This window comes from Elgaria multicarinata, chromosome 1 (assembly GCF_023053635.1).
Source record: "Elgaria multicarinata webbii isolate HBS135686 ecotype San Diego chromosome 1, rElgMul1.1.pri, whole genome shotgun sequence".
In the NCBI taxonomy this organism is placed as follows: domain Eukaryota; kingdom Metazoa; phylum Chordata; class Lepidosauria; order Squamata; family Anguidae; genus Elgaria; species Elgaria multicarinata.
In genome coordinates this window covers 6008709-6130604 of record NC_086171.1, presented here as the reverse complement: position 1 = coordinate 6130604, position 121896 = coordinate 6008709, and the positions used below count along the sequence as shown (strand labels likewise).

Below are 121896 nucleotides of genomic sequence, written 5' to 3'. Positions count from 1 at the left end.
ATAAAAGTGAAACCCGAATGCAATCTAGCGGCACTGCAGAGATTTAAAGTACAAGAACAGATTTAAAACCACAGAGCTTAAAATACTAAAATGCCTGGCAAAATCAGAAGGTCTTCACCTGGTGCCGAAAATAGTACAACATAGGTGCCAGGTGAGTCTCTCTGGGAACCTCATTCCACAACTGGGGTGTCACAGCAGAAAATACCCTCTTCTTAGTAGCCACATGCCTCATTTCCTTTGGTGGGGGCTCCTAAAGAAGGACCCCTGAGGATGACCTTAGGGTCCAGGCAGGTACATATGGGAGGGGACGATCCTTCAGGTATCTTGGCCCTGATGCATTTAGGGCTTTGAATGTTAATACCAGCACTTTGAATTGGGCACAGACATGGACTGGTAGCCAGTGCAGAAGGAAAAATACTGGCATGAAATGATCACATTGATCAGTTAATTGCCCAATAGCCAACTGGTCCAGTTCAGATGTAACATTAAACCAATGTTCAACAGCACAGGAATGAGCCAGCACAACCTTTGGATGCATTCTCCGGATGTTTCTCTTCCTTTGCACTTACCAGAAAGAGGTTGAAAGCTTTCACTTTTGCTTCAGAACAGCTGCATTTGGACATTCATCCCCTCGGTTACCTCCTCCTCCTCCTCCCCCCTTCTCTACTTGCACGCAAGCTGAGAATGCGGTGATCCTGGCTTGTGATAAGTCAGAGTTCCCCTATTACAGCTAACCATCAAACCAGATTCAAGCTTAGCCTCCTGGTTAATTAACCAACACTAAATCGATTTGGATGTAACTCCGTTTCAATGCAAACATGGAATTTTAAAGGAGCGTTTCTTATTTATATACAACCCATGCAGTGGTAGTGGGGGAAAGAACTTTACACAGATCAGAAGAAAATTAAATGCAGGAAGTACTGACAGTGACAATGATATTATTAACAGTGGTCATTCACAGTGTTGCTGATAACAGAATCATCTTGGAACTAGATAGGCTAATTAACACAGAGAGAGCGTCTTCAGACGGCGGGAGTGGAATTATGTTTCCTCACAGTCACTTTCACCCCCGTTTCTGTCCCACAATGCTTCCTCTTTCTTCACACAGGGGAAGAAAGAGGAAGTAAACAATGACCACGTGGCCCATTTAGTGGCAGCAGGAAATGGTGGCACATTCCGTTTTGGGGAGAAAAAATTGGATTTAAAAGGGTCTATTTTGTGATGGAAAGAAGGCCAGAAGGAGTGGGATAAAAGGGAGGTGGACGTCATAGTGTGTTAAAATATCCTTTATCTGGATTCAAGCTTCTGGGAATAAACCTGGCACCCCCTAACTGTGGGGGACTACAAACCCCAGCCTCCCCATCCAGCAATGCTGCCCTGGCAAAATCAGCCCCCCTCCCCCCACCCGGCGTCCTCCAGTTGTGTGGGACTACAAATCCCTGCATCCCCATCCTGCACGGCTGCTCTATCGAAGCCAGCCTCCCCCTCCCCCCACCCCACGAAATCCAGTTGTGTGGGACTACAAAAACCAGCCTCCCCAGTGAGCAAGGCTGCTCTAATTCAGTCCCCCCCCCACCCTCCCTCCTTCCAGGTGTGTTGGACTACAACTCCCGGAATCCCCCAGCCAGCTCTTGGAGTTGTGGTCCAATAGGGTGACCCTATGAAAAGGAGGACCGGTCTCCTGTATCTTTAACAGTTGTATTGAAAAGGGAATTTCAGCAGGTGTCATTTATATATATGGGGAACCTGGTGAAATTCCCTCTTCATTTATTTATTTATTTATTGATTACATTTCTATACCGCCCAATAGCTGGAGCTCTCTGGGCGGTTCACAAAAATTAAAAACATTCAAAGTATAAAATCATAATATAAAATACAATATTAAAGCTGCAGGTGCCCTGCCCTCTTTTAAATCGGGTCACTCTAGTATAGCTCCTGCAGCTTTAACTAGGGTGACCCTATGAAAAGGAGGACCAGGCTCCTATATCTTTAACAGTTGTGTTGAAAAAGGGAATTTCAGCAGGTGTCATTTGTATAGATGGAGAACCTGGTGAAATTCCCTCTGCATCACACCAGTTAAAGCTGCCCTCTTTTAAATCGGGTCACTCTAGGATAGCTCCTGCAGCTTTAACTGTGGTGATGAAGAGGGGATTTCACCAGGTTCCCCATATATACAAATGACACCTGCTGAAATTCCCTGTTCTATTTTATTTATTTATTTTATTTATTTATTACATTTCTATACCGCCCAATAGCCGAAGCTCTCTGGGCGGTTCACAAAAATTAAAATCATAGTACAACAATCAACAGGTTAAAAGCACAAATACACAACACAATATAAAACGGTGTTCTATGCCACCGTTAAAGATGCAGGAGCCCGGTCCTCCTTGTCGTAGGGTCACCCTATGGTCCGACACACCTGGCGGGCGCCGGGTTGGGGAAGCGCCTCCGCGTCCTCCGCCCCGCGCCGCCTCCGCCCCTTTGGCGCGCCTGCTTTCCTTGCCTTTCCTCTCTCTCCGCTCTCCCTTCCACGCCTTCGTCCCGGGAGAAGGGGGCGGGGCGGGGCTTCGGGGCCCCGCCCCTGCCCCGGCGTCCCCGCCCCCGGGCCCGCCCCCCTCCCCAGCTGGGCTCCGGCCGCCGCCGGCCTCCCTTCGGCTGCCTATAAAGCGGGCGCGCCGAGCCGCCCGGCCGCTGATCGGGCTCCGCGGGGGAAGGAACGCGATGGTCAGCCCCCGCGCCGCAGCAAAATGCTGGATGGACACGGCGCGCTGCGAGGGCTCGTCTTTTCCTCCTCCTGCGCGCTGCTAGTGCTGCTCGCCTGCGCCCCGGGGCCGTCCGCCGCCTACTTCGGGTAAGTGCGCTGCCTCGGGGCCACGGCTGCGGGGGGCGGCAAGCCCGGAGAGCCGAGCGGGCGCTGGACTCTGCCGCGATCCGGCCCTTGAACCTGGGCACGCTTACTCGCGAGTAAGCCCGGGTTTTTCCCCCAACGATGTGGGGTCTGGAGTCGTGGCTGCAGGGGCGCGTTTCCTTGGAGGGGGGCTTACTCGCGAGTAAGCACGGGGGGGTGTCCAACGATGTGGGGTCTGGAATCGTGGCTGCAGGGGCGCGTTTCCTTGGAGGGGGGCTTACTCGCGAGTAAGCCCGGGGGGTGTCCAACGATGTGGGGTCTGGAGTCGTGGCTGCAGGGGCGCGTTTCCTTGGAGGGGGGCTTACTCGCGAGTAAGCACGGGGGGTGTCCAACGATGTGGGGTCTGGAATCGTGCCTGCAGGGGCGCGTTTCCTTGGAGGGGGGCTTACTCGCGAGTAAGCCCGGGGGGTGTCCAACGATGTGGGGTCTGGAATCGTGGCTGCAGGGGCGTGTTTCCTTGGAGGGGGATTACTCGCGAGTAAGCCCGGGGGGGTGTCCAACGATGTGGGGTCTGGAATCGTGGCTGCAGGGGCGCGTTTCCTTGGAGGGGGCTTACTCGCGAGTAAGCCCCGGGGGGGGTGTCCAACGATGTGGGGTCTGGAATCGTGGCTGCAGGGGCGCGTTTCCTTGGAGGGGGATTACTCGCGAGTAAGCCCCGGGGGGGGGGTGTCCAACGATGTGGGGTCTGGAATCGTGGCTGCAGGGGCGCGTTTCTTTGGGGTTGTGGGGGTGGGGAGTGCGGTGGTCCTGGGCTTCTGGCTTACTCGCGAGTAAGGCTTCGCCAGAGGTGGTCTGGACACGCGCTTGGGTTTAAGCCCAGCCCAGCTAGATGGGCTGTACCATTGAGCAAGCCCGCTGTCAGCTTGGATGAGAAAACGGCATTTCTTCTGCACCCCCCCCTTTCGCCAAGCCGCGCAGGGCAACCTGTGGCACTTTTAGTTTTATTTTCCCACCACGCCCACTTCCCTGCGCCCATCACCTTCGCATCCAGCCTGCCCTTTCATTTAGGTGCCTCGCCTTCCTCCTTCCTCTCCAGGATGCTGCTCGCAAGCCCTCAGCGGTGGCAACTGGGACCCACGGCCAACTCCCCCCCCCCTCCACCCGCCCTGGACCCCAGCGTGACCTGCAGTGATCTGCCTGCCTCAGTTTCCCTTGGCGTGCCCCCTAATCCAGCTTCATCTCTTCCAGCGGAAAGCAGCAGGTTGTGGCACTGGGCGGCAGCACCTTTGCCGCCTTTTGTACCATCTGCACTTGCTTCTGTTGGCTGGGGATAATGGGAGGTGTGTTCCCACACACCTGGAGTACCCAGGTGGTGGTGGTGGTAAAGGATCAGCTATCTAGTTTAGACAGATTTCAAGAGTCAGTGCTTGCAGGAGAGGTTCCTTTCCTTTCCTTTCTCTCTCTGTGTGTGTCTGGGGGTGGTGTCTCCCTTCTCTAGACCTTCTTCCCTTAAATCTCTCTCTTCCCTTTCCTCTACACCTTGCAAGTTCTTCTGCAACTGAATTCAGGGCCCTTTCCTGTCAAGAGCAATCCTTCCTCTTTGCCTCCCCCCTTTCCCACAGCCAACCCCACACTCCTCACTGACCTGGGATTGGGACCCTCCAGCACCGTGCTGGATTCCCCCTGCCTTTGCAAGGCACCTTTCTCAAAACTGCTTGTGTCTTGTGTCCCGTGCAGACAAGCAACTGTTCTAGCTGGTGTAAGAAGAAGTATGTATTATTATTATTATTTTATTTATTATGTTTTTATACCGCCCAATAGCTGAAGCTCTCTGGGCGGTTCACAAAAACTAATGTAGCTCCCCCGTGAGTTCTACTTGCAACTACTGCCAGCCAGCTGCTGCCTCCTTCGGATCCAAATTTTAATGAATCCACCTTCTCTCCTGACGACAGGGGCTCCCAGTCCTTTAAGACGTGTAGGGAGGAGTCCAAAGATGGTCTCAATTCTCCCCCCCCTCCCCTCGGCAGTCCCCATGAGTGCATCTTCTCTGCTTAGCTGATAAGAACAGGGAGCCTGTTTTGGGCGAATGGAGTTACCGTGGGTAGGCTGGACAGGTTGCAAACGTTTGGGAGATTGGGTGTGTGTTGCTCCTTTGGTTTTCTAGCCATGCCACCTAAATCATGCGCACACACACGGCTCAAATATTGGGGTTCTCATTCAACCCGCGATCCGAAGGGAGGCGAAAACTGGAAGAATTGCAACCTGATTAAATGCCTTTGGAATTGGTCGGGTATTAGGGTGGTGTTGAGTCGCCAGCCTGGCTCTGTCCCGAGGTTTTCGACCTCCAGCACTTGGCCAGCACGGCCAATGGTCAGGAATGCTGGAAGTTGTGGTCTGAAACATCTGGAGGACGCACCGGTTTGGAGAAGTTTGGTGTTGAGCATTCAGCATAAATTTGTGTAAGGATTGCCGCTTTTGACAGCCCCAGCTTCTCCGTTTGCCAGGCCTTTTCCAGGTGAACTTCATCTTCGGCATTCCACCCGGTCAGCTGGTGTGTGTGTGTGTGTTTAGCATTTAGCTTTATTCCAAGCGAGCTCTTTGTCCACTTCAGAAGTCTTCCTATGGCTTGGTCTATCCTGGATTTCTCTGGAGGCTGAGCGTGCTTGGGGGCCCTTCTTGCTACAAAACATTGTGTTTATCCGGACGCTGTCTTATTTATTTTTATTTTCCTGTCACATTTAGTGTTGACCGCCCTTCTGCTTCTCGGCGTTGGTATTTTGGTCTCCCCTCCCTTGGTGTCTTTGGGGTTTGTTCGTTGGTGGTGCAATTTAACGCTGGCTGTATCGGGCAATTGCAAGGCACACTTTTGATATTTGTTTATTTGTTACATTTATATACCGCCCCATAGCCGAAGCTCTCTGGCGGGAGGTGGAACTGAGCACCTTTGGAAGTGAACTGGCTCCTTGTTGCACAAATTTTGGAACCAGCGGGCTACTCTGTTGGATGACATCCGGCTTCTTGAATGCGGTGGAGCAGACAATCTAAGCTGGAAAAAAAGGAAGGGGGAATTTGAGAGATAGTCTAGTTCTCTCCCCCTTCTTTGAATTTCATTAAAATTTGGCTGTGTCCGCCTGCCACGAAGTCCACAATTGTGCTTAGTAGCACGTCTATCTAGGCATATCTACTTTCAGGGCCGTCTTTTAAACCCTACGTGAGTGGCATTCCAGAAATTTGGGGGTGCGTTTTGGGAATCTCCAGAAAGGATCTGCAGAACCTTTCTTCCGCTCCTTACGGCTGAGGCAGGCTCTAGGAATGAGTGTGACGGGGCTGAATCCAAATTCTGATGAGTTTAGGATCAGGGCGTTTGGCCAGGTTTTCCGTAGGCCACTTGGGTTCCACTCCGTGTGTTAAGGTATCTCTTCTAAGGGCATTCAGGGCTCCATTTACCTCAATGCTTTGCAGCGATGGGCTGAAACGTGTGCTTCTCCCTTGGCCAAGGCGATCGCTCCTGGTGTGCGCTTCCAAGGTTTGACATTTGGTTGGTAGGGCGTCAAACGGACCATCAAGGATCAGCTGTTGGTTTCGTCTCCCCCCCCCACTTCTTCCTGTATTTCAGAAGCCTCTCTCCATGTCTGGGAAAGCCCCCCTCCCACACACTTTAAAAAAAAAAAAAAAAAAAGCCTAGCTAGAAGTAGGTTTTCCCTCCTCTACTGAAGCCAGTATGTGTGATCTTTAACTGTGCTGGTTTCTGCAGCTTCCTTTCTGGAAATCAAAATGGGTGTGGAACAGTCCTGGGGTCAAGAGACTCTTCTGGCGATTGCTAATCTCTGTTTTTTCCAGAGGGGGAGAGCAAAATGTTGCATGTGGGTGACTTGTGGCTGCTTTCTCTCTCTCTCCCCCCCCCCACTCCAACTTGCCCATCCCAGGTTTATTTTGAAATCTACAAGATAAGCGTAATTCACTCCTGTTTGGATCAAATGCTACCTTATGGCCTTTTTTTATTTTTATTTTTTTGCTCCTGGTCCACTCCTTCTCCCAATTAAGCCTGTTGACAACTAGATTTCCTCTCGTGCTGTATGAAAGTTGGTTCCCTTGCGCCTAACCGCCTTGTCACACTCCCGATTTGGGGGTGTGGGGGAGGGGAGCGGGTGTTCAAAGCGCAGTACCCGCACTTGCCAGCAGAGGGGTCCATTAACCCGTGAATTAAAAAACAACACACACACACTCCAACCCTCTGGTGTTAAGACTTGCAGGTGTATCCTGTTCTTTAAGAAAATAAAATATTTTCATGGGAAAGTTTCTTTTGCGCTCTGCCCCCCCTCCCTTCTTCTGTTCCTTTCTATTTATTTTGTTTCTCTCTGGGAGGATCCATTCTCTGTAGGCTGGAATCGGAGGCGAATCGCCAGCCCCCCACCCCGAACACCATACCAAGATGAAGTTTCTTTTATGGTAATGGAGGGGGGCGGGAATGCAGGGAGTTGCTCTAATCTGCTTTGCTCTTGTTGGCTTTCACCTCTTCAACCTGCTGAGGCCTTCTTCTTCTTCCAGTGAGGCTGAGCTCCTCCTTTTAAAGCCCACTTCTTAACGTAGGTTGTAGGATAGGGCTATCAAGAACATGGCACACCAGACTTCCCCAGCTTGGACCCCTTTAGATAGTTTGGACTGCAAGTCCCATCAGCCCCAGCCACGGTTGGGGTTGTTAGGAGTTGTAATCCAAAACATCCAGAGGGTCCAAAGTTGGAGAAAGACTGTGCTACGGGGAAAGTACACCGGCGTAGGAAAAAGGATACCCCTCATGCATCCAGTGGTGGTCGAAATTGTGGACACTTTTTGAATTTTTCATCTTTTGCAACTTTGCATGCTTATAGAAAATGTTCAGTTTCACGAAATTCAAATGTTTATATATCGATTGAAAGACCTGATTCATGTAATACAACAATCCTGCTTCTTTTCCTGGGTGTCCAATCAACTCTTTTCTTTGGTGCCATGGCTTTATTTATGATGTACGTACGTACACCTTTAATTCGAGAAATTCTTCAAATATTCACACAATTTCCAATGGCGCTTCAGTTCCAGAACAAACAGCAAAACTGACTTTCCCCATCTTGAAAGTTGATGTGTCGCAGCTACTGCCATGTGATTGGTCCCCAGAACAAGGACTGTGATTGGCCAGTAGGGTTTGCAGTTCCAATCCACTTCTTCACTCAATCACACCTGTGTTTGTTTTTAGACTAAAGTAAGCATAACGTTTTTTGTACTGCAGATATTTGCATTCTGTTTTTTCTGTATTGAACTCCGCATTAAATTCTCTTTCAACTGATATGTAACCATTTGAATTTCGTGAAACAGAATATTTTCTATAAGCATGCAAAGTTTCAAAGTTGCAAAGCATGAACATTTCAAAAAAGTGTCCACAGTTTTGGCTACCACTGTACCTCTCTTCACTATCTGAGCCAGAGAAGTTCAAGGAATGAAGGCTTAGAGTCATTAAGACTTTCTAAGGGGGCTGGATTGGGGCCCCTTAGAAGGGCCCAGGGGCTACACCTCTGGGCTAGATGGATTTCAAGAATGAGGCTGCTTGGTCCTTCTCTCGTTGCGTGCCATGTTTCGTGGGCAAGGGCAAAACCTGCTGCTGGTGACTGACAGCAAACCAAACCTGCTCCTATTTGCTTGGACACCTCTTGGGTTCTCTTCTTGGGCACGCCATGGAGTGATGGATGGTGGCACACAGAATTTTTATGAACTGGGTGAGTGAGCATCCTTCTGACCGCCTTTGTCTGACCTGCTGGAGAACAAGCTGGAGCGTGTTCAGAGGAGGGCAATCAGCAGGGACTCACTCCACTCCACCACTGCTTATGAATTCCAATTATCTTGGAATTGTTGTAGATCGCAAGCTGAATATGAGCCAACAGTGCGATGTGGCTGCAAAAAAGACAAATGCTATTTTGGGCTGCATTAATAGAAGTATAGCTTCCAAATCACGGGAGGTACTGGTTCCTCTCTATTCGGCCCTGGTTAGGCCTCATCTAGAGTATTGCGTCCAGTTCTGAGCTCCACAATTCAAGAAGGACGCAGACAAGCTGGAGCGTGTTCAGAGGAGGGCAACCAGGATGATCAGGGGTCTGGAAACAAAGCCCTATGAAGAGAGACTGAAAGAACTGGGCCTGTTTAGCCTGGAGAAGAGAAGATTGCGGGGAGACAGGATAGCACTCTTCTAATACTTAAAAGTTGTCATACAGAGGAGGGCCAGGATCTCTTCACGATCCTCCCAGAGTGCAGGACACGGAATAACGGGCTCAAGTTAAAGGAAGCCAGATTCCAGCTGGACATCAGGAAAAACTTCCTGACTGTTAGAGCAGTACAACAATGGAATCAGTTACCTAGGGAGGTGGTGGGCTCTCCCACACTAGAGGCATTCAAGGGGCAGCTGGACAACCATCTGTCAGGGATGCTTTAGGGTGGATTCCTGCATTGAGCAGGGGGTTGGACTCGATGGCCTTGTAGGCCCCTTCCAACTCTGCTATTCTATGATTCTATGACCTTCCCCCCCTTTGAAGGTTAAGTGTTTGGCTTTTTAGGGGTGAGGTTGACTCTTGAGGAAGTGGCGGTGGCCTGTGTTGGATTTATGGGTGGGGGGGTCCAGGCTTGGGGGATGGTGGCGTGAGAGAGTGGGGAGAAGATGGAGGCCAGGAGGCATTTGGGTGGTTGAGCGTTGGGAGCAGCTCTTAGAAGTAACGGCTACATAAAATTCCTCCGACAGAACGGCTTTTGATCACAGTTCAAGCTTGGGGCAGGTGGCATGCTGTGTTACAGCGATGTGTGCACCAAGCGCGTTTAGCATTGATGTTGTCTCTTGGAAGACGTTCTGCACAGAAACTGGCAAATGTGGGAAGCTAGAAGTCACTTGAAATTTCCCCCAGATCCGTCCTGGCTACAGCTGTTTCCTGGTCCTTGGAATCTTGTTGCATGGAAATGTCCCCTCCATCCTGGTGGTAATGGGGGGGGGGGCGGGGGGCGGGGAGGCAGACAGTCTGTCCAAAGATCTGTAACTATTGCTCCTAACTACTTTGTTGCCAGGGTTTAACAGCTGGGGAAATTATCCTTTGTGAGTTAACTCCAAAGCCTTTGATCATACAAGGGGATCCAGTTAAGAGCTTCACGTGTCAAGTGGATGGCAACAGCCTTGAGTAATGTGCGTGATGGTTTGTGTTTCAGTTACACTTTGGTCATCACAGTCAAGATAAGAAACTGGCCATATTCTTCTGCAGCCTTCTCTCCCTGCCATTGGCTCAGGTTCTGTGATGTCATGGCACGTCAAGCCCATGCTAAAACCTGTTGGCTTGTGAAGCATGTAAGGTCATTTTAGCAAGAAGAAATTTCACACAAGATCCAGGGATAGGAGAAGCAGGGTGTGTTAAAAAAGGAAAGATCCCAGGGGATTGTGGATCGGGGCTGAGAAATACATCAAGCTTGATTTTCCTTGCCCAGGTTCTAATTTTTTCACTGCTAAGTTGATTCCATCCCGATTTCGCATTGGATTGCAATTTTTATTTTCAGCCTGCACAAAAACTTGTGTACATTTCCCCCAAGGGTCTGCAGTTTTATGTACGCTTTTTGCAAATGTGCACATTTTAAGCCAGTCTGTGTTTTTGTACATGTTTATCCAGTGTCTCCATTGAACAATGTATTTTTGTGTACGTTTTGGGCAAATGTGCACTTTTTTTTTTGCAGAGTTTAAAACTGTACAGAATTTTGTATATAGTTTTGGGTTTTTTGCAAATCAGAAATGTATGGATTTCAGAGGCAAGCTGTGTCCTGGTTTGTGTTTAGATTGGGAAAGCGAGTTTAGGACGTTTCTATTGAAATGTGAACCAAACAAATTTCTTGCCCATCTCTAAGTCTGTGGATTAGAGTGAGCCGATGGGCTAAGATACAGGGGTGGGCAACTTATGGGTCCTCCAGAACTTTTGTCTTATAGCTCCCATTATTTCTCACCATTTTAGGTATTATATGAAAAGGAATTGAGAATAAAACCACCAGTATCATACTGCCTTTATACAAAATATATGGTGCGACCACACTTAGAATACTGTGTACAGTTCTGGTCATACTTAAAAAAGGATATTATAGAGGTGGAAAAAATGCAGAAAAGGGCAACTAAAATGATTAAGGGGCTGGAGCATCTCCCCTAGGAGGGAAGGTTACATCAACTGGGATTGTTTTATTATTATTATGTATTTATATAGCACCATCAATGTACATGGTGAGGGAAAATTTAACGAGGTTAAAGAAGGAGGTACTAGAGAAATTGGAAAAATATAAAAGATTAAATTTATCTTGGTTTGGGAGAATAGCTTTGATAAAAATGAAGATATTAGCTAAAATTAATTTTGTATTTAGGATGTTACCTATAAAAATATCAGAAACCGAGACAAAAAGTTGGCAAAATATTATTAATAAATATTGTAATGGAGAAAAGAGAGCAAGAGTGAATAAAAATAATTGGTACCTAAGCCAAAAAAAGGGGGGAATGGGTCTCCCAAACATAAAATTATACTACGTAGCAAATAGATTAAGACATGTTGTAGAAGCAATTATGGGAGTAGGAGATTTATATTGGATGGAAGAAAAAATTATAAGTAAGGTAGAGATGAATCTGGAGAATGTTTTTTTTAAAGATGGAGGAAGAAAGTGGGTTGGAAGTATAGATAATCCACTCCTGAGGACTCAATGGGAAATTTGGAGTAAATTTAAAGGGAAGCTGCTTCCGAGCAACTCTCCCTTAGCACCGATAATAATGTTAAAGAATTTCCCAGAGGATCTAAAGGGTAGATTATGTAAAATATTAAAAGAGAAAAATAAAATAAAATTAAAGGATTGGGTAAGAGATATTAAAACAAGAGAAGATATGGAAAATTTGTTAAAGGAGAAGAAGCTATCTTGGCTAGAATATGGTCAATTAGAGCAATGGAATAAAAAGTGGATTAAAGATAATAGAATGTGCAGAAAGATGACGAGGTTTGAAGAATTAGTAGTAAGTAAGGAGAAAGGAAAAGGAAGTAGTATAGTTTCAAAAGGATTAATGAGTGAAATATATAAAATATTGTTAGAGAAGGAGTTTAGAGAGAATACAGAGAAAATGATTTGGGAATCAGATTTGAAGATACAAATAGGGCGACAGAGCTGGGAGGGACTATGGAAACAAAGAGTGTTGAGAAGTTTATCAGTAAGAATAAAGGAGAATTATTTTAAAATTTTATGGAGGTGGTACCTAACCCCGGTTAGATTGAATAAGATAAGTGATCAACATTCAGCAAATTGTTGGAGAGGATGTGGGGAAAAAGGAACATATTTACATATGTGGTGGCAATGCAAATATGTACAAAGATTATGGAAGATGGTGTTTTCAGAAATTGAAGAAATAGTGGGAATGAAAATAGAACAAACACCAAAAATAGCATTGCTGTCACTATTTGAAGATATAAAGTGTGGAAAAGGAACTATAGAGCTGATATCGAGTTTGTTGGTTGCAGCACGATTGATGATAGCTAGGAACTGGAAGATCCAAGGGGAATATTCTATTGAGGAATGGTATAAAGTAGTATGGGACATAGCCATTAATGATAAACTGACATGTAATATTAAGTGGAGAAAAGGCGTAACTAAAATAAATGAGTTCGAAGGAATCTGGAAACAGTTCCTAGTGTTCGTGTTTACTAAGGGAAGTGGGAAACCACCAGCAGAAGAAATGATTAGATTTTGGACTCAAGAATGATCCCGAGGTGGGGGGTGCACATTTATGTTAAGAATGAAGATGTTGTAGAGTGATAAGGCATTTGTAATAGTTTTTGATATTTGTACTCAACAATTATTCAATATGTATGCAGCAGATATTTGATGTATTTTTTTTCTTATTGTGTTAGTTTCAGTTATATTTTGGAAATGTTTATCTATGTTTATATAGTGTTGAAAATGAATAAAAATTAAAAAAAAAAAAAATCAATGTACATGGTGCTGTACAGAGTAAAACTGTAAATAGCAAGACCCTGCCGCATAGGCTTACATTCTAATAAAATCATAATAAAACAATAAGGAGGGGAAGAGAATGCAAACAGGCACAGGGTAGGGTAAACAGGCACTGGGTAGGGTAAAACTAACAGTATAAAGTCAGAACAAAATCAAGTTTTAAAAGCTTTGGGAAAAAGAAAAGTTTTTAGCTGAGCTTTAAAAGCTGCGATTGAACTTGTAGTTCTCAAATGTTCTGGAAGAGCTTGGAAAAAAGGAAGCTAAGGGGAGACATGATAGAGGTGGACAAAATTATGCATGGTGTGAAGAATGTGGCAAGGGAGACGTTTTTCTCCCTCTATCAAAATACTAGAACCCCATGGGGTCGTCCCTTGAAGCTGGTTGGTGGGAGATCCAGGACAAATAAAAGAGAGGACTTCTTCACAGAGCGCATAATTAAATGATGGAACTCACTACCACAAGATGTAGTGACGGCCACCAATTTGGATGGCTTTAAAAGGGGGTTGGATAAATTCCAGGAGGAGAAGGCTATCCAGGGCTACTAGCCCTGATGGTTGTGTGTTACCTCCAGTATCTGAGGCAATAAGCCTGTGTGCACCAGTTGCTGGGGAACATGGGTGGGAGGGTGCTGTTGCACTCATGTCCTGCTTGTTCATCCCTGGCCGATGGCTGGTTGGCCACTGTGTGAACAGAGTGCTGGACTAGATGGACCCTCGGTCTGATCCAGTAGGGCTCTCCTTATGTTCTTATTGGCAATGCTGTCTAGGGCCAATGGGAATTGTAGGCCAAAACACCTGGACGGCCACAATTTGCCCACCTCAGGCTAGACATTGGAAAGTAAACATTCTCTTTTGGTTTGAACTAACCAGCCAAATTGCCAGCCATTTGTTTCTGCCTCTCTGTGGTGCCTTTTCGGGACTGCATGCCTGCAGCTGCTGCCTCATGCCTCCTTATGACCTCTTGATGTTGCTAATGCACTGGAAACCACTTTGGCAAAATCAGGATGCAATCCAATATCTCTAGGCTTCATCTGCGTCGCCCCACAACCCTGTAGCTTGCTTCTCTGCCCCGTGACTCTTAGCTGCAGCAAGAATGCAAGACAAGGATTTTGGGTGGGTGTGACCTAGGTTCTGGCCCTCCTTTGTGCCTAGGTAGATCCAAATGTGTTTGTCTACAGGTTTTGAGGCCTAGTGGGCAGTGTCGGTGGATTGGTTTTCTTGTGACTGTGATGCTCACAAGACGCTACTTGAAGGGGTTCAATTGGGAGGATAGGTATACAATTCTGTCTTTTCACCCACCCCCCATTCCTAGGGTGGCCGGGTGGCCTACGTTACCAAAGACAGTCCTCTGTTCAAAGCGCTGTTAGAAAACCATCCTCTGTTTGAAGGTGCTTTCTGTTTGAAATGCTGCCCAGTCCAGCTCTGGTTGAAAGCAAAAGCTCCAGTACAGGGCTGGAAGTTGCCCACCTGCAGTTAGCACCAGGACAGGAGGCTGAGCAGGCCCACTTTACAGGTCATAGAGTTGGAAGGTGCCTCTAAGGCCATCGAGTCCAACCCCCTGCTCAATGCAGGAATCCACCCTAAAGCATCCCTGTCATGTGGTTGTCCAGCTGCCTCTTGAAGGCCTCTAGTGTGGGAGAGCCCACCACCTACTGGGTCCATTGTCATACTGCTCTAACAGTCAGGTATTTCCTGCTAGGCTGAGATATGTTGTGTGTCTACTTAAATTATAGTAATATTTGCACCAGCACATAATACATGAACATATGCAGATTTTATGCTCAGCTCTGTGACCTTTTGATTTTTTGGGTGATGCATCAGTGGGCTAGAGCTCAGGGGAATGGTCATAGCTCAGTATTAAGACACACACTTTGCATGCAGAACGTCCCAGGTTCAATTCCCGGCGTCTCCAGGTAGGGCTAAGCAAGTATCCTGTCTCAAACTGGAGAGCCATGGCTGCCAGTCAATATTGACAATCCTGGGCTGGGTGGGAGAAGGCTTTGACCTGTTCTGCTTTAGAGCCTTTTCTCATCACAGTGGCCTTCCTGGGCCTTACAAGGGCCTGGCAACATGGATCATGCAGATGTTCCTTTGAGTCCGGGAAAATTGCTTTCAGCAGAAGTTTTGTAATTGGTGGTGGAGTTGGCTGTCTCTTGAGCGAGAAACTGGCAAAAAATATACTACAATGCACTGTCCGTAGTCAAACATACAGAATTGACTACCACCAGAGGCCTGATGTACGAATGCAGCAGGTGGTAGAGCCCTGCGCTGGAAGAATGGACTGTACCACTCTAGACAACTGGTGGCGCATCACAGAATCTTTTGAGTTGGAAGGGGCTTTGGAGGGCATCTGGCCAAGTTTAGGAACGTTGGGAGCAGGCCGGGCCTACAAACTTTCAACCTGCTGGGCTAGCTTTAACTGTGGACCTCTTTAAAATCCAACCAGACCAAATAGCCTATGGCGGAGGGAAGCGTTCGAAAATGGTACGGCTCTGAAGTGGTACGGCCCATTCTATTGCGGCATGCAGGGGAAAATACCGATTCTCTTTTAAAAGGGGAATTAGGTTAGTTCAAAGGCCGGTACCCCAGCACAGCTCAGTGAGGCCTCCAATTTCAGGGGCAGTGTTTATCTCTACCTCCCAGATTCTGGGGAGAAAGGAAGATGGTCCTCCACCTAGATCCCAGAGTGGCTTAGTTTGACGTTACAAGCTGAATGGCGCAGGGCCGGGCACGATGGGCTAGCCAAGTGGGAGCCTTTGTGTGGGATGTTTCCTTCTGCTCTTTCTGGCTGCTCACCTGGGGAGGTGATTATAATAGTGTACGGAGGAAGGAAGGGGGATGCAAATTTGACCTGGATGCTGGTAAGGAAGTGGGGTGGGGCTTAGGTCCTGGCCCAGAATTGCCTCGATAAAGGCTTAAACTGGGTGGACTGGATTGTGGGACTGAGCCAGCACTTCCACCGACCCTGATTTTTTTTTGCACAACTCCCATCATCACTGGCTGTAGCCCAGGTTAGCTGGGTCTGATGGGAATTGTAGCCCGAAATATCTGGAGGGCACCAGGTTGGGGAAGGATGGTGTGTCTGTGTGTCCAGCAGCCGCTCAGAAGCCCGGGAGAGCACCTGCTGTCTTCTTCTTGTCTGCTTGGCCTGAAGTAGCAGCAGCTGTTGCATGTGCTTAGTGCCGCTTTCCAGCACGTCTCGACGGCATGCGTGTTTTCGCTAAGCCTCTGTCGGCTTGGACGGGACACCCTTGGCTGGGCCTTTCCCCTTTCAGCTGGGTTGAGAGGCTCAATGGCCCTTCTGTTCCAACCTTGTCTCTGAAGAACCTGCTGGAGAAGGAGCAGTCCTTCTGCCACCCTCCCAGACTACTCCGGTGCAGAATCCCGGCTCGCCTCATCCCTTCCTGCAGGTGCCAGCAATACCTGAAGCTAGGCCTCGATCCAGTTCACGTGGAGGAGGCCGACCCGTCTCTGGGCAGTATTCAGATAGCCCAATGTTCCTCAGTACCCAAGAAAATCTCAGCTCATTTCACGTGGAAAGTCAGTACATCGAGGAGAGAGTTCTTTCCCAGTCTGGTTCCTCCAGTTGGGTTTGACTACATCTCCCAGAATCCCCCAGCCACATGCTGGGATATTGTTGTCCAGCTGTCTGAAGGCTGTTCTATCTGAATCCTTGCAAGTGCCCATAGGTGGGGTGAAATGGTTCAGCTTGGTCAGTTGATACTGTAGCTAGCCGGACTTTGTCAGTATGAGGAGCAGGGCTCCTTCTGTGGTGACCCCCACTTCGTAGTACTCTCTGGCTGAGCATTGTCCATGCAGCCGTTCTTGGGGGCAGAGAGGGGGTCTTCTTCATCACCTGCACTACCTGATCCTCTGGAGCGGGAGATGCCAGGAATCAAAGTATTTGCTCTACTGATGGATCTCTGGTTTTAAAAAGGGGGAGGCACTTTCCCCTTAAGAGAGAAAAGTTTAAAGAAAACTCAGTGTTGCAAAGGCTCTTGTCTTTGGCAATTTGCAGAGCATGCTCTCTTCTGGGAAAACATGATCTTCCGGGTAACTCTTCCATGGCAGAAACATCCCAGATCCTTCAGAGCCACTGGCGTTTGGAGGATTTGCCATGCTCCATTCCTTCTGCCATCCTGGTAGCTACCAAGAACTCTGACTTTTGAAAGCAATTGAGTCTCTGCCTTTTTCCAACCCTAACATTGAACACTGGGATAGATTGCTTTTAGCTCTCCAGATGTTTTGGGCTACAGTTCCTCCATCCCTTTACTATTGGCCCTGCTGCCTGGGGCTTCTGGGAGTTGAAGTCCTGAACATCTGGAGGGCCAAAGGTTCTCTGACTTGTCTTAGGGGTTACCTGCACCCGGGCCTCTGGGAAATGATGAGAGCGGTAGAGGGCCATTCAGTAGATCTAACATGCTGTTGACGAAGTGGTGTGCGCATGAAAGTTATTTGTAAGGATTTGCACAGACACCCCCCCCGATCCTCTTCGCGCCCGATCTGCAAATTGTGGATCGGGCCCGCTACACTCCACCTCGATCTGCATAGGAGCCGCTCCGCTCTGCTGCGGAGCTCTGGCTCCGAATCGGAGCTCCGCAGTGGTGGGGAGTGGCGCCAGGTAAGGCCCCCCTCCCTCCTCCCTCTTACCTGTGTCCGTCGCGGCCCATCCCAACTTCACTAGAGCCTGCGGCTCAACCAGGAACTGTAGGCCCTGAGCCGCGGGCTCTAGTGAAGCTGGGATGGGGCGCGACGGACGCAGGTAAGACCACCCTCCCCCTTACCTGGCTCTGCCACCGTCGCTGCACGGGCGGTGGCAGGGCCAGGTAACCCCCCTCCTCTCCCTTACCTGCATCCGTCCGCGGACCCGCGGCTGCTTCAACGGAGCCCGAGGCCTCAACCAGGAAGACCAGGCTGCAGTTGCAGCCTAGTCTTCCTGTTTGAGTCCTTGGGCTCCATTGAAGCAGCCGCGGGACCGCGGACGGATGCAGGTAAGACCCCCATCCCCCTTACCTGGCTCTGCCGCCGTCGCCGCACGGGCGGCAGCGACAGCGGCAGGGCCAAGTAACCCCCCTTACCTTTTTTGCGGAGCTCCAGATCGAGGCGAAGGATCCGCCTTCACCTCGATCCGTTCCGCAATGCTCTGCGGCTCCCCTGATCCTCTTCGCCTCCGCCTTAAGCGGAGGCGAAGCCCTCCGCTCCGCTCCTGCTTCTCCGGACCGAGGAGAAGCGGAGCACATCCCGAGTTATTTGTGTCTTAATGGATCCCTGCTGTTAAGGCCAATGTCCTGCCTGTTTCACAGCCCTCTGCTAGATGGGATTCCTTTTGGATGTAGAGGTGTGGCCACGTTGATGTTGTTCTTGCACGTTCGGGCACCAGCAAGCGGCCGTGTTCAACAGAAGTTGCTTGGGCAAAGCCTTGCTTGAGCTACCGCCACCCCGTTCCACGGTCTGCCAAAGGAATCGAGACAGCTGGGTCTAATCTCCCCCTCCCCTCCCCAGCCCAAACTTCGCTTTTATTTCAAGCAAAGAATTTTTGGGCTTTCCAAATGTGTGGCCTGCCCAGGAATTGGAGCAGTGGGATAGCAGTCTTTCATGGTTGCCGGTTAATGGGATGGTGTCAGCCTGCAGCTGTGTTGTTTGTCTAGCTCTCTGGCTGTGTTGGCAACCGGAGGTGGAGGGCGGGGGGAAGTGGGCAGTGTCAGGTGGTCTGGGGCAGTGTGGGCTAGTGACGTATTGATTCTGGGGCAGGTCGAGGGGCCTAAATGGAGGCCTCATAGAATCATAGAATAGCCGAGTTGGAAGGGGCCTACAAGGCCATCAAGTCCAACCCCCTGCTCAATGCAGGAATCCACCCTAAAGCATCCCTGACAGATGGTTGTCCAGCTGCCTCTTGAAGGCCTCTAGTGTGGGAGAGCCCACAACCTCCCTAGGTAACTGATTCCATTGTCATACTGCTCTAACAGTCAGGAAGTTTTTCCTGATGTCCAGCCGGAATCTGGCTACCTTTAACTTCAGCCTGTTATTCCATGTCCTGCACTCTGGGAGGATCGAGAAGAGATCCTGGCTCTCCTCCGTGTGACAACCTTTTAAGTCTTTGAAGAGTGCTCTCATGTCTCCCCTCAATCTTCTCTTCTCCAGGCTAAACATGCCCAGTTCTTTCAGTCTCTCTTCATAGGGCTTTGTTTCCAGACCCCTGATCATCCTGGCTGCCCTCCTCTGAACACGCTCCAGCTTGTCTGCGTCCTTCTTGTATTATGGAGCCCAGAACTGGACGCAATACTCTAGATGAGGCCTAATCGGGGCCGAATAGAGAGGAACCAGTACCTCACGTGATTTGGAAGCTATACTCAAGTTAAAGGAAGCCAGATTCCAGCTGGACATCAGGAAAAACTTCCTGACTGTTAGAGCAGTACGATAATGGAATCAGTTACCTAGGGAGGTTGTGGGCTCTCCCACACTCGAGGCCTTTCAAGAGGCAGTGGACAACCATCTGTCAGGGATGCATTATTATTATTATTATTATTATTATTATTATTATTATTATTTGTTTATTTATATATATAGCACCATCAATGTACATGGTACTGTACAGAGTAAAACAATAAAATAGAAAAACCCTGCCGCATAGGCTTACATTCTAATAAAATCATAATAAAACAATAAGAAGGGGAAGAGAATGCACCGAACAGGCACAGGGTAGAGTAAAACTAACAGTATAAAAGTGTGGATTCCTGCATTGAGCAGGGGGTTGGACTCGATGGCCTTGTAGGCCCCTTCCAACTCTGCTATTCTATGATTCTATGAGATGGTTGACTGCTTTCCCCCATCAGCAAATGCTTCAAAGGTGTGTAAAGGGTGCAGTTATATGACACGCACACCCCGCCTGCCTCCCAAAGAAAAGACAAAGTATGCAGGGTTGCACTGACAAGTTCGTCGTGCTGTTGGCTTACCAACTCTTGGCAATCCACTCGAGCCACAGTCTCCGTAATATGCAGTAATTTGTGCAATTATTATGCTTGTCTGGTTTTGTATTTCCTTGCTCTTGTAAGGTTAGAGCTACTACCTTGAGAGCTCCCTGAACTCTTAGAGGTTTTCCAAGTCCGATGTGATTCAGAGCCTTATCACACCAGCGTTATACTGTGCAATCACTGCGAATTGCGTGCAAAGGACTCAGAAGTTTTCCACCTTAGAATATTCTTTGACTGTGGAGTACTCCCATCATGCATCCTGCTTTAATTGTGCTACAAAGCCAAAAGAAGTGCAATATTTTGGTACTACTTTTCGAGCGTATCATTTGTTGTTTTCCGAGCGGCCACTGGGGCGCAGGAGCAGGATTTGATATGTTTAAAGAAAATTAAACAAATCCTTACATCTGCGTAAACTTTAAAGTTAAAGACATCAAAATTGGCACGGTAATAGATGTTAAGGAGAGCTTTAAGCATACCAAATTTGAATCCAATTGGGTAATCCGTTGATTTTCAAACCCTTTGCAAAGCGCTGCCGCCGTGTGTGTGTGTGAGTGTGATTAAGCAACAACAACGCCGACAGCTTAGCGCTGTAGGGATAATTCCAGGGAAAATGGTACGTGGGTTGAAGCTTTCAGTGGGTTGTGTGATGGGTTCGGGACAGCTTTACTGCTTGCTAATGTCTGCCTTGACCCTGTTCCACTTTCAGAATTGGAGGGTCTCATTTTTTGCCCAAAGTGCTTCTGGCTTTCTGAATGCGCATGGTTTTGGATATGGTAGGACAGGTTAGAGAGCTGTTGTCTACATGGTAAATATATCTTAAATCTACAAGTAGAGGTTGCAAATTGGTTATCCTGCCCACAAGAGGCACGAGCCCAATGAGGACAGTTCCCGTTCTTCTTGCAAGTTTCGACCCCATGTTCTTGGATGTCCTTGCTTTTAGGAACCACCAGTGTCCAAGGGATGGGCATCCTATAATGCTTGAACTTGGAAATGCAGCAGCCCATAACTTCTCTTCTGGGGAAAAAAAAAAGGAATCTGATAGCATCTGACATGGGGAGGACTGGGGTGAACTGTCCATACTGGTAGAACTGCAGAACAGGGGGATTGACCCAGTAGGATTGCCACAGCGCAAAGTTAAATTATGGAACTCACTACCACAAGATGTACGGACGGCCACCAATTGGGATGGCTTTAAAAGGAGGTTGGATAAATTCTTGGAAGCAAAGGCTATCAATGGCTACTAGTCCTCATGGCAACATGCTGCCTCCTGTATCCGAGGCAGTAAGCCATGTGCACCAGGTACTGGGGAACATGGGCGGGAGGGTGCTGTTGCACCATGTCCAGCTTGTTCATCCCTGGCCGATGGCTGGTTGGCCACTGTGTGGACAGAGTGCTGGACTAGATGGACCCTCGGTCTGATCCAGCAGGGCTCTTCTTAGGTTCTTACTTATGATTTAATCCTGATCAAATGATTTGATTTGATTTAATTTATTGCGTTTATATACCGCCCTCATAGCCGAAGCTCTCTGGGCGGTTTACAAAAGTTAAAACCAGTGAACATTAAAAAACAGTATACAAAATTTAAAACCATCAAAAACATAAACTGTATAAAAACAATGGCATCCATTTCAAACAACAGATCTGGGGTCCATTAAAAAATAAGCAAAGTTAGCATTATTAAATGCTGTTAAATGCCTGGGAAAAGAGAAAAGTCTTGACCTGGCGCCAAAAAGATAACAACGTTGGCACCAGGCGAGCCTCATCGGGGAGATCATTCCATAATTGGGGGGCCACCACTGAAAAGGCCCTCTCCCTTGTTGCCATCCTCTGAGCTTCCCAAATAAAAATAATGACACCCCCCCACCCCGAAATGGAAGGGAAGGGAAGGCTAATGAGCACGTTCTGGGATAACCAGTGGTTTTTTTTTTTTAAATTAACCACACGACTAAAACTGCTGTGACCATGATTCAGGATTCAAGTTAACTTGTCACGGAGCTTTGTGTGAGATGAAATTCCCCCCCTTTCCTGGGGGATGTTTCCAATGGACCGTTTATTGCGGATGGCCTTCCTGTTGAGCGGTCGGAACCTTTGACCATTTGTGTCGTCATGCTGGGTGGGGCCTGTGGGCAGCAGGCGGCTTCCTAGATAGTCCCGGGGTGGGGTGGGGTGGGGTGGGGTGGGGTGGGGGGAATAGCATGAGAAGCACATCTGCGGCCTTTGGGAGCCCCTGTTCCCATGGCTATGCAAAGAGAGCTTCGGCTATTGGGCGGTATAAAAATGTAATAAATAAATAATAAATAAACAGGTGGAAGCGAGGGAAATGATTAACTTCTCCATCTGTGCATTGCTGACAACAGTGAAATGGAAGCGCAGGGGGGTGGGGGAACGCCCCATGTTGTGGTTCTCCCCCCCCCCCCCCCACTCCCCTTACAGGAAACCAGTTCTGTTTAATAATTAAAAGGTTTGTGCTTTATCTCTTCTTTTAAAGTTTCCTGTTAGGCTTCCAGAAAAGCAGGTAATTGAATTTGCGTGCGGAAGCGAGGAGGCTGTGGGTCCAGGGTTTAGAGCTGGGTACGGGAGGAAGTGATTGCAATGCAAACTAGACATAGAAACCAAAGGCTCAGTTACAAGATGGGGGATAATTGGCTCAGCAGTACTGCAAACGAGAAGGGTCTTGGAATTGTTGTAGATCACAAGCTGAATATGAGCCAACAGTGTGATGTGGCTGCAAAAAAAGCAAATGCTATTTTGGGCTGCATTAATAGAAGTATAGCTTCCAAATCACGCGAGGTACTGGTTCCTCTCTATTCGGCCCTGGTTAGGCCTCATCTAGAGTATTGCGTCCAGTTCTGGGCTCCACAATTCAAGAAGGACGCAGACAAGCTGGGGTGTGTTTAGAGGAGGGCAGCCAGGATGATCAGGGGTCTGGAAACAAAGCCCTATGAAGAGAGACTGAAAGAACTGGGCATGTTTAGCCTGGAGAAGAGAAGATTGAGGGGAGACATGATAGCATTCTTCAAATACTTAAAAGATTGTCACACAGAAGAGGGCCAAGATCTCTTCTCGATCCTCCCAGAGTGCAGGACACGGAATAACGGGCTCAAGTTAAAGTAAGCCAGATTCCCGCTGGACATCAGGAAAAACTTCCTGACTGTTAGAGCAGTATGACAATGGAACCAGTTACCCAGGGAGGTTGTGAGCTCTCCCACACTAGAGGCCTTCAAGAGGCAGCTGGACAACCATCTATCAGGGATGCTTTAGGGTGGATTCCTGCATTGAGCAGGGGGTTGGACTCGATGGCCTTGTAGGCCCCTTCCAACTCTGCTATTCTATGATTCTGTGACATGGAGAGGAAATGTTTGGTGTTTTGCTTGCCCGTGCTATGGCGTTGGGGAATATGCATGAGTATGGTCTCGTGTTGCCTGTCCTCTGTAAAGTAGGTCATGCCTTGCCATCCGGCGGAGACAGGGAGGTGGCAGCATGCATACCTGGAGTCTACCTTCAAACACTATCAAGAGAACTCCAGTTTAAATAACCTTCAGTGGAGGCTCTGATGCAGTGGGGTGGTGAATCTGCTCCGGGTTTCAAGTTGGTACCAGTCAGAACTCTGAAGGAGTTATCCAAGCTGTGGCTCCTTTAGAGTTCTTTGAGGAAAAAGCACCACGAAAAGGCTATAAGAAAAAGAGGCTGGTGCTCTGGTGCTAAGAAATGTCAAAAGAATTTTTTTTATTTTTATCCGAAATATTCAAATTTAAAAAACTTTCAACTAAACTTTAGTCGAAAAAGCTTTCAACTAAATTTGTACAACGCTCAAAGTTTCGTATCCGGAGATCCTTCGTCAGGAGCTGTACAACGAAATAAATTACTTTTCGTAGTAATTATCAATTTAAAACCTTCTGGATATTTGACTGCTGATGGAGACAGAATGAACACGACTGCAGTTTTGTAAAAAAAATATCTAGAAGGTTTTAAATTTATAATTAGTACAAAAAGTAATTTATTTCGTTGTACAGCTCCTGACGAAGGATCTCCGGATCCGAAACGTTGAGCGTTGTAGAAGATTGGTTGAAAGTTTTTTTTTTGAACATTTTTAAATGTGTATATTTCGGATAAAAATAAAGAATTTTCTTCTGACATTTCTTAGCACTGGAGCTAGTAGCCTCTTTTCCTTTAGAGTTCTGCCTGGTTCTTCCTGAAACCCGGAGGGGATTCACCGCCCCGCTGACATCGGAGCCACCAGCCTCCAGTGGTATGCTTCAGAATAGGCCACAATGCTTTTCAACATAGTCTCCCTAGGTCATGGGTTCCATTGTCGTACTGCTCTAACAGTCAGGAAGTTTTTCCTGATGTCCAGCTGGAATCTGGCTTCCTGTGACTTGAGCCCTTTATTCCGTGTCCTGCACTCTGGGAGGATCGAGAAGAGATCCTGGCCCTCCCCTGTGTGACAACCTTTTAAGTGTTTGAAGAGTGCTATCATGTCTCCCCTCAAGGAGTCTGTCTTTTCTTTCTCCTGTTTTTGAGAGAGGGAATGACGCTTCTATATTTTGAAAGAGGAACAGAAATTTGCCTCCTCCTGGGTTTTAAATCTTGCTTGTTACCCAGCGAGCCTGCCTTTCTCGTTCTTTCAAAATCGCCAAGGCAAATCAGTAACATAAGCGGGAAGGAATCACTAAACGGTCTGGCAAATGCCGAAGTTTCTGGTCTCGGATGGAAAAAGCGGAGTAAATCTACTTATTGCTGTTGCTCTGAGCAAGTTGAAATAACTTCAGGTCCTGTGTGTTGCGTGTGGTTCTCGGCTTCTGTTTCCGATATTAAATCACTCGTTTCCAGCAAGAGAGGAGGGTGGGGTAATTCCATGGTTTGGCTTTTTTATAGTAAAAAAAGAAAGAAAGAAAGAAAGAAAGAAGGAACTTGGGGGTGGTGGAAGCATTTTAAGACTTGGTTTACTCCTTCTGGCTTCAAACTTGGCAACTATCTGCAGAGTGTATGCAATAGGTATGCCACCATGGCAGTTCATGAACTTAAAACAGAGTCCCTGCCGTCTGAATAAAACCAGGCTACATATCTGGAGATCTTAAAAATATGGAGTGCAAAGAGGAACAGATAACTGCTTGTGAGTGATTCTTAAAAGCAGCAACACAACCCCTCAGTGTGATATGGCTGCAAGAAAGGCCAGTGCTATTTAGGCTGCATTAATAGAAGTATAGCTTCCAAATCACGTGAGGTACTGGTTCCTCTCTATTCGGCCCTGGTTAGGCCTCCTCTAGAGTATTGCGTCCAGTTCTGGGCTCCACAATTCAAGAAGGACGCAGACAAGCTGGAGCGTGTTCAGAGGAGGGCAACCAGGATGATCAGGGGTCTGGAAACAAAGCCCTATGAGGAGAGACTGAAAGAACTGGGCATGTTTAGCCTGGAGAAGAGAAGATTGCGGGGAGACATGAGAGCCCTCTTCAAAGACTTAAAAGGTTGTCACACAGAGGAGGGCCAGGATCTCTTCTCGATCCTCCCAGAGTGCAGGACATGGAATAACGGGCTCAAGTTAAAGGAAGCCAGATTCCAGCTGGACATCAGGAAAAACTCCCTGACTGTTAGAGCAGTATGACAATGGAATCAGTTACCTAGAGAGGTTGTGGGCTCTCCCACACTAGAGGCCTTCAAGAGGCAGCTGGACAAGCATCTGTCAGGGATGCTTTAGGGTGGATTCCTGCATTGAGCAGGGGGTTGGACTCGATGGCCTTGTAGGCCCCTTCCAACTCTGCTATTCTATGATTCTATGATTAAGCTGGGGGATCTATCCCCAACAAAGTACTGTAGCTCAGGAGTAGAGGACATAGGCGTGCACAGCACCTTTGATTAAGGTTGTGCACCCAGGGGGGAATTACGCACTTTCTGGAGGCCTCGGAAAGTGCGCTTTCCCTTCCTCCGCTCCAATTGGGGCCTTAAAGTCCCCAATTGGAGAAGTGGGGGGGGGGGGGTGGCGGCAAGAAAGCTCGCTTTCAGGGGCCTCTGAAAAGTGCAGAATTCTCCCCCACCGTGTTAAGGTTCCGATTGGACCAGTGGGGGAAGGAAAGCCTCTGGAAGGCTCGTAATTCCCCCAGGAGGCTCTGAAAAGCATTTTTCCGCCCTCCTTAAATGTCCCAATTTGAGCAGTGGGGAGCACAGGAAAGCGGAAGCGGCCCTGGAGACATTATAGTGTACCTGGGCACACCCAGCACATCCCATGCGCACGCCTATGGTAGAAGACGTGATCTGAGTTCTTAAGGTCCCAGTTTCGGTTTCCGGCATCCCTAGGTAGTGATGAGGAAGAGCCACATCTGAGCACCTTTAGAGCTGCTGCATGGTTGTATAAAAGCTAAGCAGAATGGGCCAGGTCTGACAATTTCCTATGTTTAAGATAGTGTTCAAAGCAAGCTGCTAGTAGCAGAATTTGCTAATAGCCATCAACTTGTCAAATTGGAGCTGTGAAGAACCTGATCCAAATTTCAACCATAAACCTCTTGGGGGTGGGGCAGGGCAAATGTAATGCTATGGATCTCTTGGACTCAATGGCCCTATAGCCCCCTTCCAACTCTACTATTCTATGATTCGTCAGCATGGCTGAAACATCAAGAATGGGCCTAAAGGATCACATGATCTCTCACACGGGAATGTGGGGTGGGAGTCACATTGCTCTTGCTGTTCTTAATAATTGCATCTGATGAGGTAGCCATGTGTCCACAAAAGCTTATGCTGTAATATATTTGTTAATTTTTCAGATGCCACAAGGCTTGTATTTGCATCAACCATGGTTAAAGTTAAATAGGTTCCCTTTTCACCAGGGTTTCCTAACAAACTTCAAATTCAGGTTTAAGAAAGTACCCTGGTTGGCATGAAATGTTGCTTCTGATGTAATGATTAGTGAGTTGTCTTTAGAATCATAGAATAGCAGAGTTGGAAGGGGCCTACAAGGCCATCGAGACCAACCCCCTGCTCAATGCAGGAATCCACGCTAAAGCATCCCTGACAGAGGGTTGTCCAGCTGCCTCTTGAAGGCCTCTAGTGTGGGAGAGCCCACAACCTCCCTAGGTAACTGGTTCCATTGTCGTACTGCTCTAACAGTCAGGAAGTTTTTCCGATGTCCAGCGGGAATCTGGCTTCCTTTAGCTTGAGCCCGTTACTCCGTGTCCTGCACTCCGGGAGGATTGAGAAGAGATCCCGGCCCTCCTCTGTGTGACAACCCTTTAAGTCTTTGAAGAGTGCTCTCATGTCTCACATCAATCTTCTCTTCTCCAGGCTAAACAGGCCCAGTTCTTTCAGTCTCTCTTCATAGGGCTTTGTTTCCAGACCCCTGATCATCTTGGTTGCCCTCCTCTGAACACGCTCCAGCTTGTCTGCGTCCTTCTTGAATTGTGGAGCCCAGAACTGGACGCAATACTCTAGATGAGGCCTAACCAGGGCTGAATAGATAGGAACCAGTACCTCCCGTGATTTGGAAGCTATACTTCTATTAACGCAGCCCGAAATAGCATTTGCCTTTCTTGCAGCCATATCGCACTGTTGGCTCATATTCAGCTTGCGATCTACAACAATTCCAAGACCCTTCTCGTTTGTAGTATTGCTGAGCCAAGTATCCCCCATCTTGTAACTGTGCCTTTTGTTTCTATTTCCTAAATGTAGAACTTGGCATTGATCCCTATTAAATTTCATTCTGTTGCTTTCAGCCCAGCACTCCAGCCTATCAAGATCACTTTGAAGTTTGTTTCTGTCTTCCAGGGTATTCGCTATCCCACCCAATTTTGTGTCTTCTGCAAATTTGATAAGCGTTCCCTGCACCTCCTCGTCCAAATCATTTTAATTGTTTTTAAATATGTATGAGTTTGCTCTTTGAGTTTTAGTTATGGTTTATGTGTGTGTGTGTGTGTGTTGAAAGTTTGTAATGCTTTCGTGAATGGATGCAGTTAGTTAGCCGGTGCTATTTTTTTATGCTGTGTATTTTGGATGTACGTGTATAAAATAATAATACATTTTGTCTCACTTTTGTTTGTTTTTTTGCATGCTATTTTGACCACTGTGGCACAGAGGGCTTTGATAGGATTTGTCTTTGAATAGGAGTTTCCTCTCTAGAGTGGATTCCTGCATTAAGCAGGGGGTTGGACTCGATGGCCTTGTAGGCCCCTTCCAACTCTGCTATTCTTTGATTCTAGATCACACTGTAGAATTCAGATTCGATGAAAGTGGAGCAATCCAAGCCCAGGAAAGGAAGCCATCATTTGAGGGGTGCAGGTGGGCCTTCGGCGGTCCCAAATGCGGGGGCCGAAGGGGTGCTGATAAAAGCTTTATTTGCCAAAAGGCCCGTCCCGTGGTGGATGCGAAAGGAACTTACACAGAGAGCCTAGTAAGGCTGCTGTCAAATCCTGGGTTGCTTGGGCCTTATTTACCTTGGTTCCAGGCCTCTTGGGTTGCTTCCCCTACCCCCGCCCTGACAAAGCAAACCATGAATGGAAATAGCTTTGGAGGCCTGTGTGGATGTGTGGCGCAGAGCCACGCCACGATGGGCTGCGATCCCGCCAGGCTGCCGAGTCAAAGCAGGTCAGTGACGGAACGGGAGACCTACAATGGAGAATAATAACGCATCGCGTGCCGGGAGCGCCAATGTAGCCTGTGAAACTCTCCGCCCCCTGCTCCCTTCAAGAAAGGACTTTTCATTCAAACCCTTGAAAAATATTAGGGTGCCAGGTTCTCCTTCCTGTTCCTGATCAGGTGTTCAGCGAGCAGGAAGAGAAGGGCAGAGTTCCTCATTGGCCCGCCCAATCTTCTTTCGTCCGCACAGACCTTTCCTCTTTGCTCTCCCTATTTCTCCCCGCCCAGCCTCGGACCTTGCTATTTCTCTCCACCCAGCCCCTTTCCTCGCTATTTCCCTCCCTTCCCTGTCTCCAGCCTGCTTGCTTTCTCTCCCTTCCTCCCTAGCCTTGCTGTTTCTCTCCCACTCATCCCTTTATCTTGCTGTTTCTCTCCACTTTCAGCCTTGCTATTTCCCCCTCTCCACATTTTTACTCCATTGTTGCTCCCTGCTCCTAGCCTCTAGCTTCACTCTTCCCCCCAGTTACCTAGGGAGGTTGTGGGCTCTCCCACACTAGAGGCCTTCAAGAGGCAGCTGGACAACCCTCTGTCAGGGATGCTGTAGGGTGGATTCCTGCATTGAGCAGGGGGTTGGACTCTGTGGGCTTGTAGGCCCCTTCCAACTCTGCTATTCTATGATTCTATTTCCTACTCCCTCCAGGTCTCTAGCTTTCATAGAATCATAGAATAGTAGAGTTGGAAGGGGCCTCTAAGGCCATCGAGTCCAAACCCCTGCTCAATGCAGGAATCCACCTTAAAGCATCCCTGACAGATGGCTGTCCCTCTACCTCCACTATTTCTTTTCCACCCTCCACGCACCTCTTTTGACTAGCCACATCCTCCACGGGGCCCATTTCGTGCTGGTGCCCACAGCAGTTCCTTAAATTCCCAAATGTGCCTGTGAGTCCAAAAAGGTTGGGGACCCCTGCATCAGTGCCTCCCCTTTTATGTTCCTAGATGGAGCTATGTGGGATTGGAACTGAGGGCCCATCTAGTCTGGCATCCTGTCTCTGAATGTGGCCAGCCAACTTCCCCTTGGAAAGCCTACCAAGAGGTATGAAGTAGGGCTGTGCAAATCTGGGCCTCTGTTTCGAGTAATCGAATTGCGATGGCCATTTTATGATGGATCCGCCATTTTAATGCAGAGCCCTAGACTCCCATACAGCGGCCTCTTCCGCTTGAAGCTGGGGCCTCAATTGGAGCCCGCAACGGACGCAGGTAAGCCTCCCTCCTCCCTGCCCCCTTACCTGGCTCCATCGCTGTCGCCGCAGGGACTGTGGCAGCACCAGATGAGTCCCCCCCCCCACTTACCTGCGTCCAGAGCTCCGGATTGAGGCGATCCTCTTCGCCTTGATCCGCAGCCCCCCCCCCCCGACTCGCTTCACCTCCGCCTTTTCCGGAGGCAAATCAGGCCGCCTTGCTCCGGCTTCTCTGAACCGAAGAGAAGCGGAACACAGCCCTAATAAGTAACCTTGGTGCAGACATGAACGAGTTTTGATCCAGTTCAGCAGGGCTGGCGTCAAGGGGAAGGCATAGTTGACCTTGCTGAAGTTGCTCTTCTTCACCTGCTTGTCCACCTGCCTCTTCCTTGGCCCGGACAATGATGGTGGTGAAGAAGAAGAGCAAGAAACCCCACTACCCGCTTGCTCATTGGCTGCCTGCCTGTCAAGCAGGCTGGCAGTAATATTGTCAAGCAAGCTAGTGTGGCATTGATGTGCTAAGAAGCTAGACTCACTGAGGGTGGGGGCCCATTGATGGTGTCTTGTCTAACCCCCCCAAAAAAACTTGGAGCTGGTACTGCCCAGTGAGCTTTCCATATAAGGTTGGCCTAAGGAATGCGGATGGTGAGGCCTACCTGAGGAATGCAAAAAACGGTTGTGTTACCCACTTTGGGGGGCTACGCTATCCAGTTGTCTGGCTTGCATTCTCAGTGGGCTGTATGTTCTGCAGGCCTCTTGAGATGGTGGTGGGAGAGAAATAATCATTTCAGTTCTTGGGCCAACCGAGACATAGTTTTGGCTCCTTCTCTCTAGGAAACAGCCGTTTTGCGTGGACCTAGAGATGCAAGGTGGCTCTGTCTAGCTGTTGCAAGAGTTTTAACTTCTTTTTAGGCTTGTAGACAAACGGTGTTTCTTCCCTAGACTAGAGAGCTGCTGTTTTACTGTTAGCTCCTAGTTGAGCACACTGAGAAGGACGGAGAGGAGGTGTGCATAGCCATCAGTGGCACAACTTGCCTGCTCCACAGGGTTAAGTGAAGATTTTGTTTCAGTTAGGTTTTGGTTGGCATTTGCCCAAACTTGCAAATTCAAACTTGCAAATTCAAACAAAGCCCAAACTTGCAGAGAGCTTCGGCTATTGGGCGGTATAAAAATGTAATAAATAAATAAATAAATAAATTATAGAATCATAGAATAGCAGAGTTGGAAGGGGCCTACAAGGCCATCGAGTCCAACCCCCTGCTCAATGCAGGAATCCACCCTAAAGCATCCCTGACAGATGGTTGTCCAGCTGCCTCTTGAATGCCTCTAGTGTGGGAGAGCCCACAACCTCCCTAGGTAACCGGTTCCATTGTCGTACTGCTCTAACAGTCAGGATGTTTTTCATAGAATCATAGAATCATAGAATAGCAGAGTTGGAAGGGGCCTACAAGGCCATCGAGTCCAACCCCCTGCTCAATGCAGGAATCCACCCTAAAGCATCCCTGACAGATGGTTGTCCAGCTGCCTCTTGAAGGCCTCTAGTGTGGGAGAGCCCACAACCTCCCTAGGTAGCTGATTCCATTGTCGCACTGCTCTAACAGTCAGGAAGTTTTTCCTGATGTCCAGCCGGAATCTGGCTTCCTTTAACTTGAGTCCGTTATTCCGTGTCCTGCACTCTGGGAGGATCGAGAAGAGATCCTGGCCCTCCTCTGTGTGACAACCTTTTAAGTTTTTGAAGAGTGCTGTTATGTCTCCCCTTAATCTTCTCTTCTCCAGGTTCAACATGCCCAGTTCTTTCAGCCTCTCCTCATAGGGCTTTGTTTCCAGACCCCTGATCATCCTCGTTGCCCTCCTCTGAACACATGTCATATTCAGGGCAGAAGGAATTTAAGATTAAAAAAAAAAAGTCCAAAGTGGAAAAACACCCAAAGCTGATAGGTCCAGAGCTTTGAGTGCTTAGTGCTTAAAAGTCTGTGTTTGAATCCCTGTGTAATCAGCCACGTTAAGAGTACAGAATTAGGGGGGGGGGAACCTCTTTTTCTTGACAGGCTCAACATCTTCAACAGATGTATGGCTGGCAAGTACAACATGGTTCTCTCCATGTACCTAGGAAATTCGGCCAGTACAGCAGGGCAAAAGTTTTGGTTTGCTTCATTTTTGATAAGAATTTACCAGCGTTCACATTTTCATTTCTCATATTCGAGATGAACTGAGTTTAAGATTTAAAAAAATCAAATGCAGGGGAAATTGACAGATTTGCCCATCTTTAATCTTCAAGGCCAGGGGAAGGGCTGGGGTTCTGTTCTCAGTTGGCTGCCTAACCCAAGCTGCTCTAGCTAGGCCTGGGGGCTGTTCACACAACACACTAACCTGTACTCAGTGGATGACCGTGGGTTGTTGTTGAACTGTGGATTGTGGCTGAAACCGTGGGTTATCGTGTCATCCGAATGCAGCGTATTTTCCACAGGGTGGTTTGTTAACAACGCAGTGTGGCTTATTTTTCTCAAACAAGCCCCCTTGAGAAACCGTGGTTTGTCTTTTTTTTGTTCAGGGTGGTTAACAAGCTACCTTGGCTGCGTTCATACAAAACCCTAACCTAGCATTCAACAAACAACCCACAATGCGAAACGACCCGCACTCAACAGCAGGGTGGGTTAGCATGTTGTGTGAACAGCTTCTGATTGGGACGCTGTTTGGGGGTCCATCTCCTAAAGGGTCAAGGAACTGTTGCAAGAGCAGGCCTATGAGTCCAGGGCTGAGCCTGCGATACCTTCTCCCATATAAGTGCAGAGCCCAGGACTGTGAGGTTAGTGCCTCTGAGCAAGCTCAGAGTGCCTTTTCCCTCACTGCTGAGTAGCCAGGGCCCAGAGAATGGTCTGGAAATGGCCATGCTTGCCAGTGGCCCCTTGCCCATCTGATTATTATTATTATTATTATTATTATTATTATTATTATTGTCGTCATTATTTTTATTATTTATTGCATTTATATCCCACCTTTTTCCCTCCAAGGAACCCAAGGCAGCGTACGTAATCCTCTTTCTCCTCTCCATGTTATCCTCACAACATCAACCCTGTGAGGTAGGTTGGGCTGAGAGTCTGTGACTGGCCCAAAGTCACCCAGTGGGTTTCCATGGGTGAGTGGGGACTAGAACCCGGATCTCCCGACTCCCAGTCCGACACTTTGGCCACTACACCACAGTAGTCGGCTTAAGCAGGAAGCCCAATGAGTTAATTTGGGCTACTGCAACAAATGACAGGCTGACTAATCTATCCTTGGCCGCAGAAATGGCTAGTAACTTTCTTCTTCTTCTTGTGGCCGGCTTGCAAGGCTGCATGGTAACTGTTCCGCTGCTGAAACTGAGCCAGTCTGGCTGTGTTGGCTACCCAGCAGGGAAACAACCTGGGAATCACACGTTAGCTGCTCTGTGCTCTTTGGCAGGAAGTCACCCTGTAAATGAAATTGCTTCCCCCTTTTCATATGAAAGAGCAAGGACTCCACCTGGCTTGCAGGACGCTTTGAGTACCACGTCCCTCCCTCACCTCTAGTGGAGGCTGGTGGCTCTGATGTCATTGGGGCGGAGAATCCCACTCCTTTAGAGTTCTGACTGAAACCCAGAGCGGATTCACCACCCCACTGACACTGGAGCCAGCAGCCTCCACTGCTCACCCCCCTGAGGAAAAATATGCACCTTGGCAAGTGAGGAGGTGTGTCGCATTCTCACGGCATGGAGGGGAGGGGACAGGTGAATTGACCAGAGGAGGCAGTTGAGGGGTGACCGAAAGATCCTGCACTGTTAGATTTGCTTTCCATTGCTAAGGGTCCCTGCCATATATTTGGTATTATGGAACTGCATATTTAGATTTACTATCCATGTTCTCCTTCAGAGAAGACAGTCCTTTATAGCATTATAGAACCATAGAATCATAGAATAGCAGAGTTGGAAGGGGCCTATACGGCCATCGAGTCCAACCCCCTGCTCAATGCAGGAATCCACCCTAAAGCATCCCTGACAGATGGTTGTCCAGCTGCCTCTTGAAGGCCTCTAGCGTGGGAGAGCCCACAACCTCCCCAGGCAACTGATTCCATTGTCGTACTGCTCTAACAGTCAGGAAGTTTTTCCTGATGTCCAGCTGGAATCTGGCTTCCTTTAACTTGAGCCCGTTATTCCGTGTCCTGCACTCTGGGAGGATCGAGAAGAGATCCTGGCCCTCCTCTGTGTGACAACCTTTTAAGTCTTTGAAGAGTGCTCTCATGTCTCCCCTCAATCTTCTCTTCTCCAGGCTAAACAGGCCCAGTTCATTCAGTCTCTTTTCATAGAGCTTTGTTTCCAGACCCCTGATCATCCTGGTTGCCCTCCTCTGAACACGCTCCAGCTTGTTCATAGCACATTAGGCAAACAAACCTTGAACTTGTACGTTCCCCACTCACCTTCCCTCTGGAGCAGCTGCAAGCAGATCAGAAGCCTTTACTTCTCGTTTAAACTACCCACAGTTTGTCTGTGCCAACTATGGTTTACCCCAACCTTCTCCACCCTGGCCATGCTGGTTGGAAATGATGGGTGTTGCAGTCCAGGACATCTGGAAGGCACCAAGATGGGGAATGCTGGTTTATCAAAACAAGCCAGCAGCATTAACGGCAGCCTAGAGTTGGACAAACCATAGTTAAGGCTAACCCCTGTCCATCTAGGTTTGCACGTAACAATAACATGGTTATCATCCCGTGGGTGAGCCTTACCAGTTTCAGTTTGTTTGCCCTCATCCATCTCACTGCCGCAGCCAGAGACTGGTGCGGGACCTGCACGGCTTCTCTTGATTCAGGTGTAACAGAGAATGGGAGCACCTAATGACCGTGCTCCTAACGACTTCTTCCAACCGCTTTATGTAAATGTAAAAAAATAATAATTTGGGGGGTGGAAAGGATAGTGCATTGTGGTACGCCCTTGCAGAAATGTGTGTGTGGGGGGGAGTAATTGCCCAATGCAACTTACTGCAACTGGGCCCACACGTAGGCAGGGCCGGCGCTGCCATAGAGGCCAGTCAGGCGGCCCCCTAGAGCACCAAGGTAAGGGGGGCGCCGAACGCCGTGCCCAGAAGTCGCCCTCCCACTCCCAGAGCCGCTCTAGCCGAGCGAGGGCAGCTTCCGGGCGCACCGTTCCGAAGCCGCCCTTTTGCCCCCCCCTCACCCCAGCATCTCTGGGGTGGGGGGAGGGCGGGCAGACGGCTCCACGTTCTGGCGTCCGGGCACGCTGGATGTCAGAACGTGGAGCCGTCCACCTGCCCCCCCAGCGTCCCGCCAAGCCGGGATGCTGGGGGGGGATGGACGACTAGCAGAGCGCCCACTCCAGTTGACAGCCCCGCCCGTCACCTGGTGTTGCACTTTCGGGTACGTCACGCGAGGCGAGGGAAAGGTAACGTGGCCTCCATCCCCGCCTGTCTCCACCTACCTGGGGTGGGTGGGGGGGTACGCTGGGGGTGGGTGAAAGCAGCTCACCTTGCCTAGGGCGCAAAATAGCCTGGCACTGGCCCTGCACATAGGAGCAGAACCACTGTAAAACAGGGTCCTTTTTTGAGCCTTGGCAGCAAGAATGGAGAAACATACAAAGGTGAAGACTTGTACTAGGCAGGTGGGAGATATGGAGCCTTTTGCTTGTGGCTGAACCCTTGTTTGAGGAAGTTGGTGGAAGGGGTGTTGTTGGCCAAGTTCAAAAAGTGGTCCAACCCGGAATTCAGGGAGCCCTATAGTCAAAGCGGAGGATGATAGGGTCCTATGATACAGCTAAAGCTAAGCAGGTTCAGACCTGGGTACTTTCTGGGTGGGGCATGATCCAGGAGCCCTATGTACCATCACCTTAACCACTCCCATAAATGGACGGTGAGGGAATACATATATACTGTCCTTAGTACATAATAATGACACGCTTCTTCGCAACTATGTGTGGAGTCCAGAGTGCAGGACATGGAATAACGGGCTCAAGTTACAGGAAGCCAGATTCCAGCTGGACATCAGGAAAAACTTCCTGACTGTTAGAGCAGTATGACAATGGAATCAGTTACCTAGGGAGGTGGTGGGCTCTCCCACCTTAGAGGCCTTCAAGAGGCAGCTGGACAACCCTCTGTCAGGGATGCTTTAGGGTGGATTCCTGCATTGAGCAGGGGGTTGGACTCGATGGCCTTGTAGGCCCCTTCCGACTCCGCTATTCTATGATTCTATGAGTACTCTACACAGTGCGTGCTGCTGTGTCAAGTGTAAAACTAAAATAAAAGGCCCTATATTGAGGGTGGCGTAGAGGCGTGTGTGGAGCAAGAAGAGCTTTGTGGACCCATGTGATTGTGGATATATCGAGGTGTTGGAAGCCAGAGTCTCCTTGGAACTTGGATCCTTCCACTAGGTTGGGTGTGTGTGTGAGATGAGGCCTGTGTATGAAACCAATTTACACTGTAGTTAGGGAAAACTCCCGACTTTAGGGAGCTGAAACTTGGTTCTTTGTGTTGAAAGACAAGACTCATCTGAGCTCCTGTTGGCTGCCCCCTCCCCTCACAAATCTTGTGTTTATGTATCCCTCTTCTTGTAAAAGGGAAGAAATCTGCCTATTGCAATGGAAACCTCCCATTCCAGGAGGGGAAACTGCAGTTTTCAGGCCGCAGCTGGGGAGAGGACCTCGGCCGTCTCTCTCCTCTCCAGGAAGTTCAGCCAGAGAAAATATCAACAGTTCCATTAAAAAGTCTGCTGGTTTTGCTAGAGTAGTGAAATAAACATACCTGTAGGCAGAACAGATTGAACCGCACAGGAAACATTAACTAGAGAGAACACACACGGAGGCCCGCTTGCTCTGCCCTGTATAATCTAGCCGATAAAAACATTGCGCACGCATATGGCAAGGCATAAATCAAAACAGCAACCATGGGGATGGTGCCGGCTGAGGGGAGGGGTGCGTTGGTTGGGGTGGGTGGGAGAGGAAGGACCCAGCGTGGATCGAATGCGAACGGGGCTGCTGCACAGTCACGGATGAAGCCTCATGCCACAGAACTTGAGACGCAAAGCCTGGAACTGGAGCTGCGAACGCAGCCTGAGCCAAATTGGACCACTTTGTGTCTCTCCATTTGTAAGTGGGGTGGGGGTGGGGGTTGTAGCTTCGGTAGCAGAACGCATGCTTTGCATGCAGGAGGTCCCAGTTCTAGGTTGAGTCCCCAGCCTCTGAAGTCAAAGGATCTTGATATGGCTGGGAAACTTGAAAATGCTGCTGCCGGTTGGAGTGGGAAATGGATGCTTCCACACCAGCCAATAGTTGGTAGAAGGTAGCTTCCAGTTTGAGAGCCTGCACTGTGGGGTCAGCCCAAGGTCCATCCTGTCCTGCATTATGTCTCTAGAAGTGGCACAGGAACAATGGAAGCAGCTTTATACTGAGTCAGTCCTTGAGACAATGAGACTTTTTGCATGCAAAGCACGTGCTTTCCCAACTGAGCTATGGCCAGCCACATGCTTCTAGGACCTAATGAGAGCCAGTGTGGTGTAGTGGCTAAAGTGTTGCACTAGAAGTCGGGAGATGCAGGTTCTAATCCCCACTCGGCCACGGACACCCACTGGGTGACTTTGGGCCAGTCACAGACTCTCAGCCCAACCCACCTCACAGGGTTGTTGTTGTGAGGATAAAATGGAGAGGAGGAGGAGGATTATGTATGCCGCCTTGGGTTCCTTGAAGGAAAAAAGGCAGGATATAAATGTAATAAATAGTGAGTAGGAGGATAGAAGGTGATGGTCCTATTACTGCCATCACCTGGTACTCAGAACTCGGCTTGGAGGATCCATCTAGCAGTTGTAACTAATGGTTGTTGAAAGGACACATCCTTGGCAACGAGAGGCAACGAGTGGGGTACCGCAGGGCTCAGTCCTGGGCCCAGTGCTCTTCAACATTTTTATTAATGATTTGGACGAGGAGGTGCAGGGAATGCTTATCAAATTCGCAGATGACACAAAATTGGGTTGGATAGCTAATACCCTGGAAGACAGAAACAAACTTCAAAGTGATCTTGATAGGCTGGAGTGCTGGGCTGAAAACAACAGGATGAAATGTAATAGGGATAAATGCCAAGTTCTACATTTAGGAAATAGAAACCAAAGGCACAGTTACAAGATGGGGGATACTTGGCTCAGCAATACTACAAACGAGAAGGATCTTGGAATGGTTGTAGATCACAAGCTGAATATGAGCCAACAGTGCGATATGGCTGCAAGAAAGGCAAATGCCATTTTGGGCTGCATTAATAGAAGTATAGCTTCCAAATCACGTGAGGTACTGGTAACTCTCTATTCAGCCCTAGTTAGGACTCATCTAGAGTATTGCGTCCAGTTCTGGGCTCCACAATTCAAGAAGGACGCAGACAAGCTGGAGTGTGTTCAGAGGAGGGCAACCAGGATGATCAGGGGTCTGGAAACAAAGCCCTATGAAGAGAGACTGAAAGAACTGGGCATGTTTAGCCTGGAGAAGAGAAGATTGATGTGAGACATGAAAGCACTCTTCAAATACTTAAAAGGTTGTCAGACAGAGGAGGGCCAGGATCTCTTCTCGATCCTCCTAGAGTGTAGGACACGGAATAATGGGCTCAAGTTAAAGAAACCAGATTCCAGCTGGACATCAGGAAAAACTTCCTAACTGTTAGAGCAGTACGACAACGGAATCAGTTCCCTAGGGAGGTTGTGGGCTCTCCCACACTAGAGGCCTTCAAGAGGCAGCTGGTCAGCCATCTGTCAAGGATGCTTTTGGGGCGGAGTCCTGCACTGAGCAGGGGGTTGGACTCGATGGCCTTGTAGGCCCCTTCCAACTCGGCTATTCTATGATTCTATGATTGTCTGGCCTGACAAAACAGTCCCCTGGGTTAAGGGGTGTAGCAAGTTGGTGTGTGTGTGTGTGTGTGTGTGTGTGTGTGTGTGTGTGTGTGTAGTTTAGTGATAGAGCCAGGTTCGGGTGCTGACTTCTCCAGGAAGGGCTGGAGACACCTGGCTGAAATCCCAGAGAGCCACAACTGCCAGTCAGTGTCGACAATACTGGGCTAGATGGACTAAGAGTTTAACTTGGTCTAACCCAGTGGTTCCCAAACTTTTTCAGGTCACCGCCCCCTTGATTCCACAATCTCATGCCCAGTGCCCCCTACCCTACACTGTAAAAATAGTTATTCAGAATAGCGGTTTTCAACGACCCACTAAGGAAGATAATAATAAAATTCAAAACAGTAACAATTAATTGAATATTTAATCAAAATCCAATTACATTTTTTAGTTTATTCAATTAAACATAATTGATGAACTTGATCCAGTGATATCATCTTTTCAAAGTCTGATAGTCATTTAGCAAGAATATTTGATATCACATTTAGTAACTAGGGTAGAGTATACCTCACTATTCTGTAAATTCGTAATGTGATGGTCTCCATCTCTCTGTAGTGTGCCTTGCACCTCCATTGTCAAATGTCTCCCAAAGGAGCACTTAGGAATATAAGAAGTTACCTTAGACCAGTGGTTCTCAAAGTGGGTGGTGGGATTGCATAGGGGGGCATTAAGAGGCAAGGGGGCAGCAGGGGGGCGCTCAAGGTGGTCTTTTCCATACCAGGAGTTTTGTTTACAGAAGGAAATTTCTGATCGCTATCCTGCACCGTGGACAGTGGTTCAGAAGCTCCTGGTTGCATTTCCAACATCATATTCGGTGGAACGTGGTTTTAGTGTGGTCTGCCTACGTCTCTCCAAGCAAAGAAATCGACTCCAGATTACTAAACACAGTGATTTAAGACTCATGTTAAGTGACTTTAAACCAGACATTGGGAAACTGGTATCACTTCGCATTGGTTTGAAATAACAGACCAGATCTTTTCATTGCTGGCCCTGTATGTAGAATACTGGAGAAATGTCCTAGCATGTACCTGGGAGTGTCTCCTTGAGTCCAGGAGACATTCATTAATGTTTTGGGTTCAAACTAGAGAGTCATGGTGCGCATGCTTTTCCTGAAACACTTTTAGTGTACAGATATTGGAGTGTGAGAATCTGCTTGGTGCCATTGCGTTCTTACCCATAATCTCGCCCATCAGATCACATCGTGACCAGTTGAGTGTCAGCATGCTACGTCTGAATGTGATGCGGATGTTTCTGGGTTGATGCAACCAATGAGACTTCTCTTACATCAGCCTCCTCCAACTTGGGGATCTCCAGATATTCTGAAATACAGCTCCCAGGATTTCTAGCCATTGGCCATGCTGGCTGTTCTGGATAGGGTTGCACTCCCTCTGAAAGAGTAGGTGCATAGCTTGGGAGTATTCCTAGATCTATCCTTGTCACGGGAAGCCCAGGTGGACTCCGTGGCCCAGAGTACTTGGGTTCAGCTTCAGCTGATTTGCTAGCTATAGCCTTTCCTGGACAGGGACAACCTAGCCACAGTAGTCCATGAGCTGGTAACTTCCCGATTAGACTACTGCAATGGACTTTACATGGGGCTGCCCTTGAAGATGACTCAGAAGTTGCAGCGGGCGCAAAATGCAGCAGCTAGACTGCTCACCGGAACATCTTATAAAGACCATATAACACCGGTCTTAAAAGAATTGCATCGGCTGCCTATACGCTTCCGGTCAGAATGCAAGGTGTTGACAAAGACATTTAAAGCCCTCTATGGCTTGGGATCGTTGAGGGAGTGTCTTTCCCTTTAGATGTCTGTCTGAGATTTGAGATCTGGAGGAGCCCTCCTCTGCATCCCACCTACACGAGACCTATCTTGGGACGTAGGACAGGGCTTTCTCAGTTGTGGCACCCTGGTTGTGGAATGCCCGCCTTTTGGAGGCCTGACTGGCACAGAGGCTAGCTTCGTTTCGATTCCAAATTAATGTGCGGCTTTTTATCAAAGCCTTTGAGGACTAAATTTGCCTAAAAACGCACATAGTTTAATTGTTTTCTTGGGCCTGTTCAGGTGGCATGCTAAGCCACATTTAGGCCGCTAACCCTTTTGCAGCAATTGGTTAGTGAGCATGTTTAAACCGTGGTTATGTAGCTACCATGGTTAGGAATAATTCACACGACACACTATCCTTAACCACCGGTGGCTTTGGTGTGTCGTCTGAGCAGGCTGATGGTTTTAATCTCTTTTACTAGCATTAACTTGTTAATGGTTTAATACATTTTAGCTGTGCCAATTATTTATTGTTTTTCACTGCTTGAGTTGATTTTATCCGTGCGCTGCCCCGAGTTCCCAATGACATAGGGCGGGATGCAAATGTTTTAATAAAGCCAGTGTGGTGTAGTAGCTAAAGTGTTGGACTGGGAGTCGGGAGATCTGGGTTCTAGTCCCCACTCGGCCATGGAAACCCACTGGGTGACTTTGGGCCAGTCACAGCCTCTCAGCCCAACCTACCTCACAGGGCTGTTGTTGTGAGGATATAATGGAGAGGAGGAAGATTATGTATGCCACCTTGGGTTCCTTGGAGGGAAAAAAGGCGGGCTATAAATGCAATAATAAATAAATAAAAATAAATAAATAAACCCTGGAGACGCATGGCTGCCAGTCAGTGCCAACAATATTGGGCTTAATGGACCGATGGGCTGACTCTAAAAGGGAGCATCCCATGCTTCTGTATCTTTATGCAACATTGCTTCGCCCATTCTGTTCAAACCAGACTCTCTTCAGGAAAAAAAAAAGCCCATCTGTTGATTCCTCTCCAGCTTTCTGGGTGTAGCAGTCCCTTTGCCTCATAACTTCGTTTTTCCCGTTCTGGCATGTTATAATCTGGCAAGAAGTAATTCCACTGGAACACGCTGTGTGAAACCTGGGCAGGTCCACGGGCCTTCCTCTCCAGTTTCATTTAGAAAATAAAATACTCGGCCCTCTTTGGCAAGAGAATTTACCATCCTCCCCCCCGCCCCACCCCACCCCTACAAGTCTTCTCTGCTTGGGGATGGATGGAGATGAGTGAAAACTTGGCTGTCGAGGCAGAAAAAATTTGGCAGGCCGGTCTCTTGGTTGACTCTCATCTCTCGGCATGAAGGCTGGTGAATGGTGACGAAAGCAATAAGATCCCGAGCTCAGACAGATTAAGGGGGGGTGGAAAACCGTAGCGTGCCGTTACAAATCACAGCTCCTCGCAGGCCGTCTGGAGCAAAACAGGCCTCTTTTTGCTATGGTAACCTGACGACATCTTTGAAGCGTGCCGTGGGGTGGTGGTCTGGGAGACTCCACTGCATCAGCTGCGTCCATCCAACTGACCACCCGCCCAACCGGTGTGGAGTGAGAGGCTTGGCTGCACTTCACTTCTTTGTGGGCTTCAGGGATGAGAGCCCTGGTTGAAGGCTGCACGTCCGGCCTTTCCAGCCCTCTTGGCCAACTCTAAAACGGATGCCTTGGAGAACGGGTACCCTTCAGGAGGCTGAGGAAACAGTGGTTGAATTCCTTCCGATTGCCGCTTCTCCAGTGCTCGGCACTTTAAGAGGGCTCCCTGCTTCTCCAGGCCTTTCGACTTTTGGAGGCCTAGTGGGCTGAATCCCGGGTGCCGACCGGTATAATTCTTTTAGTGCTTCTGCTGCAACTTTGCTAGGTGAACCTTGGGTGAGGTCTGAAAACAGGGGACCTCAGGGTGCTTGTTCCTACTTTGCGTCCTTGCTCTAGTGGAAAATTCTGGCTTTGCAAATGCAACCTGCAACTGTGGATGCCTTTGGAGCTTTTAAAAATAGCCCCTTATTAACAATGCAAAGACCAACTGGGCACTTAGCAATCCGGTTTGCTTTGCAAAAGAGGTTAGAATCATAGAGTGGTAGAGTTGGAACGGGCCTATAAGGCCATTGAGTCCAACCCCCTGCTCAATGCAGGAATCCACTTTCAAGCATCCAGCTGCCTCTTGAATGCCTCTAGCGTGGGAGAGGCCACAACCTCCCTTGGTAACTGGTTCCATTGTCGTACTGCTCTAACAGTCAGGAAGTTTTTCCTGATGTCCAGCCGGAATCTGGCTTCCTGTAACTTGAGCCCATTATTCTGCGTCCTGCACTCTGGGAGGATCGAGAAGAGATCCTGGCCCTCCTCCGTGTAGCAACCTTTCAAGCAGTCGAAGAGTGCTATCATGTCTCCCCTCAGTCTTCTCTTCTCAAGGCTAAACATGCCCAGTTGTTTCATTCTCTCCTCATAGGGCTTTGTTTCCAGACCCCTGATCATCCTGGTTGCCCTCCTCTGAACATGCTCCAGCTTGTCTGCATCCTTCTTGAAGTGTGGTGCCCTCTTCCTCTTCCATTCCTCTGTGATTTTCCCTTGGAAATGCAAATACGTCTGTATTCCTACACCCACCAATGGCCTAGTTGTCTAGCTTTCCTTTTTGGTATACCCCCAGTATAAAGGACATTAGTGTAGGGTGACCATATGAAAAAAAAAGGACAGGGCTTCTGTATCTTTAACAGTTGTATAGAAAAGGGAATTTCCGTAGGTGTCATTGGTATGCATGCAGCACGTGGTGAAATTCCCTCTTCAACACAACAGTTAAAGCTGCAGGAGCCCTGCCCTCCCTTGTATCTGGTCACTGTAGCATAGCACCCTTCTGCTGACCTCCACCTTCTCTAGTGTGTTTATGAGTATGCTGGTAAGTTTCGTGGCATTTTTGAACTCATTGGGATTCGTCCAAGGTGCAGTTGTATGCTGAAATCTTATTTTGGCATTGTTGGACTTTGCATCTTTTAACTTGGCTGCAGTCTGTTGAAATCCTAATATGTAAAGAAATTTGGCCACATCTGTGGATCAGAGTGCTTAACAAGCCATGCAAATTGAATAGGCTTTTACTTTTGGCTAATCTTTCTCCTTCCAGTTCATTGCACAGTGCACACTTTGTGTGTGTTTGTGTGTGTGTGTGTGTGTGTGTGTGTGTGAGAGAGAGAGATATCTGTATTTGGGTCAGTCTAATTCAGGCTAGTAACTTTGCCTAAATCTGATAGCTTGGATCTATTTTTAGGGAGGTAGAAATCGTGCATGGTATCCTGAGGAACCCTTTACATAACTAGATTCCTCCCAATTGTTGCGGGACCTGAATGCAGCCTGATCCGATTGAAATATTTTTCAATGTTTTTAAGGCTCGTGTTTGTCCGACCTCTTAAAAGGTGGTCTTTATTGGAGGCTGAGCAGTCTAGTGTGTCTCAGTTCCTGTTTTCACCAATCATCCTTTCTGGAGCCAGGAAATGGTTCTGTCTTTGCCTGTAGCTAGGGATGGGCAACCCCACCCGCGCCCGCCATTTACGCAACAGGGATGGCGATACGTAATTTCTGGAGCCTCCATTGTGGTGCACGGGGTAGAACTTGCAGCAAGCCCACCATGCAAAGCAGCTTTTAGTGAGAAGAGGGCCAGAACTGAAGAAACCAGCTCATTTGAACCCGGAGCCTCCTCCCTTTCATACAGCATGGATTTGTTCCTATGGAGCTGTTATTCGTGCATGCAGACCCCTGGTCCTTTGAGCCCAGTATTCCAGCCTTCTCCAAGGCTGGACAGAGATAGCCTAGCTACAGTTATCCATGCTCTGATAACCTCTCATTTGGATTACTGCAATGCGTTATACGTGGGGCTGCCTTTGAAAACGGTCCGGAAACTTCGGCTGGTACAAAACAGGGCAGCCCATTTACTAACAGGGACTGGCCAGCGAGATCACATCACGCCAGTCCTTTTACAACTTCATTGGCTGCCAGTCCAGGTCCGGGCCCAATTCAAAGTGTTGGTATTAACATTCAAAGCCCTAAACGGCTTGGGGCCAGGTTATTTGAAGGAACGCCTCCTCCCATATGTACCTGCCCGGACCTTAAGATCATCTACAGGGGCCCTTCTCCGTGAGCCCCTGCCAAAGGAAGTGAGGCAGGGGGCTACTAGGAGGAGGGCCTTCTCCGCTGTGGCACCCCGGTTGTGGAACGAGCTCCCCAGAGAGGTCCGCCTGGCGCCTGCACTGTACTCTTTTCGTCGCTAGCAGAAGACCTTTTTATTTTCTCAGTATTTTAACACCTAAATTTAAACTTTGCTGTTTTAATTCTGTATTTTAATCCTATATCAATTTCTGCTGTGTGGTTTCATCCTGGTTGTGCTTTTTATATTGTATTTTGTATTTGGGTTTTTAGATTGTTGGATGTTTTATTATGTTCTTAATGGTTTTAATTTTTGTGAACTGCCCAGAGCGCTTTGGCTATTGGGCGGTATAAAAATGTAATAAAGAAATAAGTAAACCTGGTGTCCTCCAAATGGACTGCAGTGCCCATTATTCCCAGACAGCCCTTTTCTCTTGGGGCAGCCAACCTAGTGCCTTCCAGTTGGTTTGGTCTACACTTCCCAAAATCCTGGACCCATTGGCAGGGCCGGTGCCAGACTATTTTGCGCCCTAGGCAAGCTTCTTGCACCTTTCCCCGCCCCCCCCCCCCCAAATTGCCACCTTTGATTCAGCTGTTCAAGAAGAATTTCTGAACTATTATATTTTCCTTTTATTAAGTTTTTTCTTAAAACAGCTAATTTGTATAAAACTATGACCCTTAAAGGTCAGTACTGCTCCCCTCTGAGGCCTGCGCCCTAGGCGGTTGCCTAGTTGGCCTAATGGTAGCGCCGGCCCTGACCATTGGCCTTGCTGGCAGGGGATGATAGGGGTTGTAGTACAACACATTCAAAAGGCACCAGGGTGGGGAAGGTTGGTCTAGCCTAACTGGCAGCAGAAGCTTTTCCAGGCCCCGGAACCAGCGGTTGAACCGGAGACCACCTGCGTGCAGGCCGTGTGCTCTTTGCCACTTCGCTCTATTTCGGCCTTGGAGTGGGAAGCATCTCTTCTGCGTGTCCCAAGGCTGTGCTAGCATGTATTGCACAAATGAGCAAAACAGGTCCAACGGCAGCGTTTGCACGAGCGCCAGATAACTTGCCCCGCTATGAATGATATTTCTGTGCCTCCTGCTGCCGTACAATGTGTGTTTTTGTGTGTGTGTGTGTCTGTCTGTCTCCCTTCTGCTGGTCTCGGCTGTCTGTGGTGTCATCTTTTTAAGCCGAGGCGCATAAGCTGCAAACCGCCCTTCGCTCTTGTGTTTTGGGTGTGTGCGTGAATACTGTTCATCGGGGCTGGTGCAGCCCGCCGCACGGCGGCCCGTCCATCACGGAGCTGTTTAAATTTAGGAGGTGAGATTGAACAAAAGGCTGTACGAGGTGTTAGGGAGACAAATGGGTGACTGACTACAAAAGTCAGCTGTGTGTTCCCTGGCGCTGGCCGGCGCGAGCCAAGACTGACACGCACACATGGGCCAGCGGCGAACGTTGCTGGAGCACTGCCGGCATGAGAGCTCGTCCGCTCTGAACAGACTGTTCCGGGCAATCCTCGGACGGGCTCTCTGCCTGAACTGCGAGCGGAGGAAACCGGATCACGCGCCATGAGCGTCTCACTGTGATAATGCCAGCGGTGCCTGTTACGGGAGCGCCTGTGGCAAACTCTACCCGTCAGACAGCGGGGTCACCCGTGTGTCCTAATATATGGGTGGGGCATGGAGAGGGAAGGAGTGAGGGCAGCTTGCTCGAGAGGAGACGATCCGATCCGAGCAAGGAAAAGTACCCTGCGGCCACCTCAGTTGGGCAAGTCTGGTGGTGGTGGCTGGCACATCTTGGCCTTGTCCAAAGACACTACCTTTTATTGCAATGATTTGCACAACGGGGCCGTAAGAACCTAAGAGCCCTGCTTGATCAGACCAAGGGTCCACCTAGACCAGGATTCTGTTCACATTTTGTTGATGCAAAACCCACAAGCGGGACATGAATACAACAACACCCTCCTGCCCGTGTTCCACTGCAAGCAGTGTTCATAGGCTTACTCACTCTGATCCTAGGGGTAGCATATAGCTATCAGGATTAGTAGCCATTGATAGCCTTCCCCACTGTCCAATTCTGGTGGCCATCACTACATCTTGTGGTAGGGAATTCCATAGCTTGACTGTGCGTTGTGTGACAGAGGACTTCGCACAGCGTGAAGACGTGCCACAACACCCTGAGGGCTGAGCCAGCCAGAGCTCTTAAAGAGATACAGTTCCTTTAGATTTCCGACAGAAACCCAGAGCGGATTCACTACCCTGCCTACGTCAGAGCCACCAGCCTCCACTGGGTTTGAGTGCTGCTGATATGCACGTGCTGTTACCAATACGGCATCCCTGTTTTCGCCTGGGCGTAGCTTTGATCCTGGTCTATGGAGCCAGGGAGAAGTCACAGGGGAAGATGGTAGAGAAGGGTGGAAGGCTAACTCACCCCCATCTCCCATAACTGGACTTGTGGGCTCTCACGTTCCACTCCAGGAGCATCCCTAGTGCCTTCCTGTGCAGCTTGTGGGCCGTTCATGTTCTAGCCCCAAACCTAGGTCCTGTCCATCTTGCATCCATGTCTGAATGCTTCTTTAATTTTCTGTGCTTCAAGTGGAGGATCTCTCTCTCTCTTTCTCTGCATGCCAAAGCCATTGCAACTGGAGTCTAATTGGTCCTACCCCATACTCTTGGGTTCTAGACTCCAGATCTTGCTTCTTATAGGTCGACCTTCCCCTATCTGGGGCCTTCCAGATACGTTGAACTACAACTCACAGTCTATGCTGGCTGGGGGATTCTGGGAGTTGTATTTCAACACATCTGGAAGGCTGCCAGACCCCATTTTTTAGAGTGTTTAGCGCACTTTGCCTTACAAGGTTCTTGTAAGGATGACTGAATCTGTGCAGGCTACTGTTTTCCCTATATTCGTCTACGTGTGGGTTCTTAACGGCCAACCAGTGTGTTCATGGTCGAGCTGCGTTCAAGACCTGGAATCTCTCTTGGTTCAAACTGAATATCAAAATCCTTCAACCAGCCTTCCCTAACCTGATGGCCTCCAGATGCTTTGGACGTCAACACCCAACAGCCCCAGCCAACATGGCCAATGGTCAGGAATGCTGGGAGTTGTCATCCAAAACATCTGGAAGGCACCAGTTTGGAGAAGGTTGCCTTAGGTTGGCCAAAGTTATCCCAGTTTCAAAAAAGAGGGTTGGCTAAATAGTGCTCACACCAGTTTGCCTTAAACTCATGGCGTCTGCCCACCATATTGCCCCAGTGATGTTGAAGTAGCCATACGCCTTGATGCCTCCAGTGGTTCCTTGCTCAGGCTCTGCTTCAAGAAGGGCCTCCTCCTCCTCCTCCTCCTCCTCCTCCTCCTCCTCTTCTTCTTCTTCTTCTTCTTCCTCCTCCTCCCCCCTCACCCTCCTCCTCCTCCTGCTGCTGCTGCTGCTGCTGACAGAGGTTGACATCACAACATGCATCTTCTTTAAATATTATCCAGAGAGGTAGCTGGTGGTGGCCGCATATTTAAAGTAACTTGTAGTTTGTTCCTAATGTTCTTGGCACTTTGAAGACTCGTCGTTTAGCCGTACTCTGGCAGGCTGTGCCAGCTGTTGGTGCCAAGCACTCAAGAATTAGCTACTCAATTAGGCAAAAGTGAAAGAAAACCGATTATCTCCAAATCATGTACTTTTAAAAATATGGCTGAAACTAGATCTGTGGAGTCGTTGTAGTGTTTGGGATTCTTTGTGGCAGGGAGCTGAGTTGAAGGGGAAGCAGTTACAGGACGGGAAATGTGAGGCTTGTGGGTGAAGCCCTGGCATCCAATGTCCATCCTGGCTTCACCTGTAATGTTAATGTGTGTCTGCTGCCGCATAGAACCATAGAATAGTAGAGTTGGAAGGGGCCCACAAGGCCATCTAGTCCAACCCCCTGCTCAATGCAGGAATCCACCTTAAAGCATCCCAGACAGAGGGCTATCCAGCTGCCTCTTGAATGCCTCTAGTGTGGGAGAGCCCACAACCTCCCTAGGTAACTGGTTCCATTGTCGTACTGCTCTAACAGTCAGCATGTCTTCACCCCCTGTGTAGTACATTGTGTGAACCCTTGCAGGTAAAGGACTTACTCTGAATCCAATGGACATAAGAACATCAGAAGAGCCCTGATGCTGGATCAGACCAAGGGTCCATCTAGTCCAGCACTGTGTTCACACCGTGGCCAACCATCCGTTGGCCAGAAATGAACAAGCAGGACATGGTGCAACAGCACCCCTCCCACCCATGTCCCCCAGCAACTGGTGTCAAATGGAGTGTGTCAAATGGAGTGACCTTTAAGCTGACAATTGACCGTGGTGGGGAAATTAACCGTACCTATGTTGTGAAGAATTTGGGGGTGGGTGGGTTAGCCTTGAGCTAGCAAGCTATTAGTTTGTGGGAGGGTAGAAATAAATCTTGGCAGCCGTGATGCCAAAAGGTTAAAGCAAAGGATGGGAGCACCTGAGACGAAGAGTTCGGAATTCCGGCGTTCACACATTCCATTGATGCCACAGTCACTTTGAAGCCAGGAGAGAACTCCTTCTCTCTTCCTCCTCCTCCTCACATGCTCTGCTTTAAATGAATGGCCACAGATGAGCCGTGATGGTTGCTTTGAACACATGCATGATGGCTCAAGGGAGTCAAGCTAGAAACCCAGGGGATACCCATAGTGCGGCTCAAATAGACCTCGCGGTCATTCTATCCTGCTGGCCGAGGTTGGCTCTCCTGTCCATACATTCTTGAGAACATCGAAAGGAGATTTCCTAGCCAGCTTTGATGCCCTGTTCTAAATTGACCCGAAATCTACCCTGAAATCTATTTCTGAAATCCTTGTTCATCTTATCTCAATGCCTAGATGAGAACCCCTGTTCATACACAGGTCCTTGCTGCTGCTTATTTTACCATCACTTTTAAACTCTCCCCAGCCTTTTGGCTGTGCTGTCTGGAGATGATGGGAGTGGCCATGCTAGTTGGGGATGATAGGAATTGAAGCCGATCACATCTGGAGGGCTACATCTTGGGGAAAGGTGGTTTTAGACCTCTGATTCTTAAACTGAGATCTGCAGGGGCCTGTTCAGGTGGTCTTTGGGAAGGGGATGAAAACTAAACTGTTCTCCAGAATACATGCAAAATAAAAATAAAAAATCTGTTGATGCTTTCAGACGAGGCTTTTATTGTGCAGTCACTCTCCTTCCTTCACAGAATTTCTTTAAATCTGTTTCTGTTTAATGTTACCTAAATGATCATTCAATTCAAGTATAATTGTATATTATGAGCCTTATCCCATGTCATTGGGAAGATCAGTGGAGAGAAGAGAGAGACGGGGGGCTTGTCTATACACTCTAAACACCCCATCTTGCTGTGCGGTTGGTGCCCCGTCATTTATATGACGCAGCCTCCAACTTTTGCAGCCACATTGGGCTTTTCCCCACGAAATTACGCTTTTTCTAAGGGTCCATTTACGGTGACTTTTCCTAGTGCTCTAACGTCACAACCGTTGTTTCTTGTTTGCCAGTGGCGGCTTGGGTTTGGGTTAATGTTTGTAAATTTTGTATATTTGTTTTTAATGTTCACTGTTTTTAACTTTTGTAAACTGCCCAGAGAGCTTCGGCTATGGCGTGGTAAATACATGTAAATAATAATAATAAATAATAATAATACACATTAGTGTATGCGACTACTTTCATAGAATCATAGAATAGCAAAGTTGGAAGGGGCCTACAAGGCCATCGAGTCCAACCCCCTGCTCAATGCAGGAATCCACCCTAAAGCATCCCTGACAGAGGGTTGTCCAGCTGCCTCTTGAAGGCCTCTAGGGTGGGAGAGCCCACAACTTCCCTAGGTAACTGATTCCATTGTCGTACTGCTCTAACAGTCAGGAAGTTTTTCCCGATGTCCAGCTGGAATCTGGCTTCCTTTAACTTGAGCCCGTTATTTCGTGTCCTGCACTCTGGGAGGATCAAGAAGAGATCCTGGCCTTCCTCTGTGTGACAACCTTTCAAGTATTTGCAGAGTGCTATCATGTCTCCCCTTAATCTTCTCTTCTCCAGGCTAAACATGCCCAGTTCTTTCAGTCTCTCTTTATAGGGCTTTGTTTCCAGACCCCTGATCATCCTGGTTGCCCTCCTCTGAACACGCTCCAGCTTGTCTGCATCCTTCTTGAATTGTGGAGCCCAGAACTGGACACAAAAATCTAGATGAGGCCTGACCAGGGCCGAATAGAGAGGAACCAGGACCTCACGCGATTTGGAAGCTGTACTTCTATTAATGCAGCCCAAAATACCATCTGCCTTTCTTGCAGCCCTATCGCACTGTTGGCTCATATTCAGCTTGTGATCTACAACAATTCCAAGATCCTTCTCGTTTGTAGTATTTTTGTAGTATCATCATTATTTATGTATAGCTTTCAGCACAATTCAAAGAAACTTTTGCATCGCTCATTTATTTGGATGTTCGTACATCTCTAAATATACAGATTTATCATTCGCTTTTGTTTTTCCATGAGAGTTCCTCTCCTTTCTGTATTCACTTTTTATTGGTAGCTCCAGCAACCCTCCGCCTGGAAGCACCCTGGGGGTCATGTCCCAACCCCCATGTTTCAGCTGTATTTGAATATGCAGGACAAAGAGACGCTTCCAATTATCTGGCAGTGACAAACCTCTCCATGTGATGGTGGCAGCCGCTGGGATGAGTGGCCGTGTGCCACTTTCAGCAGCCTGCCCTGTGGAGGCCATAAAAGTTGCCAGCTGCCCTGAATGTGTGTCTAACAAATACGGGACCCGGAAGAGCAAGCGTCTTGTACTTCCTGTTCCTCTGACCCTCACATCTGTGTGAAACGAGACTTTGGAATCTCTTCCGATAAAGTGATGCACAAGCTCTCCCTGGAGCAAAAGTCTGACAGCATCTCTCTCTGCATCGCAGAAACACGCAAAGCATGTTTCACATGAGATGGGAGTGTGAAGGAACCGGAAGTGCGGGGTGTCTGCTTCCTCTTTCCTTGGCATGGTCGCAGCACTCGGAAAACCAGCGTGTGATGGACTCTACACAGGGGCAGAGCAACCTTGTCTGCCCCTCCACCATGGACATTTTTGTCATTTGGGTACTGCTTCAGAAGGAGCTGAGTTTCTGTTCGGAGCTTCTTGACTTCTTGAAATAGGCTGTTCGCTGGTGACCCTTGATCAGCCTTTTAGCGCCTCTCAGTCTTATCCGCCTCAACATCCCTCTTCTTTGTCCACTCTTGGCTGTAGGTATTGGACTTAAGAGGGTATCTCAACTAGTAAAGGTTGTGTTAGGAGCTGCCTTTTCGTTGGTATCGCTAGGAGGAAGGTTGGTAGGGCAATGGGATCTTCTCAGTAGTGGCCCCATCCCTTGTGTGAGCGATACGGCTGGGCCCCATCTCTGGCTACTTTTAAGAGGGTTTCAAAAACTCATCTGTTGTCCCTGGCTTTTCATCAAAAGCTCTTAATGTGCTGCTAATGGGTATTTTGGAGTGATAGTTTATTGAATAGTTTAATTTTAAAAGGTTTTAGTATGATTTACTAAATAGAGCTTTACTAAATAGAGCTTTGGCTATTGGGCGGTTATTTATGCAATAAATAAAGAAAGAATTACCGTATTTTTTCGATTCTAAGATGCACCTTCTTTCCCATATAAACATCTCTATAAAAAGGGGTGCGTCTTAGAATCCTGGGTGCGTTTATTATTTCTTAGAATCAAAGCTTTTTTTTCTGTCGGTACTGAAATTAGTGTGTGTCTTACAATCGAAGAAATACGGTAAATAAATTTAGTGGGCCTGTTCAGACAACACACTAAGCCATGGTTAGGCCGCTAACCCTTTTGCAGCAAATGGTTAGTGAGCATGTTTAAACCGTGGTGATGTAGTCACTATGGTTAGGAATGGTTCACACAACACACTGGGTAGGTTCAGAAGACACCTTGAACCCTGCTGGTTAAGACTTTTGGTTAAGCAGCAGGGTTTAAGGTGTCTTGTGTGATGGGTTTTGCTAAACCCTGCTCACTCACTAACCACAGTCGGACCGTCTGCAGCAGGGTTAGCGGCTCTAACCGTGGCTTAAAGCGTTGTGTGCGACAGCGCGGCTTGTGGTTAGTGCTAACCTCGGAGAACCACCATTTCTCTAACCACAGAGCCTGAAGTGTCACCTGAACAGGTGACACTTCAACGCTAAGTCATTGTTCATACCACACGCTAAGCCATAATGTTTAGCTCAAAATGCTTAACCACCATGGCTTAGCGTATTGTCTGAAAAGGGTCATTGTTTTTGTGCTTGGGAAGACTACAGTCTTGAAGGGGACAATGACACGGAAATAATAATAGGGTGGTGTAGCCAAGGCCGGCGCCAGACTATATTGCGCCCTAGGCAAGCGCATTCTGAAGCCGCCGCCCCCGCTCCACCCCGCTCGCTCGCTCACTCACTGCTCCCCCCGCCCGCTCGCCCGCCCACTCTCTCCCACTCCCAGCTTTGAAGCCAGGACGCTGGGGTTGGGGGGCTGGAGTGCGTCGCGGGCGAGAGCCGGGGCGAGGTGAGGCGAGGCGCGGCAGCAACGACGCAGAGGCAGGGTAGGCCGGCCCACTGGCCCCCTCACAGCCGCCGCCGCCGCCACCTCCGGGACGTGAGGAGCCGCTGCTGCTGAGGGGCCGCTGAGGCCGCCCCCCGCCCGGCTGCCCCTGCTGCTGATGCTCCCTCCCGCGGGCCGGTCAGCTCCAACCCCAGCGTCCTGGCTTCGAAGGAGCCAGGACGCTGGGGTTAGGCGGAGGCTGGGGTGGCGGCTTTGGAACAGCACACCCGGAAGCCGCTCTAGGAGAGCGGCTTCCGGGTACGCTGTTCGGCGCCCTCGTTTGCTTGGCGCTCTAGGCGGCCGCCTGAGTTGCCTCTATGGCAGCACCGGGCCTGGGTGTAGTGGGACATAAGGCTATGCTATATCAATGGAGCTGCCCTCGCCTGCTTAACAAGTCATTTCTGCTTTTAATATGGCAGAACTTCCCTTGTTGGCACGTGCAGTTTGAACAAGTTGTGTGAGTGTGTTTGTGGGGCAGATAGGGGGAGTTGTCAGGAAGGAGAAGAATTGGACTTGGCGTAAGAACAGGTCTACTGATCTCTTTTTAAAACCAAGTGATTTGCTTTTCTGGATTTCTGCCTTTTATTTTAATCTCCAGGAAGACTCCTCCGGAGAGGGAGGTCCAAGGACAGGAATGTAATATTTCAACAAGCCTGTCACCCCAGTTGGCCGTGGTCGGCTTTCACTCAAAGATGGAGTTGAGCAGGACTTGGCGCGTAGAGAGGAGTCTTTTGATCTCTGCAGGAGGGGGGGGGGCGTGGGTTGTAATTCTGTATCTCGAATCCCCACCCCAAAGCAATGTTCAGGTGAAGCTTTCCTTCTGCCAAAGGAAGCAGCCCTTGACTTGGATGGTCCAAGCTGGAGGCAAGCATCTACAGTTATAAGATGGGGGATACTTGGCTCAGCAATACTACAAACGAGAAGGATCTTGGAATTGTTGTAGATCACAAGCTGAATATGAGCCAACAGTGCGATATGGCTGCAAGAAAGGCAAATGCTATTTTGGGCTGCGTTAATAGAAGTATAGCTTCCAAATCACGTGAGGTACTGGTTCCTCTCTATTCGGCCCTGGTTAGGCCTCATCTAGAGTATTGCGTCCAGTTCTGGGCTCCACAATTCAAGAAGGACGCAGACAAGCTGGAGTGTGTTCAGAGGAGGGCAACCAGGATGATCAGGGGTCTGGAAACAAAGCCTATGAAGAGAGACTGAAAGAACTGGGCATGTTTAGCCTGGAGAAGAGTCGTACAAGTCAGGGAGAGAGGAAGAGGAGGCAGGAAGAGGCACAGTCGGTCCCTACTTTAGGTGGCAACCAGCCTTGGGCTGGGACAGACAATCATCCAAAAGAGGAGGGCAACCAGGATGATCAGGGGTCTGGAAACAAAGCCCTATGAAGAGAGACTGAAAGAACTGGGCATGTTTAGCCTGGAGAAGAGAAGATTGAGGGGAGACAGGATAGCACTCTTCAAATACCTGAAAGGTTGTCACACAGAGGAGGGCCAGGATCTCTTCTCGATCCTCCCAGAGTGCAGGACATGGAATAATGGACTCAAGTTAAAGGAAGCCAGATTCCAGCTGGACATCAGGAAAAACTTCCTGACTATTAGAGCAGTACGACAATGGAACCAGTTACCTAGGGAGGTTGTGGGCTCTCCCACACTAGAGGTCTTCAAGAGGCAGATGGACAACCATCTGTCAGGGATGCTTTAGGGTGGATTCCTGCATTGAGCAGGGGGTTGGACTCGATGGCCTTGTAGGCCCCTTCCAACTCTGCTATTCTATGATTCTATGAACTCTGTTTTGCAGTAGAAGCTGGTGGCTCTGATGTCGGTGGGGTCAGAACTTTAAGGTTTTCACTTTGGATAGCTCCTTAAGAGTTCTGATTGGTTCTGACCATATAGTTCAGTATAAGCTTCTTTTGCTGACATTCAAAGCGTGTCATGGTCTTGCACCTTCTTATCTCTCCTCTCTCATTTCACTCTACCACCCCCTTCGTACCCTCCATTCTTCAAACATCATGTTGCTTCTCCCACCCAAGAATTTCTATCTCTCTTGCCCGGCTTCGCCCGTTCTCTCTGGCTGCCCCGTTTGCTTGGAATGCTCTTCCAGAACAACTACGTACCACGAGTTCCGTTGTAGATTTTAAAACGGGTTTGAAAACTCATTCGTTTTCAATAGCTTTTGGTGTTTTAGCTTTATTCACTGTTCTTATTACTATGAATATTGTCTTATTTCTGTTTTGTGAACCCTTCCCCCCTTCATATGTTTTAATGTGATTTTAGATTGTAAGCCTCTAGGCAGGGTATCGCTGTTTTATTTGTATATTTTGTTCAGCACCAAGTACCTTGTTGGTGCTATATAAATAATAATAATAATAATAATAATAATAATAATAAATAAATAAATAAATAATAGTAATGGTTCCGGCTGAAACCCGGAGCGGATTCACTGCCCAATTGGCATCACAGCCACCAGCCTCCACGGCTGTTGTTCTCTGGGGTCCATGGCTGTGCTTCTTCCTGGCAGAATGAGGTGGGGCTAATTCTGTGCTGGTTCCCTGTTCTCGGAGGGTGGGGGCTGAAACATACCCTTGATGGGTCTTCTCCTTTCCCCATGTGGGTCTAATCCTCACCGTCACACACAGAAAATAGGCAGGTGGCAGCCCCTGGGTCAACCATCACTGCTCTCTCACCTTCCTTAGTATGTGGCTGGCACATACTCAGCTTCTCCAGTCCTCTGGGTAGCGCAGCAGTGAGGATTGGGTCCATCCCAGTGATTATTGATCACCTCTCAGGAGCTCTCTTCCCCTTAGCTCGCCAACCATCTTCCTTGTTTTCTCAGGGCAGGCAAGACGGTCTCGCTCTAGGAAGAATGTATCCCACTGCTGACACCATCTGAAGTCCCAAACTGGTCTTACAAGGTTCTTCAGATGCCCATGCCCCCTTCCTTTCCCCCCAAGCGTGGATTGTTTCATAGCTTTCTGGTTTACGTGTGTATTTTCCCATTCTTAGAATCATAGAATCATAGAAAAGCAGAGTTGGAAGGGGCCTACAAGGCCATCGAGTCCAACCCCCTGCTCAATGCAGGAATCCACCCTAAAGCATCCCTGACAGATGGTTGTCCAGCTGCCTCTTGAAGGCCTCTAGTGTGGGAGAGCCCACAACCTCCCTAGGGAACTGATTCCACCGTCGCACTGCTCTAACAGTCAGGAAGTTTTTCCTGATGTCCAGCTGGAATCTGGCTTCCTTTAACTTCAGCCCGTTATTCCGTGTCCTGCACTGTGGGAGGATCGAGAAGAGATCCTGGCCCTCCTCTGTGTGACAACCTTTTAAGTCTTTGAAGAGTGCTCTCATGTCTCCCCTCAATCTTCTCTTCTCCAGGCTAAACATGCCCAGTTCTTTCAGTCCCTCTTCATAGGGCTTTGTTTCCAGACTCCTGATCATCCTGGTTGCCCTCCTCTGAACCCACTCCAGCTTGTCTGCGTCCTTCTTGAATTGTGGAGCCCAGAACTGGACGCAATACTCTAGATGAGGCCTAACCAGGGCCGAATAGAGAGGGACCAGTACCTCGCGTGATTTGGAAGCTATACTTCTATTAGGTTGAAATGCTTCTCCTTAGGCCTCATTGCTGGCAGGAGTAGTTTTAATCTAAAATACCCCAGCATTTTGGCCCAGGTCCTTTAGCCACACCCACTTCACCTCCAGCCTCGCCCACTACTGGAATGCAGCCCCTGGGAGCTTCTCCAGAATTGAATTCGGCCCCGAGGCAGAAAAAGGTTTGACGGCCGTGCCTTAAAGATAGAAGCAGCTTTGATGTTAGAAGGGAGGTCAGAGGACGTGGTTGGCGTTTCAGGTGAGCTCGTGCCAAGGCTGGCAAAAATAGCTCCGTTGCTGGAGCGCTCGGTGGGTCTCTTGACACAGTGGCCTCAGATGATCCTTCCGGCGCCCTTTCCATCCCTGCTTTAAATTGCATAAAAGGGTTTTAAGGGATTACAGGGGTGCCATGCAGAGGCTGCTCCCAACTAATGTCTTAAGCTGTGGGCCTGGATGTGACTTGCAACGCCTGTCCTTGTTAGCTCTTTCTAAAAAGAGAAACTACCTTGGCCATGAAATATCAGCGCTCCCTGTAGCAAAGCTCTGGGGCTTATCTGTTACATGCGCAAAGCCGTTGCCTGTGATGGCGCATCACGCAGCCGCCCGGTGTGGAAAGGGCTCTTTCCTTTGGGGGAAAGGTATCTTTCAGCTTCTATTCTGGTGCTTCAGTGGTGGCCCATGCAGGCTGAAGGGAGTCCTTTTCCCTTCCCAGACCAAAGGTCGTAGGTCTGAGACCACGAAGGCAGATCATAACAATGCAGGAGTGCGTGAATCCTCAAGACTCGGGCTTGAGGCAGTTCTCAGAATTTTGTCTCCAAACACTTTCCAACTCGAGTCCGTATGAGGTTGCACGCATCTTTGAAAAGTGTGCCTTCTTCTCCCATTGGTCGAAGTGTATTTGTGTGCATTTTTCAAAAGTGTGCATTATTCCATGTGCGTATTTCCGATGTACGTATGCTGTCAAATGCATTGAATTTGGTCTGTGAATCACGTTGCAAGCTCAGGATGTAGACTGCATCACGGTCTGTGTTAAGTCTGGAAGGAAGGAAGGAAGGAAGGAAGGAAGGAAGGGGTGAACTGGGTAAATCCTGATGCAGAAAAGGGCAACTCAAATGATCAAGGGGCTGGAGTGTCTCCCCTTTGAAGGAAGGTTACAACAGCTTGAATTGTTTAGCTTGGAGAAACGGTGAGAAAGGGGAGAGGTGATAGAGGTGTACAAAATTATACACGGTGTGGAGAGCGTGGATAGAGAGGCACTTTTCTCCCTCTCATAATACCAGAACTCAATGGGGTCATCTCATGAAGCAGATTGGTGGGAGATTCAAGACAGGATTAAAAGAAGTCCTTCTTCACACAGTGCATAGTTAAACTATGGAATTCACTTCCGCAGGAGGTAGCGATGGCCACCAACTTGTATGGCTTTAGAAGGCGTTTTGACAAATTCCTGGAGGAGAAGGCTAGCAATGGTTACTAGTCCTGATGGCTATGTGCTACCTCCAGCAGCACGGAGTTCTGTCTAATGTTCAGGGTATCCCACTACACCAGTGTCAAAGGCAGTATGAGTATGCACACCATTTTCTGGGGAACATGGGCAAGAGGGTGCTGTTGCACTCAAGTCTTGTTGGTGCACTTCTCGCAGGCAGCTAGTTGGCCACTATGTGGCTAGAATGCTGGACTAGATGGAGCCTTGAACTGATCCAACAGGGTTCTTATGTTTTTTTTTTTAAAAAAAAACTGAAACAACCTGCACAATGTGTTTCAACCATTTTGCATGGGAATATATTGCTAAAACATTGAAAACGTAAGAACATCAGAAGAGCCCTGATGCTGGATCAGACCGAGGACCCATCTAGTCCAACGCTCCATTCACACAGCGGCCGACCATCAAAGGAGGACAGCCAGGATGATCAGGGGTCTGGAAACAAAGCTCTATGAAGAGAGACTGAAAGAACTGGGCATGTTTAGCCTGGAGAAGAGAAGATGGAGGGGAGACACGATAGCACACTTCAAAGACTTAAAAGGTTGTCACACAGAGGAGGGCCAGGATCTCTTCTCGATCCTCCCAGAGTGCAGGACACGGAATAATGGGCTCAAGTTAAAGGAAGCCAGATTCCGGCTGGACATCAGGAAAAATTTCCTGACTGTTAGAGCAGTACGACAATGGAACCAGTTACCTAGGGAGGTTGTGGGCTCTCCCACACTCGAGGCCTTCAAGAGGCAGCTGGACAACCATCTGTCAGGGATGCTTTAGGGTGGGTTCCTGCATGGAGCAGGGGGTTGGACTCGATGGCCTTATAGGCCCCTTCCAACTCTGCTATTCAATGATTCTTTGACATGGTGAAACAGCACCCACCCACCCATGTTCCCCAGCAACTGGTGCACACAGGCTTACTGCCTTGGAATACTGGAGGTAGCACATTTCTCATACAACCCTACAACAAAGGAAAGACGGGTGGATTGTGGTCTTTTGCTGAATGGAGACCTTTCCCATGAACCAGAAGGCCTTTCTGGAAGCAGGACAAAGGAAGGTGCCTCATCGTGAATTGGACCCTTGGTCCACTTACCAGCACAGTATTGTTGACACTGACTGGCAGCAATGGGTCTCCATGATTTCAGGCAGGTTTTTTTCCCTTCCCAGTCTTACCTGGAGATGCTGGGGATCAAACTTGAGACTTTCTGCAGGCAAAGCATGCGCTCTGCAACTGAGCCACCGTGACTCCTGCTTCGCATACTTACTCTTGGCTCTTGCGTGGTTTGAGCCAGTCCTTCTGGCACTAGAAATGGTTCTTTCATTATTATTTTTGACCCTTTAGTGCTGGAGAAATGTGCTCAGGCTCCTATGTGGTGACTCTTGCTGACTTTCTCCACTCTGCCCCGCCACCCCACCCTGGCACCCGGTTGGAAGAAAGTCGCAGCCAGGGGATTGGCTGACTGGCCATCCAGCCCGCAAAACTGATCCCAGTTCCAACAGATGTTCCTGCAGCTTGGGCTGACGCTCCAGGAGCTGGTGCCAGCCTGGTCCCCATCCAACATGTTGTCACACAATGCTGGGAACAAGATCTTGGCTTCCCTTCACTGCACGTGTGTGTGTGTGTGTGTGTGTGTGTGAGAGAGAGAGAGAGAGCGCTAAGAGCAGGGCCTGGTGCTCAGAGACTGGGCAGGGATGGGACAGAATATCTTCCCACTGGCTTTACGTACTTGTTTTGAACGCTGCCGTGCCAAGAATTAGTTCGACCCATAATACTATTAGTAGCTTATATCTAGGAGGGTTGCAAATCCAGGGAGCTAGCAAGTGACTCTTTCAGAAAGGGCGGCTGTTTGGATAAAAATGTGGCTGACAGCTCTTTGAGCTGCGTGTGTCCCTGCTGTCAACAAGTCCTTGCTGTTTCCAGCGTACTGGGCCAAAAGATTGCTTGGGTGTTCAGTAGGGGTGTGCACGGACCCCCCAATCCGCTTCGTGGCCTGATCTGGAAAATCCGGATCGGGCCCGATCCTCTTCGCTCCGCTCCGCCCGTCTCCCACTCCGCTCCGCGGAGCGAGATCCGGCTTCGCCGCCATCACTATATGGACGGCGGTGGCGCAAGAGAAACCACCCACCCACCCCGCCCCCTTACCTTCCTCCGTCGCGGGCTTCAATTGAGGCCCCGGTTGAAGCTGGAAGAGGCCTCGGCCTTCACTTCCGGCTTCAACCAGGGCCTCAATTGAAGCCTGCGACGGAGGAAGGTAAGTGTCCCTCCTCCCTGCTCCTTTACCTGCCGCTGCCGCCGCATGGATGGCAGCGCCGGCGTGCCAGGTAGGCCAGGCCCCCGCCCTGCCCCCCGCCCCCTTACCTTCCTCCGTCGCCAGCTTCAATTGAGGCCCCGGTTGAAGCCGGAAGAGGCCTCGGCTCCCTGCTCCCTTACCTGCCGCCACCGCCACATGGATGGTGGCGTTGGCAGCACCAGCTTAGTCCCCTCCCCCCCACTTACCTGCAGGCGAAGCTCTGGATTGAGGCGATCCTCTTCGCCTCGATCCGCAGCCCCCCTGACTCTCTTCGCCTCCGCCTTTTCCGGAGGCGAATTAGGCCTCCTCGCTCCTGCTTCTCTGAACCGAAGAGAAGTGGAGCACAGCCCTAGTGTTCAGGCATTGGTAACCTCGAAGCTGGTTGATTGTCATGCGTTTTGTGTGGGGCTGGTCCAAAAGCTGTGGCTGGTGCAGGGTGCTTCAGCTAGCAGGTGCTGAGTGGGGTGACCGATCAACAGCCCATCACACCTGTGCTGAAGGAGCTGCACTGCTTTCCTATTTGCTATTGGGCCAGGTTTAAGGTTTTGTTGGTAGTATCTAAAGCTCTAAAGAACTTGGGATCTGGTTACCTGAGAAGACTACCTTCTCTCCCAAGGACCGCATCAATCTTTGAGGTCATCTGATGAGGTCCTCCTGGTGGTGCCACGTACTCTGGAGGCCTGGTCTGTGGTTGTTTGGAGCACAAGTGGGCAGATTACTCATATAGCTCTCTTTCCCTCCCCAGGTTGACTGGGAATGAACCTCTGACCATCCTCCCTCTGACTTCAGAAATGGAGGAAGCTGCCGTCAAAGCCCATTATAAAGTATGCGACCGCCTGAAGCTGGAGAAGAAGCAACGGAGGATGTGCCGGAGAGACCCTGGAGTGGCGGAGACCCTTGTGGAGGCCATCAGCATGAGTGCCCTGGAGTGCCAGTATCAGTTCCGTTTTGAGCGGTGGAACTGCACCCTCGAGGGCCGCTATAGGGCCAGCCTGCTGAAGAGAGGTGAGCGGACCAGCGGCCGGTGAGAAATTGAAATCTCCACTTCAATAAATGTAGGGCTACAGTTCTCTGCTCAAAAATGTGTGGAGAACTGTAGCGTTATGGGCTTATCATAGTAAGCCCTTAAGGGGGAAGTGTGCAACAGAATCTAAACGCTATGGGTAAATGTGCATGGGTGACCATATGAAAAGGAGGACAGGGCTCCTGTATCTTTAACAGTTGTATTGAAAAGGGAATTTCAGCAGGTGTCATTTGTATATATGGGGAATATGGTGAAATTCCCTCTTCATCACAACAGTTAAAGATGCAGGTGCCCTGCCCTCTTTTAAATCTGGTCACTCTATTATTATTATTATTATTATTATTATTATTATTATTATTATTATTAATTTATATAGCACCATCAATGTACATGGTGCTGTACAGAGTAAAACAGTAAATAGCAAGACCCTGCCGCATAGGCTTACAATCTAATAAAATCATAGTAAAACAATAAGGAGGGGAAGAGAATGCAAACAGGTACAGGGAAGGGTAAGCAGGCACAGGGTAGGGTAAAACTAACAGTAGAAAGTAACAGTAGAAGTCTGCACAACATCAAGTGTTAAAAGCTTTAGGAAAAAGAAAAGTTTTTAGTTGAGCTTTAAAAGCTGCGGTTGAACTTGTAGTTCTCAAATGTTCTGGAAGAGCGTTCCAGGCGTAAGGGGCAGCAGATGAAAATGGACGAAGCCGAGCAAGGGAAGTAGAGGCCCTTGGGCAGGCGAGAAACATGGCATCAGAGGAGCGAAGAGCACGAGCGGGGCAATAGTGTGAGATGAGAGAGGAGAGATAGGAAGGAGCTAGACAGCTCCTGCAGCTTTAACTGTGGTGATGAAGAGGGAATTTCTCCAGGTTCTCCATATATACAAATGACAGCTGCTGAAATTCCCTTTTCTATGCAACTGTTAAAGATACAAGAGCCCCGTCCTCCTTTTCATAGGGTCACCCTACGTAAAATGCACACAATGGTGAAAATAACGCAAGCACGTTATAGGGTGAAATGGCACGCAAAATGTGTACGTTAGCAAACCAAGTTTACATTTGGAAAAATGTGCACAAAATGTGCACAAAACCGCAGGTATTAGGAGACATGCATATGAAAGTGCAGGGGAATTTCCGTTGGGGTTTTAAAAAATAAACTCCGTAGGTTGGAAAAATGAGAAACTGATTGGAACTGAAATGGGCAGATTCTCCCATCCCTAGTCTGGGGAGTGGGGACAGAGGCAATAAAGGAGGCAATATGGGAACCTCCGTAATGCAATGGGAGAGCAAAAGTCACCACCAGGTAGCTACTGAGTTGGTTGTGGTTTTGGAAGGTAATCTAGACATGTTGAGAACGTTCCATTGGACTTGGGTCTTGAGGCCACAAAGCGAATTGGAGATCTTGTGGAATGCAGCATGTAAAAGACGTTGGGACTGGGGTCAGAGGATAGGTTAGCAACTTAAGAGGGACAGATTTGCCTCCGAAACTTCTGAGAAGTACCAGTTGCTTCCCAGTCTGGAGACACGAGGGGTGTGGGAGAGGAGGGGCTTGCTGACCATCCTCGTCAGAGATGAGCAAAGTTGGGAGTGGAGAGTTTCCGTTCTTAATCCTGTCCTGCAAAACCCAATTGACAACTCCAGACTTAGAATCATAGAATAGTAGAGTTGGAAGGGGCCTACAAGGCCATCGAGTCCAACCCCTTGCTCAATGCAGGAATCCACCCTAAAGCATCCCTGACAGATGGTTGTCCAGCTGCCTCTTGAAGGCCTCTAGTGTGGGAGAGCCTACCACCTCCCTAGGTAACTGGCTCCATTGTTGTACTGCTCTAACAGTCAGGACGTTTTTCCTGATGTCCAGCTGGAATCTGGCTTCCTGTAACTTGAGCCCGTTATTCCGTGTCCTGCACTGTGGGAGGATCGAGAAGAGATCCTGGCCCTCCTCTGTGTGACAACCTTTCAAGAGTGCTATCATGTCTCAAGGCGTCAGAGAAGAGGCAGGAGTGGTCACTTGTCCTGTGGTTTTGACCAATAAGGAGAGGAGCTGATTTCAGCCCAGGGCCGGCATTGAAAAGCTGGATTCTGTGACTCTTATGGACAATGCAAATTGAGCAAATACTTCACATTCTTCTCATTTTGTTAGCTCCTGGGAAAGGGCTGAGGAGCCCACCCAGTGCATGAGAGCTTCATCTCCAATAACCTGGAAATTTTGCTTAGCCAGCCCTCTGGCTTATAGAATTTCAGCAAAGGCTCCCTTATCTTCCAGCCATGAAAGGCTAAGATTCTTCAGAAGCTGGATTGTTAATGGGATATTGCATGCATGCTCGGTCCTGATGAATTAGTATACGGCTAGCTCTTGACTCCTCCCTGCTTTGTGGTACCAATGTTGTCATTGTCATCCTCTTTCGCAGGTTTTAAGGAAACGGCCTTCCTTTACGCCATCTCTTCGGCAGGGCTCACCCACGCCATGGCCAAGGCCTGCAGCGCCGGGCGCATGGAGCGTTGCACCTGCGACGAGGCCCCCGACCTGGAGAACCGCGAGGCCTGGCAGTGGGGCGGCTGTGGCGACAACCTCAAATACAGCAACAAGTTTGTCAAGGAGTTCCTGGGGAAGAAGTCCAACAAGGACCTGCGAGCCAGGGTGGACTTCCACAACAACCTGGTGGGCATGAAGGTACGCGCACGGTGGACTTGCGTTGCCTTCTGCAGATGGGCAACGGGCATGTCTATGTTGGCTAGCGCTGGGCCAGGTGTGAGATGCAGGGGCAGGTCTTTTGCATTTCAGGTGCTTGGTGGGGAGAATTCGTGTTTACTCCTCCTGTCTCCAACATGGCAAACATTTGCTCAGTCTGCAAACAAATTAAATAGATTAAGGGTGCAACCCTATAGATGTTTAGACAGGCAAAATCCTCCCAGAGTGCAGGACATGGAATAACGGGCTCAAGTTACAGGAAACCAGATTCCGGCTGAACATCAGGAAAAATTTCCTGACTGTTAGAGCAGTACAACAATGGAACCAGTTCCCTAGGGAGGTTGTGGGCTCTCCCACACGAGAGTCCTTCAAGAGGCAGCTGGACAACCACCTGTCAGGGATGCTTTAGGGTGGGTTCCTGCATTGAGCAGGGGGTTGGACTCGGTGGCCTTGTAAGCCCCTTCCAACTCTACTGTTCTATGATTCTATGGAGGTTATGGGCTCTCCCACACTAGAGGCCTTCAAGAGGAAGCTGGACAACCATCTGTCAGGGATGCTTTAGGGTGGATTCCTGCATTGAGCAGGGGGTTGGACTCGATGGCCTTGGAGGCCCCTTCCAACTCTACTGTTCTATGATTACCCTGCTGTTAAAGAACCGAGGGAATTCAGTCCTGCAGTCACCTCCAACATAGTGCCCTTCAAAGCTTGTTGGACTACAATTCCCATCATCCCTAGCAATGAGCTGGGTGGGAATATTAGGCGTTGTAGCCTGGGACGTTGGGAGGGAGGAGGCCGCTGCTGTATTGGAATGTCTCTGTTGCACTGTAGGGTTCTTCTTTTTTTTTGCAACCGGCACTGAAGTGCCCCGAATGCAGACGGCTAAAAAGCTGGTCGAAGCTGCTGAGATTATGTTTCCATGAAAACAAAGAAGGCCCTGCATTTGGGGAACGGGGTGGAGGGGGGCGGGTGGTGGTGGAAGCTGATCGAGGTAAGCTGATGCTAATAAGATTTGGGTTGGAGCAGTGTGTTAATCAGACTCGTGGGAGTGTTGCCATGGGGATGGCTTTGGGGTGTGGGCATGGGTGTCGGCTCGGCCCTCTCGAGAGCTGTAGAAAATGCTTTGTGCGGGCGCGTCGGACAGGGCGCATCGGTTGGTGGAACTGGAGAAATGAGCCTTCATGGCACTGAATATGGATTATAGTTCTGCCCTGTTCTGATACCTAGGAGCTCAGGACAGTGTGTGTGTTCGTGTGTGTGTGTGGTCTCTCGTCCCTTTTATCCTTGCAACAATCCTGTATGGTTGGCGAGGATGATAGAATCATAGAATCATAGAATAGTAGAGTTGGAAGGGGCCTACAAGGCCATTGAGTCCAACCCCCTGCTCAATGCAGGAATCCACCTTCAAGCATCCAGCTGCCTCTTGAAGGCCTCTAGTGTGGGAGAGCCCACAACCTCCCTAGGTCATGGGTTCCATTGTCATACTGCTCTAACAGTCAGGAAGTTTTTCCTGATGTTCAGCCGGAATCTGGCTTCCTATAACTTGAGCCTGTTATTCCGTGTCCTGCACTCTGGGATGATCGAGAAGAGATCCTTGCCATGATGATGATGATGATGATGATGATGATGAGGTTTACCACCCAATTGCTGAGGTGCGTGTGTGTGTGTGAGAGAGAGAGACAGAGGTCCAGGTCACCAAGAGAACTCGATGGTTGAGTGGGGATTTGAACCTGCATCTCCCCAGTCCTGGTTGGACGTTCCAGCATAGAGTCTGCCCCCTCAGTGTGGGAGTGGGTCCTAAGTAGGGACATAAGAAACTCAAGCTTTTACTTTTGCCACGTGCTTTACTGACATCACCTTCCCTCCACTTTCCAGTCCTCCTTCTCTGGACCATCACTGGGCTCATCTACACCAAGCAGCTATTCCAATGAAAGTGGTATGAAAGCGGTATATAAAAGGCAGGAGCCACATGACTGCTTTGTAGAGGTACTGAAGTGCACTGACGATGTTGGGACCCATGACACATACCTTATACCACTTTTATTCTACTTTTATAGTGTTACATCCTGCTTGGTGTAGATGCGTCATGGGCCCCAACAGTTGTCAGCACACTTCAATACCACTATAAAGCAGTAGTGTGGCACTTGCCTTTTATATATCACTTTCATAGTGGAATATCCTGCTTGGTGTAGATGAACCCACTGTGTTTTCCTAGCCCTGTAGACCCCATGCTGTGGGCGGAGGAGGCTGCTGTCTTCCATGTCAGTGGGACGATGAATCCGTCACGGGTTTCAGTCAGAACTCTAATTCACCTTGGGGAGCTCCTTTAGAGTTCTGACTGAAACCCGTAGCAGAGTCATCTCTCCCACTGACGTCGGAGTCACCATCCTCCCCTTACTGTTGGTGCCGTCCAGATGTTCTATCCACAATTCCCAGCACCTCTGACCATTGGCTGTGCTGTTGGGGCTGAAGTCTGGAGGGGCACCAGGTTGGGGAAGGTGTTGGTAGTACATGTTATTAAACCCTTGTTGAGGCTATGCCATAGTCATGGCGAGTTTTAGAAACTGCATGCCCGTAGGAATTTCTGACAATGTCTTCATAGAATCATAGAATAGCAGAGCCGGAAGGGGCCTACAAGGCCATCGAGTCCAACCCCCTGCTCAATGCAGGAATCCACCCTAAAGCATCCCTGACAGATGCTTGTCCAGCTGCCTCTTGAAGGCCTCTACTGTGGGAGAGCTCACAACCTCCCTAGGTAACTGATTCCATTGTCGTACTGCTCTAACAGTCAGGAAGTTTTTCCTGATGTCCAGCTGGAATCTGGCTTCCTTTAACTTGAGCCCGTTATTCCGTGTCCTGCACTGTGGGAGGATCGAGAAGAGATCCTGGCCCTCCTCTGTGTGACAACCTTTCAAGTATTGAAGAGTGCTATCCTGTCTCCCCTCAATCTTCTCTTCTCCAGGCTGAACATGCTCAGTCTCTCTTCTCCACAACACTGGCTCGGTGGTCTCTCAGCAGTATGGAATGTTATTTTTCCATTGCACACACAAACGCGCCTTATCCTAATGGGTCTCCCGAGGCTCAGTAGACGGGTTTATACCCCGCAACCCCTTGAGCTAGAAACGGGCAGAATTGTTCACTGCCTTTGCAGAAGGAGAACTTTCTCTCCCTCCAGGTCTCACGCTAGAAAACAATTCCTGGGTAACGCAACGCTTCCAGTGCCAAGTTCGAAATCTGCCCCCCCCCCCCGCCACCAGTTAAAACATTTGCTGCGAGAAACTGCCTGATGAAACTTTCCCCCTTTTCACACCCTCAGCTGCGCCTGTTTGCCGCAAACGGTGAAATAACCACCCGCCCGGCCCTGTTGTGCCCATTTCATGCCTCGCTAAGTGCTTACGATATGACCTCAACGCCAGGGACAAGGCGAGTTTGTCTGGCACGGGCAATGAGGTCATTAACCAGGAGGACTTCTTTGAGCGCCTCCTCTCTTTATTGATGAGTGAAAGCTTTAGAATATGCAGCTTATTAAAATAATAATAATAATAATAATAATAATAATAATAATAATAATAATAATAATAATAATAATAAAATCCCCGCCTGCCGAATCCATCCGAGCTTATTCAAGTATTCTGGGATGGCGAGTTGATTTGCAGGTGGAGGTTGAAGGGAGAGGCAGTGGGGAACTGCCGGGTGATCTCCATGTATATTAAAATCAGCGGCCATATTCGATTAGTTCTACCACCGCTCGCTCTTTCTTATGATCCTGCTCCCTCCCCCAAATTCTCCCCTGGATAGCGCCCCTCCCTTTGTATCCCGTTAATGAAAAGTCAAGAGTATTAGCGCACTTGATTTGTTCCACTAGGCCCGAGTTAAGTGATGATTTAATTAAATTCCTCCCTCCCATTGTCTGCGTTTCACAAAGTATCTTTAAGCATGACTTTCTAACTACATCTCTCTGGAGCGTTGCTAAGTTCCTTAATCCCTAGAAAGGCTGACCCCTTCTCTCTCTCTCTCCCCCTCTTTCCTATTTTCCCTTGAGGTATGTCTGGTCAAGCGTGTCTTACAAGTCTGCTGTGAAAGGCAATGCTCTTATGCCGGGCAAAATAATATCCACGTTCACATCGCCCTTCGTACCTCATGTGCCTTTGTTTTTTTGTCCTTGGTGAACAGGACCCTTGGGTTGAATGTGGGTGACAGTCCATCTCATGGTGGTTTCATCACTTGGGCCACCTGCAATGGGAGGAGAATTCTAATCCCCTCGGCTGCACTTCACTTGATTTCTGATTAGGTGCAGAGCGAGGGGCCATAGATGAGTGGCCGAGCACTTGCGTTGAATGCCAAAGGTCCCAAGTAGAAACCAAAGACACAGTTACAAGATGGGGGATACTTGGCTCAGCAATACTACAAACGAGAAGAATCTTGGAATTGTTGTAGATTGCAAGCTGAATATGAGCCAACAGTGCGATATGGCTGCAAGAAAGGCAAATGCTATTTTGGGCTGCATTAATAGACGTATAGCTTCCAAATCACGTGAGGTACTGGTTCCTCTCTATTCGGCCCTGGTTAGGCCTCATCTAGAGTATTGCGTCCAGTTCTGGGCTCCACAATTCAAGAAGGACGCAGACAAGCTGGAGCGTGTTCAGAGGAGGGTAACCAGGATGATCAGGGGTCTGGAAACAAAGCCCTATGAAGAGAGACTGAAAGAACTGGGCATGTTTAGCCTGGAGAAGAGAAGATAGAGGACAGACATGAGAGCACTCTTCAAGGACTTGAAAGGTTGTCACACAGAGGAGGGCCAGGATCTCTTCTCGATCCTCCCATAGTGCAGGACACGGAATAACGGGCTCAAGTTAAAGGAAGCCAGATTCCAGCTGGACATCAGGAAAAACTTCCTGACTGTTAGAGCAGTACGATAATGGAATCAGTTATCTAGGGAGGTTGTGGGCTTTCCCACACTAGAGGCCTTCAAGAGGCAGCTGGACAACCATCTATCAGGGATGCTTTAGGGTGGATTCCTGCATTGAGGAATCCTGCATTGTTGGACTTGATGGCCTTGTAGACCCCTTCCAACTCTGCTATTCTATGATTCTATGAAGTCCAGTCTCCGACATCGCCAGGTGGAGCTGGAAATCCTAAACTTAGAGAACGGCTACCAGTTGACATAGACAACATTGAGTGGCAAAGGGACCAACGGTCTGGCTCTGAGTAAGGCATAGGAACGTTGAAAGCTGTCTTCTGTTGAGTGACACACCCTTGGTCCATCTAGCCCTGTATTGTCAACACTGACTGGCAGCAATGGCGCTCCAAGGGTTCAAGTAGGTGTTTTCCAGCCCTGCCTGGAGATGGCAGGGACTGAAACTGCGTTCACCTTCTTATATTCTTAGATATGTGGCAAAAAAATCCTTTCAGTGTGAAGAACATCAAAAGAGCCCTGCTGGATCAGACCAAGGGTCCATCTAGTCCGGCATTCTGTTCACACAATGGCCAACCAGCTGTTGCCCAGGGACTCACAAGCAGGACACAAGTGCAACAACACGCTCCCACCCATGTTCCCCAGCAACTGGTATTTGTAGGCTTACTGCCTATGATATTGCAGGTAGCATGTCACCAGCAGGACTAGTAGCCATTGATAGCCTTCTCCTCCAGGAGTTTATCTAACTCCCTTTTAAAGCCATCCAAATTGGTGTCCATCACTACATCTTGTGGCAGTGAATTCCATAGTTTAACTGTGTGCTGTGTGAAGAAGTCCTTCCCTCCCAAATCTCCCACCCATCAGCTTCATGGGATGACTCCAGGTTCTAGTATTTTGAGAAAGGAAGAAAAATGTCCCCTTATCCACATTCTCCACACCATGCATGGTTTTGTACATCTCTATCATGTCCCCCCTTATGTGCCATTTTTCCAGGCTAGACAGCTGTTGTAACCTTCCCTCCTAAGGGAAGATGCTCCAGCCCCTTCATCATTTTAGTTGCCCTTTTCTGCAATTTTTCTCAACCAGCGAGTCTGATGTTAGCCAGTTCCTTCTTTCTAGCGAAATCCAGATGTTCTGTTTCTGTGTAGATTAAATGTGTGAAGAAGCAAAGTGTTCTGGCCCTGACTTCTTCGTGTGTATTTTCATTGCCCTGAACTCTTGGGGCAGCATCCAATACTGCCCTTCCACTGGTGGATTCTGGTCCATACGTGGCCAGCTTCACCATAGCTGTGACACAAGTGGCCGCTACCATTTGTGGAACGACGACGGGGCAAGATCCAGAATGAGCCCTGGAAGAGGGGGGAAATCGGTGCAGCTCCATTGCACGACTTCAATATGGAAGACATGTTGAGAGGCAGGGAGGAAGACTCCATAGGGTTCTGGAACCCCCATGCCTCTGTGAGGTGATACCACGGAAATGCCTCTTTTCGTAGCTTTTAGAAAGTTGCCTTTTAAAAAAAGAACAAAGTTTCTTAAAAAACCCACCCACATCGTCAAAGGTTCTATTTCCAAACTTCAGAGGAGAGGGTCCCACAATTATGTAGCCAAAATGGCAGCACCCATAGACAAGAGGGAAGTACCAGTGGGCTCGTGAGATCCTGGGGTTTGCAAATAAATACAAACAAAGAGAAAAAGGTTGAGGAGGAAAATATGTAAAGGGGTAAAAACTCCCCAACCAACCCAGAACAGCCCAGTGTGGAGCGAGCATGCTCTGTGGGCATGGATCATAGAATCATAGAATATCAGAGTTGGAAAGGGCCTACAAGGCCATCGAGTCCAACCCCCTGCTCCATGCAGGAATCCACCCTAAAGCATCCATGACAGAGGGTTGTCCAGCTGCTTCTTGAAGGCCTCTAGGGTGGGAGAGCCCACCACCTCCCCAGGTAACTGATTCCATTGTCGTACTGCTCTAACAGTCAGGAAGTTTTTCCTGATGTCCAGCTGGAATCTGGCTTCCTGTAACTTGAGCCCATTGTTCCATGTCCTGCACTCTGGGAGGATCGAGAAGAGATCCTGGCCCTCCTCTGTGTGACAACCTTTCAAGTATTTGAAGAGTGCTATCATGTCTCCCCCCAGTCTTCTTTTCTCCAGGCTAACTGGCTATTGTGCTGACTGGCTATTGTGTGTGTGTTTGTGGGGGAGGAACACAAAACCAAGGGGGAGGGGATAATGGAATCATAGAATCATAGAATAGTAGAGTTGGAAGGGGCCTACAAGGCCATCGAGTCCAACCCCCTGCTCAATGCAGGAATCCACCCTAAAGCATCCCTGACAGATGGTTGTCCAGCTGCCTCTTGAAGGCCTCTAGTGTGGGAGAGCCCACAACCTCCCTAGGTCACTGATTCCATTGTCGTACTGCTCTAATAGTCAGGAACTTTTTCCTGATGACCAGCTGGAATTTGGCTTCCTCTAACTTGAGCCCGTTATTCCATGTCCTGCACTCTGGGAGGATCGAGAAGAGATCCTGGCCCTCCTCTGTGTGACAACCTTTTAAGTCTTTGAAGAGTGCTCTCGTGTCTCCCCTCAATCTTCTCTTCTCCAGGCTAAACATGCCCGGTTCTTTCAGTCTCTCTTCATAGGGCTTTGTTTCCAGACCCCTGATCATCCTGGTTGCCCTCCTCTGAACACGCTCCAGCTTGTCTGCGTGTTCAGAGGAGGAATATGCTGGGGGAGGGCATGGCTGATTGGCTGGAATACCGAACAGGAGATCTCCACACGGCCAAGTTTTGTTGTGGTTCCCACAGATCTTTCTGTACTGACCTTTGGCTCTTTATCTGCAGGTCATCAAAGCTGGCGTTGAGACCACCTGCAAATGCCACGGCGTCTCGGGCTCCTGCACCGTCCGGACCTGCTGGCGGCAGCTCTCCCCGTTCCACGAGATCGGCAAGCAGCTGAAGCAGAAGTACGAGACGGCGCTCAAAGTGGGCAGCACCACCAACGAGGCCACGGGCGAGGGCGACATCTCCCCGCCGAAGAAGTCCATCCCGGGCCACGGCGACCAAATCCCACGGACTACGGACCTTGTCTACATCGACGACTCCCCGAGCTTTTGCCTGATGAGCCGGTACTCGCCCGGCACGTCGGGCAGGAAATGTTACAAAGATAAGAACTGCGAGAGCATTTGCTGCGGCCGCGGCCACAACACCCAGAGCCGGGTGGTGACGAGGCCGTGCCAGTGCCAGGTCCGTTGGTGCTGTTACGTCGAGTGCAAGCAATGCACGCAGAGAGAGGAGGTCTATACCTGCAAAGACTGATGGGGACGCAGCGTCCTGGGGTTCGAAATGGATAGCCCTGAACGGCGGGAGATGCCGCCCTCCAGCAAGCACCCGTGGAGGCAAAACAGGGTTTCATGGCGACCGTGCCAAGATGAGTTGAGCACTTTGTAGGGTACTGGTGACCCGGCTGTTTTCCTTCTTTTTCTCGACTTTGTTTCCTCCTTTGCAAACCCTGATTGACTTTGGGGGATCCACGCGTATGCAACGGAAGTGCCTGTCGTGCGGAGTGGGGTGCTGATTTGGGGGGGTGGGGTGGCCGGGTGATTGCCAAAGCAACGATGGAGCACGTCACCTGGAGTGGATGGGACTGGCCGCCCTTCTAGCGTGGTCCTCTCTCATCGCCGTCCTCTGCAAAGCCTGAGCTGAATAAGGAGTTCTCCTTAGGAAAGGAACCTCGTGGGCGGCCTGACGAAGTTGAGAACCGCAATAAGGAACGAAGGAAGGACTTGATACCCAAAGACGATCGAGGAAAGGGTTGGTGATGGTGAATTTCTAGTTTGACACTTCTGGAGCAGGACAATTGAAATTGAGAAATAATGTCTTGTTTGCTGGAGACGCTAGTACGTGAACATGGCCTGCTAGAAGGAGAGCCATTGCAGTTCCTCAAAGGGGAAATATTTGGCTTCACCACCTGCACTTCATAACAGACTTTGAAGTTCAGCCAGTCCAATTTAGTTTTCTTCTTGCATGCCCATTCTCAATCCACCTTCCACTTTTCTCTTGTCACCTTTACTTTGTAAACGATGAAAACCACTAGTGGCCTTCCTAAAACTTCCTATAGACACCACCACCACCACCTGTTTTGTCTCTATTTTGGTACCTCTTTCTGCTCCAAAGTGGCCCTGTGGAGGCTGCTTTTAAATCCCGATATGGAACGTCAACCCAACTTCTGGATGTCTGATTTGACAAGTGGCCTTCTGGGGATGGAGAAAACCATTTGCCTTATGGACAGTCTATGCTGCTTTGAGCTCCTTTGAATTGTAAGCCATTCTGGACAGGATCGCACCTCCTAGGATATTATGTCGAGTAGAATGTCATTCCATTTACTCGCAACAGTGGCAGTGAACTGGCACAAATCTCTACACAGACCTTTAACTTTGTTTTTTCTTCTTCTAAAAAACCACTAGAGGCATGTGTATTAGGACTTCAGCAACAATACAAATATTGGATCCCAAGTTGAATGGTCAACGAAAGATCAAGAGGGAGGGAAAGAATCCGGAGGAGAAACGGAAATGACAGCAGTGACCAAAAAGCACTGGTGGTGTAGGCTACCTGACATCCTTCGGTTGTTTTGAATTGGGATCTTACAAATTTGCGACTTGGACATGGCAACTCTTCTTCAACAATACTACTTGGATCGGAAGCTGATGTCCTGGAAAAGGGTCTGTCTAGTTGGAGATAATTGGCAGTGGGCCCCTTCTGATTCTCCCGTAGTAGCAATTTCTCAAGTTTAACCTGTTGACTTGGTTTTCAACGGGAACTGGATGAAGATACCTTCTGCATTGTTTCCATTTGCTAGTATGGGGCTGTTCAGCGTTCTGAGGGCTCTCTCCCTTATTGGAGCGTCTTTAAAATACAAATTCGCCACCCCTATCTAAGCTATCTGATTGTGCATCTACTGGGAGGGAATGCCTTTGTGCCCTTGGGAACAACCAACCAAAATAGCAGCCTGGTATGTCGGTTGACTGTTGGAAGGTGGCCGAGAGGGTGAAGGAATGGTGCCTTTCATTTTGTTGGTCCAGGATCCTTCAAAAATGGAAGATAACTTGTTGCCGTACATCTCTTTGCAACGAATGTTGAAACCCAAGGCCGCCAAGGCCATGTGCAGCAGCATGGCTTTGTGCAGCCTTCCGCATGAGCTGGACCAGTCCGGAAGTTACACGCAAACGACAAAGACAAAACCAAACCAGAGACGGAATAGAAACCTATTATTCAGTGTGGAGATATGCCTAAATATAAATATTGAACATCTATTTATTAAGCCTTTCAGAAGGACCTTCTTATGGTTTCAATGTGGTATTATGTTCGGTCCTTTTCAAGCATGCGCTTTCTCTCCCCCTTTTTGCACGCACACGTACCTTTTGTCCCCAAAGTGTTCTCTTCGTGTTTTCCGACAATTTCGGGTGTAATGATGGAGTAAGATGCAGGACACATTCTTGGGGTGAGTGAGGAAGGATCTGAACCACTTGGCTTAGTCCCATCTAAATGGAAGAATGGATTCTGGATGAGTTCCTTAAAAACTGCAACCAAAGAGTGCAGAACACCACCTCCTGTTACGTGCAGAACACCACCTCCAGCTACTTTGCGCCCTCCCCTTGTTTTTTTTTGGAGGAAAAGAAACTGAGTTTCTTCTCCCCATCCCAGCAAGTATCTACCTGGTTTGGGGTTTCTGCTTCCAGCACCAAAATGTCTTAAGTGGTCTTTAGCTTTGTGGTATGGTTCTGTCAGGTGTCCTGTTCCCCCCCCCCCCCCCCGCCGGGACAGTCCTGGCTGGACTTCCTAGCAGAAACCCAAGTCGAAGCCTTCTGAATTGGGAATCCTGCAATATTAGAAGGCTTTAGAAAGTGTGGCCTCGTGTGGCGCAGAGTGGTAAGCAGCCGTTACTGCAGCCGAAACTCTCCCCACGGCCTGAGTTCGATCCCAGCGGAAGCTGGTTCTCCGGCAGCCGGGCTCAGGTCGACTCAGCCTTCCATCCTTCCGAGGTCGGTAAAATGAGTACCCAGCTAGCTGGGGGAAAGGGAACCGCGACTGGGGAAGGCAACGGCAAACCACCCCACTACAAAGTCTGCCAGGAAAACGTCTAGCGAAAGCAGGCGTCCCTCTTGGAGTCAGCAATGACTCAAGTGCTTTGCACGAGAGGTTCCTTTCCTTTCCTTTAAAAAAGTGGAAACATGGAAGAACAGGTTTTTAAGACCTTTTTGGCACTTCTGGGAATATGGTTCCAAGTTGTGTACAGTTTTCGTGCACACTTGCCTTTTTTTCCCTCTCTCCCCCCGCCCCCTTCCCCAAGCATCATGTGCGATGGTGCTGGGGGAGCTGAAAATGAGCAGATGGGACACATCTCTTGCAGGCCGGTCCTATGCATGTTTGCTCAGGCGTCGGTCTCGCTAAATTCAGGACGACTGGCTCCTGAGTGAGTTTGCACAGGACGGCGGCTTTTGAGATGAATTGGTGAAGGAGTGAATGAACTACTGAGTGGGAAAAAGCTCTTTGTAAAATAATGCACGCACTGAAGCCGAGGTGTTTCTGTAAGTATTTAAAAATGTATTTATGTTATTGCAAATATTATTATTGCTTTCTTGTTTTATATTGTAAATTATAAGGTTTATTCTCCTGTGGTTTAAAAATTATATAAATATATATAAATATATATATATATAAATAGTACTGAGGCACATGCATTAAATGTATAGGCAGGTATAATACATATACTATTAAGTTAACCCCCTTTTGGAATTGGGATAACTTCTTTGTAAGCTGGGGGCAACCTTCCCCACTCTGGTCCCCTCCCGGTGGTTTGGCCTACAACTCCCAGAATTCCTGACCATTGGCCATAAAAGTTGATGTCCAAATCACCTGGAGGACACCGATTTGGGAAACGCTGGCCTAAGGTTATAGCAGAAGTTACTGGGGGTGGGGGGTGGGTTCTTGATGGCAGATCTCTGTGCTTTCTCCACCTTTTAAATGTTGAGAAGAAGACATGGACCAGATCCAAAGAGTGACTCTTGGGGAGCATCCAAAGGCTGCCCTGCATCCAGTGAGACTTTCCTGACTGTCTCAAAATGGGCCATGGCTCCATGGTAGAGCACATATTTTGCAGGCAGACGGTCCCAGGAACAATAATGGCCTAGATGGACTCATGGTCTAACTCAGTATAAGGCAGCTTCATATGTTCCCCTCAGTTTCAAAAATCTTTGTACTGTGTGGAACGGGAGTGGAGGATGTGGTGTTTGAGGAAAACCTCTGGGAATTAGCCTCATTGATTCTTTAGACTCTGATCGCCAAGCTCTTCGTAAACGAGGCCTGCAGTGGTTGAGAACCAGCGGCATTCTTGTATCCTATACCTTCTGTTTTGCTTCTCCTTGTTGCTTTGATCCTTGGGAGGGCACCTCATATTTATTTATTTTTAAGCAAATGCTCATTATGTACACTGATGTTTTATAAAGACATACGTACAACATGGGTACCCATTACAGAGCAGTCTTTTGGCCAAGGTGCCATGCAGTGTAGACACATGTGAGGAAAGCCATCGATATTCCTGGATTCCACGGGTAGAAAATCAGTAGCTTTATGGGTCAATGTTTGCTTTTCAAATGAACGGACGGGACATGGCCTGTGGAAGCCATTGAAGAGAACCTGTGACCTTCTATGTGGTCAAATCCTGAATCACCAGTTCTCCACACTGGAGAATGAGTTGACCGTATCAATGCAGAGTTGGGCACCCAGTGCATTGCATCTGGCACTATCACAAAGCACAAGGAGATGGCTTCACTGAGTACCAAACTCTAGTCCAGGGGTGGAGAACCTCAAGCCTGTGAGCCAAATCTGCCCCACCTGAGGTCTCAGTCGAGTTCTCCAGGATTCCTTCGATGGCCTTGTTGCCTTCCCTGACCCCAGCCCTGTCTGATTGCTAGCCGTTCAGTGACTTCTTGGCTTTCCTTTGTTTGCTCCCCTCACTCTAGAAAGTTGAAATGCCTCGCCTGAAATGTAGTTACTGTCTGAGCTTTCAGGTAAAATAGGCTGGTAATTTGGTCTCATCCTTGGCCCCACCCCATTTTGCCTTAGGCCCCGCCCACAACTAGAATGTGACCAGCAAGAGCTTGTCTGAAATCTCAAGCCGAAAGAGCTTCGAGGCCCCAGTTCTGGCTGGATTTGATAAACCTTTGCTCTCAAAGGGCCAGTTCCGTTCCATAGCATACGTAGACCTATTTTCATCCCAAACGTAGGTCCTCTAAGCTGTCCATGGTTGGAAATGGCCGTATCCTTCTTGACTCTAATGTACTGATTGTGCCTTAAGGTAGACAGGGCCCTGCTCTGCATGTGAGACCCTTCAACTCTGAGCAGCTTCTTCAGAAGTAATACTCTTTAAGAGGACTGGGTCTACTGCACCACTTTCTAGGAAAAATCCCGGGGACTGATTGTTTCATTAAAACCTGGAGCTTGGACCATTAATCTTTGTTAATGGTCTGAAATGGAAAGCTGTTAGCATCTTTTAAAATGGGCTTCATGGGGAGAAAATGGAACACAAGCCACCACAGCCATGCTAGACCGTAGCAAATTGGGGTCATTTTTGGGAAGGAGGTAGGGGTGTGCTTAAGTAGTGCCCCATTTGCCTTAAAATAGTGGCTTTCAAACTGCGTTCCAGGGCACTGCAAATTTCCTTAGGAGGTTATTAGAGTAAGGGAGGGACCTTGCCAAGGAGATCAACGTTGGTGGATGGGCTTCCTTGAAAGACAGCTTGCCTATTTCTACTGATCTTCCTCCATGGGGTGCAGCCACAGAGTACATTGGGTAGTTCTGGCTCCCACCCTCTGTTCTCATGGAGCGATGGGTGAGGACTCATGGTCCTGTCCACTTGTATGACTTGTTCCTCGAACGCGACCCAGAAACCTTGCCAATCCATGGTTCCATGGCTGATGAGTTGATGTGGAGTCGGTTCCCTGAGGGTTTGACTGTACACTTCCCAGAGTACTTGGGTTATTGGGCAATTTCAAAGTGCAATAAATAATAAAATAAGTTGGAAGGTTTGAAAAGAACTGCCTTAAAACAAGGGAATACGGTCTTCGTTGCAGGGTTGCGCTGATATACTCTCCCACTCAGGCCAGCTTTCACTCTGAAAGTGGAGCTGTGTTAACATGAACGGAGTTGTGTACGCATACCCACGGGGTCCCATAATTCTTCTGCCCCTTCCTGCCTCCATGTGCTGACATTATTGTGTTATTGAGGTGACCCACCCAGTTTTGCAAGTGTCATTCTAAAAATGCCCTGTGCTTGCAACTTGGGTCCTGTTACATTTTCTCAATGCCTGTCTTCTTTTGAGATATTTAAAGGAAGAGGGGGGATTGGATTCAGTTGGTAAACCAATTTCACTGGCCATTGATAGAAGAAATAGCCGTCTTTAATTCTCCTCTTCGGGCAGAGGTAGGCAAATCAGTGCCCTCCAGATGTCTTGAACTTCACCTCCATTTGCCATTTTGGATGGGATTGATGGGAGCTGAAGTCCAAAACATCTGAAGAGTACCAGGGTGCCTATCTGTCTTCGCGTAACATACCAGAAGCCAATGTGCCTTAATAAAATGACTCCACAAATGAAAGCCGGGTCATCATGGATTAATGAATAAAAAAGTCCATTGCTGCACCACTTAAACAGATACGGCGTGTAGCTCTCGGAGTTGTCTGAACCGAACCCAATGTGTCTTGGATCAGCACAGTCTTGGTGGACCATTATGGTGGTGGTCTTGCATTCAGTAGCTTCCTTTTCCACATTTCTATCTGGCATGGAGGATTCTTCTTGCCCAGTCAACATTGACTTGCCAACATTCTCCCTGTAGGGGGTGCAACCATTATTTATATTTTATTAAATAGCAATTTAGTTACATCAGGTTGAGGCGCGGGGGCGGGTGGGTTAGTAAATGAGACAACTTTGTGGTAGGTTTGCCGATTTTGTATTAGATCCCACAAAATGTTGCACCGGTCTTTGTGTGTGTGTATGTGTGTGTGTTTTCTAAATAATAATAATAATAAAAATCTTGTCTTGTGCGGTTGCCTAATATGTAGGATTCAGTGATGTCCGCAACAAGTCTTAAAGTTCCACCCCATGGTTAAAGGGTCACGCCGGTTCCCGAGTCCTCCTGTCAATGCACAGTTAGGCTTGGAAACGTTTTTGAAAATGGAGAAGTGGCCAGGTTAGGATAGGTGCGGTGCCTACAGTGATGACCAGAGCCCTTGTTTGGGAAACCTATGACTGGGCTCATGAGAACAAGGAGAAATTTTCCGCCTTAACGCTAGAATTCTGCATTGTGCAAGATATCTAAAATTGGATCTCTGGGTTAATTTTTTGGAGGGGGGCACAAAAACTGTTCAAAATCTCGTTCCCCCCCTCCTGTGTTATGATGTGGAGTGGAGATGGGGGATATTCTCCATGGCTTGTCCAAACCACCACACCCTAAAGCAGCCTTCTCCAACCGAGGTACGTCCAGATGTTTTGCCTACAGCTTTTAGCAGCCCTAGTTGTAAACCAAAAACATCTAGAGGTTCCTGGGTTGGGGAAAGCTGTCCTAAAGGTTCCAGGTGAAGTGACGGGGGCTCCATAGGACCATTATTTACCGCTCCCCCCCCTCCGTCTATTGTTTCAACCTCCTTGGTTCTCCGCAAGATCCCTACTTTCTGCCCCGCTCCAAAAGTGAGTCCTTAATTTTTAGAATTGCCATCTGACTTGAATTAGTGAAGGAGTGCTGTTAGGCACGTAAAGATTGGAGGCCCGAGCTTATAAGCCACAGATCTGCATAAAATTTGCATTTATATGAGTCCATGCAAATGTAGAAATAATGAGTAACAGTTAAGTTTCACAGGAGGGAAAACCTGCCAATTTCTCGTCCAAATAATTTTTATTTGATTCATTTATTTACAATATTTGTGTACCGCTCCATATCTGACAGATTCCGGATTGGCGAACGTAAGAAGCACAATAGTGAAAAGATCAAAAGATTAAAACACCACATTGGAATGGTTAAAAACAAATGCCAATAAAAATCTCAAGTCTTCACTTAATTTGCACTTTGCCTGAGTTAATCCCCAACCAGTAGTAGAATGCTCCCCCTTACATTGAATTGCCATGCAGAGGAATTTTTTTGGGAGGAGAGGGAAGAAATTGCGAAATGTGGGGACAGGAGACTTAACCTTTCTAGCCTCAATGAACCCCCCCTTGAAAATCACCCCCCTCCATGGAAATTACATTAAGGAAAAAATATCTTTGGCATCAATGGACACTTAAGGCCTCAGGGGAATAGATCCAGTGTCCCAGGAAATAGATTTTAGGGTTGGGATCCCTGGTCCAAGGCCTAGCAATGCCCCTGACTTTTTTTTAAAAAAAAATATATGTTGCTGAGGTTTTGATCCTTATCATCCAAATATCCAGTGGCGGCTGGTGGCTCTGCTATCAGTGGGGTGGTGAATCCACTATGGGTTTCAGTCCGAACCAGTCTGAACTCTAAAGGAGCGATCCAAGGTCCGGAACCACATCATTGCTCTCTGATCCCGTATTTCCCCTAGGAAGCATGAAGGTGGACTTGGAAGACTTGTTGCGTTCACCCATAAAAAGAGTTCCTTCTGGAAGGGTTGTGAGGAGCAAATACTAACATATGAAGGATTTGTAGTATTTTCTCTCTCTCTCTCTCCATGGGGTGGGGTGGGGAGGGGAGGGGAGGGGAGGGGAGTGGTTAACGTCTTATGGGGGAGCCTAAATTATTATTTTCTCTCTACCTCATATGTACAGCGTTGTAGGTATAAATCTGATTCTTGAGTGACTGTGGAGAATGTATTTAAGTTATTTAACATCTTTGTATAACAAATGAGAACAAATGAAACAATAAATGTATTTTAAATTATACAAGGAGCCTGACCTGATGTGTTGAGGAGGGTTGTGGATTGCCCCAATGTCTGCCCCATGGTGGGGCCAATGGGAAGGAGACCCAGTGCAGAGGAATCCCAGCGAGCTTCAGCTATTGGGCGGTATAGAAATGCAATAAATAAATAAGCTGTCATCTCTGATCTCCGGAGATAATAAAGATTCCAGTACGGGGCATTCTTGGAGGCTAAGCTCCACCCCTGGAGGAATTCTGGGCTCTGAGGGTCAGATTGGGGTGTCTGGTGGACTGGATTCAACCTACCATCACCAAGGCTTCTAAAGGTTTCCAGAAACAAACATTGACAACAGGAGAAGATGCCAACTATCTATGTATCATAATGCTTTGGCCAATTTTTAACTACAGCGAAGATAGATTCCCCCGGCAGTCCAGATAACATGGGTCAGGGGCTCTCCAGAACCAATTCAGCTAAACAGTTCTGTAGCCCAATGCTTTGCATGCTTAGTAGAAGTCATTTCCATCTAGCTGAAGGGATTTTAGCTAACTAGCATGTGACAATTTGACAGTTTGGCTATAAACCAAGACTCATTAATCCAGACCTTCTCTTGTGAGTTGCTACCTTGCCTTGCCTTTATTTAGAACAATGTTCTGAGGGCTTCGTTGAATTTGGATCTTCTAATCCGACAATAGAAGCAACACTTTTTTTTTTTGGTCTTGATGTGGTTTTGGCCATACGGGCTTCCTACTGCAGTGATATTGAAACACTCTATTTTATTCCACGAACCGCAAGGATATTTTTTATTATTATTTCGTTTTGCTTGAATAAAACATAGCTTCTGGGAACCTGATCAATCAAACCTTAATGAATATCCATTCTGCGTGGTGGTTGGTCCAAAGCAGGCTACTGCTTTCAAAGGCTGTGCAGAAGAATCATAGAATCATAGAATAGCAGAGTTGGAAGGGGCCTACAAGGCCATCGAGTCCAACCCCCTGCTCAATGCAGGAATCCACCCTAAAGCATCCCTGACAGAGGGTTGTCCAGCTGCCTCTTGAAGGCCTCTCGTGTGGGAGAGCCCACAACCTCACCAGGAAACTGATTCCAGTCGCACTGCTCTAACAGTCAGGAAGTTTTTCCTGATGTCCAGCCGGAATCTGGCTTCCTTTCACTTGAGCCCGTTATTCCGTGTCCTGCACTCTGGGAGGATCGAGAAGAGATCCTGGCCCTCCTCTGTGTGACAACCTTCTAAGTATTTGAAGAGTGCTATCATGTCTCCCCTCAATCTTCTCTTCTCCAGGCTAAACATGCCCAGTTCTTTCAGTCTCTCTTCATAGGGCTTTGTTTCCAGACCCCTGATCATCCTGGTTGCCCTCCTCTGAACACGCTCCAGCTTGTCTGCGTCCTTCTTGAATTGTGGAGCCCAGAACTGGACGCAATACTCCAGAGGAGGCCTAACCAGGGCTGAATAGAGAGGAACCAGTACCTCACGTGATTTGGAAACTATACTTCTATTAATGCAGCCCAAAATAGCATTTGCCTTTCTTGCAGCCATATCACACTGTTATGGTTTTGACATTTATGGTTTCTGCTTAAACTTCAACTGAAAAGAAGTGTCACTGAATTTTGCATGCATAGCAACAGGACTTGTCAGTCTTTCATTCACGCTGTCCCCTTCAATACCCCGTGTAGAAGGTGGAAATTGGGTGCATTCACCTCCGCTCCCCCAAGAACCATGTGCCTGTACGGTTGCTAACACTTTAGCTTTATTGTTAATAAGAACATAAGAAGAGCCCTCCTGGTTCAGTCCAAGAGTTCATCTAGTCCAGCATTCTGTTCACAAAGTGGTCAACCAGCTGCCTACAGGAAACCCACAAGCAGGATATGAGTGCAACAACACCTCCCATGTTCCCCAGCAACTGGTGTGCATAGGCGTCCTGCCTCTGAAACGAGGTAGCACGTTGTCATCAGGTCTAGTAGCCATGGATAGCCTTCTCTTCCAGGAATTTATCCAACCCCTATTTGAAGACATCCAAATTGGTGGCTGCCACTACATCTTGTGGTATCGAATTCCAAAGTTTAACTATGTACAGTGTGAAGAAGCCCTTCCTTTTATCTGTCCTGAATCTCCCACCAATCAGTTTCATTGGTGGGTCCTCACTGGTTTCTAGAATTATGAGAGAAGGGGGGAAAATGTCTTCCTATCTACATTCTTCACACCATTTGCACATCAGTCCGGGAGTTGCCACCATGAGTTCTTGATGGACCAGGGACATCATAGAATCATAGAATAGCAGAGTTGGAAGGGGCCTACAAGGCCATCGAGTCCAACCCCCTGCTCAATGCAGGAATCCATCCTAAAGCATCCCTGACAGATGGTTGTCCAGCTGCCTCTTGAAGGCCTCTCGTGTGGGAGAGCCCACCACCTCCCTAGGTAACTGGTTCCATTGTCATACTGCTCTAACAGTCAGGAAGTTTTTCCTGATGTCCAGCTGGAATCTGGCTTCCTTTAACTTGAGCCCGTTATTCCGTGTCCTGCACTCTGGGAGGATCGAGAAGAGATCCTGGCCCTCCTCTGTGTGACAACCTTTCAAGTCTTTGAAGCGTGCTCTCATGTCTCCCCTCCATCTTCTCTTTTCCTGGCTAAACATGCCCAGTTCTTTCAGGCTCTCTTCATAGGGCTTTGTTTCCAGACCCCTGATCATCCTGGTTGCCCTCCTCTGAACACGCTCCAGCTTGTCTGCGTCCTTCTTGAATTGTGGAGCCCAGAACTGGACGCAATACTTTAGATGCCATTTTCTTTTCCTTTCGGCCAGTCTTCCCCAACTAAGTACCTTTGAGATGCCACAACTTCCATCCCTGCCACTCGACATGGTCAGTGGTCAGGAATGTTGGGAGCAATAGTCCAAAACATCTGTAAGGTACCAGGTGGGGAGAGGCTGCGTTAGACCTTGTTCCGTTTGCACGACACGCAGCGTGCCCAACTGGTGGCATGGACTCTGTGGCATGCGTGTGAAAGCCTTGGAAAGAGCATGGTGAGACCTAGCCGATATGGTGGGCTTCCTTTCACACCCAGCACGTTTATTCCATGGATTCCTTTTCTTCCAGATTCGACCTGGGTGGTTTTTTTCCAAGCGTCTGCTTCCACTGAGCCCTATTCAAGCAACCCCTTCATGCAATTCAAATCCTTTCTCAAATAAAGTCCGTTATATATCCATTGGGAGCCTTTATTAAAAAAAGCTATTTCTTTGGATTTTCTCTCTAAGATCTTTCCTGTGGGCAAGGCTGCCTGGTGTTAAACTACCCCATTGCCTGGTAAAGGCATTTCACGAGGTTTGTTTGAATTCTGTGTCGTCTAAGCTCTCAGAAAGTAGCTCCAAGTGTCAGGGGTGGCTCCAGACTCCCGCGTGCCCCTGGCATACTGCTGCCCACGGCCCCCAGCTGCCCACCCCGCCAGCCGTGCCCCCTCCTCCTTCAAAGCCTCATTATCCACTGCCCAAGCTATCAGCCAAGCCTCCCACATCCCTCCCCTCCATTTTTTAAAAACCTGGACAGAAGTGACTCTTCCTCCCCCCTTAGCCAGCCCCTGGAAAAGTGCCACAACACTCGGGCGGCCATGTGCAACTTCCAAAGCTTCCTTTGTTTGTTTTGTACTTCCATTTTGAGTAGCCGCGATCTGTGTCCCCAAAGGCAGGACTCAGCCAATGAGGGTTCAGGAGCAATGTAAAGACTGCCCTCAAAACATAAGGGAATTATTTATTTACTTATTTCACTTATATACCACCCCCCATAGCTAGAGCTCTCTGGGCGGTTTACACAAATTCTAAAATTGAGATAAAAACGAGGATACAAAATTTAAAATTCTAAAACACAGAACATACACACATAAAGCATTAAAAACCGTTCAAACTAAACATGTGGATGATTAAAATGTGCCGCCGTATGCCTGGGCAAAGAGGAAAGTCTTAACCTGGCACCGGAAAGATAGCAGCGTTGGCGCCAGACGAGCCTCGTCAGGGAGATCGTTCCATAGACTGGGGGCCACCGCTGAAAAGGCCCTGTCCCTCATTGCCACACTCCGAGCCTCTCTCGGAGTAGGCACCCGGACCTTAGATGTTGAACGTAGTGACCGGGTATATTCATGTCGGGAAAGGCGTTCCATCAGGTATTGTGGTCCCAAGCCGTGTAAGGCTTTATAGGTCAAAACCAGCACCTTGAATTGGGCTCGGAAACATACAGGCAGCCAGTGCAAGTGGACCAGAGCAGGTGTTATATGGTCAAACGTTCTGGTTCCCGAAATCAACCTGGCCGCTGCATTTTGCATGAGCTGCAGCTTCCGAACCGTCTTCAAAGGCAGCCCTACATAGAGTGCATTGCAGTAATAATAATTATTACTGCATTATTATTATTATTATTATTATTATTATTATTATTATTATTATTATTATTTATTAGCATTATTATTTATTAGCAATATTATTATTATAAAAGGGTGTCATTGGGGCTGTAGGCTTCACTATGGTGCTTCCCAGGATGGCTGGGACAGGGATGGGTCCTCTTGAACCTTGGGCCCTCAGCAGTTGTCTGCCCATGTCGACCCTTGTACCGGGTCTGCTAAGGGCACAATCCTATGCATGTTTAGGCAGAAAAGGTCCTATAACTAGTAGCTATAACTATAGCCAGTGTGGTGTAGTGGCTAAAGTGTTGGACTGGGAGTCGGGGATCTGGGTTCTAGTCCCCACTCAGCCATGGAAACCCACTGGGTGAGACTTTGGGCCAGTCACAGACTCTCAGCCCAACCCACCTCACAGGGCTGTTGTTGTGAGGATAAAATGGAGAGGAGGAGGATTATGTATGCCACTTTGGGATATCCCAAGCCAGCCATGTTGTAGGGAATTGTGGGGCTTTCCCCCCCCTTTCTAAACATGCGTAGGATTGAGCACTACAGCTCCTTGTTAACGTTCTCTAGAGCTTTGCTGGAGAAAGGAACCCATGTCAGTAGGGACCGGCTGCACATCACCTGCATTATTTAGGTCATGCAGGGTTCTAAATTGCGAGGGGAGCCCCACACGTGTAGAGCAGGCTCCCCGCTTTATTTATTTATTTATTTATTTATTTCATTTTTTTACCGCCCAATAGCCGAAGCTCTCTGGGCGGTTCACAAAAATTAAAACCATAATAAAACAACCAACAGGTTAAAAGCACAAATACAAAATACAGTATAAAAAGCACAACCAGGATAAAAACCATGCAGCAAAATTGATATAAGATTAAAATACAGAGTTAGAACAGTCAAATTTAAATTTAAGTTAAAATTAAGTGTTAAAATACTGAGAGAATAAAAAGGTCTTCAGTTGGCGACGAAAGGAGTACAGTGCAGGAGCCAAGCGGACCTCTCTGGGAGCTCTTTCCACAACCGGGGTGCCACAGCGGAGAAAGCCCTCCTCCTAGTAGCCACCTGCCTCACTTCCTTTGGCAGGGGCTCACAGAGAAGGGCCCCTGTAGATGATCTTAAGGTCCGGGTAGGTACATATGGGAGGAGGCGTTCCTTCAAGTAACCTGGCCCCAAACCGTTTAGGGCTTTAAATGTCAATACCAGCACTTTGAATGAGGCCCGGACCTGGACTGGCAGCCAATGAAGTTGTAAAAGGACTGGCGTAATGTGATCTCGTCAGCCAGTCCCTGTTAGTAAACGGGCTGCCCTGTTTTGTACCAGCTGAAGCTTCCGGACCGTTTTCAAAGGCAGCCCCACGTATAACGCATTGCAGTAATCCAAACGAGAGTATTTATTTATACTTTGGGCTTTCTCCCCGCACCCCCAATCCCACAATTATTTCACGCTGTGAGTCATCAAGTGTGGAGAAGCACCACTGAAGATCACCGCTCAGGGCGGCCCACTTATGAAAAAGGAGGAAGTTCATCACCAGAAAAAGGGGACAGAAGAGGACACACATGTGCATATGCTAATTCGTATGAAAAGATGCACCTTTAGCAATGCTGTCATTTAAATATATTTATTTATTTATTGCATTTTTATACCGCCCAATAGCTGAAGCTCCCTGGGCGGTTCAATAGCATCCATCTCACTGTAGGGGAGACAGTGGTCAAGTTGACCGAAATTTACTAGGGGTGTGCATGGACCCCCCGCTCCGCTTCTATTCCAGATCCGCGATTTGCGGATCGGGCCGCTTCGCTCCACCCACGCTCCGCCTATGTCCGCTCCGCTCCGCTGCGGAGATCCGGATCCGGATCGGAGCTCCGTTTCCCCCCCCATAGGGTTGCATTGAAAGCTAAAAAAGTATGCAACTTTTTTTCTGTGAAAGTTAGAAACCTCATGTTTGGCACCATGACACCTCATGGACATATACACACGCATGCCAAGTTTCAAGGGAATCCCATCATCCCCTGATTTTTGGGGAATTTTTGAAAATCGAGCACCCCATTCACACCCCTTTCGATAGCTCCGTCAATTTGCTCGTTAGAAACCTCAAACTTGCCACCATGATAGCTTGTCCACGTGTCCACATGGAAGCCAAGTTTCAAGGGAATCCCATCATCCCCTGATTTTTGGGGAATTTATGAAAATCGGGCACCCCATTCACACCCCTTTCCATAGCTCCGTCAATTTGCACGTTAGAAACCTCAAACTCGGTACCATGAAAGCTAATCCATGTGTCCACATGGACGCCCAGACTCAAGGCAATCCCATCATCCCCTGATTTTTGGCGTGGCTTAACTCACCCCAAAATGTCCCATTCTACAACTATGTCAATTTGCACGTTAGAAACCTCAAACTCGGCACCATGATAGCTTATCCACGTGTCCACATGGATGCCAAGTTTCAAGGGAATCCCATCATCCCCTGATTTTGGGGGAATTTTTGAAAATCGGGCACCCCATTCACACCCCTTTTGATAGCTCCGTCAATTTGTACGTTAGAAACCTCAAACTCACCACCATGATAGCTAATCCATGTGTCCACATGGGCGCCCAGACTCAAGGCAATCCCATTATCCCCTGATTTTTGGCGGGGCTTAAACCTTTTAACTCACCCCAAATCAAGTCCCATTCTACAACTACGTCAATTTGCACGTCAGAAACCTATCCTTTGGTCCCATGACAGCTTACCTATGTGTCCACATGGACGCCAAGTTTCAAGCCAATCCCATCATCCCCTGATGTTAGGGGAAGTTTTGAAAATCGGACACTCCAGTATGTCAGGGATTTAAAGTTGCAATGCAGACTGATCAATGGGGCCAGTTCAAAGGAAATCCCAACATGCCATGAGATAACCTTAAATCTTCTTCCTCTCTTGAAAAATGGATTATTGAACTTGATAAAGTCTAAGTGAGCGCAGGAAGGACTTCTCCCCTGAGTCAAAGCAAGACACCATCCCTGCGAGGCGGGAAGGGGAGAAGGGAGGGAAGGCAGGCAGGCAGGCAGGCAGGCAGCATGCATTGTAGTGCCGCAAGGATGGCTTGAGCACTAACGCATAGCAAACTAACCTGTAAGCGGGCGCAAGGAGGAAGTGAGGCAAAGATGGCTGGTTGTTTCTTTCTAAGCCAGCAGTTACGCATTGAGGGGCACAGAGGAGGACGACTGGGAGCAAGCGTGCCGGAGGGTGCTGGGCACGAACCGCAAAGCCCATCTCCCAGGCACCAGGCGGGCAGAGAGGCAGGCAGAGCAGGCGAGGAGTCAGTCCTGGCAGATGCCCCACCACAGCAGCACCCTGGGGGAGGCGGGCAGGCAGGCAGGCAGGCAGGCAGGCAGGCATGGGTTGGCGGGCCCAGAAAAGCTGGTACCTTGCACAAGTAAGCCACAGATCTGCGGGGGAGTCAGTCCCAGCAGATCCAGCTACCTCACAAGGACGGCTCCCAGGCAGGCAGGCATGGGCAGGTAGGTTATAGCTTATTGAAGCAGTTATTTTGAGTGTGGCAGATGACACAGGCAATCAACCACACTTTGGCTTGGTGAAGTGCACCATTCGTGCCTCTGCCTGGCACAGACGACCCAGCACTAACTCCCTGCAGGAACGGTACAGGGAAGGAACCACTCGCCTGCTAAGGGTGGTGCGACACGGCAGCTTATAGTATGGCACCACAAGCGCCATCAGCCTCTTGAAGCCAGCGTTGTCGACGAGGCTGAATGGATGGTCGTCCAACGCCACCATCTCACCAATTGACGTGGTGATCTGGGTGGGCGTTGGAAAATGCCATCTTGTGGGTCCATACTTCCCCCACCCCATGTCCTGCAGGGTTGCCTGCCTAACCCTCGTGGGGATGGGAGATGGAGAGCTTAGAGTGGCAGTGCCAGCAGCAGCAGCAGCAGCAGCCTTCGGCTTTCCCTGGAACCAGTCGCCTTGCCTGCCTCTTTCCCCAGCAAGAGAGCTCCGGCTATTGGGCGGTATAGAAATGTAATAAATAAATAAATAAATAAATAAATAAATAAATAAATAAATAAATAAAATTGACTGGTGCTGCCTCTGAAGATGCATCTTCATGCTGCTGGTTCCATAATGCCCTGTAGATGAACCCCTGCTTAAGGTGAGTTTGCAGTGGCGACAGACAGCAAAGCGGGGATCCGCTCCTAACTCAAAGTGGTCCCACACTATACTTGTCTTTCGTTTCCGTGGTGACACCACCAATTGCCCGCCTGAGCTCTCTGGTGTTGCCACAGAAACAGGGGTTGCAGCGGAAGAGGTGTGGGATGAGACTGGGGAGAGAGCCTCGGCCTGCTGCTGCTCCTCCTCAGCCCCCACATCCTGGAGGACCACCGCCTCCTCCTCCTCCCCCTCCACTGTGCTGAGGACCTCGTCTAGGAGGTCTGGAGACAGGTCCATCAGCGGGCTTGTGGGCTCAAACGATAATGAAGGAGTTGGGGATACTCCTCCTCCTCCTCTAATGGCACTGCTGCCACCTGCCTCTTGCAAAGGGGCACTTTTCCCATTCCCACCCCCAAAAAGAGAACGCTGGGCACAAGTTGCAGAAGAGAGTGGCTCTGTCTGCTGCTTCTCCTGCTTCTGTTGCGGAGCAGCCAGCCAAGGAGTTGCCCATTTGATTTTCACAGCAGGAGAGGCAGCCTGCTTACTGGTGCCATCCTGACCCTTGCCTTGACCACTGCTTTCAGCACGCCCCGCCACAGACATGCGCCTGCTCCCTCTTCTCATGATGATATCATACTAATACTACTAATGATATCTATAAGAATATACTAATACTACTAATAATATGTATAAGAATAAAATATTAATACTAATAATAATAAGTATAAGAATAATATGTATAAGAATATAAGAATATGTATAAGAATATACTATATGTAGGGAAATGGGACAAGAAGTGTGTGTATGCGTTGCCCAAACAGGATTTGAAATGCTCAGTCTGTGGCTGTTGCACTTCACAAACAGTGCACACAGCACACTCACACAATAACACAGTCACACACAGAGTCCAAGTAACAGGGAGAAGAAATAGAGAATAATTTTTTTTTGGTATTTTTTTGTATATAGAAGGAAGAAGGAAGATGAAACACAGTCAGGCTTTAAGAGAGGGGGGGGGGACAACCAACCAACCAAACAAACACACACTCCAAAATTTAAAAATAAAGTTTATATTAAATCAAAGTAAGGGAAAAACACAGAGCAAACTAAGCTAAAAGTCAGAAAGAAGCAAACAAACACACACACACGCGCCAAGCTAAATCCTAATCTATCTCCAAAGTCCAAACACAGCAGCAGCACCTATAACTCACTCCTCTCTCCACGAACGCCAACCCACAAAGAGACACAAAGCAGAAAGGTCTCAGGGTGGCTCTGCCTTAGTCCCCCCTCCAGCGCTGGGATTGGAGGATGCTTCATGAGGTGATCAATTCTCATCAGGATTGGGAGTTGAATGTGCCTGTCATCGTTTAAAAAAAACAAAAAACCAAACCGCCGGTTTACCCGCGCTGTCCCTGTTTGTTGACCTGACTTTTTAAAAAACATAGCACGTGAACTGCACCACGCAGAGAGCTGAGAGTAGGCTCAAAATGACCCCCATCCACGACTCTCTAAGCACAAGAATTTTCAGAAAGATAGCATCAAAAACAACACAGTTATCCTGCTTTCTTTTCCGCAATGCAATCCTATGGGCGAAATGTTTCAAGATGGCGATCGGAGCGGACCGCGGAAACCGGAGCACTCCGAAAATGGGCGCTTCTCTTTGCCTTGCTTCTAGGGGTCCGCGGTCCGCTTCTACTCCGCCTATGGGCAAGGCGGAGCAGGCCAATTCGCTCCTGCTTCTGCGCTTCTAATTGGAGCGGAGCACATGCCTAAAATTTACAGTACCTGCCTGTCCAACCTGCTGTCCGGCTGTTAACTGCTTCTGCTTCTTCATCTTTAAACCAGAATTGTGCAGGATCGCCCTTCAAAGAGGGGATTGTCCTCTGTAAAAGAGGACCGGTGGCCACCCTGGTTGCTTGAGGGGCCCGGTGGCCATGGTGCAAAAGTTCTATTGGTGCTGTTTGAGGCAGAAGGGCTCATTCACACATTTAGGTCAACCCTGGAAAACAGCAGTGGGAGATGACTGAGAGGTGTTGCACCTCAGTGGTAGAACCCTTGCTTTTCAGGTAGAAGGTCACAAGTTCAGTCCCTGGCATCTCCGGGTAATGCTGGAGAAACACTTCCCTGAAACCCTGGAGAACGGCTGCCAGTCAGTGTTCACCAAGGGTCTGACCCTGTATAAGGCAATGCCCTCTGATCCTAATATTACTCCGTTCATGGAAAGAAAGAAAGATCTTCTACATGAGAGCATACCACTTCTGACCATAGGTCTGGCCACAGCTAGACCTAAGGTTTATCCTGGGATCATCCAGGGTTCGCCCCTGCTTGAGCATTGCATCCCCAGTGTGTCACCTAGATTGACAGGTTTGACCCCTGGACGATCCAGGGATAAACCTTAGGTCTAGCTATGGCCTGAGTTAAAGCTCCTATTAGTCACAATTGCTAAATGGATCCTCCAAGCACAGATCTGAGCTCCAGGTTCTGGAGGCAACAGGGACATCTCTTTCTACCCTCCTGTTCATGAGGTCCCAGAAGCATGTGGTTGGCCCTAGCTCAATTGGTTGAGTCCATGCTTTCCATGCAAAAGGTCTCAAGTTCAATCCACAGCATCTCCGCACAGGGCTGGAGAAATGCCTTCCAGAAACCCTGGAGAGCCATTGCTGCCAGTCAGTGTCGACAATACTGGGTTAAGGTCTGACTGGGTATAAGTCGGTATCCTATGACCCTAATATTACTGGATTAATGGAAAGAAGAGCATACCACACCTGATTTAAGGTTCTTATGATCTCACACCATTGGCTATGCCGGCTGCAGCACAACACCATCTTCAGGACTTATCATAGAATCATAGAATAGCAGAGGGGACCTACAAGGCCATCGAGTCCAACCCCCTGCTCAATGCAGGAATCCACCCTAAAGCATCTCTGACAGATGGCTGTCCAGCTGCCTCTTGAAGGCCTCTAGTGTGGGAGAGCCCACAACCTCCCTAGGGAACTGTTTCCATTGTCGTACTGCTCTAACAATCAGGAAGTTTTTCCTGATGTCCAGCCAGAAACTGGCTTCCTTTAACTTGAGCCCGTTATTTCATGTCCTGCACTCTGGGAGGATCGAGAAGAGATCCTGGCCCTCCTCTGTGTGACCACCTTTTAAGTATTTGAAGAGTGCTATCATGTCTCCCCTCCATCTTCTCTTCTCCAGACTAAACATGCCCAGTTCTTTCAGTCTCTCTTCATAGGGCTTTGTTTCCAGACCCCTGATCATCTTGGTTGCCCTCCTCTGAACCCCCTCCAGTTTGTCTGCGTCCTTCTTGAATTGTGGAACCCAGAACTGGACGCAATACTCTAGATGAGGCCTAACCAGGGCCAAATAGAGAGGAACCAGGACCTCACGTGATTTGGAAGCTAGACTTCTATTAATGCAGCCCAAAATAGCATTGGCCTTTCTTGCAGCCATATCGCACTGTTGGCTCATATTCAGCTTGTGATCTACAACAACTCCAAGATCCTTCTCGTTTGTAGTATTGCTGAGCCAAGTATCCCCCATCTTGTAACTGTGCCTTTTGTTTCTATTTCCTAAATGTAGAACTTGGCATTTATCCCTATTAAATTTCATTCTGTTGTTTTCAGCCCAGCACTCCAGCCTATCAAGATCACTTCCCCTTGTGCTACTGGGTCAGTAGTCTTGTCTCTGACTGGCAGCAGTTCTCTAGCAGGGCTGCCTCTATCCAAGGCCCACTACCCAAGATCAGTATCAACTGGAGATGAAGTGGATTGAACCTGGGTGTGTCTGCCTGCAAAATGGATGTTCTCCCACCGGCTGACGGGCCTTCTAACTGAAGTAGAAGTTCTGGTCACAGGACATCCCGGCCTCCTCCGCTTGTGTCGCATGAACTGGCGTGCGCTCTTTGCAAACAGCTCTCGGACCTACACAAGGAGTCATTGATGGGCCTGTTTCCACCCGCTCTGCGACCACCTCGGGGGAAGGCAAACGGAGCTTGGTTGTACCTGCCATGCGTCAATCTGAAGTTACGCCCAAATCCTAGCTGACATCAAGAGGAGGGAGATGCGGTTCCTTTCCTGCCTCCTCGGTGGGGTTGTTTACGCGTCGCGCAGCGGGTGGGTCTGGTTTTGCTTGGGCAGCCTCCCCTCCGGTGCTACCAGAGATGCCACCCAGCTTCACGCAGACTTTATTCTTTTTCCAGGCTGTCCCTTTGAAAAGGCTCAAGGGGTGTATGCCGAGAGGTAGCGCAGGTCATAAAAAAAGCCGTCGCCTGGCTGCTAGGCAAACAAGTTATGTCACACTGTTTAGTAAACCCATTTCCCCTCTTGCACGGTGGAAAGAACCTGTCCATCTGCAAACTCCTGGAAAGTATAACGTCTCTTCTTCCCCTCACCCCCCTTCCATCTTTCAACTTGGTAGGTTTATTCCATTGGTTGGCACAATCCACTTTTTTTCATGTTTTGTTTTGGCAGGTTTTTGATTGCGGTTGAAGTCATTCGAGGAGCCACTGTTCCCTCCCCACCCCACCCCGAAAAAGGTCCTACTTAATGCCCCAGATAAATCCAAGGAGCAGTTAGCACAGATTTTATTTTCATTGGCAACTGGTGAGACTGGAACGGCCCACACTTTTCCATATAGAAGGCTTATTAATCAATACTAAACAGCTGCCATTTCAAACAGCAACGGAGGATTGCATTAATCAATGCAGGAAATTGTAGCCTGCGAAGAATGTGTAATGAGACCTCACTTCAAAGAACAGTTGGACGGCCAGGACCAGGATTCCAAACTCTGTGAAGATGAAGCTCGTCCCCATCTCAACAGAGCCAGCCCAACCATTAGGGAGTTGGGACGCAATCCTCAACACACGTCGCTTAAGCCCCACTGACATCAAGGGGATTTGAGGAGCCTAGCGAGGTGCTGAATGACATCCATGTTTGGGAATCTTGCCTCGGGGATGAAACCTCCTGGGATTACTGCCTCTGCACCATCAGTTCTGAAGGAAAGTGATGTCTGGACTCAAGTCCACAGCAGATCTTGAATGGGTGACCGCAGGGATTTCAGGCTGGGATGGACGTCTGCTACTGAAAGAACTGGGCATGTTTAGCCTGGAGGAGAGAAGATTGAGACACCATAGCACTCTTCAAATACTTGAAAGGTTGTCACACAGAGGAGGGCCAGGATCTCTTTTCGGTCATCCTAGAGTATAGGACACGGAATAATGGGCTCAAGTTACAGGAAGCCAGATTCCGACTGGACATCAGGAAAAACTTCCTGACTGTTAGAGCAGTACGAAAATGGAACCAGTTACCTAGGGAGGTTGTGGGCTCCCCCACACTAGAGGCCTTCAAGAGGCAGCTGGACAACCACCTGTTTAGGGTGGATTCCTGCATTGAGCAGGGGGTTGGACTCGATGGCCTTAGAGGCCCCTTCCAACTCTATTAATCTATGATTCTATAATTCTACCGCATTGCTTTGGACAAAGGGGGTGGGGAAGTGCAGGAAGGCCAGCCACACTGGTCAAGGTCACTCCCTTTGACAACTGCAGCTTAGGTGGTGTTTCCTGTCCTGCTGTGGATGGTGTAGACATCCGTTTGCAGCTCAACACGCAGTGAGAAATCACCTGGTTTGGCCCCCAGGGCACTAGCGCCTGGATGCCCGGGTTTGCCCGACTTGTGCAATGAATCAAGCAAGCTTGCAGTTTCCCACCGTCCGGCAACTCCTCCCACTCTCCTTCCTTCCAAGGCGTCCCGCGCCACTGGCCAAGCCTTCGTGCCCTTGCAAGGAAGGAGAGTGTGAGGGGTGGAAGAGAACTGTGAGCTATGTTCACGTCTTCGCTCTTGCATAAATGGGGCCTTCACGGCCGCCATTTGCACAGTGTGTGTGGACGATTACCTAATTTCTAGAGCCTCCATTGTCATGCACAGTGGAGGTTCTGGATAAGGGCGGATGGCTGCCAGGCAAGCCCCGAGTGCTAAAGAAGCTCACGTCGTGCACAAGCAGGACTAGTGAGCATCCGATGGGTTGGACCAGGTGAGTACACAAATCCCTAGCTGAAGGCCAGGACAGGTTTATCCCCTCTTCCTGGATGGTGCCAGGTTGAGTTGTAAGGGGACGTTTCTTTATCGAACACTTTGTAGTCTCACATAACTCCTTCAACACCCAAGTAGCATGTGTCCGTGTGTTTCTGTGAGACCAGGAAGTGTTCAAACATAGAAACTGCCCTCTACGACTCAACCGGCTACCAGGAAGAACTTTGCCGTGTGATTCTGGTCAGTGGAAAAACCACGGAAGGGAGACCCTGGATCAAAGCTGCTGTTTGTGGCCTCACGCCCGGGCTGTGGGGGGAAACGGGCAACCATGCTGAAGTTTAGTCCATACATTTGCAACGTGGTTCTTTCTTTGGAATGCAAGTGCTTTCTGAGTCCTGCACTAGGCTGGGGGAGAGAAAAGATGCAGACGGAAAAAGATGGCCCAAATCCTCCTGCTTCTTCTGGTTGAGTAGCATTTCGTTTTGCTTTCTCTTCTGTGCAGGCATGTTTTACGAGCTTTGCTCACCTTATTTTCCGGCAGATTTTTCTGGCATATTATTTTATGGGGAAACAGATGGAGTCAAATGGTATATGATGTTGAACGGAGAACAAAGACAGGGACACCCCTTCCCTTCCTTATCTGACGTGGCGCAGGAAATCGGAGGCCCTGTCTTTGGAGTCTTTGACAGCACTGAATGGCAGCAGAGGAGTCAGCATGACAGCTGCAAGGAGACTGGCAGGTCCCTGGGAAGGTTTGATTTACATGGGAACGCAGGAAGCTGCTGTATCCTGACTCAGTCCACTGGTCCGTCCAGTTCAGTTTTGCCTATACCGATGTGCGGTTGCTCTCCAGAGTTTGGCAGAAGTTTTTCAAGTCTTACCTGGAGAAGCTGCGGATTGAACCTCGGACAATCTCGATACAAAGCAGGGGTCTAACAGGGAGCCACCTGATCTTTTCTAGTTGTGACCTCTCTCTTTTAGTTGGGAAGCATTTGAATGTGCAGCCCTCCAGCCAGCCCCACCCACCCCCCCGGTGACTGAAATGGCACAGTCCAGGAATAACTTTACCTTCGGGCATATTTTCCTAATTAGGTTTTGCAAAGCTTAAATGTCCATGGAAGTGGATTCTGATGGACGTTCCAAGTCCTCTTAGAATCATAGAATAGCAGAGTTGGAAGGGGCCTACAGGCCATCGAGTCCAACCCCCTGCTCAAGGCAGTAATCCACCCTAAAGCATCCCTGACAGATGGTTGTCCAGCTGCCTCTTGAAGGCCTCGAGTGTGGGAGAGCCCACAACCTCACCAGGCAACTGATTCCATTGTCGTACTACTCTAACAGTCAGGAAGTTTTTCCTGATGTCCAACCGGAATCTGGCTTCCTGTAACTTGAGCATGTTGTTCCGTGTCCTGCACTCTGAGAGGATCGAGAAGAGATCCTGGCCCTCCTCTGTGTGACAACCTTTTAAGTATTTGAAGAGTGCTATCATGTCTCCCCTCAATCTTCTCTTCTCCAGGCTAAGCCTGCCCAGTTCTTTCAGTCTCTCTTCATAGGGCTTTGTTTCCAGACCTCTGATCATCCTGGTTGCCCTCCTCTGAACACGCTCCAGCTTGTCTGTGTCCTTCTTGAATTGTGGAGCCCAGAACTGGACGCAATACTCTAGATGAGGCCTAACCAGGGTCGAATAGAGAGGAAGCAGCACCTCACGTGATTTGGAAGCTGTACTTCTATTAATGCAGCCCAAAATAGCATTTGCATAAGAACAGCCCTACTCAACATGGTCTGTACAGCCCTTCAAAGAGCGGATGCGTTCAAATAGACACAGGTAAAGCATTACAGCTGTGTACCTTGGTTGCCCCAAAGAGGGAGATGGTGGCGGGGATGAGGCTAGGAGAAATGACTAGCCATTGCTGCCATGGTGTCCTCCCAGCATCTGCTGCCTGAGGCAGCTGCCTCACTCTGCCTCATGTTAGGGCCGGTCTTAGAAACATGTGTCTATGTAAGGAAGGGGTGAAAGGATCCCAGCCATAGCCCAGCAGTGTTCTCAGCCATGACTGCAGGCATGTTCTGTTTCTACAAGAGCTGCCTCTTGAGTTTACTCATTTCTGTTGTTGGTTTTCTTTCTCTCGGCTTGAATCATTTCTGGATCTTTAGCCAGCATACACTAAGGAGCCAAACCATCTTCATCTTCTTCTTCTACTCCTTTTTTTTTTTTGCCACGCCTAGACTCCCCCTTCCTGTTTCGTCCGAAAACTCCTCTGAAGTTAGATTTTTTTTGGCACGGCTTCAGGAAGTCAATGTCGTCTTTGGAAATGTCGACTCAAAGGGGAAACCAGGTAATGCAAATTCCCCGTGAATAAGGCAACCATGGTGGCCTCTTGAGAAAGGCTGCATTTCTGATGTCGCGTATAAAACCAGAGTTCACGGCTGCAAGAGACCTGCCTTCTGCTTAGCCGTCTCTGCTCTGACTCTTCCCTCCTGTTGCCCCGAAGCCTGTGTATTTTGGATTCAGTAGCGCCTCTTGCTCTCCCAGGCTACGGGAGTTGGGTACTCAATCCACCCGCACGTGTTAAAAGAGCAGATAAACTTCAGGAAGCTGCTTCTTCCAGAAGTGAGTCATCACAAGAGCTGATCCGAACAAACAGCTGTGCTAACATTGACGAAGTTGCTTATTAAAAATATTGGCAGCTCAAGAAGGATCGCTCACTATTTGATCATCTTCTTCTTTGGGGTGGAGTGGGGTTGGGGGGACATTAGCAAAACAATCTAGGGAGATTTCGGAATAATATTTTTGGGGTCAAGACAGGGACCTGTTGTTCTCAGCTGAAAAACCACCCTCTTCCTTGTATTCAAGCATGCATTTCGAACAGAGGAAACAGATCTTTACCAACCATCACACCCTCTCCCTGGGATTCAAGTTAACCGACTCCTTCTCATACCCCTCCCACACTTTCCATTTTGTGGAATTGCAATGGGCCAAAGGTCATTTGTTCCGACATACTGTTGCAAACGGTTGGACCTTCTTGAGCCTGGCTTGTAATTTGTCCATTAAAAACGGATTAAGAGGGAACGGCCGTCTGCTGGATGGGTGAAATAAACTGAACCCGGAATATTTATTTATTTATTTATTTATTTTATTACATTTATATACCGCCCCGTAGCCGAAGCTCGGTTAGTGTACCGGCCAACCCGCTGCCTATCAGATTCCCTGGATGAGCTCACAGAACTGGTCTTGGAGTTGCTGTTGGAGTCATTCAGGCTTTTGGTTCTGGGCAACTTCAATATTCCATTCGAGACCAGTTTGTCAGGTGCAGCTCGTGAGTTCATGGCATCCATGACAAACATGAGACTATCCCAATTGGTCTCTGGACCCACACTTTCAGCAGGTCACACTCTCAATGCTGTTTTCGGTTCTGATGGATCTGTGGGCTTACTAGGATCCAACAGGATCCATCAGCCTTCGAGGGCGGCCCATCTTAATGGGTCCGCCACCCCTGCAGGGGCAGATAGTAGCTGTGACCCATTTAGATGGTCTGCCTTCAAAGGCTGATGGATCCTGTTGGATTCCAGAAAGACTTAGAGGGTTCTATGGCTGGTATCATTGACGATCCTGTAGGAGCCCTGGTCAATAGATGGAACCAAGATTTAACTAGGGCTATCGACACCATCGCCCCCAAACGTCCTCTACAACCTGCTTCCAGCTGGGCACCCTGGTATACAGAAGAGCTCAAGGAATTGAATGGGAGTCTCCGTGGCTGTGATGAGTGCCTGCACTTCCGAATTTACCACTACACTGTGTTTAATGTGCAAAGCCAGGGATTTGACTGGGACCAAAAGGTTCACTGCTTTTCCCAGAGTCAACAGTGTCCCCTTCTCTGTCCTGAGAGAGACACAGAACGTTTTGCCTCTTCAAATGCAGAGAAAGGCGAAATTGATGGGGTGGTAACAGCAGTGTGTGTGGTCATGCCCAATGACATCATGTGAGGTTGCCCACTTTTCTTCTAGTTCTCTTCTGGCTACAAGTTATGTGCTACAAACATCACGTCCTGGGAGATAGCTGGTGGAAACGCCATCCCTATGATGAGATTTCTGCTAGAATACCTAGGGAAGATCATATCACAGGCTGACTTTCCCCACCATGTCTTCAGCCATCACCATGGGAGCAGATGGGTAAGCAACTGGTGTCCTCCAGGAAGGCTATGCCTACTGAAATTTTCTCTTGTAGAGAACCACCAAAATTGTAGGATGAGCACGGGTGGAAAGAAATGAGATTGCCAGATGTTTTGCACTTCATCTCCCAGCATTCATGACCCCTGGCCATGCTGGCTAGGGCGTCTGGGAGTTGTACTCCAAAACATCTGGATATCGTTGGGTTGCCTGTCAGCATTCCCCAACCTGGGGCCCTCCTGATGCATTGGACTACAACTTCTATTAGCCCTGCAGGACACACCTGGATGGCACTGGGTTGGGGAAGGCTGTCCTGGATTCTATGGAAGGGAGGGGAGAAACCTGCCATGGGTTTCAGCAGCAACCATTGTGGTGGGTGTAATGTGTAGCTCTGCACATAGATCTCCTGGAATCAGAAGTGGCTATGGGTGCAACAGTTCAGACAGAAATAAGTAATAGAAAATCTCTCTCTACAAAACTCTAAGGTGACACATGGCACATAGCAATGCTTGGCATGCTGGAGGTTCTGAGCTAAGGTCTTTGTGTTGCTAAAGGAAGAAGATATATAAATCCAGGTGGGAGCAGGGGTAGCGGATCGAGGAAGCTGGTGGGGAGGAGCCCAGAGAGGAGGCCAGGTGGATTGCTGGGGCTTGCGGAGGCTTCAGGTAAGTCCTGCGGGGCAGTGGGTAGGTGAGTGGGGTGGGAGCAGGGAGGAGCAGGTAGGGGGAGCGGGGGGAGTGGCTGGAAGGGGGGGAGCCCAGAGAAGACGCCGGGTGGCCCTCTGGAACACTTGGAGGCACTAGGAAGTCCCGTGGGTCAGCAAGAGGGGGGGAATGGCTGGAAGTCCAATGGACTCCTGGTCAGCCTCGTGCCCGACTTTTCTAGGTGCCCAAGGAAAGGCTGGAGAACTATCCACCAGGGAACGCTTATCAAATTTGCAGATGACACCAAATTGGGTGGGATAGCTAATACCCTGCAAGACAGAAACAAACTTCAAAGTGATCTTAATAGGCTGGAGTGCTGGGCTGAAAACAACAGAATGATATTTAATAGGGATAAATGCCAAGTTCTACATTTAGGAAACAGAAACCAAATGCACAGTTACAAGATGGGGATACTTGGCTCAGCAATACTACAAACGAGAAGGATCTTGGAATTGTTGTAGATCACAAGCTGAATATGAGCCAACAGTGCGATGTGGCTGCAAGAAAGGCAAATGCTATTTTGGGCTGCATTAATAGAAGTATAGCTTCCAAATCACGTGAGGTCCTGGTTCCTCTCTATTCGGCCCTGGTTAGACCTCATCTAGAGTATTGCGTCCAGTTCTGGGCTCCACACTTCAAGAAGGATGCAGACAAGCTGGAGCGTGTTCAGAGGAGGGCAACCAGGATGATCAGGGGTCTGGAAACAAAGCCCTATGAAGAGAGACTGAAAGAACTGGGCAGGTTTAGCCTGGAGAAGAGAAGATTGAGGGGAGATATAATAGCACACTTCAAATACTTAAAAGGTTGTCATACGGAGGACAGCCAGGATCTCTTCTCGATCCTCCCAGAGTGCAGGACACGGAATAACGGGCTCAAGTCAAAGGAAGCCAGATTCCAGCTGGACATCAGGAAAATCTTCCTGACTGTTAGAGTAGTACGACAATGGAACCAGTTACCTAGGAAGGTTGTGGGCTCTCCCACACTAGAGGCCTTCAAGAGGCAGTTGGACAGCCATCTGTCAAGGATGCTTTAGGGTGGATTCCTGCATTGAGCAGGGGTTGGACTCGATGGCCTTGTAGGTCCCTTCCAACTCTGCTATTCTATGATTCTATGATACTGAGCAATGAAAATACCAGCGTGCATACGCGCTCTGCGCAATTCAAGCTAGTAAGAAATAATATCGTCGGGCATTGTAGGACTTTTTTTCGGTCTCACCTTGCCAAGGATTGGACCCTCATGCCATCCTACCTTTATGCGTTTTTCTCTCTGATGCCATGACTAGAAGGCCAGCCTGCGTCCCTCCCTTCCTTCCTGCTTAAGCCTTCCTTGATTTGTGACCGCTAATATTCTTTGTCGGGTGAAATGTCAGAAGGATTAACTTTTCCCCTAGCTAACCCCGCCCCAATGCAAGGAGAGGAAGATTCCCACCAGGCGGCATGGCTGGGACTTGGGGCCAACAACGCCCCGGCAACTCGGACGTCCCACTCTCCGTTCCCACTGCCTGCAAAACCAGGGCAGCGGCGGATATTGTGAGAACGTCCGCCTGCCCCCGGCGAAAAACAAGCAGAGCGTTCTCCTGCCCTTATTGAATTCGCTTAGCAAACATTCCCCCAGACAAAACCTCCGACCTGGGGACTATTGATGCCGGCACTCTCTCACATTTGCCAAATGGATTAGTTACTAAATTGCCGGCTCTCCCAAATACTAAAGGATATTAAGGCATTGGGAAAGGGATTTTTTCTTTTTTGGGGTGGGTGGGTGGGTTGGCTTGAATTATGATGATGTTTTCCCTTTTGTGAGGCCTGGAGATTTTGTCCTTTAATTCCCCCTGTTTTCATTAGAAAAGCAACAGGGCCGTCCAAAAAGAAAAGAAAAGAAAACGGATTGGGAGGGAACCGTGTTATTAAGGCTCTTTTAATGCTGCATTACGAGGAATAATCCCACATTCCACAGCATGTTAAAAAAAATTAAAATAATATAGATAAGGGCAAAGATCAGCCATTCTGCAGAATTTACACAGACCAAAGGCAACCTAGACCCCCGCGGCTCTGGAGCATGTTGGGAGATGAAGGGGAGGCATGAAGACAAGGCAAACTGACAAAAAGGAAGAAGAAGAAGAAGAAGAAGAAGAAGAAGAAGAAGAAGAAGAAGAAGAAGAAGAAGAAGAAGAAGAAGAAGAGAATCGTAGAGTTGGAAGGGACCTACAAGGCCATCGAGTCCACCCCCTGCTCAATACCAGTCTGCACACTGGTATTTCATTGCTCAGTATCATAGAATCATAGAATTGCAGAGTTGGAAGGGACCTACAAGGCCATCGAGTCCACCGCCTGCTCAATACCAGTCTGCACACTGGTATTTCATTGCTCAGTATCATAGAATCATAGAATTGCAGAGTTGGAAGGGACCTACAAGGCCATCGAGTCCAACCCCCTGCTCAATGCAGGGAGCCACCCTACAGCATCCCTGACAGATGGTTGTCCAGCTGCCTCTTGAAGGCCTCTAGTGTGGGAGATCCCACAACCTCACCAGGCAACTGATTCCATTGTCATACTGCTCTAACAGTCAGGGAGTTTTTCCTGATGTCCAGCCGGAATCTGGCTTCCTGTCACTTGAGCCCGTTCTTCCGTGTCCTGCACTCTGGGAGGATCGAGAAGAGATCCTGGCCCTCCTCTGTGTGACAACCTTTTAAGTATTTGAAGAGTGCTGTCGTGTCTCCCCTCCATCTTCTCTTCTCCAGGCTAAACATGCCCAGTTCTTTCAGTCTCTCTTCATAGGGCTTTGTTTCCAGACCCCTGATCATCCTGGTTGCCCTCCTCTGAACACGCTCCAGCTTGTCTGCATCCTTCTTGAATTGTGTAGCCCAGAACTGGACGCAATACTCTAGATGAGGCCTAACCAGAGCCGAATAGAGAGGAACCCGTACCTCACGTGATTTGGAATGATCAAGGGGCTGGAGCATCTCCCCTAGGAGGGAAGATTACATCAGCTGGGTAGAGGTAAGCCTATTTACACTAGTTGTTGGGGAACATGGGTGGAAGGGTGCTATTGCACAGTGTCCTGCTTGTGGGTCCCTGGTCAACAGCTCAGCCATTGTGTGAACAGAGTGCTGGACTGGATGGACCCTTGGTCTGATCCAGCAGAGCTCTTCTTAGGTTCTTATGCTTGTGCAACCCGCTGTGCTCATAACTTGTGCACAACTCGATGTCCAACTCATTGTGCAAGCAATTGTGCAACTGCTTGCCTAAGCATAATGGGCAACTGCTTGCACAACAGAAAAATTCAGCAGAGCTCCGCTAGTAGTATTTGAATTTGCAGCACAACACCGCTGGGAACAGCCGTCGGCCCATATGTTCCAACGTTCTAGGCAGCATCAGAACCAGGGCACAGCCGGTGGAGTGCTTGTCCGTGAACATCACAGGTCATGGAATATGTCAATTATTAAAATAATGCTCAATTGTGTGATGCTTGCTCTCTCTCTCTCTCTCTTTCTCTTTGATATTTGGAGTATTTGGCATGGTTGAAGCTCCTTGTTGGCCCCATGGCTGCAGCTTAGCACAGCAAAGCACATTTTGCTTCTCAGCAAGGGATGAATCTGTTCATTTTGGTTACTTTCAGTTTCTCGTTTTTCCAGTCATAAATTTGGATCATCTCAAGCTCTGAGAATTTCTCCAATCTGAAGTTCGGTTCATCCCCAAATCTGTAACTTACTTTCCCCCCCTTTTATGTCGGGAAAGTCCTGGCCCCCCTCTGTAGGACAACCTTTCAAGTAGGCTAAACATGCCCAGTTCTTTCGGTCTCTCTTCATAGGGCTTTGTTTCCAGACCCCTGATCATCCTGGTTGCCCTCCTCTGAACACGCTCCAGCTTTTCTGCGTCCTTCTTGAATTGTGGAGCCCAGAACTGGACGCAATACTCTAGAGGAGGCCTAACCAGGGCCGAATAGAGGAGAACCAGTACCTCACACGATTTGGAAGCTATACTTCTATTAATGCAGCCCAAATTAGCATTGGCCTTTCTTGCAGCCACATCACACTGTTGGCTCATATTCAGCTTGTGATCTACAACAATTCCAAGATCCTTCTCATTTGTAGTATTGCTGAGCCAAGTATCCCCCATCTTGTGCATTTTGTTTCTTTTTCCTAGATGTAGAACTTGGCATTTATCCCTTTTAAATTTCATTCTGTTGTTTTCAGCCCAGTCCTCCAGCCTATCAAGATCACTCCTGGTCCTCCTCCCTGCTACCACCATTGTCTGGGCGAGAGCGAGAGGCGGGTGAACAAGCAGGTTGCCATGGGGAAGAGGAGGAGCATCTCCAGGGAGCTCCTGTCAATCTCCTGCCTGCTGGACTGGGGGCCCTCAGCAGATGCCCAACTATATTGATCCATGACGCTTTCCCATGCATGTGCTTCTATAGATGTCCATTGCTGGGAAATCCAGCACTTTTTAGCCTCGCTGGATTTCTGTGTTACCTCCAGCTCAGCTTACATTGGCGAGCTCAGTTGCATTTTTTTCCCTGGAAATCTGGCAACTTCTGGGGTTTTTGAAAACATTTATTTGCGTAAATAGACATTTGTGCAAATTTCGGACGCAATTTGCGCAAATGTCTATTTAAACAATTTTTTTTTTAAAAAAAGAAGAAGATGGAAAATCTACCAGTTGGCCAAACTCAGATAGGAGTCTGTAGGGGGAGTGGGGAGTTGATCAAAGCTCAGCAAGTTCTGCCCCCTCCCCCCAAAACCAGATTCCTCCGCCATCCCTGGTATCTGTTTGACAAATGTTGCTTTTGATACACATGTTGAACAGGATACTAAATTGCATAATCACTCATCAGGTTGTATCTTTCCTCCCTCAATTTAACATCAGGTCTCTCTACATAACATATCATAACTTTTCTCCGATAGAATTTGTTGAGCAATTATCAAGAGATGAGATGATAGCCTGGACGCGGTCGGGGGACGTGAGCCAAGAATGATATACAAAAGAAAATGTCTGGGCACTGCGCCATCGGGTTATCATCAAATAGGAGCCAATCCTAAGGGGATGTGGCATATGAAAGGTACATATTGCATTCCTTCTTCTTCCCAACCCCCCCCACCCCACTTTGAAAGCATGTGGAATAAGATGAAAAAAGTAAGCGAACGTGCGTCGTTTTTTTTTTATTACCGGGTCTCTCTTGAAGAGGTGGAGAGGATGAATGGGTATCCATGCCAATAAAATCTAAACATTTTCTTTTTTTCAACAGCAAAGATAACAGAAGCTCAGCTGAGTCGCGAGGAACAACATGAAGGATAAACATTGCATTTCTTTTTTTTAAAAAAAAATAAAATAAAATTAAGAAGTAAGAAAGAAAAGGGAATAAGGACCCAATTAGTGGGAGGAATTGCAGAGATTATACAAAGGAGATAAAAGCTGGGAAGTGTAATTGGAAACACTGATGCATAGTTCGAAACTATCTCAGGCATGTTATCGAAGCTCAAATGCTTTTCGCGGAAAATGAAAAGAGGGTCGATGCCCTTGCGGGGGAGCAGCAGAGAGCAGACGATGGCAAATTTGCTCCGTGTTTGAGAGGCTGCTGGTCAAAACGTTTGCAATGTGCATGGCTGTTAGAAGAAGAATCTGCAACGGATTCAAATGAACTTGGATTTCTATGGATCTGGCCTGTGGATCCTGCAACGGACTGGCCTTTTCTGAGTCTGACATCTGTATGTTTTGGACCTCCACTCCCATCAGCCTCAGCCAGCATGGTGAGGAATGCTGGGAGTTTTAGTCCATATCATCAGGTTAGGTCTGGCTAATTTCTTCACACTCCCCTCTGCATGTCTAGCAATCTACACACATCATATTTCATTCATTCATTCGTTTGTTTGTTTTGATTATTTAATTTTAATATTACATTGTCATATTTATATCCCACTGTTTGTTCTCTTGCAAGGATCTCAAGATGGTTTGCATGGACGTCCTCCTCTCCGTTTTATCCTCTCAACAACCCTGCAAAGTAGGTTGGGTTGAGAGCCAGGGAGTGGCCCAAAGTCATCCAGCGAGTTTCATGGCTGAGTGGGGACTAGAACCCAGAGCTCTCAAGTCCAAGTCCAATACTCTAACTACTACACCTCCTGTCCTACCTATTACATTTATATCCTGCCTTTTCTCCAAGTAGCTCAAGAAAGGAGATAAAGGCCATAGCTAGACCTAAGGTTTATCCCTGGATCATCCAGGGGTCAAACCTGTTCATCTAGGTGACACACAGGGGATCCAGTGCTCAGGCAGGGGCGAACCCTGGATGATCCCAGGATAAACCTTAGGTCTAGCTGTGGCCATAGTCTGCCATGGTCCAGAAGCAAAGGTTTAACGGTAAATGTTGGCCTAATAATCCTAGAACCCTAGAATAGTAGAGTTGAAAGGGGCTATAAGGCCTTTGAGTCCAACCCCCTGCTCAATGCAGGAATTCACCTTAAAGCATCCCTGACAGATGGTTGTCCAGCTGCCTCTTGAATGCCTCTAGTGTGGACCCACAACCTCCCTAGGTCATTGGTTCCATTGTCATACTGCTCTAACAGCTAGGAAGTTTTTCCTGAGGTCCATCTAGATTCTGGATTCCTGGAACTTGAGTCCATTATTCTGTGTCCTGCACTCTGGGAGGATCAAGATCCTGGCCCTCCTCTGTGTGACAACCTTTGAAGTATTTGAAGAGTGCTATCATGTCTCCCCTCAATCTTCTCTTCTCCAGGCTAAACATGCCCAGTTCTTTCAGTCTCTCTTCATAGGGCTTTGTTTCCAGACCCCTGATCATCCTGGTTGCCCTCCTCTGAACACGCTCCAGCTTGTCTGCATCCTTCTTTAAGTTTAGTGCCAAGAACTGAATGCAGTACTCAAGATGAGGCCTAACCAGACCTAAATAGAGGGGTCCCAGTACCTTCACCTAGTAAGGTGAAGAGCAACAACTAGAAAAACTAATCCATACTAGAGGACAGATAAAACTTCAGATATCAAAATTTCAGCCATTTTTTTTGAGTGGGGGAGCAAGTTCAGTACCCCCAACAGGGTACAGTGACCATATGGAAAGAAGGACCGGGCTCCTGTATCTGTTAAACGGGAATTTCAGCTGGTGTCATTTGTATGCATGCAGCACCGGGTGAAATTCCTTCTTCATCACAACAGTGAAAGCTGCAGGAGCCCTGCCCTCTTTAGCTAGAATGACCAGATACAAAAGAAGGCAGGGCTCCTGCAGCTTTAATTGTTGTGATGAAAGGGGGAATTTCACCAGGTGCGGCATGTATACGAATGACATCTGTTGAAATTCCCTTTTCTATACAGCTGTTAAAGATACAGGAGCCCTGTCCTCCTTTCCATAGGGTCACCCTAGATATAACACTTTGAAAATGGTTTGAAAACAGTATATGGAACATGTTTTTTTTGGGCCAGAACAGCTGTCAATACTGTCATAAACTGTTATAAAGCAGTCACGTAGATCCTACTTTGGGCTTGTTTGAAAAAGTCAAGGTAGCCTTCTCCCCACTACCCCGAAATCCAGGACAACAAAGAACTCTAATTCAAGATTATCCCATATCATTTGCAAGACAAGGGCTCGTATGGGGGGGGGGGGGGAAGAGGGGGAATGAGCCAGCCAGCCCAAACAGGAGGCAAACAGTCCCACACTTGTGAGGTGTTGGCACTGGGCCCAGCATACCAAGCGATCCAGTCTGGCTAGCCCAAATCCTTTGAGGGTGGAAAACCCTAGTTCCATTCAGAATTTGAAACAACTGCAGCAAGATGAATCACCTCCGTGCTGTCGTGTCTGCGTTGATGCTAAGATTGTGTTTCTAATTTCTTTTTTAACGAACACTTTCCACTCTGGTGCCTGCTCCATCGCCCTTTTTGCCCTTTCTGCCCTTTAAGCGTGTGTCAAATGTGTCCCCTCTGTTCCTCCACGTGTTTGCGACAGTGGATCTAGGACTACAAACAAGAAGGATCTTGGAATTTTTGTAGATCGCAAGCTGAATATGAGCGAAGAGAAAGGCAAATGCTATTTTGGGCTGCATTAATAGAAGTATAGCTTCCAAATCACGTGAGGTACGGGTTCCTCTCTATTCGGCCCTGGTCAGGCCTCATCTAGAGTATTGCGTCCAGTTCTGGGCTCCACAATTCAAGAAGGATGCAGACAAGCTGGAGCGTGTTCAGAGGAGGACAACCAGGATGATCAGGGGTCTGGAAACAAAGCCTTATGAAGAGAGACTGAAAGAACTGGACCTGTTTAGCCTGGAGAAGAGAAGATTGAGGGGAGACATGAGAGCACTCTTCAAATACTTGACAGGTTGTCACACAGAGGAGGGCCAGGATCTCTTCTCGATCCTCCCAGAGTGCAGGACACGAAATAACGGGCTCAAGTTAAAGGAAGCCAGATTCCAGCTGGACATCAGGAAAAACTTCCTGACTGTTAGAGCAGTATGACAATGGAATCAATGACCTAGGGAGGTTGTGGGCTCTCCCACACTAGAGGCCTTCCAGAGGCAGCTGGACAACCACCTGTCAGGGATGCTTTAGGGTGGATTCCTGCATTGAGCAGGGGGTTGGACTCGATGGCCTTGTAGGCCCCTTTCAACTCTTGCTATTCTATGATTCTATGAACATAGGAAGCTGCCTTTTACTGAGTCAGGCCATTGGTCCATCTAGGCCAGTATTATTTATTTATTTATTTATTTATTTATTTAATCATATTTATACCCCGCTCCTCAGTCAAAAAATGCTCTCGGAGCAGCTTACAATTAGTTAGCAAAAAAGACAGTCCCTGGCTTACAGTCCAATAAAGACATGACACACAAGGAAAAGGAGTCCAGGAGGGAAGAGGGAAAAGGCAGAGAGAGAGAGAGAGAGAGAGAGAGAGAGAGAGAGAGAGAGAGAGAGAGAGAGAGATATTAAGTGGACCGGGAACAAGACTGATGGGATTGTCCTGCTGTCGAAGGAAGGGAGTCCAACTGGATCAGGCCCAGATGGATCAGTCCAACTGGATCAGGCCTCTTTCCTCTTCCCCACAGAGCTAAGATGACAGTAACTGGCAGCGGCTAGGGATGTTGGAGAAATACGCAAAGTATTCAAATGAGTTCGTATTTCTATGAATCTCACCTGTGGATTCTGCAACAGGCTGGCTTTTTCTGAGTCGCATGGATTCTACAGACTTGTGGACTTTTTTAAAAAACACACACAAAAACTTTGGGGAAGGATTTGCACAATTTTGTTCATTTGCAACTGCACACTTGAGCTAATGCGTATTAGCGTGAGTGGGCATTTGCGCAGATACACATTTGTAAAAGAACAAAATTCTCATTCACAAAATCCTATTCCGACAATGGGCAGACGGTGGAATGAAAGACGTTTGACAATCCTCAAAACACAGACAGAAGTGTTTGTGGCTCTCTAGGTTTTTCGGCCGGCTTTCTCCTATTCTCCCTGGGTCCTGTACAAATGCTCAGAAAGCCCCCGGGTTGATGCGCAGTGGCGCAGCACTGATTATAGAACGCCACTGCAATCACACACACACACCCTGGGGCTTTTCGCCAAAGCTGCAGAGAAAAAAGTCAGGGACTTATCTGGACTTTTTTCTCTGGAGTGAGGTGAGGACGCACAAGACAGCATCAAGACACCACCTCGCCTCGCTCTGGAGTTGCAGCGGAGATGTGGCTGGGCGGTGCCTGGTGGAAGGCGACCTGCGATTGGTTGCCTTCCACCAAGAAGCAGGCAGGGGCAGCTCTGGTCCCTGGATGGCCGACCACAAACCCTGTGCTTGGTGTTGGGATTACCCGATGCCATCCCAGCAGAGGGAAAGCATTTGAGAAAGTAGAGGGAAAGAATTTGAGAGGAAGGCTGTGTCAACTTGGCACCATATAGACACCCCCCAGGAGATTCTGGGGACTGAACCTGAGCCCTGAACCTCGGGCCTTCATGGATGCAAAGCAAGTACTCTACTGAAGGAACGCCTCCTCCCATATGTACCTGCCCGGACTCTAAGGTCATCCTCAGAGGTCCTTCTCTGCGAGCCCCTGCCAAAGGAAGTAAGGCAGGTGGCTACCAGGAGCAGGGCCTTCTCTGCTGTGGAATGAGCTCCCTAAGGAGGCTCGCTTGGCACCTACATTATATTCTTTTAGATGCCAGGTGAAGACCTTTTTATTCTCCCAGTATGTTAACAGTCTATAAATAAATTTTTAACTTTGCTGTTTTAAATTTGTATTTTAAATTTGTATTTTTTGCATTGCTGCTGGTTTTTTATCTTGGTTGTGCTTTTATATTGTATTTTATATTATGGTTTTATACTGTTGTTTTATACTCTGAATTGTCGTAATTTTGTCCATGAAGTCAGGAAGAGTCGGAAGCGACTGAACGAATAAACAACAACAAATTTTGTGAACCGCCCAGAGAGCTTTGGCTATTGGGCGGTATAGAAATGCAATAAATTAATTAATTAATAAATACTGTCCGACCTGTTCCCCATGTCTTCTTCCTAAACTCTTCCTAATAGCTGTATGCTTTCCAGGCCATTTAAACCTAGTGGAGAATGGATCAACTAAACCTCAAGGAACATTTTGCATCTCCTGTGTGTGGTTGAGAAGATAATATTTGGGTAGGCAGGAGGGAGACTCCTGACATAACATTATTTTTTCCCGAAGAGGTCTTTTCTTGGGTCAAGGTATCTTTTTCTCCCAGGAGCCTTCATTAAGGTCTTTGACTACGGGAAGAAAATAAAAGACATTTCATACACTTTGAAGGGAAGACAGGGACCGTTGCAATTAGAAAGGGGTGAGATTCTTCGAGAAGTCCAGGGGTTTTTGAAACTAACTTTGCAGGCTTGGTTTGGGAGAAGTTTGGTAGTTCCAAGTGTGTGGAGGGCGGGTTTTCTGCTGCCTCCTCCCTGGTGGAAAAAAATAGGTGGAGTGTCATTTTCCCACTGAGGATTCTGGAAATTGGTCATAGAATCAGAGAATCATAGAATAGCAGAGTTGGAAGGGGCCTACAAGGCCATCGAGTCCAACCCCCTGCTCAAGGCAGGAATCCACCCTAAAGCATCCCTGACAGAGGGTTGTCCAGCTGCCTCTTGAAGGCCTCTAGTGTGGGAGAGCCCACAACTTCCCTAGGTAACTGATTCCATTGTTGTACTGCTCTAACAGTCAGGAAGTTTTCCTGATGTCCAGCTGGAATCTGGCTTCCTTTAACTTGAGCCCGTTATTCCGTGTCCTGCACTCTGGGAGGATCGAGAAGAGATCCTGGCCCTCCTCTGTGTGACAACCTTTTAAGTTGATGTACATTGATGGTGCTATATAAATAAATAAATAATAATAATAATAATAATAATAATAATAATAATAATAATAATAAGTACTTGAAGAGTGCTCTCATTTCTCCCCTCCATCTTCTCTTCTTCAGGCTAAACATGCCCAGTTCTTTCAGTCTCTCTTCAGAGGGCTTTGTTTCCAGACCCCTGATCATCCTGGTTGCCCTCCTCTTTTGGATGATTGTCTGTCCCGTCCTTTCTGGATGATTGTCTGTCCCAGCCCAAGGCTGGTTGCCACCTAAAGCAGGGACCGACTGTTCCTCTTCCTGCCTCCTCTTCCTCTCTCCCTGACTTGTACGACTGCCCGCCACCAGGAAGCTCCCTTTTTCTGGTGTGGACACACATTCCTGGCTCACCAGTGCGCTGCATGGAAGGCCTTACATCATTCAGGATGGTTATAGGCTACCTCCAGTATTGGAGGCATTATGTATTTGTATAGCAGTTGCTGGGGAACGTGAGCATATAAATAGATGAGAAGAGCCTTGGGGAATCAGACCAAGGGTCCATCCAGTCCAGCACTCTGTTCACACAGTGGCCAATCAGCCGTTGGCCAGGGACCAACAAAGCCGGTGTAACAGCACCCTCCCACCCATGTTCCCCAGCGACTGGTGCACACAGGCTTACTGCCTCGAATACTGGAGATAGCACACAACCATCAGGGCTAGTAGCCATGGATAGCCTTCACCTCCAGGAATTTATCCAACCCCCTTTTAAGGTCATCCAAATTGATGGCCATCATTACATCTTGTGGTAGCAAGTGCCATAGTTGAACGATGCGCTGAGTTTCCCTTCCTGCGCAGTGGCAAAGGGAGCCATAGGGCCTTGCTAGATGAGGCTTTAGCCTGGTGCGAGCCCCGGGCTCACCACTGTGCGTCCAGATGATGCACAGGGTATCCCGGGCTCAGGCAGGGGTCAACCCTCCCTGGGCCTAGGGTAACCGGCACCGCTTCTGGCCCGGTTTTTCCTGCGGTCTCGGGCTGAGCCCAAGACCACAGGCATGTAGCCAAGTCTGTTGCTTTTCCCGGCTACTGCATGTACTCCTGAGTAGCCAGGAAAAGCGGCGGACGGTCGTGCTGCAGCCATCAGGGCTATGGAGGGACCTATGGGACATGGGGGGCAGGAAACGGAGGCCAGGGGACATCGGGGGGAATCGCGGCCCAGGGGCGATGGGGGGCATTGGACATGGTGGGTGGGCGGGGGGGGGCATCGGGCGGGCGGAGAGGCATCGGATATCATGGGGGGAAATCGGGGGCAGGGAGAGCGTGGAACCCTTTTTTTTAAAAAAAAAATGCCTACCTTTATCGTTGTTGCGCTCCTGCGCACATGGCCCCTTTAATTTTAAAAAAATTGGCTGACGTGACGGGGCTTTCCTTTACCCCATTGCGTGTTACGTGTAGACAGAAGCGACAGCCCGTGCTACTTCCAGCGCAGGCTGGCCCCTCCACACGCCTGGATTTAAAGGTAGTTCTAGCAAGGCCCTTTGTCACTATGGAGCAGGGTTAATCTGGCACACTGGCTACGCTTGCTGGGGATGATGGGGATTGTAATCCAAGCACTGTAATCCAAGCACCAAGCACTGGCTATGCTTGCTGGCGATGATGGGAATTGTAAACTGGAGGATGCCAGGTTAGAGAACCAATGCTTCTTTGACTTCCAGTTTCCCTACCGGGGTTTCTGTGACAGGGTGTGTGCCCCCGCTCTGCCCCGCCTCAGATATCTTGGGTTAAGGGGGATAATCCTTCACATTAGCTAGCCTATTAACTCTTGCGCCTGTACAAACACCCTGGGCCTGTCCCTGTTACTGCTGGCCCGCTTCCCTCCTGCCCATCAACTGGATGGGAGATCATCTGTAATGGGATATCGCCAGGGCCGTGTGCTGTTGACACTGAGGAAGAAAGAATTTGGGGCTGGAGTGCCACTCGGGTTACCGTTGATTTGGAAAATCCGCCCACTCGGAAGGGTGATGACAGCTCGGTATACAAACTCCCGCTGCCTGGGATATCCAGATAGCAGCCGGCTGAGGGCTATAAAGAACTTGATAGACAAGGGTCCCAGAGAGGGCTGTCAGGAAGGTCAGAGAGCCATCTTTCTTTAAAGCCATGAGGCTGTCGGGTAGGGTGGATCTTTACTGCACGCACACTCCAGGAGTTTTCATTAACCAAACACAGCCCCTCTTTGGACTTTATTTCCCCATTCCTGATCAGGAATTTATATGGAACTCACTACCACAAGATGTGGTGATGGCCCCCAATCTGGATGGCTTTAAAAGGGGGTTGGATAAGTTCCTGGAGGCAAAGGCTATCCATGGCTACTAGCCCTGATCATAGAATCATAGAACAGCGGAGTTGGAATGGGCCTGCAAGGCCATCGAGTCCAACCCCTGTTCAATGCAGGAATCCACCCTAAAGCATCCCTGACAGATGGCCGTCCAGCTGCCTCTTGAAGGCCTCTAGGGTGGGAGAGCCCACAACCTCACCAGGCAACTGATTCCATTGTCGTACTGCTCTAACAGTCAGGAAGTTTTTCCTGATGTCCAGCTGGAATCTGGCTTCCTTTAACTTGAGCCCGTTATTCCATGTCCTGCACTCTGGGAGGATCGAAAAGAGATCCTGGCCCTCCTCTGTGTGACAACCTTTTAAGTATTTGAAGAGTGCTCTCATGTCTCCCCTCAGTCTTCTCTTCTCCAGGCTAAACATGCCTGGAGATGGTCGTGTGCTATCTCCAGTATTCGAGGCAATTAGCCTGTGTGCACCAGTTGCTGGGGAACATGGGTGGGAGGGTGCTATTGCACCATGTCCTGCTTGTTCATCCCTGACCGATGGCTGGTTGTCCACTGTGTGAGCAGAGTGCTGGACTAGATGGACCCTTGGTCTGAACCAGCCTCAGGGCTCTTCTTATGTTCTTATGACTTTGTTTCCCCATTCCTGATAAGCACGAATTGCCTGTGTTGTTACCCTATCAGATTGGGTTCACAACTGAGAGGGAGATAGATTCATTTCTTTCTCATGCGTGCACGCATAGAAATGGCATGCAGATAAACACTAGGCTCCATGCAAGGCCATTTCATACTGCGCATGCGAAGGTCTGTTTTGAATTATGATCATGCATTGTTGGTCAATTACATTTCCTTTCCTAACATCTCGGAAATTAAAAGCCCAAAGGCTGTCATTGGCCGTGTCTACACCAGCAGTTTATTCAGGGAGTATATCAAAGACATCCCTATCAGGCCACAAGACGTTCACCTACTCCCGCGGTGATCTTGGGTCGACCACTCAGTTTTCCTGGAATATTGGTGACTGGATTTGTAGCAGCTTTTCCGTCTCTCAGAGCCTCGTGTGGCGCAGAGCGGTAAAGCAGCAGTTTCTGCAGCTGAAACTCTCCCCACAGCCTGAGTTCGATCCCAGCGGAAGCTGGTTTTCAGGCAGCCAGCTTGGGTTGACTCAGCCTTCCATCCTCCTGAGGTCGGTAAAATGAGTACCCAGTTAGCTGGGGGGAAGGTAATAACGGCCGGGGAAGGCAACGGCAAACCACCCCGCTATAAGGCCTGCCAAGAAAACGTCAGTGAAAGCTGGCGTCCCTCCAAGAGTCAGTAATGACTCAGTGCTTGCACGAGAGGTTCCTTTCCTCTCCTCCTTTCCGTCTCTCTCATTACAATCCTGAAGTCTGCTGCTGGTGTGCCGTCCCTTTCCCAAAGCTGTTGCTTCTCAGCCTGATATCCTGATTCGACGAACAGCCAACCTACTGTCAGGGGCGTGTCCTGAAGTTTCAGAGGTGTGCGGAAATGGACGTTCGCCATTTCCAGCCCATTTTTTGATTGATTATTGGCCTGTTTGGGTGCCAACGGTGTGTATTTTTTTAGACACAAACATTTCAATGCGTAGGAGCGCATCTTTGACACAGTGCTGATCCCCCCTGCGTTGCTGTGTGTCTGCGCTGCTGCGCAACTTAGAGGAGGTATTAAAAAAAATCCATGCCCTGTAGCCATCTGCCCAGTCCCACCCACTTCTCCTGATGCACATTTGGTACCGCAGTCACGGGGCACCCATCCTTCTGCAACGGCTCTCCTTTACTTGCAGGAAACTTGCCTCTCGTGGGCCCCGGGAGCAATGATCGCGGAAGTGGGAATCCTCGCAATTATCCCTCCTCCGCTGTGAAAGGGCTGTATGTGTAGACAAGCTGGAGCGTGTTCAGAGGAGGGCAACCAGGATGATCAGGGGTCTGGAAACAAAGCCCTATGAAGAGAGACTGAAAGAACTGGGCATGTTTAGCCTGGAGAAGAGAAGATTAAGGGGAGACATGATAGCACTCTTCAAATACTTAGAAGGTTGTCACATGGGAGGGCCAGGTACTCTTCTCGATCCTCTCAGAGTGCAGGACACGGAATAACGGGCTCAAGTTAAAGGAAGCCAGATTCCAGCTGGACATCAGAGAAAAACTTCCTGACTGTTAGAGCAGTACGACAATGGAATCAGTTCCCTAGGGAGGTTGTGGGCTCTCCCACACTAGAGGCCTTCAAGAGGCAGCTGGACAGCCATCTGTCAGGGATGCTTTAGGGTGGATTCCTGCATTGAGCAGGGGGTTGGACTTGATGGCCTTGTAGGCCCCTTCCAACTCTGCTTTTCTATGATTCTATGATTCTATGATTAGGACTGTGCTTTGAAAAGAGCTGAGAACAGGCTGTTCCGGCGTAAGGGGAAGTGGAGAACCGCCTACTGCAACCTTCCCTTTCGGACTTCAACTCCAACCAGCCAGTGCTCAGGAACGCTGGGAGTTGTGGTCCAAAATGTCAGGAGGACACAAGAGTAGCATAAGAGGGGTACCTTCCTTCATTTAAAAAAGTGACAGGTGAGTGGGGTTCGCTTGTGAGTGGGGTACACTTGTCACATTGTTCTTTTGTATAAGAAAGCAGGCTCTAACTCAATGCATTGAATCCAGGCGTGGTGGTATTTAGAGTAGACCCACTGAAATAAATAATACTTACATTACTCATGGATGAAGTTTAAAGAGTTTGGATATTTTTTTAAAAAAATATTACATTCAGACTGCATGCCTGAGATGGATGGATGGATTCATTTCATTTCTATATCATCCAAAAGTTATAACGCACCCATACAAGGTAATAAAAACATAATGTAAAATCTTTAACAGGCAACATTTAAAAATAGTTACAATAAGATTCCAGGTATGATAAACCAACGGACATAAATCATATCATATGCTATCAAATGCCTGGGAGCAGAGGAAATTCCTAACCTGGCACCCAAAACATGACAATGTTCAGTGGACCTCAATGGGGAGATCATTCTATAATGTGGGGGGGGGGACGTCACCGGGAAGGCTCTGTCCTTTGTGGCCAACTTCTGAGTCTCCCTCAGAGGATGCACTCAAATGTTGATCATAGAGTCTGGGGCAGATTCATATGGGGAGAGGTGCTCCATCAGATTATTCCATACTGAACAAAATGGGTCGTACTCCTGAGTACTTATGCAGAGAGGTGCAATGTTAGATGGAATTGTAAAACAGATCATTTTGAAGGGGGTACTGACAGCACAATCTACTCTGAAAGAAGCCCCATTGAGTTCAACAGGACTTTCTCTTGGATAAGTGCAAACATGAGTGCAGCTTGACTCAGGAGTAAGCCCTGTAATGTTAAATGGAGCTTAGTAAGTCTGTTTAGGGTTGCAAACTCAGGCTGCAGTCCAATACATACTTACCTTTGAATAAATTCCATTGAACTCAATGGGGCTTCCTTCGGAGAAGCTAAGCATAGAAGGGGTGGAGGGTGAACCTTTTTGGGTGCAGGGTCTGGATTGTTCCACAGGCCAAATGGCATCATGGTGCAGTTTATTTATTTATTTATTTATTTATTTATTTATTTATTATTTACTAGCTGTACCCGACCACACGTTGCTGTGGCTCAGTCTGGTTAAATGGAAAAGAAAGAAAAGAGAAAGCGCACGTTTCTAATATGTTTAATTTCACAATGCTTGTGGGTATACAATATTTTTTGTTGTTCCATTGTCAGTGCAGATATAGAGATTGTCTGGTTTGCCGACTCTAGAACACGCAACATATAATTGTCCATGTGAGAACCAATCCGTGTCTAGATCTGGGCTTTTATATACCCTATTTCTTCGATTCTAAGACACACTTTTGTCCCCATCTATAATATAGTTACATAAAAACACGCGCGTATTCGAATGCAACGTTGTGTCAAAATTTCAAAGCAATCGGAGAAGAACTTTCGGAGATTTTAGATTAGGAACAAACAAACATTTACATTTTTATTTATATAGATTTATTTATTACATTTCTATACCACCCAAGAGCCGGAGCTCTCTGGGCGGTTCACAAAAATTAAAACCATTCAAAGTATAAAACAACAGTATAAAACCATACTATAAAATACAATATAAACGCTCAACCAGATAAAAACAGCAGCAATGCAAAATTACGAATTTAAAACATGAAGTTAAAATTTATTTATAGGCTGTTAAAATGCTGGGAGAATAGAAAGGTCTTCACCTGGCGTCTAAAAGCATATAATGTAGGTGCCAGGCGAACCTCCTTAGGGAGCTCATTCCACAGCCGGGGTTCCACAGCAGAGAAGGCCCTGCTCCTCCTGGTAGCCACCTGCCTCACTTCCTTTGGCAGGGGCTCACGGAGAAGGACCCCTGAGGATGATCTTAAGGTCCGGGCAGGTACATACGGGAGGAGGCGTTCCTTCAGATAGCCTGGCCCTAAACCGTTTAGGGCTTTAAATGTCAATACTAGGGTGACCATATGTGGGAAACCAAAAAAGAGGACACCTAGTGTGTGTGTGGGAAAGCAGCTTTCTGAGTCCTGCAGAAAGTATGTTATTCCCCCGCCACCTTAAAGAACCCGATTGGAATGGAGGAGGGGAAAGGATTTCATTCTGCACCACCACCATCCACTCCAATTGGGGCCTTTTCTATAACGTCCACGAATGACCCACTTTCCCCTTTAAGACCTCAATTGGAGCTCTGGGTGGGGGAATGATGTGCCTCAAGAAAGCATGTCATTCCCTCCTGCATGCTAATGGCAGCCTTAAAGAGGAAGGTGTGTCATTCCAGGACATTATTGAAAATTATAGAAAATCCCCCCTGACACCATGGAAAGAACAAAAACCAGGACAAATTCCGGGGAAATCCTGACAGTTGGTCACCCTAGTCAATACCAGCACTTTGAATCGGGCCTTGTGCATAACGTCAAGGGTGAGTTCCCACCTCCTGATGTTCTTGGGTCAACAGCTTTGGCTGGTCCTTCTCCCCCTGGTGCCTGAGCCAGGGACTCTGTTGTGCGCCGTCCAGGTTTTTCAAAGCTAGGGAAAACCTGGGTGGAGCAAAACCCCACCAAGAGCCAGCTTTGCTCCTCTGCCCCCTTCCCTGCACAGAGAAGGAAAAGAGACGAAGGACCAAAGCCTACTCAGATGGCTTTGCTCTTCTGCTGCCATCCCCATGTGAGGAAAGTGATGGAGGGCTGAAGAAATTCAGACATGGCTCAGTCGTTCTCCCACTCCTTTGTCCCTTTGGAAGGGGCAGGGGGAAAGGTTTTAAAATAATAAACTCTGGTTCTTTCATTCTGCTTTTCTTTCTTTTCCTTCCTTCCTTCATAGAATCATAGAATCATAGAATCATAGAATAGCAGCGTTGGACCACCACATGTTACTTCCTCGGCTATTGCGATTCTCATCTGTAAAATGGGATTAACTGTGAGTTCAGCATCCTGAAGGGCCGTGAGGAAAATCACTTCTCTCCAGCCCTCAACATCCCCCCAGCACAGAATTTCGACTCCCGCCTGCCTGGAAGAATGCGCTGAAAGAATAGAAATACAATTCCGCTTGTACAATGATGGCAAAATAGTTGGGGGACTTGACCTCCCCCCGCCCCCCTGTGCTGCAAGAAGCTGTGCTATGAGTAACTCCATCTGGGCCATTAAACCCAAAACCTCTCTCTGGTGTCCATCCGGGAGGAAGTGCGGCATTTCCGCTGTGCATTTCCCAACGAGTAGCTCATCGCTGACATGCCCATAGCTGAGGTTTCCTCACTCAACAAGAGGCCGGTCAAATGTCCAGGGATCCATCCCAAACAAATTCCGTTCAGTGTTCAAGCTCTGTGCCTAAAGAAAGCCAACGAATAACCGTCCGGGTTCAGGGCGTGACGTGGTACATTTCCCCCACAGCTGTCTCTGTCCATAGCAACTTGCAGGATCCTTCCAGATGACAACCTGCTGGCGCGTTTGATGGAAGGGCTACGGGAGGCACCCTCGGACTGGCTACAGCTGTGCTGAATCTCCCTCCCATGATGCAAACGCAAGAATCCACCATACACTGCATCACAACAGTTGTTCATCTCATGCAGGGTTGTGTCCTCTGACCAGGAATGTGCAATTGTTTGGGGTCAAATGAAAATTAAAAACGAACAGAACACAAACCAGATGGTGTAAAGGAAGTCAGGGTCCACCTGACAACCCTGCAAGGTAGGCTCCTGGATCAAACATCCTAAACTCCCAAGCAACCCACCTCCCTGCCCTGTCCACAACCGGGACGAGCCAGATGCTCACGGGAATAAACCACACACACACATTTAGGGACCAAAGCAACTTGATTGCAATCACTAAAGCTACCACGTAAGGCCTTGGTCGTAAAACAGCAGCTTTTAAAACAGGAAAGGGGAGAATAAGGGAAGGGGGGGGGAGAGGGAATGCGGAAAAGGAGGAGTGAGGAAAGAAGGTGAGGGAAATCTCTAATACTTAGCCATTACCCCAAGAAGCATTCATAAGACCCCACGCCCGGCTGAAATCCAGCTGGCCTCCTCCAGAATAACCACACACGTTAAAACATAAGAAACCTTTCTAACTCTGGGCAACCTCTGTGGTTGCCACGGACCTGAGCTTCCCACTTGACATACGCCTCCAAGGAAGACGAAGGATCTTCCTCACAGAGCTCTTAATCTCTTTTGGGACCCCCTGTCCCATGACTTAAACCAACTAGTGCCCTTCCCGGACTATAGCCCACCCCCCTCCCACAGGGGCCAGGCCACCTCTTTTCCCCACAGATGAATCCCGTTAATTTGTGCAATGCCCTGATAATCTCCAGGTGCCAGTGGGAGTTGGACAGGCTCGGGGCAGGGAAGACCTTGGCTGGTGGCCACCAAAGCCTGACACAGCCAGCTTGAACAATAGACCATAGATCATGTTAAAGACCATAGCTCAAGTTAAAGGAAGCCAGATTCCGGCTGGACATCAAAAAAAATTTCCTGACTGTTAGAGCAGTGCGACGGTGGAACCAGTTACCTAGGGAGGTTGTGGGCTCTCCCACACTAGAGGCCTTCAAGAGGCAGCTGGACAACCCTCTGTCAGGGATGCTTTAGGGTGGATTCCTGCATTGAGCAGGGGGTTGGACTCGATGGCCTTGTAGGCCCCTTCCGGCTCTGCTATTCTATGATTCTATGATTCTATGATTCATACCTAGGGGCAGATCCTACAACCCCATAGCAACAGCAAGTTAAAGGTACAGATTTGCACCCCTGTCCTTCATAGATGGGACTCCCTTTGCTTGAGTTTTGTTCCGAAACAAAGGCACAGGGATACGGATGGGGGAAATCAGTGAAGGTGGAACTTCTCGCTGTTTGTTGAGTTTCACCTCGAAGCTCGGTCCACCTCATTCTCATTCCTGAAGGTGAGTTTTGTTGTTTGTATAGGGAAAGTGCAAATGAGGTGCACATTCTTTAAAGAGCGCAGCCAAACGGCTCGTTCCCCTGCTCCCATCAATTAAAATGTGAACGTCTGTAATTTTCCCTAAAGGCACATTTTAAAGGTGCACTTTCCTGATGAACGTGTTTTGCAGAGGCGACCACAAACCTGGGGATCTGCAAGTTTTGCCGCCCCCAACGCACCAATGTTCACATTTAGTGGTGCGAACGAAAAAACAATTCTGGTGTTTTATGACATGGAATAATGGGCTCAAGTTACAGGCAGCCAGATTCTGGCTGGACAGCAGGAAAAACTTCCTGACTGTTAGAGCAGTACGACAATAGAACCAATGACCTAGGGAGGTGGTGGGCTCTCCCACATTAGAAGCCTTCAAGAGGAGCTGAACAGCCATCTGTCAGGGATGCTTTAAGGTGGATTCCTGCATTGAGCAGGGGGTTGGACTCGATGGCCTTGTAGGTCCCTTCCAAC

At 48.5% G+C, this 121896-nt stretch overlaps 1 protein-coding gene across 1 annotated transcript; it reads left to right on the top strand.

Moving 5' to 3' along the window:
* Positions 1–2724: 2724 nt before the first annotated feature.
* On the top strand, positions 2725–72496 carry WNT9A (Wnt family member 9A). The gene is made up of 4 exons (XM_063146851.1): positions 2725–2851; positions 61148–61407; positions 63831–64093; positions 71864–72496. Exons 1-4 carry the CDS (start codon positions 2748–2750, stop codon positions 72335–72337), a joined length of 1101 nt encoding a protein of 366 aa, XP_063002921.1. The 5' UTR covers positions 2725–2747; the 3' UTR covers positions 72338–72496.
* Positions 72497–121896: the final 49400 nt, after the last annotated feature.

What these genes read in the sequence shown, in the direction of transcription:
- WNT9A (XM_063146851.1), top strand. Translation starts at nt 2,748, where the DNA reads ATGCTGGATGGACACGGCGCGCTGCGAGGGCTCGTCTTTTCCTCCTCC. An exon ending in CCGTCCGCCGCCTACTTCGG is followed by an intron (nt 2,852 to 61,147) that starts GTAAGTGCGCTG and finishes TTCCCTCCCCAG; the next exon opens with GTTGACTGGGAATGAACCTC. An exon ending in GGCCAGCCTGCTGAAGAGAG is followed by an intron (nt 61,408 to 63,830) that starts GTGAGCGGACCA and finishes CCTCTTTCGCAG; the next exon opens with GTTTTAAGGAAACGGCCTTC.